This window comes from Pelodiscus sinensis, chromosome 17 (genome assembly GCF_052426305.1).
Source record: "Pelodiscus sinensis isolate ZL-2025 chromosome 17, ASM5242630v1, whole genome shotgun sequence".
Taxonomy (NCBI): domain Eukaryota; kingdom Metazoa; phylum Chordata; order Testudines; family Trionychidae; genus Pelodiscus; species Pelodiscus sinensis.
Window position 1 is genome coordinate 33,725,086 of NC_143068.1, and position 137,097 is coordinate 33,862,182.

At 56.6% G+C, this 137,097-nt stretch overlaps 5 protein-coding genes across 8 annotated transcripts; 2 read left to right on the forward strand and 3 right to left on the reverse strand.

Annotated features, from left to right (window-relative positions):
* The first annotated feature begins 15,118 nt into the window (after window positions 1-15,118).
* On the forward strand, window positions 15,119-53,990 carry CSNK2A1 (casein kinase 2 alpha 1). 2 transcript variants are annotated; one of them, XM_075900888.2, is made up of 14 exons: window positions 15,149-15,276; window positions 16,795-16,886; window positions 38,343-38,547; window positions 39,956-40,067; window positions 41,395-41,496; window positions 42,321-42,371; window positions 43,725-43,784; window positions 45,240-45,323; window positions 46,708-46,818; window positions 48,045-48,146; window positions 49,047-49,147; window positions 49,852-50,000; window positions 52,055-52,141; window positions 52,654-53,990. In XM_075900888.2, exons 3-14 carry the CDS (start codon window positions 38,447-38,449, stop codon window positions 52,767-52,769), a joined length of 1,176 nt encoding a protein of 391 aa, XP_075757003.1. In that variant the 5' UTR covers window positions 15,149-15,276; window positions 16,795-16,886; window positions 38,343-38,446; the 3' UTR covers window positions 52,770-53,990. The 2 variants fall into 2 exon arrangements, with proteins under 2 accessions (XP_075757002.1, XP_075757003.1); XM_075900887.2 differs by lacking the exon at window positions 16,795-16,886 and having other exon boundaries at window positions 15,119-15,276.
* Window positions 53,991-60,047: 6,057 nt separating this feature from the next.
* On the forward strand, window positions 60,048-75,134 carry TBC1D20 (TBC1 domain family member 20). 2 transcript variants are annotated; one of them, XM_075900885.2, is made up of 8 exons: window positions 60,048-60,205; window positions 63,508-63,693; window positions 65,081-65,161; window positions 67,011-67,197; window positions 68,028-68,129; window positions 69,127-69,268; window positions 70,245-70,429; window positions 71,373-75,134. In XM_075900885.2, the coding sequence occupies exons 1-8, from the start codon at window positions 60,175-60,177 to the stop codon at window positions 71,626-71,628; spliced, it is 1,170 nt and encodes a 389-aa protein (XP_075757000.1). In that variant the 5' UTR covers window positions 60,048-60,174; the 3' UTR covers window positions 71,629-75,134. The 2 variants fall into 2 exon arrangements, with proteins under 2 accessions (XP_075757000.1, XP_075757001.1); XM_075900886.2 differs by lacking the exon at window positions 65,081-65,161.
* A 161-nt stretch (window positions 75,135-75,295) lies between these two features.
* RBCK1 (RANBP2-type and C3HC4-type zinc finger containing 1) lies at window positions 75,296-86,327 on the reverse strand. Of its 2 annotated transcripts, none has more exons than XM_075900883.2 (13): window positions 86,187-86,327; window positions 85,497-85,551; window positions 84,922-85,066; window positions 84,023-84,116; window positions 82,308-82,506; window positions 81,322-81,473; window positions 81,070-81,243; window positions 79,713-79,873; window positions 78,260-78,371; window positions 77,946-78,125; window positions 77,182-77,280; window positions 76,592-76,735; window positions 75,296-76,102 (listed from the first exon to the last, which is right to left on the reverse strand). In XM_075900883.2, exons 2-13 carry the CDS (start codon window positions 85,531-85,533, stop codon window positions 76,022-76,024), a joined length of 1,578 nt encoding a protein of 525 aa, XP_075756998.2. In that variant the 5' UTR covers window positions 85,534-85,551; window positions 86,187-86,327; the 3' UTR covers window positions 75,296-76,021. The 2 variants fall into 2 exon arrangements, with proteins under 2 accessions (XP_075756998.2, XP_075756999.2); XM_075900884.2 differs by lacking the exon at window positions 86,187-86,327 and adding an exon at window positions 86,009-86,027.
* Window positions 86,328-89,603: 3,276 nt separating this feature from the next.
* TRIB3 (tribbles pseudokinase 3) lies at window positions 89,604-96,339 on the reverse strand. The gene is made up of 4 exons (XM_075900889.2): window positions 95,854-96,339; window positions 93,731-94,015; window positions 92,715-93,007; window positions 89,604-91,408 (listed from the first exon to the last, which is right to left on the reverse strand). The coding sequence occupies exons 2-4, from the start codon at window positions 94,013-94,015 to the stop codon at window positions 90,922-90,924; spliced, it is 1,065 nt and encodes a 354-aa protein (XP_075757004.2). The 5' UTR covers window positions 95,854-96,339; the 3' UTR covers window positions 89,604-90,921.
* Window positions 96,340-123,224: 26,885 nt separating this feature from the next.
* Window positions 123,225-129,141, reverse strand: NRSN2 (neurensin 2). The gene is made up of 3 exons (XM_075900881.2): window positions 128,744-129,141; window positions 126,419-126,609; window positions 123,225-124,878 (listed from the first exon to the last, which is right to left on the reverse strand). Exons 2-3 carry the CDS (start codon window positions 126,602-126,604, stop codon window positions 124,441-124,443), a joined length of 624 nt encoding a protein of 207 aa, XP_075756996.2. The 5' UTR covers window positions 126,605-126,609; window positions 128,744-129,141; the 3' UTR covers window positions 123,225-124,440.
* Between the last annotated feature and the right edge of the window lie 7,956 nt (window positions 129,142-137,097).

Consider the following 137,097-nt stretch of genomic DNA (forward strand, 5'->3'; position numbering starts at 1 on the left):
GACTGCAGGAGCTCTGGCCAAGCAAACTCCCAGGCTGCAGGGGGGAGCCATGGTAGGTAGGCAGGCAGCAGGTCCACACCCCTTTGCTGGTGATGAGTGGCCATTACAGATGGGCTGTGTCTAGACTGGCCAGTTTTTCTGGAAAATCAGCTGCTTTTTCTGGAAAAACTTGCCAGCTGTCTACACTGGCTGCTCGAATTTCCGCAAAAGCACTGACTTCCTGCTGTCTGAAATCAGTGCTTCTTGCGGGAATACTATGCTGCTCCCATTTGGGCAAAAGTCCCCTTTGTGCAAAACTTTTGCACGAAAGGGCCAATGTAGACAGCTCAGATTTGTTTTCTGCAAAAAAGCCCCGATCGTGAAAATGGCGATTGGGGCTTTTTTGCAGAAAAGCAGGTCTAGATTGGCCATGGACGCTTTTCCGCAAAAGCGCATCGTTATAATGCAAACTCCGTGCCAATCTAGATGTGATTTTTCCGAAAATGCTTTTAACAGAAAACTTTTCTGTTAAAAGCATTTCTGGAAAATCATGCCAGTGTAGATGTAGCCAAGCAGTTTGCGCCTGAAGCAGGGGCTAGATGAAGACTGCCAAGGGGTCACTGAGACAAGGTGGGGACAGGGGAACTGGGTGTTTTCTGGGAGGAGAATTGGGTGCCCTGTGGGGGGGAGGACTTTGGAGAGTGCAGATGGGTAAACAACACCCTCCCCCACCTTGGGAGGGAGCTCAAAGAGACTGGAGTGGGCACTGCTGGAGGGTAGTGTACTGAAGAGAAAAGAAAAACATGGGGACACACAGCTTGAGCAGCATTTCCCAACCTTTTCCAGAGGGGGACCCATTCTGACAATTCAGGAAGACTGGGTGACCCAAGGCAATTCAACAACGGGAGGAGAGGGGACAGAGCCACCTGGGGACACACTGGGCGACCCTTTTGAAATGTAATGGCGACCCATATCTGGGTCCCAACCCATAGGTTGGGAACCCTTGCACTAGAGGGAGGCGTCCAGCCAGCCAAACAAGCTAATTCCCAGGACTGCTGGCTGGAGGCACTATGGTGGTGGATCAGTCCCCTGACAGGACCCCACGTTCCCCAGCAAGCAAGCAGGCGTACGGACGCAGAGTTCCGGCCCATTGCAGTCTGGGAATTGGGGTGTCTCTCCGGTAAGCCCTGAGCCCGGCACGCTGCCAGCGGTGGAATTCTATCTCCCGCTATAGAGGCGAAAGGGCAAAGGCAAGCCCAGCTGCCTTCATTTACCTGAATTAGAATTAGGGCCCCCCCAAATTCATGGGCCATTCTGGTCAATTTCATGGCCAAAAGTCCTACGTTTCATGCATGGGCATTGGGTATGTAAGGCAAGGGAAGGCTTTGCCTTCTCAAACCGCCAGGTACAGCCCTAGCCACGCTCCGCCCCCAGAACGCCTGTTGTAGGCTACTGGGGTTGGAGTGTTGCTGCCCCAGTGCCTGTCCTCCCGCTGTTGGAGAGGCTGGGCAGCGCGGTGTGCCCTCCTCCCTCCCCCAGTGCTGGGGCCACACTACATGTCCTCCGTTATTGTCGAGGGGTTGCGGTATTCCCCCCGTGCTGCTGCTGGTGGCAATGCTGCCTTCCGAGCTGGGCCCCAGAGAGCCCCCCCGTCAGCAGCAGCACAACGTGAGGCCGGCAGGGTACGTTGTTGCCGCCTGTACTTTGGTGGTGCTGACCACACGCCCGATGCCCGTGTTTGCAATGTGACCCCCCCGACCCTGCACCCCGTCTGCAGCAAGATGAGACTCCGCCAGCCAGTAGAACAGAGAAGGGTTTATTGCTTCTCCAGGATTCAGCACAGCATAGCCGTGATGTGGACATAAGGAGTCAGGGCCTGGCAGCCCTAGACCCCTTGGGGTAGGGGTCCACAGACCCCTGAACCCCTAGCGCTCAGCTTAGTCTCTTCTCTTCGGCTATGTCCACACTCGCAGATTCTTGCGCAAGAATGGCTGTTCTTGTGCAACAACTTGCCTGCTGTCACACTACACGAGTGTGCTTGCACAAGTAAATGTACAGTCTAGCATTGTAAAACAGGGCTTCTTCCGGAAGAGTTATTCCTCTCCCCACGAGGAAGAAGCCCTGTTGCGCACGAGCTCTTCCAGAAGAGGCCAGTGCAGACAGGCAACATGAATTTCTTGTGCAAGAAGCCCCTATGGTTAAAATGGCCACCAGAGCTTTCTTGCGCAAGAGCGCGTCCATGCTGCCATGGATGCTCTTGTGCAAAAGCACATGGCCCTGTGCACGCGCTCTTGTGGAAGGTTTTTTGCACGAGAACTCTTCCACAAAAGAGTTCTTGCGCAAGAAGCCGCCAGTGTAGACATGGCCTTAATGTTTTCCCCTTCTCCAAGCCACGCCCTTCCTTTGTTCAGACCCCTTCCCTGGACACGTAAGAACCGGTGGGCCATGGACTACGTGACCTCAGGGTCCTCAGGGAGACCCCCGCTGGGCAGTGCTTACAGACACAGGCCAGTAGGGGTCACCCACAGCCCAAGCCCAGCGACCAGAGAAAGGCCGAATGGACAGCACCCCCCACCGCATGACCGCAAGGCTGACCACAAAGGTGACCAGGGCGGGGTTGTTTCATCTCGTTTGCTGGAGCCTGGCGTGGCGCTGGCGTGTGCGGCGGGATTTGTTTATTTGAAAAGATGGCCCCTAGGCGGCCTGAATCCGGCCCCTGGTGCAGCGCTGGATTTTTCCGCGGCTCCCGGCAGGGCCCGCTCGGTCCCGCGGACAGCGTTTAAAAAAGGGGTAGAAACTGGACCCACCCCGGGACTGTGCCAGTGACGCTCAAGCCCTGCCAGCAGGATGGAGGGCTGGCTGGTGACACATCCCCCGCTCCCCTGGTGCTTTCTGCACGTGTGTGCGAGGGGGAGCGGACGGCAGCGCCTCGGGGAGATCAGTCACACCTCTCCGGGGTGCAGGGATTCCAGCCGTGAGAAACGCAGCCTGTGGGAATCCAGCCCGGGTTTCCTCGAGACAGACTAATCCGCTCCGGCCCCAGGGGACGCCATCTGCAGTCAACAGTCAACAAGGATCAGCCGAGAAGTAGGGCACGCCAGAGTCCTGGAGGCCTGACCTGTGACGCTGGGACCTGGGCTAAGTGCGGCGCGGCCCAGGGGTGCAATAGGGATCTGGATCCGGCTTTGGAGCCCACCAGCCTCCATCTTCCAGTCGAAGTTCAGCAGGGTTGAGATGCCGGCGGTCGGTCCTGACCCAGCTCCCGGAGCAGCCTCCCAGCCACACGGAGAGGAAACACAGGGGCCAGCACGTGGCAGCCATGTCCACAGGGGTGCAGAGAGGCGGGTACCCCTTCTGCGGCACCGGCTTCGTGCTGCCAGAGAAGCCCGTGCAAGGGGACGGACCCGGGGCAAAGGCAGCAGGAGCGGGGAAGGGGCCACGAGGGAGGAGAGAGACAGCGACGGAGCCAGGAGCCGGGGCGGGCGCAGCGCTGTGGGACAGGAGCCCCCGTGTGGAAGGGGCGCTGCCACGCCCTCCCTTGTGGATGTGCTGTTGCACCAGCCGCGGCTCGGACACTAACGAGCGGCTGTCGGTGCCAAGTGTTTTGCAGCCGCTCCCAGCGGGCCCGCAGCCCCGTCCACCTCCACCTACCCCATCGCTGCCTTTGTCCCCCCCTCGCCCCCACGTCACTGCTGCGGCGTAGGTGTCGGAACAATCGCCTGGCCAAGGGCTATTCTTAGCGGCCGGGGCCAGGCGCGAAGCTTCAGCCAGCAAGCTGACAATGGGGGGAAGGGGCCTGGGCTTCCCTAGTGACCACTCGGCAGCAGAAGGACCTGTCAGGTTTCCTCGATGACCCAGGCCTGTACAATACAAGGAAAGCAACACAGGGAGAGACCCACGCCAAGGCGATCTGCTCCTTTACCTAATGGGCCTGACCCCGGGGGCAGCGGGGGGGGGGGGGCTGGGAGCGTCCAGGCAATCAGGGAAAGCAGCCGCTCTCCCAGTGCCTCCCGTGAGGCTGAGGCTCCCACCCCAGTGGGAAAACAGTTTCCATGAGGGAGGTCCAGCTGGGCTGAGGTTTGGTGGAGCCTTGTGTGGCGGCTTACGGGGGCCTCGGGCCAGGCTCCTGTATGCCTGCGAGACCACGCAAGGATTCTGCAGAGACTCAGCCACGGGGCCTCACCTCTGGGGGGGGCGGAGGCGAGGGGCCCGGCCCCGGGAGCAGGGCCCACCGAGGGGGCTGGCGAGGTGGGACGCCCATTCCTGGATGTACGCAGGTGTGGAGGGGCCTTGGCTCTCCCCACCCCCGGCCCCTTCAGAGTGACGCTAGGGTTGCCGGTTGGTTTAACCAGAAATACCGACCCCCTCTCTCCCCTCGAAAAAAACACCGGGGCAAAATGCCTTTGAGGTTTTTGGGCTGTAACAGGCTGTCGGCAGCCGTCCGCCATCTCCCCTGCGGAACCAGGTAAGCACCCGGGATTTTTGCTTCCTGGCCAGGGGAAAAATCAGAAAATCCCGGATGTTTTAGGATATTTTAGGTGTCCGGTATTTTCTGAATTTTTTTTTACCAGACAGGAGGCAAAAATACCAGATTGTCCGGGTCAATACCGGACACCTGGCAACCCAGGACTCCATGGGGAGCTTGTTCTCTGCAGCCTGGCTTGGCCTTGGCCTCTCTCCTGCGGCTGCCAGCAGGGGCCGTGAACCTCCGCGGCGTGTTGCTCCTCTGCTCTCGGCTGCGCCGTGGAGAACTCTACTCCAGCTCCTAGCTAGAGGTCTTGTCTCTTCAGCTCAAGGGGCAAAGGTTCGTGTTCTCCCCAGCGTGGCGGCTGTGACGGGACTCGAGCGTCCGGGGCACTGGCCAGGCAGCTGCCGGCTCATTGCTCGCAGGCTGCTGAACCACCAACAGCGTGTGGCCGGCTGCCTCTGGAGCCAGAATGAAAGCAGCGGCCTAGCAGGCCTGTGTCTCCGTCTCGGGCACTCGGTCCCCCTGAAGCACCCTGCCTGGCAGGGAGGAACCGCGCCCGCTTCCCGCGGGGCCAGGGCTGGGAGCCTTCCATCTGCGGGGCAGCTCCGAGGGCCGCCTCTGCCTGCTTCGTCGGGGGAAGGCCGGGCAGAGCCTCCCTCCACTCCACCCCACCACCGGCAACTCCGACTACGGCCGCTGGTGGAGCTTCTCCCATGGAGGCTGGCAGGGGATGCATTGGCAAATACGGCCCCGGCACCTCGCCGCTGCTGAGGCTGGGGGTGCACATGGCCAGGGCTGGCTCGAGCCATTCCTGAGCCCCAGGCAGTGGCCCCGCCCCCGGGTGCATGGCACATGCGTGGCCCCGCCCCCGGGTGCATGGCACATGCGTGGCCCCGCCCCCGGGTGCATGGCGCATGCGTGGCCCCGCCCCCGGGTGCATGGCGCATGCGTGGCCCCGCCCCTGGGTGCATGGCACATGCGTGGCCCCGCCCCCGGGTGCATGGCACATGCGTGGCCCCGCCCCCGGGTGCATGGCGCATGTGTGGCCCCGCCCCCGGGTGCATGGCGCATGCGTGGCCCCGCCCCCGGGCATGCTGCGCACCTTACGGCTGCCATCAGGCACGCGGTGCCCCTTAGAGCTGCCATCAGGTGCCCCCCATAGGTTGGTGCCTCGGGCAGCTGCCTGGTTAGCCCCCCCCTTTTAATCCGGCCCTGCGCATGGCTCATCCTGTGACGGGCAACAAGGAGTGCTGTGGCGCCTTAACAAAACGATCTATAGCCCCGGGCGCTTTCGTGGGCAAAACCCACTTCCTCAGATGGGCTGGGGACGGACAACAGAACCCCAGAATTTATAACCGAAAAAGAAGGGGGTGTGGGGCAGGTACCTGTCAGGTGTAGGACGGGGTGCTAAGGAGGCTGATTAAGAGGGCAGGACGTGTCCCATGATTCGCTTTTGGTGTAGACAGGAGGGGTGACGTGCAGGGCAGCCGGCTTTAGAACGCGACAGCCAGGGAACGCCTTTGTTCAAGCCCAGGGAAACAGCGTCACGTGCACAGCTGAATGTCAGGTCAGGACTCTCGCTCTGCAGTGGGCGGGTGAAACAGGGCCCCATTTCAGAAGGGCAAGTTCTCCTGGCCCTTGCCTGAGAAACCTGCCCGCATGACCTATCTTGCACTGGATCCATAACAGGGCTGGTAAATTGCAAGTAACTGACTAATGGAATAGTCGGTGCATTTTGCATTGACTATTCGATTAGTCAATAGGGCGCCTCCGCCTTTGAAGTGTAGCCACAGCCCTAGGGCTGTAAAAGCGAAAGCGCCACATGGAGCCCGGCGTCGGCTGGGGATCCCCTGCTGACCCTGGGCTCCATGTGGCGCTGCCGCTTTGAAACGCCACGTGCAGTGTGGCCCCAGGTTCCAAGTGGTACTGCCACTTTGAAGTATCCCCCTCCTTCCTCCTCTTTGCTGCCTCTTTCTGATAGTCAGTGGCGGGGGGGAGGGAGCGACTAGTCGATGAGCCTGTGGGCTAGTTTTTCGAATCTCTAATCCATAAAGGGGTGGGGGATGTTATTCAGGGACAAGGACATTGCAGCCCACATCTAGCTCCATCTGAATTCCTCCGGGGTCCTTCCCAGCTGGCCCTGACAGCCAGGGGTTGAAAACTTTCTTTTCTAAGCTGAATCACTGTTGTGGTGGGAGAAGAACGCCGGGGGTGAACTGACAGGCTTATGGGAGCGGGCTGAGGAGGCTGCCTACAGTGGCATGCAGCCAATCTGCGGCTGCTAGCAGCAAATAGCGCCAACATCCAGGGATGGGACATAGGATGGGGAGGGCTCGGCGTTACTACAGAGAATTCTTTCCTAGGTTTCTTCAGAGGGAGGGGGGTGTGGGTCTTTCCCACGTGCTCAGTGTCTAACTGATCATCTGGGTTGAGGTCAGGGAGGAATTTTCTCCCAGCTCAGAGTGGTAGAGACCTGGGGAGGTTTTCATTTTCCTCTAATAAAAGAAAGTTCTTCTTCACACAGCACGTAGTCAACCTGTGGAACTCCTTGCCAGAGGAGACTGTGAAGGCTAGGACTATAACAGAGTTTAAAGAGAAGCTGGATAATTTCCTGGAGGTTAGGTCCATAAAAGGCCATTAGCCAGGAGATAGAAATGGTGTCCCTGGCCTCTCTTTGTCAGAGGCTGGAGAAGGATGGCAGGAGACAAATCGCTTGATCATTGTCTTCGGACCACCCTCTCTGGGGCACCTGGTGCTGGCCACTGTTGGCAGACAGGCTACTGGGCTAGAAGGACCTTTGGTCTGACCCAGTACGGCCGTTCTTATGTTCACTACAGCATGGGCCACTTGCAGGTTACACTAGTGTCAATGGTGGATTCTCTGTAACGTGAAGTCTTTCGCCCACGACTTGAGGACGTGAGTAGCACAGCCCAAGACTGGGGGTTTATTACCAAAGTGGGGGTCAGACTGAGTGAGCCCGGTGGCCCCTTAGGGCCTCACAGTCGAGGGGGCGACAAGAAATAACGGTTCGCAAACTCAAGCCATAGTTTGCAACGGTCCCGAGGGGCCTTGCAGCACGAGGCTGGCCAGGAGAAGATGAGGCAGGGCCGGTGGTGGGTCTCACTGGGAGATGCCAGGCCTGCAGCTGGAGGCAGAGAACGCCGACACTGGGATAATCCAGTCCCATCTGAGTGCCCCTGGGCAGGAACAGCATGGAGTCTAGCTCCTGGGTTTTCCACCCTATGCTGAGACTGCACCCCAGTCTGGCCCTCGTAGGGATGTAAAAACGTGTTTAAAAATATGACCATGTAACCACTAAAAATCCTAGCGTGACACGGATACATGCGCTGTGGCCGTCCCCACTGCCGGGGAGCCAGCGTGTAACCTGCAGCGAGACGGGCCAGGCCGGGCCCACTATGGACAGGGGCTGCTCTAGCTAGCCAACCCCTGCCAGCAGTGGGGTGGGGGTGGGGGGGTGAGCCCCAGGAGGTGGAGCAACCGGGGCTGGTAAGCCATTTACAGCCCTAGGCCCTAGAGAGAGAGACACTGCCCATGTGTTTCCCCTGCAATGGTTTGAACATGCCTGGCGCCTCTGAGCCTCTGAGCACGCCACCCCCAAGCCAGGCCTCGCCAGGGACTCCGAGCAGACCGCTCAGGGCACGGTCCCAGGGCTGCAAGCAAGGAGGAGTGGGGCTTGGGAGAGTCAGTCTTGTTCACAACCACAAAGCTGCCTCTGCAGGGCATGGGACCGCCGCTGATTCAGGCTAACGCGGGGGAGCAGGGAGAGACAGGAAAAAGGACGCTGGTGGGATGAATGCTCCGTTTACTGGTAGTGGATGAGCTGGATCTGAAATCCCGTCAGGTGAACCAGGGGACCCCGGATTGCCCCTGGCAATATGCTGGGAAAACAGACGCTGCCTGGAAGCACGGCCAGAAAATCATTCATCTACCACCACCCTCCTCTCCTCCCTCCCACTTCCCACCAAAAGGCATGCAGCCTCTCTCCCTTCCTCCTGCGGGCCCCGCCCCATCGTTCGAATTCCAGCCCACGCCACTAGAATCCTGCATTGCTCCCTGTCGGTTTCCACTGGTTTCTGTTGGCTCAGTAGCCAGCGGGCCACCAGACCCACTGCTCTGTACCCAGCCGGCTGAAACTGTCCCACTGGGATTTGGTGGCTCTCTCTGTCCCCTCTCCTCTGAGCCGAGGCCCACAGGACGCCTGCAGCGCTTTGAGCTAGAGTCAACCCTGACCCTGCCCTGTAGGTCTCTGGTTGCTCATTTCGGAGGTTTGAGCAGGCTGACAAGGCGTCGGCACGTGCAGATCAGAGCCAAAGCCGTGAGCCCGGCAGCCGGGATCTTTTGGTGAGGGAAACAGAATCCCATCCTGTCACCAGCTCTCACCGTGCGGCCGAGAGACCCTCCGGCGCTGCCCCGCGCTGGACCTGTGTCACACGCGCCGCACTCGACTCTCACCCAGGGAAATCTGGGACCGGCGTCTGATGCAGCAGGCCCAGCGCCCGTCCCCAGCGGAGCCAGTCCCTCTCCCCTAGCCTTTTCCAACCTTCTCCAGCCTGCCGGGCTGCGCTACCTGGCTTCCTTTAGCTCCAGGGTGGGTAGTAGGCTCCGGGTGTTGCAGGACATTTCCAGTGTGCAGATAGAAACCCAGCACTTGATGTGTGGCCAGCCTGGCAGGGTTTAGCCCGGCACCCCTGAGCCTGGCAGGTCAGAGCCCCGCCACCTCTGGGCCCAGCAGTTCGTGGCTCCGGCACCGCTGGGCCCGGCAGTTCATGGCTCCGGCACTGCTGGGCCCGGCAGTTCATGGCTCCAGCACCGCTGGGCCTGGCAGTTCGTGGCTCCAGCACCGCTGGGCCCGGCAGTTTGTGGTTCCGGCACTGCTGGGCCCAGCAGTTCGTGGCTCCAGCACCCCTGGGCCCGGCAGTTCGTGGCTCCAGCACCTCTGGGCCTGGCAGTTCATGGCTCCGGCACCACTGGGCCTGGCAGTTCATGGCTCCGGCACCACTGGGCCTGGCAGTTCATGGCTCCAGCACCTCTGGGCCCAGCAGTTCATGGCTCCGGCACCACTGGGCCCGGCAGTTCATGGCTCCAGCACCTCTGGGCCTGGCCAGTCATAGCCCTGGCAGCTGGTTTCAACAAAAATACCGGGCACACTTGACATGACATCACCATCTACATACATCTGCTTTAGAAAATCCTGGACATTTCTATTTTCTCAATTTGTTTCCCGAACAGAAAGCTCACATACTGGACTATCTGGTTCCAAACTGGACACCTGGCCACCCTCCCGGCACCTCTGGGCTTGCTGCATGGGTTTACCAGTGTTACACACACTGCTTGAGCCCGGCCCCAGCTCCATTGCAAACAGAGCCCTGTGGACACCTCAAGATTTCTGCCAGGACTGAGCCGATGGTCCTGGTCTGCATCATACCCTGGCTTCCCAACTGCATTCCCTCATCCCCCCAGCGCCCCAACACCGCTTCTGCCACAGGGCAGATCCCAGGCTGGAGCCAATTCCCTGAACTCCTGACCCTTCCATGTCCCTCCCAGGCGTGGTGCTCTCCACGCACTTCTGCAGCACTCCCAGGAGCTGGAAGCCGAGTGCCGGCTGGCGCAAGTTCCAGGAGGGGGGCTGGTGGGAATGGAAACAGCATGAAACAAGACACCCCGGGGATTTCCTTGCGAGGAAGCAGCCCTGCGCCCGCAGGAGAAGGCCAGAGCTCGCCTCCTCGCCCCCCGTCCCTTCATGGAGAGCAGCTCTGGGACGAGGGCTTGTGAGAAAAGAGAGAAGCGGAGCAACAACTCAGCCCCAGCTTTTCCTTCTCTGCCCACAGGGCTGCAGCTAGTGCGCTCGCCCTGCAGTGGGAGGCTGCCGGCAGGGACTGAGGCAGCGGACGGGCTCTGTGACAGCCCATATGGCTCTGCCGCTGCAGCTCAGCCCCACCAGCCCTGTTCCAGGTCCCCCACCCCCAGGCAGCCCTGCTCATGCTGGCTGCAGCCAGGCCTGGGCGTAGGGGGCTGGGGTCTATTCCACACACTGAGCTCAGGCCCCGACTGAGGTTTGCATCCAAAGCCCGCTTCTGTCTGCACTAGGGATGTAATTGTGCAAGCGATTTACCGATAAGCAAAAGCTTACAGGTTAATACTCCCACCCCAGTACATTCTTGAGCAGGCTGGCCAGCAGCCCGGCTCAGTCCTGGCTTGCACCGGGTCTGGGACCTACCCCTGCTGCAGCTCTGCATTTCAAGTGTATTAGGAGCCAGGCGGGCAGGCAGCCCGGCTCAGTTTAGGCTCATGTCGGGTCCAGGAGCTCAGACCCTCCCCTGGACAGGGGCTGCTGCCACCCCGCACTGCTGCCGCTGGATCAGAGGCAGCAGCGAGGGGCGACAGGCAGCCGGTCCGTAAGGGGAGCTGGTTTTTAAACTGTCTCCCCTCGCGGACCAGCTCCCGCCTGTATCAGAGGCAGCAACACGGAGTGGCAGGAGGCTGCTCTCAAGTGCAGCCGGAACACACTGGCTGCCAGCCCCACCCCCAGGGACTATCGAATAGTCAAGTAACCGATAAGAATTCACGAGGTTAATTAACTAGTCAATTAACCAATATTTAACATCCCTAGTCTGCAAACAACTCTGCCTGACTCTGGTCAGCAAGCATTCGGGACCCTGGGCTTAGGGACCCCTCTGGGGGTGGGTCAGAGTGGAGTCCAGCTGAGATGCTGGTACAACCCCGTCGCTTTGTAGTGTAGACACGGGTCAAGCAGCAGGCCTGAGTCAGAAGGTCAGTGTAGTGCAGTCGGGAGGAGTTAGGCCGGCTGTGAGACCTGGTTTAGCGTGCAATGTGGAACCACCCAGTCCCCCAGGCTTTGCGGGCAGTGTCGGCATACCGAGTGTGGCCAGGCGCTTTACCTGCATCCCGACGCAGTTCCGCCCGTCCACCAGTGTCACACCAGCCCCTGGGACACACTGACACCTTGGCTAAGGGTCCCCGATTCTTTGTGAGCAACTCGGGTCTGAGACCGTCCAAATTCACTCAACCAAACACACTTCTTGCAGGGCACTTCTTCAGAAAGAGAAACATGGATGGTGCGCAGCGTGTGCATGGGCGGGATTTAAGGATAATGTTAGGCTGTGGCTACATTGGTGCGATCTTGTGCAAAAGCGGTTGCTTTTGCGCCAAAACTTGCTGCCTGTCTACACTGGCTGCGAGTTCTTGCGCAAGAACACTGACGTTCTAATGTGTGAAATCAGGGCTTCTTGTGCAAGTACTATGATGGTCCCGCTCAGAAATAAGCCTCTTGCGCAACTGTTCTTGTGCAAGAGGCCAGTGTAGTGCAAGAGGCCAGGCAACATGAATTTCTTGCGCAAGAAAGCCCAATGGTTAAAATGGTCAGAGCTTTCTTGCACAAGAGAGCATCTATGCTGGCACGGATGCTCTTGTGCAAAAGCACATCTCTTGCGCAAAGGCACATGCCAGTGTAGACACTCTCTTCTGGAAGAGTTTTTGCACAAGAACTCTTCCGCAAAAGAGTTCTTGTGCAAAATCATGCCAATGTAGACGTAGCCTAAATGCATGGAAAATCTGCCTTGTAGTAAGTCAGGGTTAAAGTTAATCACCAGGGTCTAACCTATCTCTGGGATGTGCCACTACAGCAGGAGGGAATGGTCACCCCGTCCCATTGCTATAACGCAAAGCTCAAAGTTGTCCATCCTTGCTCCATCCATGGAAAACCACCAGCGACAACTGCAAACGATCAAAGCCCACGATAAAACAGGAACTTACAACAGATCAGAGAGCCCGCCTTGCCTATGCATGGAGATGAGACTCTTTCAGTACAACCCTGAATGGAGACAGGCATTCTGGATGCATTCACTGAACAAACATCTTGTAGAGTGGGGGTGTTTTCACTGAAGTGTAGTTCCTGGTTCCTACGACACCAGCCGGCTCTGCAACAGATTGAGCTTCAGTGGGGGAGGGAGGATTTATTACACAGGAAAGGTGGAGGCATGTTTGATATTCATAAATGTAGGCCCTATGATTTTGGTTTGTGTTGTCGCCATTTGTCCCCTCCAATCAACCACTCTTGTTTCTAGTTGAATCTTTTCAATAAACCTGCGTTTCTTTCACTGAGTGCTCAAAGGGCGGTGCATCATATAGGAGCAGTGATTTATGGTGAAACTAGTAACTGGGGGACACTGCTCCTGGGGGGGGGGGGGGGGGGCGGGCAGAGGATCTGGGATTTCTTTGAGTAACCAGTGTCAGGGACTGGATATCCCAGAGGAATGAGTCAAAGGGCCATAGGGCTTGGTACGCACATACTGTCAACCTGCCTTGCCTAGAGAAGCATGCTTGAGAAGCTAACAGGCTGATGGGGTTAGGGAGCAGACCCCCAACACCACGGGCAAACCGGCCTTCCACTGCAATCATGGGGTGACAAGTGATTCAGTCCAGGATACCCCGAGACCCATCACGCCCCCGCCCAGTGTCAGCATCGCTCAGTCCTGGCCCACAGGACGTCCACAAGTCCTGTGCTGCTCTCCCCACTCCTCTGCCAACCTAAATCCAACAGGTTCAGTCCCGACAAGCAGCATCAATGCGCCTCACGTCCGCCCCACCCCCAGTCTGAGGCAACCTGCCTTTATCTTGACCTTCAGCCTTCCCATGGCGGATCCCTGCTGAGCAGAGAATGCCAGTTCTTCTGACTTTTGCAATGAGAAGAGGGCATTCAGGCCTTGATCCTGCAAACCAAAAAGTATGCATGTCTTCAGGGGCTCTGCTCACATCCAGAAATTATACAAAGGGTTGGGTGTTGCCAGGAATCTTCACTTTAAACCTCCGTTCCCCTTTGGAGGTGAAAGGCAGGTGTGTGTTGGCTCTGCTAGGCCATGTGCTTTCCCCACATGCATCTTGGGGGTGTGCCTCTGCTGCAGTAAAAGCCTCTGCAGAGACCTGACAACTCTCGGAGCATCCATCCAGAGAAATATTTAGGAAGAATGTAATGGCTTGGATTCCTGACAGCGTCGGAACTGTAGCTCAAACCTACCACCTGGTGGCAGACTCTGTTAACAGACTCGTTTGCTCCCTCATGGCCAGGGCCCCAGGAGATGATGCGCCCGTTGGAAAAAGAAAGTTTAAAGAACCACTTGGGCTTCCTATAGCCAAGCGAATGCCTTACCCAGTTTCTACACAGCGCCCTGTTTTCCAGGAAGGGCAGAGGCTGAAGGAATGACTGGGGTGATCTCATGAGATTTATAAAGTATGTCTCCTATTTTACAGCAGCAGCTGTGTATTTGGGCAAGCAGTGGACAATTATTGAAACAGATCCCTAATTCCTTTCAAAGGTTTCATCATCCAGTGTGGAATATACAAGCCTATCTCTGAGTCTTGGCTGCTGAGACTGTTCATTATGCAGCGAACAGCCATGGAGATCCAGGAAAGCTGACAAATTAGACAAAGGTTGTTTGCAATTTACAAATAAATACATAAAAATCTTAGGCAATTGAAAAAGGCTTTAAAATATGATCAATACCATGATGGAACTTGGGTGGTAGTTAGCTTCTGGCATCATCTGGGACAAATAACTATCTTAAGAAGGCACACTCCTCCTAGAGATCTAGGAAGAGACCACTGGAAATTTTAAATCCAATCTGCTTTTTGAGGTTATCCAAATGGGAGGGGGGTGAATAGGGAAGGTATAATAAAATCAAAACATGGTGACTGATATCAATAGGTTTTACACTTGGGGTTTTTTACAGCTAAAACAGAGACCGAAAAAATCCCTCCTCCAATTTTGCAAAAGAGTTCATGCCTGGATATGATATAAAAATGTACCAGGAAAGCCCCTGATCACTCAAAGACTTATGAATGCGCCTAATTTTACACACCTGAAGATTTAGGAGACCGATCACTGTGCACAAAATTAAGCACAGACCAGAGTTAAAAGTAGCTCTGAAGAACAGAAAATTATAAACAATATTGTCAACCAGGCTATCCATGGTTTATAGGGCACGTCCTGTGTGACGAGTTTGCTCGCCCTGACACATCCTGACACAACGCTTGGCCTGCACAAACGATCGGTGGGACAGGATGTTTTTGATGCCCATACAACGTTTTGTTCAGCATCCCGCCTCGGCCTGGCCCCTCGTGGCTTCGGTCCAGCGTCGCTAAGGCACAAAGTGGTTTCCAAGTGACATGGCATGTGACCCGACACCTTTGGCACGAGGCCAGGGGAACATGCTGAGGCAGCTTTCTCACTTTGCGGCATGCTTGGCATGACGTCATCGTGCCCTGCGGGGCTGACCTCACATTTTGCTATGACATCACCAGACGCCGTGGCGTTGACCTCACGTTCTGCCAGGACAGGATGAGCTCACGGGGCAGTATGACATCACTAGCGCGGCCTGCTTCGCCGTCATTGCCCCCTCAGGGTGGCCATGCCACAGCCTGGCACTCCAGGGCCATGAAGTCTGGCTAAACAGAGCAGCCGAGCCCCATCCAAACCCCGGGGGGAGGGGGAGCCTGGGAAGGAACCGAGAACTACATTTCCCAGAAGGCAGTGCCGTGGGTTCGCACAGTGCGCATGCGTGATTTCCTGGCGCGCGCCGCACGCTTGCCTCCCCCCGCTCCCCTCCACAAGCCCCGCCCCGCGTTCCCAGCTTCCGCCGCAGCACGTAGCGAGCGAGTGTGGGGCGGGGCAGGGTTTCCGATTCCGGCCAGCCTCGCTCTGGTCCCTGCGGCTGGCTGCCGAGCCTTGTGCCTCCGCCATATTGTCTGTGTGAGGCCGGTGGGGAGGGAGGCGAGAGCGGCGGCCGCTTCAGGTACCGGCGGGCGGGGCGGAGCGGACCCCCCCTCCGCGGGCCCGGCGGGGCGGGGGGCAGGGGGCGGAGGGGGCCGTGGCCCCCACCCCGAGAGGGGAGGGGGGCGCCCCTCGGAGCGGAGGGGCCCCTCCCCGCTGCCTGTGGGGCCGGGCGGGGGGCGCCCCGAGGAGGGGGCCCATCCCGCCTCCCGGCCCCAGGGGCTGCCGCCCTGCAGGGGGGGGCTGCCCCGCCCTGCTAGGGGCCCGGGGGGGGGGCTCCTGAGGAGGGGGGCCCGGCCCCTTCACCGCGCCCCGTGACGGGGAGGGGGGCAGCTGGGGGGAGGGGCGCTTAGTTCAGCCTGAGGGGAGGCCGCAGGGTCCCACCCCTCTTGGTTGAGGGGGGGGGCGGAAGTGGGGTGCCCTGTATCCTGGAGAAGAGGAGCCCCTCCCCACCCCGGCTCTGCGGGCAGAGTGCAGACCCCTGAGAGAAGCAGGGTCCCCACCGCTCCCTTTTGTCAGTTCCGGGGGGGGGGGCTCCATCTGCTCCGCCACGATGGGGGTGGGGGGAGGAAGGGTCCACCTCTTTCTGATGCTGTCAGGGGAATCCGTCTGCTCCCCATGTGCCACAGGATGTTTCTTCTTTTAGCCTCATTGGGGGTGGGGGGGGGAAAATCTTGTCCCTTCAGCTGTGGTTGGCCAGTCTCTCCTCGGCTTTGTGAATGGCAGGGGTTTATGTCCCAAGGAAATGTCCACTTATCACTGCTCTTCTCACTCCCATTATTGTGGTTCAGAATAATTTTATTGGCATAGCAAGTTATATTGCCATTGCTCAAGCATGTGATTAAAAAAAAAAAGACTCGTTGGGTTAAGAAAGTTTAGGCCACACACATTTTTCTCGTCAGTCTTTCACTGGGAGATTTGTACAAAGACCGAGGACGGAATATGATCCTTATATGTTAAACTTTTGGGCCCTGATCTTGTGTCAGGGTCCAGTAGTGCAGTCCTCTGCTCATGTGGACTCCCATTGACTGCAGTGGAACTCTGCAATGATGCAGGGGTTTGCACTATTGGAATGTGATGCAGCTCTGAGGGCCTCAAAAGTTATTGTTGTAATCCACATCATTTAGTAATAAGTGGTGCAGTACACTGTTGGGACCACACTACTCCTATTCTCTTTTGTTATACTCTCTTCACATTGCAGTTACCTGATTTGTGCACATACAGATCTTAATTGTACAAGTTTGGTTCACAACATGACCTACGTTATTTGAAAAAGTGGCCCATAGAGAATCATGATCAGGTTTAAGAGTCAACACTCCATTTAGATGACTGGGGGAAGTTCACACCTCTTCTAAAGTTGCTATTTTAGGCAACTTGCAGGCAACTGGAGACAACACATCAGCTTTGCACATGCTTACACTCAGACCTGATCTAGACTAAAAAGTGACATTGACTCAGCTACTTTGCTCAAAGATGTGAAAAATCCACATCCCTGGGTAGCGTAGTTAAGCTGATCTAATGCCAGTGTACGTATTTCTAGGTGGATAGAACTCCTCTTCTGTCAGCCTAGCTCTCACCTTCCAGGGAGGTGGATTACTTGCGCCAGCAAGGGGACTCCTCCAATCACAATAGGTAATGTCTATGCTGAAGCTCTACAGTGGCCCAGCTGTACTGCTATAGCATTTCAAATGTAGACAAGCCCTCTGTCCAAGTTTAAAAGACTGCCTTTGTAAGCATAAGGGCTAGAAATATACTCTTTAATTAAAAAGAATGCGAAATCTGCAGAATCAGATCGTTATGGAGCTATGTAGTACCTAAGGCAGGCAAGATCTGCTCATGGGCTGAGTGTTTGGCTCCACTGGCATAGACTGGGCATTTGTAATAGGTAGGTATCAAACATCTGTCCAGTAAATGTATCCCTTTTCTGTTGAGGCACACACATCTGACACCTCAGGACTCCTTGTAGGTTTTGCAGATACAAAACTCTGCCACCCCTTTGATTCATTTCATAGCTCTTTTGGGGGTAAATGGGGTCTGTGAGGAGTGTGTTTACATCCCCCTATGGCTGTGTTTCTCAAACTGTGTCCCGACCCCCTGGGGGGTCGTGAGCAAGTTGGGGAGGGGGGTCCCGGTATCACAAAGTTTGAGAATCCCTGCCCTGTGGTGAAGAAGGGCCTTCCTCTTCCTTGGAAAGTTAGGTGTCAACCTTTTCTTACACCTGTAGCAGAGAGAGGAGGGATGGATTTCACTGTGAGGTGAGGTGGAGTGTAGCTGTTTGAGGATGGAGGTCAGGGGTCCTTTCCCTTGCTCAGTGGTGGGAAGATAAGTATGGTATGTTGGGAGTGGACATAGGTTTTGGTATTTTATATATATTAGTGGAAACTACATTTTCCAAAATCTTGGTGCAGCAAGGGTGCAAAGCTCCTATGGTACCTATAATATAAACTTCTCCTGGCTGTGGGTTTTTAAAAGGATGTGTTTTTTAAGAGGAATAATTTATTTGCAGGTATAATCCCATAATGGTGTGGGTGGGGTGTATTGGAAAGGAATTGATCCTAAAAATGAATTGAGGGAGGACATAAAGAGCATTCCAAACCAAGGGGGTGAATGTTCAGTGGCAATGGTTGTGGTCGAAAAAAGAGGGTGCTTTGACAGCAGTGGAGAGCCAGATGATCTAGTATGGCTGGGATTCCAAGTGGATGGAGAAAGGGTGGTGAAATTGCTGATGTGGAGGGGAAGTATATGGGGGAGAAAAATAGGGAAATTTTGGCAGGGGTGAAATCGAAGAAGGTGGAGGTTATATAATAAAAATTGGGGAAGGAGTAGATCCTGGTGGGGGGGGGCATGGATGTGTGAAAAAAGAGTTAGATCATGGTGTGGTCGGATTGGGGGGAATTAGATCCTAGTATGCAAGGAGCTAGGGAAAGAGGTGTCACTTCTTAGTCAGGAGGTATGAGAGTTGAGAATGAAGATGTGCTCCTGGGATGAAGGAAAAACATGTAATAAAGGTAATTTCTTAGGGTAGAAGAAGGAATTACTTTGAGTGTTAAGGATGTGTGTGGGGGGACATGCTCTGAGATTCGTTTCTGAGAGAAGGGGTGAGGTAACCAAAAAAGGATGTGAAAGGATTAAGAGTAGGTGACAATGTAGAGGTGTGATTAGTTTCCACATCTCATTTCATCTGTAGGGAAGCGTGGGGATCTATTTCTGGGTTATCAAATGTGTCATTCTTTTTATCCAAGGATAGTGGATTGCTTATATTAATGTGTGTCCTTAATGGGGCTCTTGCGGTGGCATTGAGCTCTTCCAAATGAGAAGTAATTAATAGATTTTAAGTCCAGGAGGGACCACTATGAACATCTAGTCTCATCACAATGATCATCTAGATTTGATTACAAGGCAACTAGGCAACTGCTTTTTATGAACTACCTGGGTGCCAGATACACCCAAATTAATTGCCAAAACCTTAGTCTTCTTCCTTGATGACTTCGGTGCAATTATGAGTTGTTTTGTTTATATAGACAACAGATAGGATGCTGTAAAACAAATGGCGTTAAATATAAGAAGGGCTACTATCCTGATTATCTTCCATTTAACAAAACTTATTTAAAAAAAAATGGAAAATTTGGCAATTTACCATAAGACTGCCACAGATTGGTCCCACAATACGAGAGAAACAGGGTGGGTGAGGTAATATATTTTTTATTGGACAGACTTCTGTTGTCACATTATAAGGAGACGAGCTTTTGAGTTTAGCACAGAGCTGGGCAAGATGTGGCACAAGGGCTGGATCCGGCCTGCCTAACACTTTGATCTGGCCCTCAGGCTGCATCTGGCTGATTTCTATGTGTATCCTGCTGCCTGTGCCACTGCATTTCCAGGCCATGGCTCAGGCAGCAGGAGCTATGTAAATGGCTCCCGGTTCCTGGTCGCGGTGCTATCCTGGAAGGGGCCGGAGCTATGAGCCTTTTAAATAGCCACAGCAACCTCGGTGCCTGTGGTAGCAGTGGGGACGGGAGCCGCAAGCTCTTTGCTCAGTTTTTACTTCAAAGCCTCCAGCCCCAGACAACTCTGGAGGGAGGGCTAGTCCCCAGCCCCGCCCCTTCCACCTCAAGCCCCCCCACTTCCAGGGGTGGAGCCGCCTCATGACCACCTACCAAAATTCATTGTGTGGCCCCCCTGCAAAACCCACCCCTGGTTTAGCACTAAAGAAGAGCACTGTATAAGCTCAAAAGCATGTCTGCCAAGAGCCTCACCCGCCATGATTTTAGAATACGAGAACCTTGACAAAAGAGGGTTCAGTAACCTCGTTAGTGAGACACTGAGGTGTTGAGAACAAATTAACTTATGAGGTTGGTTATTGCCAGGGCTTGCCAAGCCGCGGTGAGCCCTGCTCGCCAGCCGCGTTGTCCAGCGAGCTGCGCATGCGCAGATCACCCAAACCCGGCTCTTCTGGGTTGTAATCTACTCGCCAACAGCGAGTAGATTACATAGATTGTCGAGGCCTGGTTCTTGCTAATGGCAGTATGATCTCCACTATATTCTACATTTTTAGGACATTGGGGTATGTCCCTCTTGACAAAGGCACATACATTTGTACTATTTTCAGAATGAATAACTTGAAACAATTAGTTGGTAGGAAGAATGTTGCTAAGATGGAGGACAAATTCTCCTTAGAACAATTCACAATTGTGTGGTTTCTATATTTTGTATGCTAAGGATGGACTTCAGCATTCATATCCCTACTGAGTTGTAAAGATTGTTGAATACTGCTAGTCTTGTAAATTTAGTTGTCTTCAAAAGTGCTGGTATGCAAAGCAGAATTATAATGTGACATGCTCCTTAGTGGATACATTTCAATTGCCCGCTCTGTCTTAGGGATGTTAAATTGCAAGTAATCAGCTAATTGAATAGTTAATGGAAATTCCATTGACTACTCAATTAGCCCCCGCTGAGGCGCTCCCTTTTAAATGTATTAAGTGCCGGTGGCTCTTAATACATTTAAAAAGCAGAGGTGCAGTGTCTAGGACTGAGCACGAGCCGCGAATCAGCTGATTCCTGGTTCTCATCTGGTCCCCTGCTATACCTCTGCCCCTGCCCCGGAGATGGTGCTAGGGGGAACTGGCTTTTAAGCTGGCTCCCCCCAGCACCGACCGGCTCCCCACCCTCATTGTCTCTCTTTGATAGAGGCAGCAAAGGGGAATGGGGTAGAGCGACAAGTTGAGTCACTACTCGACTGTCTGGTAAACATATGCTTATCAGGTAGTCGACTAGTTGCTTACATCCCTACTCTGTCTGAGAGATCTGCCCTAACAATAATTATGTAGGGTAACACTTCCTTGTACTGTAATAGTGACATAATAGTGGGCATTTAACACTGTTTTATGCGGATCATGGCTGTTTTTCTCCTCTGGTAGTATTTATATATGAACTTCAGGGAAGTTTAAGTATCAGGTTTGACTGAGTCAGGGTGAAAGTAATTTAAATTTCTGACAGTGGTGGGGGGTGGGGTCTGAGTGCGAAGGAGTTGATACACAGTACCTGTAAAAAATGTAAAAGTGGGATGGAGTATAGGGAGCTCAAGGCAGGGGATGGGGATATGTGGGGGTGCAGGAGTCAAGGCAGGAGTCAAGGGGGAATGGACAACTCAGGGCAGGATGTGTGTGTGGGGGGGAGTTTGCAGGGATCATGGTTAAGAGTATGAAAAGGGTCTTGGGCAGAGGTTTGGAGTGTGGGGGAGGGTGCAGGAGTTAGGGTTGGGGTGAGAAGGGGCTCAGGGCAGAGGATGGGGGGACCAGGAGCAAGGGTGGGGGCTGGTAGGTGTTGGGAGGGATGAACCCTCCCCCCCAGTGATTTGTATCAGAGCTGCTTGCTCTTCCCCTCTCTGTCCCTGTCAGGAAGCAAGGCGAAAGTGCCCAGCTCGTCTGCCCCCTGCCCATACAAGACAGAGGGAGAGGAATGCAGCAAACTGCACTTTCCCCTCGCTCTCCAACAGTGACAGGAAGGGGAACAGTGATCAGCTTCTGTGTATAAATATTGCGGGAAAGGGGAGGAGAGGAGAGGGCTTCAGCCCCTCTCCCTAAATGGTGCCGGAGAGCAGGGCGTAGGACTGGGGCAGTCCCGGACAGAGGGGGGCGCACTCCAGCCTAGTGTGGCAGCCCGCAGCAGAGCCCTGGAAGCCATGCTGAGAGCGTGCTGAGCTTTCCCCTGCAACGGAACACCGTAGCCTGCCGTCTCCTTGCCAGAGTGGTACACCGGGATGCACCAGCTTACTTTCACCTCTGGTCTGGGTGCAGGTGTTTTAGGGAAACATATGTTTATGTATTGCAACTCCTGCTCTAGGATCTGGGACAAGCACATACTTTTCCTGCCTTAGTTTCTTTTGAAAATGACTTGAGGCTCTGGCTTGCCCTCCAGTTCTGTCAGTTTCTGATGGTAATACATTTTCTGTTGAACAAAGTTTACAAATGTTACCCACTTGATGGGAACGGCCAGCCAGGAGGATTTCCCAAGGTGAAATGTCCAAATAGTAAGAACTTTTTTCCTTTTGGATCCCAACTCCACTAGTACGTGGACCAGTTAAAAACTGTAAAACAAGCCCCCCAAAGCCCATAGTTAATAGCTGTGGCTTTGCTGTTTGAACTCCAGAGAATCCGTAAATAATCCATGAGGGAAACCAGGTAGGAGATTGCATATCAGTGCTCTCGTAGAGCTTGCTTTCTAATTAATAAGAAAAGCCCCCATACAATGCAACAATTACGAGGTGGGGTATGATTTTCCAGAATTCAGCTGGATGGGAGGCCACTGTTAATTCAGTTGCAGAGATCGGTTGCCAAGTGATGCTAAAGTCTCCCTTTCTAACTTGAAGGAGCAGTTATTTACTCTTGCCAAGTGTGAAGTTCGGCTGCCCCACATTTGGTAAAGGCCAACCAAAATAGGTTTATATTTGGTAGATTGATGAGGAGAGAAAAATTCTTTGCACTGGAATTGTTGCAAGTGCTTTTGCTTTGGGTGGTGTCTATTACAAATTAGCTTTTTTAATGCGTTCCATGACTTTCCGCTTTTGGTGCATGACTGGTTCAGTTATCCTGTATGCTGTAATATTCTAGGGACACAGTATCAATTGGTACAATGTGGCATTATGGGGAAAAGCACACTAAAGTGTACTGCTGTCTTATGCTAGATGTATTAGTTTGGCAACATTTGTCTACTCTGCTATGTTAATAAAGTGACTGATTGAATTTCTTTTCTGCCAGCAACTTAGATAACATATAGCACTAACACCTGCCATACTTTGGGGATACCTACAAACAATAAGATGAAAGCTCCTTCAGCCCAGTTCAGAAGTGGGAATTCAAGAGAGCTTGAGCTTTAATAAGAGTACTTGGGGTTGGACTTCTGGCTGTGATATGTCATTTTAACAGAACATGATAATGTGAGGAGATTCAATAGACTTAATCTAGAACAAATCTTAGCATTTTTGTACCTATAAAGCAATTTCCCAGATAGCTTTCCTTCCTCCAATGTAGTGATACTCAGACTGAGGCTTGGGAGCCACAGGTAGCTCTTTGCCGCACAGGATAGTAAAATGCTGGATGATTTAATTTATCACCCAATCAAGAGGTTTTTACTATGTTAACCAGTTGTAGAATACTTGGTCATTTCGCTGTGAGAATTGTATAAATAATGCTAAATGGAAGCAATGAATTCACTCTGCTGTGATTCTTCTGGATGATGTGGATCGCTAATTTGGTTCCTGAACCACTGAGATTTGAGTATCACTCCTCTCCCGTAACTGACTTCTGCTGTTAAAGGAGAATCAGTGAGACTTTGGAGTGGAAGGGGGCAAAACTCCAAAATTTAACAGGCTATATGAAGTGTGTGGAGAGTGGAGTGGGAGAGAGTGAAAGGAAACCTGACTACTAGCAGTGTCCTGTTGCACAAGTAGTTCCCAGCTGTTTTGCCAGGTTGCATATGTCTCTGCCAACCCTCACACACATTTCCTCATCTAAACTGGGGACCATTGGAGGGATCTCTGTGTATTCCACTGAAATTTAGTCTTTAGAAAGTTGTCTGCAAACATCAGCAGGCTGATTGTGGCAGTGAGGACCCCTGTGAGATGGGTGTGGTACCTTCTCCATTTTATAGATGGCAAACAAAAGCAGAAAACCTGTTTTGCCTGAGACCACTGAGGGAGCTACCATCAAGTGTTGGATTACAGCAAAGGTGGTCCCTTGTTCTCCATCCTGTGCTTTGTCCACTAACCTGCGCTGTTTCACTCTAAGGCAGGGTGGGGAACCTAAGACCAAGGGGCTGGATAAGCCCCTGCTCGCCTGGATCTGGCCCCTGAGGCTCAGAGCTTCCCCCTCAGCATTGGGGAGCCCACACTGGTGCTCCAGCCCCCACCCCAGTCCCCACTGTGGGCTGGAGCACACAGAATCTACTAGCCTGGTCTCTCCTAAGCTGTGGGGGTGGGTGTGTGTGTGTGTGTGTGTGTGTGTCTTTCTCTTCAATCAGTGAGGGTTTTGGTTCCCCCCCCCCCCCCCCGTGGGTCAGTAGTAGGGATATTAAGTAGCGTTTAATTAGCTAATTGAGGAGTTGATGGAATTTCCAGCAGCTACTTGATTAGTTGATAAGGGGGGGTGCTTGCTATCCCCGCTGTGCTCCCCCCCTCCCACGCTGCTTCTGATACAGAGGCAGCATTGGGGAGGGAGGGAGTAATCAATAGTTGTCTCGACTATTCGTTTACATCCCTAGACAGCAGCCTCAGACCCCCAAAATGTTCCCACCCCTACTCTAATAGCCAGATACAGCTTTGGCAGGTCAACAAAAGAGCCAGCTGAACTGGTAGGAAGTTTGTGGCATTTTTAGTGCTCTCAGTGTTCATTTAGAGAGCACGCTAATACTGGAATTACTCTAGGGGAGTTGCTCCCAATTTCTTAACTAAACTTTCCTCCTATTTCCAGTTACAAGGGCTCAATCAAATTTTGAGTTTGTTGCAAATTCTTCCCTTGCTACCTGAGATGATAGAGAAGGTCTCAGGTTTTATAAAATCTGACTCTGTATTTCTCCACAGCTGAGCATCACCACCTGTTTAAAAAACCCTGGAAAAATAGCATTGGCTCAAAATGTACCTCAGGAAGCAGCAATGGTGAGAGGAATAGAGCGGGTGTGGTCAAACCCTCTGAACTGCATATGTCAGTCTTCAGAAGTTTGAGAGCTGTGGCACACCTGTTGGGGGCTCAAGGCTTCAACCCTGCTCTTGGTGAAGCCCCAATTCCTGGTAGGCGTGCCCAGTGGGGCTGGAGCCCAGAGACTCCCCTCCCTGCTGAGCAGAAGCCTCTATGCCACCACCCCACAGCAAGGCACAGGTCCAGCGCTCCCCCCACAAGTCTGGTAGGTGGAGAGTTGGAGAGCAGTGTGGGGGCTCCATGAGCCACTTGAACTGTAAAAGAGTCTCATGCAGCTCGAGCCATGGTTTGCCCTCCTTGGACTAGACTTGACTATTCAGGACCCATGGGGGGGCAAGAGGGCCATTTGGCTCAAAGGGGCCCTCAAATTTAGACACTTGTTGGTTTTTCTTGCACAGAAAAAGGCTAGAAAAGCCTTTTGTTAAATAAAAAATCAGATGGTCTCACTTTTTTTGTGCCTTATTTTGTTTTCATGTATCATCATTTTTTATTATGGCTAGGGGCCTCAAAATCTGGAAGTCATCGAATCGTAGAATCCTAGGGCTGGAAGAAACCTCAGGAGGTCATCAACTCCAGCCCCCTGCCCAAAGCAGGACCAACCCCAACTAAATCATTCCAGCCAAGCTGAGACTTAAAAACCTCTAGGGATGGAGATTGTTCCACCTCCCTAGGGAATCCCTTCCAGAAATGGGTGACAGGAGAGGGATCATGTGAGGGTTACCTATTGCGTTCCCTCTCTTTGGGACACCTGGCATTGGCCACTGTCGGCAGACAGGATACTGGGCTGGACGGACCTTTGGTCTGACCCGGTATGGCCGTTCTTATGCTCTTATGAGGATCAGTGCTTCACCATCCTCCTAGGGAAATAGTTTTTCCTAATATCTAGCCTAGACCTTCCCCTCTGCAACTTGAGACCATTACTCCTCCTTCTGCCATCTGTCACCTTTGAGAACAGCTTCTCTCCATCCTGTTTGGAACCCCCCTTCAGGTTGTTAAAGGGTTCTATCAAGTCCCCTCTCACTCTTTGGCGCTCTTTAAGTAAGCCCAAATCCCTCAGCCTCTCCTCGTAGGTCATATGCTCCAGCCTCCGAATCATTTTGGTTGCCCTCCGTTGGACTCTCTCCGAAGCGTCCACATCCTTTCTGTACTGGGGGACACACTACTTGAGAAGTGGCCTCACCAGTGCCGAATAAAGTAGAATAATCACTTCCCTCAATCTGCTGGCCATGCTTTTCCTAATGCACCCTAGTATGCCATCTGCCTTCTTGGCTACAAGGGGACCCTGTTGACTCATATCCAGCTTCTCATCCACTGTAAACCCCATGTCCTTTTCTGCTGAACTGCTGCTTAGCCAGTTGGTCCCCACCTGTACCAGTGCTTGGGTTTCTTCCATCCCAAGGGCAGGACTCTGCACTTGTCCTTGTTGAACCTCATGAGATTACTTTTGGCCCAATCCTCCAATTTGTCTAGGTCACTCTGGACTAAGCTACCTTTCCCCCTAGCTTAGTGTCATCCACAAACTTGCTGAGGGTGCAATCCATCCCCTCATCCAGGTCATTAATAAAGATGTTAAACAAAACCGGCCCTAGAACCGATCCTTGGGGGACACCCACTTGAAACTGACTGCCAGCCAGACATTGAGCCATTGACCACTACCTGTTGAGCCCAACAATCTAGCCAGCTTTCTATCCACCTTGCAGTCTGTTATCCAATCCATAGTTCCTTAACTTGCTGTCAAGAATATTGTGGGAGACCATATCAAAAGCCTTGCTAAAGTCAAGGTATATCACATCCACCAACTTCCCCATGTCCACAGAGACAGTTACCTCATCATAGAAGGCAATCCAGTTGGTCAGACGTGACTTGCTCTTGGTGAATCCATGTTGAGTGTTCCTGATCACTTTCCTCTCTTCCAAGTGCTTCAAAATGGATTTGTTGAGGATCCCCTCCATGATTTCTCCAGGGCCTGAGGTGAGGATGACAGGTCTGTAGTTCCCTGAATTGTCCTTCTTCCCTTTTTTAAAGATGGGCACTACATTTGCCTTTCTCCAGTCATCTGAGACCTCTCCCGATCTCCACGAGTTTTCAAAGATAATGGCCAAAGGCTCTGCTTTGACATTTGTCCATTCCCTCAGTACCCTCGGATGCATTAAATCTGGACCCATGAATTTGTGTACGTCTAACTTTTTTAAATAGTTCTTAACCTGTTCTTCCTCCACCGAGGCTGCCCACCTCCTTCCCATACTGTGTTGTTGAGTGCGGTAGTCTCGGACCTGCCCTTGTCTGAAAAGAGAGGCAAAAAAGTAGAGTACTTCAGCTTTTCCCACATTAAGTTACCTCCCTCATCTAGTGAGGGTCCCACAACCTCCCTGAGCACCCTCCTGTTGCTAACATGCCTGGAGAAACCTTTCTTGTTCCCCTTCACATCCCTTGCTAGCTGCAATTCCAGTTGTGCTTTGGCTTTCCTAGTTAGACCCCTGCATTCTTGAGCAATATAGTTATACTCCCAGGCCTCTCTGGACCTCGGAAAGGGCCTGTTAACATTTCGTCTATTGGTAGTGGGGTTTTTAACCTTTGACTTTCAATACAATGTTTTGTTTGGATTTTAAAATTTGATTTTATTTTTAAGTTGACGTCCCTTTAATGGGCAAACGAGTTCCTGTGAGGAAAAAATATGCAATACACCAGTCCTGGTAATTCCAAACCAATTTCCATTTCTAATTGGATAATGAAAAATTCAGTTAGCTAGTTTCTGTATTCTGTAGGCATGCAAGCCAAGTCCCTGTTGCCAAATCAATTTGTTTTTTAATGTCTCCCATAGTCATTAATCCTTCTGTTTTAGAGTTCAGAATGAGATTGAGTGCTGAGTGAAGGAGACGCTACCCTCTTTTTGACCATCCTCTACAGCGTGTTAGATGTTTTATTTAGAGTAACATGCACTTTGGGCTAAGCCCTTTCCAGGCCCAGGAAGGAGGGCTCCTACTCCACGGAGCCCACAGTTCAGGCTAGCCAGACAAGGAGGCAGAGGTTAGAAGAAAGGAAGCAATGACAGGCAATCTGTATGTGAGACGAGTAGATCAGCTTTTTAATTGTTTCCAGTAACATTGGACATCGTTGGTTATTTCAGAGGTGGACTGAAGCCTTAATTCTGAAAGGTGGGTTTCTTCCTCCAGTGGTGTGGCAGACAAATAGATGCAAGTTTGGAAAGGATTCTGTTTTATTCTTGCTGCTTTGGCCAGCTGAGGAGAGGGGGGGTGATTCATCATAATTTTGCACCTCTCCGATACCTGATAAAAAGTGGTATTTCTGACTGAACAGGCTGTTTTCTTTCCTAGCCTCGTGCCTCATGAGCACTGCTACAATTGCAGCTGTTAACAAACTTGGGAGGGGGGACACAGGGCCAGGAAACCACAGCAGTGTCCCCGGCAGACATTCCCCATGGGGACAGGGCAGCATTGGGACAGCTGGTAGGTATCGGGGTGCTGGATGGGTGGGGGAGGAACTCTGAGCTTTCCTGATGGAGAGAGGCCAAGATGAGCTGGAGTTTCTCCATACGCCTTGGGCCTTGAGAATCCTGGGGGATGGGGCACTTCCTGGTTCCACCCAGACCAAGCCAGGTTGCAATCTCTCCATAGAGATTATAAAGAGAGGCTAAAGTATGAAGAGAGGCTAAAGCGACTGGGACTTTTCAGTTTAGAAAAGAGGAGGCTGAGGGGGGATATGATAGAGGTCTATAAAATCATGAGTGGTGTGGAGAGGATGAATAAAGAAAAGTTATTTATTAGTTCCCATAATAGAAGAACTAGAGGACACCAAATGAAATTAATGGGTAGCAGGTCTAAAACTAGTAAAAGAAAGTTCTTCTTCCCACAGCTCATAGTCAACCTGTGGAACTCCTTGCCAGAGGAGGCTGTGAAGGCTAGGACTATAACAGAGTTTAAAGAGAAGCTAGATAATTTCATGAAGGTTAGGTCCATAAAAGGCTATTAGCCAGGGGATAAAATGGTGTCCCTGGCCTCTCTTTGTCAGAGGCTGGAGATGGATGGCACAAGACAAATCGCTTGATCATTGTCTTCGGTCCACCCCCTCTGAGGCACCTAGCGCTGGCCACTGTCGGCAGACAGGCTACTGGGCTAGATGGACCTTTGGTCTGACCCAGTACGGCCGTTCTTATGTTCTTGTGTGGGGAAAGTAGGAGTGAGTGGAAAGCCTTTGGACTCATCTAAGCAATCAGCCTTTGCTCTAGTTTTGTTTTTAACAAGCCCTGTTTGGTACATGCTCTTTCCAGGCTGATGAAGGAAGGGGAAGATTTCCCTGGATCTCTGGGGGCAACAGGCAGCCACAAGGAATAATATTAAGCGATTGGATGTTCTTGTCAGTGCTCCTCTTGTTCCTCTGGAGACATTCTTTGCCAGCTTAGTCTGACTCTTATAACTGGGTCATCTTCTGTAGTAATTGCAGACTATTGAAAAGAGTTCAGCAGTGCTCTATCTAGATAAGCTCAGAGCTTTCTGGTAATACTGTCGCTGGTGGAAGTAGCGAGGCAGTGTTTCTGCTACCCACTGTAGGGATTGTTATTGTTTAGTGATGCTTGTATCCAGGGATGTCTTATTTATACACTTACTCAGAAAGGTCAGGAGTTAGACAGCTATTGCAACATTCCTGAGGAAGGGACACCCAGTCTTCTAGGAAGTTCTTGGCTTCCAGCTCCTTTAGTGCCCATGGAAGCACTCAGACTCAGTGTGACTTGCTTTAAGTGGAAGAATCCCATGCTCAGATTTTTCTGCAAGGTATGCCTGATTTCAGAAGAACTTGACTGAAAGGGAAAACGCATTCCCATAATGTAGCTACACTCTCAATAAAATATACAAAGTGCTTTTTCAAACCAGTTTTCCGAAATACCTGCCCTCAGAACTGTGAAGGATGCTGGCATCTAAAAGGCAGCTTTGTTTTGCTGACATGTTGTGTGGAATCCTTCCACTGAGAAGTAAATTGATGCACAGGAATTGGTACTCGTCTTATTACTTTTTTGTGCTGTTCACCCTTTGGAAAACACAAATTTTGTGATGAGGGGCTTACTACTTAACAGGAGCTGCTGAAATTTCTTCAGAGCTATACTGCATTACTACAAGCCTCAAGTACCATGCTGCTTTGCTTTGGTGACACTTGGCTTTCTTGCTTTGCAGTGCTTAGTGACCCAAGATGCTTTTTGTCTTGTGGGCAGGATGACAATTTTGTGTATTGTTTGTGTATTGTGTATCTGCTGAGGACAATAATGTGAACTGTAAGTTAGAATAATCCAGCTCCTGGCATTTGTCTTCATGTGCCTGCCTTTCTGATAAGAGGGGCACTGTTTTCAGTCTTACATGTGCTTCTGCTGAGGACGAGGGAATTCAAATACCCTCAGGAGTATTGACCACTGTTGCTTTTAGGCTCTGTTTATGCTTCAGCTTGTACTGAGTCAGTTAACTGGAATGGTTGACTCTGGCACACAATTGCCTTCCTGCAACCAGTTCAGCACACGTCGTATTTCACACTGTGGACACGAGCCATCCCCACACACATTTAGGTGACTAGTTTGGTGGCTTCTTCTTTCTCCTAGCTCTCTGTGCAATAGGACATCCTGCGCATGGAGCGATGCCCTCCTCTTGATGCCACACTGCATTTCCTCCATGTACTCCAGCCTCTGAGACTCCATTTTGCCTAAACGAATAGGCATCGTCAGGCAGTTTGGTCTGTGCAGATGCACAAATGAGATTGTGAAGCCTAGAAAGTTGTTGTGTGGAAACAAACCTCTCTTGCTTGTAACCAGTTTGACAGTGCCTGTTAATTGGTGGCAAAACCACAGGTCAGAAATAGTGTGAACAAAGGCCCGTGTTCTGTCTTGTGCTTGTCCCCATCATTTTTGTTGTTTGACAGACTGTGCATTTCGTTGACTTCACTGATGGTTGGTTATGGAGGGCGGAGTGCCCGCCAAGATTTGAGAGCATAAATGAGAGAAGCTGGGAGTGGAGGCGGTAGTGTTCATGCAGAAATAAACAAGTCACATGCTACATGTAGGCTCTGTCCACACAGTAAGACCTAGGCACAACACAACTGTTTGAAGCTTTTCTTCCTCACAGCAATGGGCTGAAATGTTGCGTGTCCACCATCACCACTTTCCCTAACCATGGTGGTATCAATACATTTTGGCCAAGAAGTTAAATCAGCTGCTTAATTTGTCTCCTTGGCATTGCAAATGAAATATGTATTTGAGTCTCTCTCCCCCCCCCCAAAAAAAAAAAAATTCTTATGAAAGATGACAGAATTTGACAGTGCTGCTCACTTTGGGGTTGAAAGGAAATGGAAGAGGATATGTGTGTAACGTTACATTTACTTTACAACCAAAAATGATCATTCCTGTTAAATTCTCTCATCCTTTCTCATATAGAAGTGGAGGTGAAAACATTTATCCTTCCAGTCTCAGAAGTTTGTGTGGAACTGGTGGGGAAGCTCAGACTGGTGGTGGTTTCTTAAGGTGCCTTTTCCGAGCAGGCCTTCATTCTGTACATCCTGAGCCAGCCTATAACTTACATGACTTATGAAGCCACTTACTGTGAAATTTGTCCTGTCTTTAAGTAGTATGACTCGCTTTTTCAACAAAATGAAGTCATTCTCCTAGAAGAAGCTAGATCAGATGACGCACTCTAGCATTCTTATTGACACTTACATCCTTGTAAGAGTTCAAAGTAAGGCTTTGTCTACACTGAAAACACGGGGCAGCACTTCACACTGAAAGTGTGGCCAGGGCACAAGTGCTGTCTCCTACACTGTATGTAAACCACCTCCACGAAGGCAGTAACTGACTTGCTGCACTCGGGTTGGAGGGGGTGTTTTTTCACACCCCATACCCAGAAAGTTACAGCACTGTAAAGTGCCAATGTAGACTTGGCCTAAAACAGCCAGGTCAGTTTAGGCTAGCTTAGAATCAGCTAGTTCTACAAACAATATTACTAGAAAACTCTACTTTGCTGTTGTGCCTACAAAACTTAACAATGATTAGTCTGCTGGTGTGTTGAGACCATTGCATATCATGCTGACTGAGCTTTTCTCATTGTTTTTGTAAACCCTTCCCCTCCCCTATCTGTTTCTCTTCATCTGTTGTCTTATCTTATACTTGGAGTGTAAATTCTTAGCGGGAGACTGTCTTTTTGTTTTGCATAATGCCTGGCACAATAGCATCCAGGCCGGTGACTAGGCTCCTAGGTACTATGATAATATAAATAATCTCAAATTAGAAAATTAACCATCTGAAAGATTGCTAATTAGTTTTATATGGTCTGTGTGCAGCCAACCAGCTAGGTTTCTAATTTTAGCTCTTTAGTTGCTTACATTGAAAGTCACTGTCACTGCTGGGCGGGAGCAGGGTGAGAAATGAATAAAAGTTTTGACAAGAAATGTAAGATTTTAATGGATTGCATTGTAAGTGCATTTTAGTAAACTTGTGGATTCTTTCACTGTGTAATTACACTTCAGGGGTTTTTCATCTATCTGCCCTCCTGACTTGTAGTTGTGTAAGTCACGCAGAACCACCCTTGTGACTTTAGGCCTTAGATGATTGCTGCATGTTTTTTGACAGTAATACTAGTTTGTTGCAGTGGCATAATATTCTCTCTCCTAGAAGAGATTTTCAGTTGGTGATCCAGGCCTTCCCCACTCAGCTAAGCTACTCTGAAATGCACCAGTAAATGAACCCTTATTCTGCTTTTATTGGCGATGTTACTCGTATCTCTGATTCAGACTGTGCCGTGAGGATGCGCACCTTTGTAACCTTGAGGCTGCATTATCATGGACTTCTACTTGGAGCTACACTTGAAAAGCATCTGCATGCATCAGTTACTGCAAAATGCAGCAGCCCATCCCTTGAGTGATATGATGGAGCCACTACAAGTGCCTAACCAATGCTGGGAACAGATGTTTTTTCTTGGGTGTAGCTCAAGATGTGAATGCCAGTGAAAATGGGGTAGGAACCGAAGCTAAAATAGGGCAAGAACAAGCTAAAAATTACTTAGACAGGTTAGATGTCTTCAAGTCACCAGAGCCTAATGAAATGCATCCTAGAGTAGTCTAGGAGCTGACTGAGGAGACATCTGAGCAGGTCCCTTCTAGTCCTATGATTCTGTGCTGGTTACATTCTACAAAGTCCAAGAGTCTTAGATTTAGGTCACGTAAGAAATTGCCTCTCCCTTTGTGCTTACGATTGAGCCAGTAAATTGCTTCCTGCAGTTGGCGTGTCATCTATTAAAGGCTGAAGATGCTGTGCTCTCAGTAGAGGATCTACAGCTCCATGAGTTGCCCCTCTGGTTGTTTGGCACAACCCATATTTAGTGTACTTCAGAGTGCTGTGCATAGCTAGTTGCTAGAACCATAGAAACGTAGGGCCAGAAAGGATTTCAAGAGGTTATATAGTCCAGCTTCCTGTGCTGAGGCTGGACAAACTATACCCAGACTGTCCCTGACAGGTGTTTGTCTAACCCAAGGGTCTCCAAACTTTTCTGCCCGAGGGCCGCATTAACTATCAAACAGCAGTTCGGGGGCCGACTACACACTTGAGGTCCAAATAAAAAACAATCAAAACATGGATGTTGTTTTTAATTATTTATTTAATATTATTTTATTCAGTTATTATTTAATAACACATTGATACACTACACATGAACACCTGTATTAGTGTGAATGGTGAAATTGTTTCCTGGATGCCAAAATAGAGCCCAGCCCACTAGTGACCTCATGAGAGAGCTAGCCAATAGGATAAGAACGCACTGGCCAATAGGGAGCAATTGTCCACGCCAAGTCCCAACCCCTCTTGCTGTGAGGGACGCGCAGAGCCCGGGCTCGGCCGTCGGTCCGCAGGGCGTGTGGCCGTCCGTTGGCGGCTCCGATCCCCCGCACCCCCGGCCGGGGAGTCTCGCTGCCCAGGGCAAGGGCTGCGCGGGTCCAGAGTCCCTCCTCCGTCCCGCTGGCTCCTCCGGCTTCCCTCTCCTGGCTGCCTGCCCAAAAGAAAGTGAGTGCCGGCCGCCCCTGTCCTGCCGGCCCCTCGCCCTTTTGAGCCGGCACGCACGGGGCGTGCCGCTCACCCTGGCGTCCCTGCCCCTTCTCCTCCTGGGTCCTGCCGCCTTCCTCGCCTGCCGCGCCTGCGGCTGTGCGCCCTCGCTCCCCTCCCCGTGGGCTTTCCCCTGGGCTCCGCTGCGCTGCGCCGCTCGGCGCTTCTCCGGGGGAGGGACTGTCAGTGTGGGGAGTTTCTTCCCCGCCCCAGCTCCGCGGCGCTGCGCCGCTTGGCGCTTCTCCAGGGGAGGGGCTGTCAGTGTGGGGAGTTTCTTCCCCGCCCCAGCTCGGCGGCGCTGCGCCGCTTGGCGCTTCTCCAGGGGAGGGACTGTCAGTGTGGGGAGTTTCTTCCCCGCCCCAGCTCCGCGGCGCTGCGCCGCTTGGCGCTTCTCCAGGGGAGGGGCTGTTAGTGCGGGGAGTTTCTTCCCCGTCACAGTCTCCACGGGCCGGATGAGAGGGCCTCGCGGGCCGTAGTTTGGAGACCCCTGATCTAACCTGTTCTTAAAAACCTTCACTGATTACAAGGCTTCCGCAGCCTCCATTTGTTACGTATTCCAGTCCGTAATTATCCTGATATGTAGGAAGATTTTCCTAATTTCTTACCTAAATCTCCCTTCTTGCAGATTGAGCTTGATACTACTAGTCCTACCTTCAGTGGACATGGAGCCCAGTTGATAAGAACATAAGAATGGCCGAACTGGGTCAGACCAAAGGTCCATCTAGTCCAGTAGCCTGTCTGCCCACAGTGGACAGTGCCCCAGAGGGGGTGGACCGAAGACAATAATCAAGCGATTTGTCTCGTGCCATCTCGTGTTCTTATCAACTGGGCTTGACAAACAGAGGCCAGGGACACCATTCCTGCCCCCTGGCTAATAGCCTTTTATGGACCTAACATCCATGAATTTATCTAGCTTCTCTTTAAACTCTGTTATAGTCCTAGCCTCCTCTGGCAATGAGTTCCACAGGTTGACTATGCGCTGTGTGAAGAAGAACTTTCGCTTATTAGTTTTAAACCTGCTACCCATTAATTTCATTTGGTGTCCTCTAGTCCTTATATTATGGGAACTAATAAATAACTTTTCTTTATTCACCCTCTCCACACCACTCGTGATTTTATAGACCTCTATCACATCCCCCATCAATCTCCTCTTTTCTAAACTGAAAAGTCCCAGTCGCTTTAGCCTCTCTTCATATGGGACCTGTTCCAAACCCCTGATCATTTTAGTTGCCCTTTTCTGAACCCTTTCCAAGGCCAAAATATCTTTTTTGAGGTGAAGAGACCAGATCTGTACACAGTAGTCAAGATGTGGGAGTACCATAGTTTTATACAGGGGCAGTAAGATAGTCTGTGTCTTATTTTCTGTCCCTTTCTTAATAATTCCTAACATTCTGTTTGCCTTTTTGACCACTGTGTGGACATTTTCAGAGAACTCCAAGATCTCTTTCCTGATTTGTCATAGCTAAATTAGCCCCCATCATATTATATGTGTAGTTGGGGTTATTTTTTGATCACCATCCTATTTATAATATAATTGAAAGCTTTCCTCAGGTCTTCCCTAGTTGTCTTTTCTCAAGACTAAACATACCGGCTGTGTCTACACTGGGCCACTTATTCCGGAAAATCAGCCGCTTTTCCGGAATAAGCTGCGAGCTGTCTACACTGGCCCTTGAATTTCCGGAAAAGCAACGACGCTCTATTGTACAAAATCAGCCACTATTCCGGAAAAACTATTCTGCTCCCGCTCGGGCATAAGTCCTTATTCCGGAACACTGTTCCGGAAAAGGGCCAGTGTAGACAGCCCAGTAGTCTTTTCCAGAAAAAAGACCTGATCGCGAAAATGGCGATCGGGGCTCTTTTCCGGAAAAGCACGTCTACATTGGCCACAGATGCTTTTCCGGAAAAAGGGCTTTTCCGGAAAAGCAGCCTGCCAATGTAGACGCTCCTTTTCCGGAAAAACTGAAAACGGAATAGTATTCCGTTTTAAGCAGTTCTGGAAATTCATGCCAGTGTAGACACAGCCACCCAGTTTTTTAACCTTTCTCCATAGGTCAGGTTTTCTGAACTTTATCACTTTTATTGCTCTTCTCTGGACTCTTTCCAGTTTGTCAACTTTAGGAAAAAAGTGTGGCACCCAGAACTGGACAGTTCTCCAGCTGGGGCTTTACCAGAGCTGAGTAGAATGGGACAATTACTTCTGGTGCCCAGCATATGACATTCCTGTTAATACACTCCAGAATATTAGCTTTTTTCACAGCTGCACCATATTACTGACTTGTATTCAATGTGTGATCCACTACGACTCCCCCTGATCCTCTTCAACAATACTACAATCTAGCTAGTACCATGCTTTGTAGTTACACTTTTGATTCTTTCTTCTGAGGTGTAGTGCTTTGCACTTCTCTCTAGTGAATTTCCCCTTGTTGATTTCAAACAAGTTTTCCAAGTTGTCAGGGTTGTCTTGAATTCTAATCTTGTTTTGCAAAGTGATGACAGCCCCTCTTGTATTAGTGTCATCCAGATTGGATAAGCAAATGTCCATTCATTATCTGAGTTATTCATAAAAATATTGACTTGAACTGAGCTTTATGGGTCCTCATTAGATACACCCTCCCAGTTTGTCAGCAAACCATTGATAACTACTTTTGGAATATGGTCTTTCGACCTGTACATGCCAAGACCTTGAGGACCAAAGGAATGACTGTTGTTACTGTGCTGTTTATCTTACATTAATGTGTCATTGCTGATTTTTGTGTGTAGAGGGTGTCAGTGTTGGGACATTTGTGCAGAAGAATATGAAAATAGCGTAGAAGTGTCTTTCTTTTAGAACAAGAGGAACCTGGGACAACTTTACAGCACAAAATAGAAATAATGTTCAAAGGAGTGTTGGGTTGACTTCAGTAACTTTGTTGCTGTTAAGTTGCCTTGGAGGGCCTGGTCACATTTTGAATCTACTAAACTTAGACTTTTATTTCCTGAGAAAGTAAGAAAACTATGTTAAAAAGTCTGGTTATTTCTGGTTGGCACCAGCCTTTTCAGAGAGAATTGTGGTCAGTAGAAATTATCCTGCTTAGTTATGGAAGGACCTTGCTCTGAAACAAGTATCGTAAGGCTTTTTAGACACATTATGGGAGGTCTAATGAAGGTGATTAAGTTGTATCTAACTACATAATGGAGGAGTTTATCTAGTTATTAGCTAATTCCTTAAGAGTCATGGAGAAGCCACAGCAGTGACTCAGGGCCGGTGAGTCTATCCATTCCACAAAATGGATCCATGTACAGTAGACTTCTAATTATCTGGAATCTTTGGGACCTAAGTGGTGCCGGATTATCGGATATGCCGGACTATCAGGAGGTACTATAAGATGGTTTTTTTATATATATATATATATATATATATATATATATATATATATATATTACCCTTTTTGCTCGGTTCAGCTGCTTGCCTTGTGACTCCTTTTTTGCCAACACTCACTCACTAGGCTCTTGCCATTTTGATGCCAGACTATTGGGGGTGCCGGACTATTGGAGTTTTACTGTAGTAATTAAAGCATAGCTCCTGCACATTAGCCTAAATAAAATGCTTGGATTTGGGTCTGTTTCTCAGTGGGTAAGATGAAGTAAATTACAGATGACAAGCACTGGGAAGCAGTAGGGAAGGATTTGGTTTACTGCAGGATTGTTGGCTGAGACACTAAGCATCAGTATTTTTGTTCATTAACATTGTCTCCACGGTGTCCTAGATGCTTTAGGGGTAAAAAGCCATAATCTCTGCCTTGAGGAGCTCTCACTTTAGATCTAAAACTGTTTTGAAAAGTGAAACGTGTGTAAGTCTTGATGTTCTGTGACTCTTTCTTTGCTTTTTACAGACTTGGGATTTGTTGGATGTGGAAAAATCAGGATAGGAAGTCAGGACCCTTGCATTTCTAAACTTTTACTGGTTTTCCCTGGTATTTTAGCAATAGATGGAAATTATTTTGGGATTAGTCTGGAATTAGATTGAAACTCCTGGGCTTGAGAGTAATAAAAAGCAAGCATAGGGACAAGGGGGAGTCAAAATAATTGTCTAAGCCCGTGGTGTCCAGCCAGTTCTGAAGCAGTAGCCACTAAGCCACATAATTCTGAAAATGTAAATAATTTTGAGAGCCAACTAACCACACTCAATCAGCCAAACTGCCATATGTGGGTAGTGTGTTGGACACCACATGTCTAATCCTCTTCTTTCATGCATATTTTCACTGCAAAGTAATTAAGTCAAACTATTTTTGCTCCCAATGCATTTCTAATTCTTAGACACAATTATAAGTAAAGGTTAAAATATTTAAATACAAAATATTGATGTAAATAGTCTATTCCAGAAAATCTGTCCTTCATTCCCCTGTACTATGCAGCATCATTTATCACTGCATTACAGATAGATGGTGGATTCTAGTCATATATGTTATCTTGTCGTGTGGATTGGGCTCTTCAACACACTGTGACTTGGGCATTGTTTCTCGACTGGAGGATTAAGGAGTTGGATGTTGTGCTGCTTTCAGAACATGGTTGATGTGAGTCTGTCGTCTGACCACGCTGCATTAATTTCCATGTGCAGGCATGAAAGTTAGAAAACTTTTTTTAAAGTGAAATTTTGAGTCAGCCAAAACTGATAAGCTAGTGTTACTTCCCACTTCCTCGGGCCCCGTGAGCAGGAAAATGCTCCAAGGAACAACCTATGTCCAGTTTCCAGTTCTGCTGGACAGCTTTTAATGATTACATTTAAACATTTTAATATTACCTTGAGATTTTAACCTTTGTTCATTTTTTCTGTAGCTGGAAAAATCAAAAGGCCCCACCCAGACATTCACCCTGTGTCCGGCTTTGAGATCAGAGGCTCTTAAACACCTAATACAACTCCACCCAGCAACCTGTCCGACATGTCAGGACCCGTGCCAAGCAGGGCCAGAGTTTACACTGATGTAAACACGCACAGACCCCGAGAGTACTGGGACTATGAGTCACATGTTGTCGAATGGGGGTAAGTGTTTTCACTTCGTATTGACTGTGCTGGGCAGGGTTGTCCTTATGGATCTGTCCAAGTGGTGTATGGGAAGCTAGCCGATCGAGCACCTAGAGTGCTTAAGGTTATTCTATTGATTTGCCAGTGTTCTAGTGTGAATGGTGTGTGGTAAGGTTGCAAGTTTTGTTACCATCAACTCTAGAAATAGCACAGTGCCTTGCATAGTGTCTGAAACATTTTCTTGTGCCACTATTTTAAAACCTCAGCAGCATAAAAACATTTTGAGCAGCCCCCTCTTTCCTTTAAGTTAGCTGCTTTTCAGTGCTGGTAGAAAAACTAAGATCTTATCCCTGGGTGAATAATTTGAAAAGCTGTCAAGGTACTTTTGTAAACCGGGTGATAATTGAAGAGACTTGCATAAGACTTTTTTTTTATGATGTCTTTGTGTCAGTCTCATTGCTCAGCTCTCTGCCAAGTCTGGAGAAGTTTTGTATATTTCATTCAAAGGAATGGAGTGCTAAATTGAGCTTGTAACGAAAACCTCCCAAGATTCAGATAGCATTGGTTCCAGCTAATATTGCTGCGTTGCTGCTTTTACATAGCAGCATCTGGGCTGCGTAGGCACTTCCCTGAGCCTGGCCTCTGAAAAGAATGTTATCTTCTGAGCAGAAGCCGTGCCCTACACTCAGTCCATTTGAAACAGGTTTTATATCCGTTTTAGTGCTGTCTCCCTTAGTCATTTTAATTGCAGTTAACAGTCTACATTTGATTTTTGTGATGTGCGTGGAAGTCCTGTACATCAAGTCTGTGCTGGAAGGGTCACACACATGCATCTGGGATGGTCTCAGTTGAAATACTTGATTGCCCCAGCCCCACATTCAAGGAGATGATCGGGAACTGGGCCTATTTTGTCACTTGTTCAAGGAGAAATTGATCAGCTCAAGTGAATGTGGTTCTTGTGACATCCTAGGACATAAATCCCCCATCCAAGGAAAGATGCAAAACAGACAATGACAGTGAAAGGTTTCCTCTCCCAGTGCGCTTCATCCCTGAACAGGACGGGCCACTTCTGAGGGTGAGGGTAGTTGTCTGCATGGCCCCTTTTATCTTTGACCCCTCTCCAGGTAGGAAGGTGGAATTCCTGTTGTGTAGGAACTACACAAAGACCAGGTCGTTACAGGTAGGCAGCTACCTGCTCCTCTGGTCGTTACTCACCAGGACTGAATTTGTACTGAGGTGGAAAGGCAAAGGTCGACATTTCTCAACTAGTCCTTGATCTTTTATTCTAGAAAGAGGAGTTCAGTCAGCAATTCTATCTAGCTTGTCTAGAAGGCAAGGCAGAGAGCTGATGTCTGGAGAGGACCGTTTTGTGAGAGAGGACTGATTGAGCTCCTTGGGGGGACTCTGTGCTTGTATCTCTTCGCAGAAATCAAGATGACTACCAACTTGTTCGGAAATTAGGCCGGGGCAAATACAGCGAAGTATTTGAAGCCATTAACATCACAAATAATGAAAAAGTAGTCGTTAAAATCCTCAAGGTGAGCAAGGGATCAGGTGGAAGGTGGAAATCTCTCCCTGGGGTACGGTGAACATAAAGTGCAGAGCTTCGAATAGGACATCTGAGTCTCCTGAAATAACTCGGTTATAGGAAATCTTACCCTGTGTGGCACGTGGAACCCCTTTGTTTCCTGTAACTCTGCACTAGATGCTGTCAATCCATGCTACCCCTCTGCTTACTTACTATGTCAAATCTGTCTACAGAAGACCTCTGCTTGAAGCAGCATCTGTTTCTGTGCCTATCCTTCCAAGGTGCTACCCTGTCACGGTGTGCTGTCATGGCTTTCTCCCCCCCCGAATTAGGGAACGAGGCTTTGTTTAAGATCATTGCTGGTACACCAGACCTTCACTTTTAGAGCTGAGCTGCCGACATCAAAGGGATGATTCTTGCCCTGTGAGATGCTGTGAGCACTCTTAGGTAGTTCCCCCTTCTGAGCAGAACAAGAGTCAGGCTGGAATTGTTCCTCCTGAAGGCCACTGATTAGCTAAATTTTAGTCAAAATAGTCTTGCAGCACCTAGGAGACTAACAAAAAATGTAGATGGTATCACGAGCTTTCATGGGCACAGCTCACCTCTTCAGATGAAGAACAAGTGGGTTGTGCCCACGAAAGCTCATGATCCCATCTACATTTGTGTTAATCTGTAAGGTGCTGCAGGACTATTGGTTGTTTAAGTTTTTCCAGTTACAGACTAACATGGCTCCCCCGCTGAAACTTCTAAACTTTAGTGACGACTAACCTCAGAGCATTGGTGACATTCTGTAGAGAAGAAAAGCTTAGTTAAGGATGCAAATTCAAGAGGTAGGCTCTCAACTGCTAACCGCTAAAGACCCTGGCATGTTGTCTCTGGCTAATAAAAGATTGTTAGCACCAGAACACAGATACCTTAGATCCTTAATTGGTGAACTATCGAAATCCATTGTTTCTCAAACTTGTATTGCTCGTGTTCCACTCAGAGCTTGCTGATCACATGGTGCTATTTTTCATTTCCATCTGTCTGATCATATAGGTAATTAAAAATACAAAAATCTCGATACTGCCATTCAGGTCATAAGTGGCTTTAGCTGTGGTTCTCACCAGGTGATTGATCAAGGGAGAGTGGAAGGAGAGGTGGTGTGCTGTCACATATTTGAGAAACCTCCCCCTTCCAATGCATGCAAAATCAGATAATGAAACTGGGAAGGTTGGCTATTTAACCTCCGGGTTCTGACAGCCACTTTTGAGAGACAGATGCTGAGTTCCAGTTTATCCATTAATCTTGCTCACTGGAATGTTCTGTTTTATCAATGCTTTGGGTTTTTATTTCAGCCAGTAAAAAAGAAGAAAATCAAGCGTGAAATCAAGATCTTGGAGAACTTGCGAGGTGGTCCCAATATAATCACTCTTGCAGACATAGTAAAAGACCCTGTGGTGAGTATAACTGGCTTAGGGATGAGGCTGAAATTGCTGGGTTGGACTTCAGTGCTGGCCTGTCATCACTATGTTTTCCCCTCTTAATTCCTGTTTTTAAATTGGTTAATCAGATCAGCCTTCTAATCGGTTTAGCTTCTTTCAGAGGGGCTGGGGGCGGGGTGCTCGGCTTCCTGCCGCCACTGCCAAGCAAGTACAGTGAATTGGGAGGGTGGCAGAGCAGAGTGGAACAGGCTGCTGGGTCTCTCCAGCTCCCACCACCATAGTGAGTGCAGGGAGGGCTCGACCCCTGCCCCAGGCCCTCTTGTAATCCCCTGGCTTGCAGGGAGGGGGGTTTAGGGAAAAGGGTGCATGGGGCAGGGCAAGGGTGGGATGTAGGTGGAGCAGAGGCGGGGCTTGGGGGAAAGGGTGGAGGTGGGATGGGGCCTGCGGGGGGAAGAGGGGAAGGGGTCCCAGACCCTGCAAGGCATGGCCCTGGCTGGGGGTGAGATTGAAATAGCTGTCTCTCTCAGGAGGGTGGATTTTTCACACCCTTGAGAGGCATACTATGCCAATGTTACCTTTTTGGTGTAAACTATGGGGCTGGTCACGCAGAACAGAAATGTGTGAATTCTTTCTGCAAACACAGGGCCAAAGTAGAGTAGTGATGGTTTCAGCTGTGCCGAATCTGTGAATCTTGGAAAACAAATGAAGTATATAAATTATCCAAGGGAGAAGAGATTTTAATGATGATCAAAGGAAATGACCAGATTAACTCATAACTATATACAAAGATTGCTTATCAATGATTCAACATAGCTAAATACGCCTTCCTTTCTTCCTAGTCGCGGACTCCTGCTTTGGTTTTTGAACATGTAAACAACACAGACTTTAAGGTACAGTCTGGGACATCTGCTTGCAATTGTGTTCTTTTCCATTTGAAAGCCACCCCCCTTAATTTTTATTTATGGAGAGGGACAAGTACCTGGGTCTTGGACAGGTAGTTCGGTGGCTGTTTCCTTTTGACACATAGTCCTGGAATTAAAGATGCCTGATCCTGGGACAAAGGTTTGTAACTTGCCCATTTGTCATGTCTCAGTAGTACAGCATGCAATAGAACGCAGGAATCTCAGCCCACGTCCCATTCTGTTAAATGCTTCTTGTGTATCTCCCCAACATGCATCACATTTGCATTCTAGCTCAGGTTCCAAGCAGTAGTTTGCTTTTACTCCTAATATAAAACTTCTTGCCTTGCTTACTTCCCTGATTTGAAAGGAGAAAAAGCATGGTTCTGTGGGGAGGAGTTACGTGCTTTTTGACCTACCTTTGGAGTTATTTACTCCTTCACATAAAACAAAGACCAGAGGTCACCCAACGGAAGGAAGAAGCAGCAGATTTAAAACAAAGGAAGTACGTCTTCACTCAGTGACTGCCATCCCGTGGAACTTGTTGCTAGGGGACTTTGTGAATGGCAAAAGATAACTGGGTTCCAAAAAGAATTAGGGTTCATGGAAGGAAAGGTTTGTTAATGCAGTGGTCCCCAGCACGGTGCCCACAGGCACCATGGCACCCCCTGGGCCTTTTCTGTACTCCTTCTGAGTGATCGGGGCTGGCCCCACCCCTGGGCACCCGGTGCATGAGCAGCCCTGCGTCCGGCAGCCCCAAAATGTTGGGGACCACTGTGTTAATGGCTACGCACCAGGATGGTCAATGATGCAGCATGCTCCAGGTGCCCCTAACCCTCAGACTGCCAGAAGCTGGGACTGGCTAATCCAGAAGGGATCAGTCAGTTGCCATGGACTGTTTATTCCCTCTGAAGCATTTAGGTTTGACCACAGTTGGAAGACAGGGTAGTGGGCTAGAGGGACGGTTGTTCTTACCCACTATAGCCACTCTTCTGTGAACACCACCTGGAATAGTCTTAGTTCTGCAGAGGTCTTCAGCCTCTGAGAGCCAGCCTGCACGCCGTTGCTTTTTCTGACGCTGCACTGACGGGCTGCAGGTGTCTGTAGGAAATGGAACCAGAACTGCTCTCCTTGACAGGGAGCTGTACTCACGCTGTGTGGTACAGCTGAGTAATGGGAGGAACGGGGAAGTGCCGGAAGGCCGGTGGGTTGAGGAAGTGTTGCTACTGCTGTGAATGCAGTTGGAGAAACAAAGCTGCAGGAATCTGGTTGTTTGATTCTGTATTGGCATGACTGTGATCTCCTGCTGTGTTCTTAAACTGAAGCCATGTCTGTCTCCCACAGCAATTGTACCAGACATTAACAGACTATGATATTAGGTTCTACATGTATGAGATTTTGAAGGTAAGTGGATGTTCTCCAGTTCATCGATTTGTATCAGTTTTGTGTGGATCTGAGCTTTCCCCCTTGCTACAGTCCTGCGGTCGTTGGCGTGACTAGTCAGTGATGGAAAACAAACGCAGGTGGAGACAGATCAGGTCTCTGAATGACACAAGTGAGAGGGCTGATGTCAGGGTCACAGGATCTGGCCTGTCTTGTTCCCACATATTCCAACTAGGAGTGTGTTTAAAAAAAAAAAAAAAAAAAAAACACCACACCCCAACAAACGGTTAATAATGTAACTGTTAAAAGTGTTCATGGTTACATGCAGCTGGCTCCCTGGAGTGGAGCCAGGAGTCGGTGCACACCAGCTCCCGGTGCACACAGGCTGCTGGCCCCAGTCCTGGGGAGCCGGTTGTATTGCAAGCTCTGCAGTATAAGGTTTATATTACAGAGCCCGGGGTGCAGGGCAATAACAGAGCCGGCAGCTGGAAGCCAGTGCACGGTGGGAGCTAGCTTATGCTCACCGGCTCCCAGCTGCTGGCTCCACTCCCAGGGAGCTGGCTGCCTCCCCCTGCTGCAGGCTCTGTAGCATAGGGCAACAGCTGACTCTGAGAGCGGGTCCAGGAGTTGGGGTGTAATTATAACAGAAACCGATAAACTGAACCTTTGAAACGGTTACACTCTTACAGCCCTAATTCCAGCCCTGGGGGATAGAGGGGCTACTGCCTTTGAATTGTGGGGCACATTGAGACAAGTTGAAATACTAAATCATAGATGTGTGCATACAGCCTGCGGCAAAAGGGGAAACCTTGGACTGGGAGCTATTATATACTGGCTTCCTGCCTTGATGTAGCCTGTGAACTGAGTGTGTTTACAGCACAAAATCCTCTTGCATATGCATATTGGGAATAAAGTTCCTCTTTCCCATTTCGTAAGCGTGTTTAATCCTTGGTGCCTCATAGCTCTGCTTTTAGGGCATTATTGAAATTTCACTTACATTGGGAAGCATCCGAGTTAAAGCTAGAAACATTGCTCTGCCCAAAACATATTGATGGACCTATTTCTGGGGAGAAGGTATCAAAAAGGAAGCTCTGTAGGTTATCTTTTTAGTAGGAGTCTGACTTGAACAGATCTTTGTTGATGGTCAAGACTCCGATGTGAAGAGATTGGAGTATGTATGAAAACACTTCCCCATTCGCTGGGTTTGAAGAAAGCTGTATCTCAAGACATTATTCCTATATCCAGTATTAACTTGACAGGTATTAGGTGCATCAATCTGTTGTCTGAAGTAGGGAGTTACCTATTTGTGGAACCTCTCCTGCAGGTTCCTCCATGCCAATGCATGGGAGCTTTGTCAAGGGGAAGATCTCCAGCAACACAAAATAGTGGGGTTCCCTTGTGATTTCTACATTGGTGCAAAAGAAAGCTGATTACCTGTATTGAATGACGTCGTCTTTTCCTCTGTGCTGTACACAGGCTTTGGATTACTGTCATAGCATGGGGATCATGCACAGAGATGTCAAACCCCACAATGTCATGATTGACCATGAGCACAGAAAGGTAAGGAGCGGAATGCTGAGTGGGTTTCAGTTTTTCCTTCAATTCTACAGCCATCGCTGTGCTGTAGTGCTGCAAGAGATCAGGGCTCAAAGTGGCAGCTTTTCCAGCATGTGAATAAATTCAAAATGGAAATCTGTAAACGGCCTTTAGACAACGAGGAGTCCTGTGGCACCTTAGAGACTGACAGAAGAAGAACTGGAGTGGAAGTTAGCGGCAGAGGTGTATGTATATTGTGTTAAAGAGGCTAATCAAGCCACTTCTCCAGTTCATCTGATGAAATGGGTTCTACCCATGAAAGCACATGACTTTATAGATCTGGTACTCTCTAATGTGCCCCAGGACTCCTTGTTGTTTGTGCAGATACAGGCTAACATGGCTGCCCCTCTGAGACTTTCAACTAAATAGCTACAGTTCTGTATAAAGTTCGTGATGGTTCTTCCTCACAGCCATTCACCCTGCTGTAATGTTCATACTGTAATGTGTATTAGGGATGTAAGCAACCAGTCAACTATCCAATAAGCATCTGCTTATCGAATAGTTAACTAGTGACTCTACTAGTCGCTTCCCCTCCCACCCCCCCGCCACTTCTGTCAGAGAGAGGCAGCAAGGGTGGGGGGAGCAGGAGCTGGCTTAAAAGCCTGGTCTCCCCCCCTCTCTCCCCTCCCTTCCCTGGCACCATCTGCACACTGAGGCAGGAGAAGCAGAGACGCAGCAGAAGACCAGGTGCAAGCCGGGACAGCTGATTCCTGGCTCACGCCCGCTGTCATCCCCTAACGGCTCTTAATACGTTTAAAAGGCAAAGCTGCTGCAGGGCCGGGAGCTAACCCTTCTGCAACTTTGCAGTCCCCCTCCACTCCTTATCAACTAGTCAATTAGCTGATTAAACGCCATTTAACATCCCTAATGTGGATAGCTAAGGGTGATTACGTGTACATACGTTCAGGATTGATTCCTCTGTGTGGTTGGAAATATGGTCACTGCTTTTACTTGCAAGTCTAGCTGTGCTAATGATTATAACGTGGTTCCTTTGTCCCTCATAAACTACTCTTCTACGAGATGCCCCTGCTCTCTTAACCCAGACAGAAGCAGCTTGTGCTAAGAAATGTTTCCTTCCTACCATGTTAGATCTTGGACCTGAAATGCAGGGCTCCGGCTTGCTCAAATAGTCTCAAGCGTGTGGGAGATTTCCTGCACAACGATAGAGCAGTGTGGAGACTAATCCTCTATCAAGAATCAACACACGTGCTTGTGATCTCACTGCTAGCTGACCCAATGTGTGTCTAAAACGTTCCCAAACTGCAATTTTCCGAGACACACTGTGTAAAAGCATTAGAGAGCCAAGGCCCTGATTAGGCCTTTTCACCTTTTCCTCTTGCATTTCTAGCTGAGGCTAATAGACTGGGGTTTGGCTGAGTTCTATCATCCTGGCCAGGAGTACAATGTCAGAGTGGCTTCCCGATACTTCAAAGGGCCTGAACTCCTTGTAGATTATCAGGTAAGAATCAAGTGAGGTTCAGACCCAAGTTGCTTTGCTTTGGCTTATAACAGGGGTGTCCAAACTTTTTTCAAAGAGGGCCAGATTTGAAGAAGTGAACATGCGTGAGGGTCTTAGCCCCAAGGCGGAGGGCCCGCGGGGTTGGAGGCGGGCGGAGAGCGCGGGGCACGCCGGCCTCACGCTGCCCTGGGGGCAGGGCGAACCTGCGGGGGAGCGGGGCTGCGGACGTGCCCTACAGGGCAGGCTCTAGGACCGCGGAGGCCATGGGCGGCGGCAGCGCGGCCAGAAGCGGCGCGCTGAGCACGCCAGTTCAAAAGAGCGCCGGGGAGCCAGGAGAGGGGGAGGAAGCGGGGGGCGTATTAAACCGGAACACGGGCCGCAATTGGCCCGCGGGCCGGACTTTGGACATGCCTGGCTTATAAAAAGTAGGAGACTAAGGAATTAGGACATCTGAAGACTTGTCAGAATTCAAGAACCAAGGCAGGGGGGAAAAAAGGGTACTTGGCACCAGTGGACTGGAGAGGCGAATGTATCTAAGAGGCTCTAGAGAAAAGCCAAAAAACGTACAGGCTTGCTTCCCTGATTTCAGCAGCAAGGGAAGGGGACCAGCCTTGTACTAAGGAAGAGCATACAAAGAATTGAACTGGATTCATGTTTACACGCAGGGTAACTGAATGTATGGCATACATTGCTAAGCGAGGCCATTAAACGTCTTAGCTAGGTTATTGCTGTAGTTCATTTTACCTACAGGCTGTTTCCATTGTGGAGGGTTACAGACTGAGTGCTGGGGACGGAAAGGTTTTACTGGCCCAGCACTCCCGGATTCTGTTCTGCTTCAGGGCCAAGCCAATTTTTTCACCGGCCCCTTTTTCCTAGAGGGGAGGTTTCTAGTCTTGCTTGCCCTACATGGCGTTTCTGGCAACCCAAATGCACTGCCAGTTGATCAGGTCCCTAGTATCTGCTTCCAGTGAGTGAACTGAGCTGTGGGAGAGCTCCAGTTCCATCGAGACCGAACGAGAGAGGATATCGGCCACTGTTCTTTTAAATGCCACAAGTCCAGTCTAAGCCAGACAATGTTTTCTAGGCTTGTGTGGTATGAACGTGTTTCATTCTTTACTCCTAACATCATCTGGCCGATCTAGTATATGGACAATGCTCTCACTAGCATTGGAGTCACTTAGGAAGTTAGCTTGCCTGAAGGAGTGACTTGTCTTTGCTTTTTCCAGATGTATGACTATAGTCTGGATATGTGGAGCTTGGGTTGCATGTTGGCCAGTATGATCTTCCGAAAGGAGCCATTTTTCCATGGCCATGACAATTATGATCAGGTGAGTTTGGCAGGTGCAATCCCTATAGGGATCCGGTCTCGGGGTTGCATTTCCAGCTGCTACAAAGAGGCTGAAGAATTAGCATGTATCATCGCTAGTTTTCTTCATCTGACACTGTTTGGCCGCTCGTCAATGTGTAACATTTATCTGCATGTTAAATAGAAGCGTTTGGCTAGAAGGGGATGTACATCAGTTGAGCCCTGTCTCAGCAGGAGTGTCTGAAGTATTTGTCCTCATCAAGAGCACTGGTTGTATTTAGCCTAGTAGACAGTTGTGTTTCAGAAAAATGGCATGGACATATGGAAAGCTACTGACTTCACACTAACTTCCTTATTTATCCCGTTGAGTACTTGGTACCAGACTTATATATGTTCTAAGACCCTGGGCCAAAACTTTCAAATGGGACACGTCTAAAATTAAGCCCGATTCACTTGCCGCTCCCCTGGATTTCGGTGCCTAAACCAATATCTGAAGTTACAGAACGTCGGCTGCCTTGTTCAGACCTTCGTTGCAAAGCCCTCTCAGAGAGTTCATTGCCCTGCAGTTGCTCATTCGGGGCTTCTGCTTTTTTTTCCCCAGTTTTATTCTTGCCTTCCTACACAGTTGCTATTTTGGGAATTTTCCTCTGCAAATTGGATTAGAATATTGCACGCTCTCCTCTAATAGTCTGCCATGACTGACAAGAAGAACGGGAAATTGGTATGGAAATGGTTGCAGCGTTTGTGACCGGCTCTATGCAGTCTGGGGAGTAGAAGCCACAAAAGACCACCTTTGAACATGGACTCAGCGTTCTGGAATAGCACTTCGGTGCTCGTAAGGGCATAGGCTGTGTTACTTTCATGCTTGTTTGTCATCCTCCGTCCCCTTCATGCTGGCTTTTTTGTTGTTGTTGGATACCAGTTGGTGAGGATAGCCAAGGTGCTGGGGACAGAAGATCTATATGACTACATCGACAAATACAACATTGAGCTGGATCCACGCTTCAATGACATCTTGGGCAGGTAAGCCAGGATCTTTTATCCAAAATCTTGGAGCAGGTAGACTAATGCTGTGGCAGGTGTGCTTTGTTTAGATGCAGGCCACTGACTAGGGAAGAAAGCCGCTCTAGGGCTCTTAAAGGTAACCCAGTTCATATGTGATACCAGTCTATTTGAGCCGTGCAGATCCCTTGAAAAGGATCTTGTGTCGGCAGATGTGGCCGAGGCCAGATGTTGGCAGATTCTGGGAGGCAATAAATGTACAGGTGGAGTTAGTGACTAGGCGAATGCTACCACTCTTCAAGGGAATTGCATGAGGTAGCCATTGGCTTTGGCAATAGCAAATCCATCGCTGCCTAGGCCGGGATGGATTTTTTTAGTACAGTGACCATGTTGGGTGGTGACACCCACCAAACTAGGCAGGGCAGGAGAGACGGGTGGGGGAGTAAGGAGAGAAAGTGTGGGTTTAAAGTGTGGGCATTGTTTTCACAGCCTGGACCAGTGCGCTCTTAAGAGGCCATGATGACTACTGCGCCATCCAGAGGTGGCAGGGTGCACTTCAACTTTATACTCTACTGTACAGTTTTGATTTGACTTGGTGCTGCATTGATTAGTGACTGTACCTCTTGAGGTACATCTGACCAGCAGGCCCTGTTTAAAAAAGAGGAGAAGCCATATTCAGCAGTGATGTTACAGCCTCCTTTCATTTGGCTTTCCTCCCTCTGCAGGCACTCCCGTAAGCGATGGGAGCGCTTTGTTCACAGTGAGAACCAGCACTTGGTGAGCCCAGAAGCTCTGGATTTCTTAGATAAATTGCTGCGATATGATCACCAGTCACGACTCACAGCAAGAGAAGCCATGGAACACCCCTACTTCTGTAAGTGCTGCTGACTCTCGTGGTTAGTGATGATGGAGATGGGAAACTGAGCCTTGTCTCTTCAGATGCTTGCATAGGAGCAAAGAGACTGTGTAACTCTGACGGCGGTCGATGGAGTAGTAGTCCATCACCACCTAAACCAGCCTGGGCTTATCTTGCTGGGAAAGGAAGGCACTCCCAGGAGGAAGAATGAGTTGTGGTTTATGGCCGTGTTTCTCAACCTTGTGATAAAGTACCCCTTTAAAAAAAAAAAAAGTATAAGTACCCCCAGTACCTACAGTTTTCAGACACACACATTTTTTTTCTACCATTGCAACACATGTGTTTAAACAACTTAATCATAGCGGGCGATGAAATGTTTGGGTGTAAAAAGTACAAAAATAATAAAGCGCTATACAACTTAAAACAGAAATTCAGTTTTCTCCAAATTTCAGTTGTGTTGACGCACCCCCCAAACTTCTCTCAAGTACCCCTGAGGGTACTCGTCCCACTGGTTGAGAAACACTGGTATATGGCACAGTCGAGTCAGTGAAACTGTTGCCTTGATAATGAAGACTCTGTGTGGTGCTGCTTTGGTGTTAGCCTTGTAATAACTACACCACAGATGCCTGACTTCTCATCTGTCTCCCATGTTTTAATCAATCCAGGTGAATAATACCTCATCCCATTCTACTGTTTAATGTTTAACTTGAGTGAATAGCCTGTTCAGCTTTTGCCTTTATTTTGTTTAAGCGTGTGGCAAAATTCTCGAAGGCATTTGTTCAAACTTACTTGCGAATTCCACAAATCATTCTTGGTCTGCAGATTTTTCATGAACAGTTGCAGCAATATGAAATCTGATTATTTGCTTAGTAAACACTGATCACATTGTTTTTTTGCTCCTTGATTGACTCATACAATTAATCCACACCAGTCTACAATGAAAATTGTGCAGTTTAATGTACAACTTAGTTTGCTTTTGGCAAATGTTAAAAAATTGATTTCCATGGGTATTAACAATTGTAATGCTTGAGGGCTAGAACTTTCATGAACAGCAAATGCAAAAAGACTCCTAGAAAAAAAAGTTGAAGAGAATTTTATTCCAACTATGAACAAATACATGCAGAAAATGGTTTCCAAAATGGCTCAGCTCTAACTTTACAACTAGGACAATATTTATGGTTATTTGTGCTGCTGCTGCAGAAATAGGGCTCTGGGTCTCTTATCAGCCATGGGTGTGGTATTGTCTGTCTGCAGCTGGGAAGAAAAGGGGCAGCTGACAAAACAGACATTTTATGAAAGATAAAGACCTAAAAAGCAAGTGTCACCTGACATGATTGTATCGTGTTAGACCTTCAATACACTGAACAACTTACGGTTGTGTTTAGAAATTACCAGTTAATTTGGGATCAGTCTTGCTCTCTGGCCCACTAAACTCACTTCCAAAGATCAGATTCATTACAAGTCAAGTCACTTAGGCCAGGTTCACACTACAGCCAGAGGTGGGCTGACGGTACGCAATTCCAGTTAAGTTAAAAACATAGCTGGAGTCGACATACTTTAAGCTAAGCTTCAGTGCTGTCCCTCAGTGGGAAGTCGATGGGGAAAAAAATGCTCCGGTTGACTTCCCGTACTTCCCATGAGAAGTAGGAGTTCCGGCATCGACGAGCGTTCTATTTAGTGGGTCTTTACGAGACCCCGCTAAATTGAACTCCAGAAGATCGATTGCCGCAGCGTCAATCTTCTGGGAAGTGACGACGTGGCCTCAGTCGTTCCTTGCCATACGAGCTGTGGGTGTATTTCCCTCCGCTGCCGCAAGCACACACCCACGGAAACAAAGTGCTGCATGAATGTAGTTTCAGGGATGAAATGCAACCCTCGTGCACCTATACGCCTCTTACTGAAGTCGGTGGGATTTGCTTCTGAGTACCAGAGGGCAGAATCTGACATTCCATACAAGAATACTCAGTGCATGCTTATACAGTGGTTCGTGGTGCAAATACGTTTTGCAGGGCTTGTGCTTCTGGGATGTGGTCTGGCAGAACAGAACCTAACCTCTCGTCCGTTGTTCTTAGACCCTATTGTGAAGGACCAGGCTCGTATGGGCTCGTCCAGCATGCCCGGTGGCAGCACTCCTGTCAGCAGCGCAAGTATGATGTCAGGTCAGTTCCTTCTTGTGAATGCTGTAAAAAGTCCTGTGCGGCAGCCAGCCGTGAGGTGAGGGAAGCGGTGGAGAGTAGTGAATTCTGCAGGCAATGCTCCTGGCCTTCAGTGACAGGGGGAGGGTTCCAAAGGAGTGGGGGATGAAACTGGAGGGAAGGATGGGTAGGATTTCTCTGCCTTAATCTGTTATGGTCCCTGCTTGTTCTGCAGGGAAGGCCTCTATTGTTGAACATCTTGAGGGCAGGTTTGAAAGGTGTGGAGGGGGGAGGATAATGCTTATCCAGAGTCAGGTGTCAGCCAGGAGACAAGTGTACAAGCATGGGTGCTCCTTCCTACCCCTGGAGCCCAATGGGGATTGTGTCGAGACCAACGAAAGCTCTTTTCAAATCGTTCTGGAGAACGAGGGGCATTTTGTTATCCTCCCAGGGTAGCTGGCCTTTAGAAGCATATTGGGTTGCCTTGGGTCTGATGTGCCACTTCCTCTAATTCATACTGACCTGTCTTCTTGCAGGGATCTCCTCAGTGCCAACACCTTCGCCCCTTGGACCTCTAGCAGGCTCACCAGTGATTTCTGCCACCAATACCCTGGGGATGCCGGTTCCAGCTGCTGCAGGAGCTCAGCAGTAATGATGGGTTTTGTCTCCAAATGCCTGAGTTGAGTCAGGTGGGGAAGAGGTTCCCCCTCTATCTCTCCCCCAGGATGCAGCTTGCACCTGGCGGGGGAAGGGAGGGAATGGAACACGTTGGAGGCACCGTGTCTGAACAGTTGCTTGTGGATTTATAGTAGTTCAGTCATTATATAAAAAAATTATTATAGGCTGATTTTTTTTTTTTTTTTTTTTTTTTTTACTTGAACTTTTCGTAACTCAGGGGAATCCCTGAAAATACTGCAGATGGAATATTTCTCGGACAATTTTTTTCCCAAACGCCTCATCACTTGAGAACAAAGATGAACCAACTACATTTCCAGGCCGTTGTATCCTGCTGGAAATCTCTTCTCTTCATAGTCCCACCATTACTCCTCCACCAGCCCACACCTGAGGGGGAGGGAGGGTCTTGTGCTTTTCCTCTGCCGTCTACCAGACCAAGTCTGCACAAGGCAGTGGAAGGGGGATTCTTAAAGTACCAGTCACTTTAACACCATATTCTGCATATGACTCAACTGGGGTATATTGAGGAGACAACTTCAGTGTGTAGAGATGGTAAAAGCTTACAAGAAATAAGTGCAGATAAGGCCTAAAACCCAATTCTGTCCTGTATGAATCATGTCTCCCCAGGAGCTAACCAGAGCGCCAACTCTTGTCCTTGCATGTAATTTTAGTCTTAAAGCATAAAGTTACCAAACCAGTTGAAGTTCTCACCATCTCCTGTTGAAGGTGCTCCAGTAGGGTAAGCTGTACTCTAATCAATACCTTTCTCCACATAAGGTTCTTCTGGCCAATCCCTTGGCTTGGAATTCTGGAATTAATTTGTTACTGAGTATATTGTTTTTTAAAAAAATTGTTTATAGAGAATTCAAACTGGTGGCTATTTAAAGAGCTGGAAAATCAGACTGCGCCAAGTCACGTATCAAGTCATCACCCACCACCCCTACCCTCATGTGCCATGTGGTGAGAATACTGGTTACCTCACAGTCTTGTAAATATGCACTGAGAGGAAGGAGTGAGTAGACTAATTTAAACTGAAATGGTAGACCTGTAATTGTGGACAGATATTACTATTGATGACAAAGCACCCTTGTTACAGCCTTGCTATCCTTTGCTGTGTATATATACTTTGTCCTTCATATGTGAAAGATCCAGTGTTGGAATTCTTTGGTGTAAATAAACATTTGGTTTTATTTATCAAGGTTAGATTTAAGTTCCCTGTGTAGAGGTCTCACTGGGTTGGTGTTGCACACTTTTACACAGGCGTGGCCTGCACCTTCATATGCACCTTTGTATGATCAGTTGTAGTGAGCAGTGCAGAGAAGCCTTATAGAAGCATCACAAGCCAAAGTATCTCCTGAGATAAGGATCTTTTGCCATAGAACTCCTTTTGTTTCACGGCCACGCTGGGATTTGTGGCAGGGAAACAATTCCCAACGTTTTGTGCGTTGCTGTTCACTGAAACGAAACCACTTAAGCTTGTCAGGGGCTCCACTGGAGAGACTTTAAGCACAATGGCACCCATCATGTCTGGATCCTCCTTTTAATGCCACTGCAGCAGCTGCTGGTTCTGGGCATTGAGTGCTCTTCTAGTTCTTGCAACAAGTCCTGAAGCCTTGGCATTTCATGCCTGCTTGATTTCTGAGCGTCTACCACTTTAATTTTTTTTTTGGCCGGGGGGGGGTTCAACTATTGTTTCTTTATTGAGTCAGTTAATTCTGCAGCATAAGGCAGTGATTAAATTCAGAGAAAGTGGCCAGCATGGAACCCATAACCCCCTTCCCATTAAGATCACCTACATGGGAGATGTATTTTTAATGCACCCCAGGGTAACTTTCTTCTCCATGATGTCATCCAGTGGAAATGTATTGTACTTAATCTTTTTTCTATCCTAGAACGATGTGAAAATCGGACCATGTTGACTGTTTCCTTGATGTGCAGTAGCTAAAAGCACCAAGTATGGCAGAGATGCAACTTGTGGTTTGTTTGCACTAGGTTGGGAGCTACACAGGACACTTAACCGATTTATTTTTTGTAAATGAGGGAGGACTGTAAATCAAAATACTTGCCTCTTTCCTAGCTGAGCGCACATAATTGTACAAGGAAACCACAAACAGCTCATAGTCCTTGTACCCATCAAGCCTTGCTAAGGAAAGCAAGAAAACGAGATGAGAATGGAAGGACGCCGTTCTGGAGGTGACACAAGCTCTTTATATCAAATGCTATGTCAGATTCACTGCACAAGCATGCAGCTAAACAGACTGGGTATAGTGTGTCCAAGCCATGAGGGGTGGGCAAGGGTTTACAGATTGTAACAACTCCTGTGTTGTAAATTACCTCATCTGTATACCTTGTATTGGAACACTTGTTTCTCCGCACCACTTGTGTCTCTGCATTGTGTTAGATGGCGGGAAATCAAATGCCAAGATATTAGTCCTGTTGGCAACTAACTTCAAGGTCTTTTTTAAAGGTTTTTTTAATCTTGTTTGAAGTGGCCCATTTTTGTTGAAGTTAGACTTTCTTTTCTCTTGATTTATTGGTTGTAATTGTATTGTAATTGTTATAACTAAACCTAACCATGCTGGGAAGAAGTTGTGCCATGGAGGTCTTTAATTTTTTTTAATAAAAACATTGAAACAAAAACATCCCCGCAGAGTGAGCAGTACAGTAACCTGCAGCTAGTTACACATGCGCACTTAATTGCTTTGATGTTGCACAAATTAAACTGGTGTCTTCCAGAAAAGGAAATAAAGATAGAATGTTGATGTATCCATTCTGATGTGGCAGAAACGTGTGCCCAGCTCAGACAGCACTTTATCTTCTGTACCCATACCGAGTGCACACAAGCAAGCAGGTCCTGGCATGTCAGAACTTGGATGGGGCCTCCAAAGAGCATCTAGGTGCTGCAAGAAGTGGTGTTGATTTGGCAGATGCATTCTTTCCTCTGAGTCGGTCTCTGTGGCGATTATGGACGAACTATTGTTGGCACCACTGTCACTTGGATGAAGGATGAAAACAAAAGTTCTGGTCGTTTGTGGTCACTGAAAACCTTGTTGGTCTTCGTAAGTATTAGCTTTTGTGGAGGAAAGTGGGGCTAATTTGAATAATGTAGCTTCTGCACCCAGACCGCTCTGCAGTTTCAGATGGATTAAGTCACTGACTCTCAAATTGTGGAATTAGAGGTGTGAAGAGCCCTTCCTCTTAACCCATGGAAAGAAATTTCAGGAACACAAGTAGTGTGATGATGGAGGAGGAGATGTAGTTAACTGAAGAAGGATCTTTGTCTGACAAAGCAAATGTTGAGCATCTGGTGATCTGAGTATAATTCCTGACCTAAGATACGGGGGTGCTGCTCAAGAGTTACCACATTACAACCCAGAGGCAGCTGTATTTAAATAGCAATGGATGCAATCTCAGAGTTTCTTTAACTCCAAGAGGCTCCAGTGAGGATCAGGACCTCGTTGTGCCAGAAATTGTACCAATACCCACTGAACCTGCAGGAACTCCCTGTGTGTAAAGTGGTGTTAGTGGATGAGGTGCTGAAATGGGGCCTGAAATGTAGGGGGGGAGGAAATGAGAAGGGAGGAAAAAGATTAAAGCAAACTAGCAGTAGAAAATTCCAGCTATGCTAGAACTGTGTCTCAGTTGAGATTTTAGTACAATTACTAGTGACATCTGTTTCTGTACAGTCTCATTGGTGGTCACGTTTGCTTATTTCATCCTAGTTTGCAGTGTAGACAGGAGCCCTTTGGAGTGTCAATTGATGGATTTGGCTTCTTTCTCTGTTCTGCATAAAGTTTCTTTGGATCACCCTCTCTCTTTTTCCAGGTACTGACCATGTGGACTTTACTTGCTGTGGAAGCCACATTTCTGATATTCTTAATGTATCCTCAGTTTGATCTTAGTCCTCTTACCATATTTGATGCTTAGGGTTGCTTTGCTTTCCATAGAACTTCTTCTGTTGCAGAAACTCCAATAAACTCTGAGCTTTCTCAAGCTTTGACTTTGGAATGAAATAATCGAATCAATTTTCTTAAACATCAATTTTCCATGACTGTTCTATAAAAGAACAGATATGATGCTGGTGTTTAGTATTCATATTTTTGTCAGTGTCAATCTTGCCCATTTTTCCAAATCTCCAATCTTATGACAGTTGTTTTCTGCTTATAATCATTTCTTGACATGTACCATGGTGTTACCATGTCTGTCCTATGAAGGTAAAGTGATTTTTATTTTGATGGATGCTTGGGTGACATTAGTACTCCTATATTTTGTCTTCCTGTTAATGAACATTCTTGTCTTGATGTGCTTGCCAAAACCTGGGTGTTTTCTTACTTTAAATTATGTGTTGAACTTAGCAGAACAAAGTCATCGATTGAGATTGATCATTTGTCCATAAAATTCCTCAGTTGCCTTCTGCAGTTACTTTCCTCATGGTATAGCAAATGATGAATGCAAACAGTAGTGAGGACATAATACATCCGTATCTTACTCCAGGTGTTGCTAAAAGCTATTGGCTGTTGCCACCATCTCTGGCTGCACGTTCAATTATGAACATAATGACTCAAATTATTGTTATGGTTATTCCATAGCATACCATAATTTTGCAAAGACTGTTTCGGTGTGCACTGTCAGAAGGCTTCTGACAATAAAATGTATCACATGGTGTTCACCCTGCCATACTTTGTTCTGAGAACAACAATACGATCCCAATGAAAGAGGAACAAGCAGGCTAAGTTGGAGATGTATCTGCTTATTGATATGCTCCACACTGCATTATTTATTATTATTGATATGCTCCAGGCACTGAGTAATGATTCCTCTTCAGCTGTGGTAGTTGGTAACATCACCTCTTTTTGACAGTTTTACTTAAGGACTTTCTTTCATTGGATTAATTTTCTTCTATTTTATTCAAAAACCCAAGAAAGTCTGCAAGCTGTTTTTTCAGCACTTGCTTTGTGTCTTTTCGGTAGCAATATTCTCTCCCCTTGTTAAGGTTACAGGTGGCTTTTCTAACATCCACTGTAATATCTCCTAAATTGATACCTAACTCGGGGTAGGCCTGACACAAATGTCTAGTAATTTGCTTGGGCTTGGTCAGTTTAAAACAGCCTGAAATTGTTTTGCCCAACTTTTCCTCTGTTTTTCCACACACAATCTGTCCATTTGCATCTTTAATAGGACTTCCAGTACTGCTAATGGTTCTTTTGATATTTGATCCTTATACAAGGATGTTAGGTCACTCTTTTGATATGTTTTGTATCTCCTCTAGCAACCCTTTTTACCTCTCTGGCTGGAGCTCTGTCTTCATCCCCACCATGCTTATCTGTCTTAATAACAAGCAAGAGTTTTTGTTTATGCTGTTTTTCCATTGTTGCCCCAGTCATATTGCTAATCCATTTTTCCTTTTCAGATGTTGTTGCTGTTAGGATTCACATTGCAGTTTCTAAATAGTACACTCTGATGTCTTCCTGCAGAGCATCTGTCTTGATTTTCTTCAGTTGACTACTAGAATGAACTGAAAGAAGACTGGTTTCAGCAAACTCAAATGAATTGCTCTTTTAATAGTGTATGTACAGTCTTCTACCCTTTTCATCCTCTTGAACTTGTTTAATGATACCAAGGTTATGGTCGCTGCCTGCATCAGCTCCTCTGTACACGTGTACGTATGTCTGCCAACAAACTAAACTTTGAAATATAGGTGTGATCTATCTGATCCTTCATAGAACCTGTGGAGGAGTTGTCACTGAATTTGAGAGAATATTATTCCACCTGTCACAATATGAACATCTAATTGTTCTTCTTTTCATTTCTACACTGCTACTATACTCCCCCACTACTTTAAGCTAAACCCTCCTCGCTACATGCAACTTCTGTTAGAATTAGCCATAGATACACACAGTGGGGGGGGAGGCCTTGGTTAACATGTGCTCTAACAAATCATAAGCATCTTTTTCCTCTTCTGGATTTTTGTTCACATTAAGTATTGCTGTAAAGAATGTAAGGTGAATGTGAGCACTAATTCATAGAACTGAAAGAGACCTCAGAAGGCCATCAAGTCCAGCCCCCTGCCCAAGGCAGGAAGCTCCCTGTTTCAGGGCTGGGTCCTTCAGTGCCTGCTTTACATAATTCAACCTGGAAATTGATAACAGTAGCTTGAGGTCTGTCATCTACCTACTCCTACTAGAAAACAGCCTTGTTTCCCAGAACAAACTAGTTGACTCTTCCTCTGATTATGGATATCATCTTCCTGGCTTTGAGATCAGTTTCTCCACGACTGTGTCTACACTGGGCCAGTTATTCCAGAAAATCAGCCGCTTTTCCGGAATAAGCTGCGAGCTGTCTACACTGGCCCTTGAATTTCTCGAAAAGTAACGACGCTCTACTGTACAAAATCAGCCGCTATTCCGGAAAAACTATTCTGCTCCCGCTCGGGCATAAGTCCTTATTCCGGAACACTGTTCCGGAAAAGGGCCTGTGTGGACAGCCCAGTAGTCTTTTCTGGAAAAAAGCCCCGATCGCGAAAATGACAATCGGGGCTTTTTTCCGGAAAAGCGCATCTACGTTGGCCACAGACGCTTTTCCAGGAAAAGGGCTTTTCCGGAAAAGCAGCCTGCCAATGTAGACGCTCCTTTTCCGGAAAAACTGAAAACGGAATAGTATTCCGTTTTAAGCAGTTCTAGAAATTCATGCCAGTGTAGACACAGCCCACGTGTCTGGCCAGTGTTAAAAAATCTGTTTTCCAAAGGCCTGTGAGCTGCCCTTCATGTCTGTCTCCTGAAACTCTGCTAGTCGAGCTTGCTCTGCCCCGCGCAGCCTGCAGAACATTTGCTTTCTGTCCGCATGCGCGCACCCCCTCCCGCTGTGGCTGCAGGTGCTAGTTTGGGCTAGTCTAAGTCTGGCACCAGCTGGGCAAAGCTCTGTCTCTGTCACCCCTTCTGCCCCCCCCCCCCCGGTGCAAGCTGGGGGGGGGGAGGGTCTCCCCGCCGTCCGCTAGCCCTGCAGGGATGCAGAAAGCAGCGCTGGCTGCGGCCAGGGCCATGCACGTGCGGGCTGGAGCTGGCCGGCGCGTGCTCCTCCCCCGCCCCGCACGCGCCGTTTCAAGCTGGAGCCGGCGCTGCGCGGCGGCAGGAGCATTGCAGGGGAGGGGCGGGTCCCGGGCTGGAGGAGCGGCGCGCGCATCTGCCTTCTCTTCCCCTCCCCTCCCCCCCCCCCCCCCCAGCCCGGAGGCGGTGTCAGCCCGAGGCGCACGCGCAAAATGGCTTCGTTCTGCTCGCCGCGGTGACGTAGGACGTAGGGCGCGCACGCGGAGGCGGGGCGGAGCTCGGGGCAGGAAGCGGAGCCGGGCCCCGCCCGGCCGGGATGCGCCGCGGCTCCCGGAGACCATGTCCCTGCGCAGGCCGGCGCCGCCGCACGGTACGGGCCGGGCCCAGCGGGGGGGGGACCCGGAGCCGCCAGCCCCGCCCCCCGCCGGGGCCCCTCGAGCGTTGCGGCGGTTTCTGGCGGGGGGGGGGGCGGTGTTAACGCCCGGGGGGGCGGGGCTCCGGGTGCCCTGGCGCTGCGGCGGGGGCGGGGCTTCGTGACCCGCTGCTGGGGGGTGGATCCCTCTCGCCTGTTCCCATCCCTGTGCGGAATAAATTTTGTGCGGTGCACCGGGGCCCGCGCGGCGGTGCACCCCCGGGAGGGAGGCTGCGGGCGCTCTGTTGATCCGAGGGGCGGCGTTTGACTCTCGTGGGCAGCCGCCCCAGCTGACAGGCCGCGCTGGGGGTACCCCCGGGGGTCGTGCCTGTTGGTCCCAGAACTAGGCGCAGATCCTGGGGGCGCAGGGCCGGACTGTGATGATCCCGGGAAAGGGTCAGTGGCCTTCCAAAGCGTTTTTAGAAAGCAAATCGCACTCTGCCAATAGGTAGTAGCAGAGCGGCTGCCTTCCTCCAGTCACCCCTCTTCTTCCCTTCCTGCTGTCGGCTGCCTTCCATTTACCTCCAGCCAGACTCTGGGGCTTATGTATTTGTCCACCCCCTACCACCATAGGGCCCCGCTCTTGTGTGCTTCTGAAACACAAAAAATGCACCTTTCGCGTCATAGCAGTGCCGTTGGCCCAGTCTTGCTGCTGTGCCCATGCTTATCTTAAAGCGCCTGAGTCCTCCCAATGAGTGTTTAGCAGAAAAGCAAGTCAAAGAGGGAAGGCTTAGTTTTGTGTCTTGACAAGCGGAACGTAATTCTTCTTCCATTGCCTGGGATCTGCGGGCTCAGCGACTGGTTTGAATGTGGGTCTGGAAGCTCTGTTCTCGGTAGGGCATGGGACAGTTCCTTTAGAAGTCTTTGAGCCTCAGTTTTCTCATCTGTAAAATGAGAGAATATTTGCTGCCTTCATAGGAGGGCTGCAGTCTTTACAAAGTGTTACTTGCACGTTCAATATTATCACTGGGGAGCCAGTGCCGTCTCTTTCCTCGTACCATTGAAATGTAGAGTTCTGCAGCATAATTGCTGAAATCAGAAACTGGAACATGTGACCCTCTCTATGTAGGCCTTCAGCAGCCTTGGTGATCATCTGCATCTTTGTTTTATGTCTTTATTTAGCTGTTGGAAAGAGAGCATCTGTCCCAGGCTCTTTAGTCCTGGACATAAAACAAAATCCACTAGCCAGCTGAGCCTTATTTTTATGGAGGACCAGGAATTACTTGTATAATAAAACCCATCTCATCCCTGTGGCTGCACGTTTCTCTCGAAGAGGGTGTTGGTGATTGATACTTGCTGGGGACTTGAGTAGAAGTTGGTGGTGGATCAAAAACATGTTTGACAACATGCATTCTTTCCACCCCCACACAACGGTTCTTGATGTTCATGCTGGTAAAAGTTAAAAATAATTGAATGTGGGGGAGGCCAGTGCAGCACATATTTTCTTTCCTTGGTGTTGCTGCTTAAATTCTTTTAGTATAAAACAGGAGCTTTCTCTTTTGTAAGCTTTCTCTCCTCCTCTTCCTTGATTCATTCACTGGGTGCCAATCCCATGTTTGTGCTGACATTCAAGCGTTAGGCAGTAACTGAGTAGAAAAAAGGTAACTTCTTGGTTGTGCGGCCAAAAGAAGGAAATACATGGATACTAGAACTGCTGGGTGTGGTTTTGATAACTTTCTCTGCCTATTGACATCAGGAGACTTGTTTCTTATAAGGGAGCTGCAGTCCTGTCAAAAACTAAACAGAACTTGGTTGAAAAACAAGCTATACAAAAAAGTGAGTTTTGAAAGGGGGGCTGTTTAGATGAGTCCCATCCACAACTTGACCTCCTTGCTTGTTTGCAGGTGTTTGAAAATCCTGTCATGCTCATTTCTCTCCTTCAGAGACTTCAGAACATAATGTGCTAAACTGAGCACTCTGGAGTAGCTCTCCAGTAGCAAACAAGTGTGCATGAGCAGGGAGCAGGAAACACCTCTGGTGTCAAATGTTCAATGGGCTACTGTAAACTTCAGTCAGTGAAATCACAGTAGGAAAACGAACAGATTTCTCCATTAGGCCAGTTTCAGATCCCCCTCCCCCCATAAAAAAAAATCCCATCCTGACTGACTTAATATGAATTGAATACAGTTCAAATCAAAAGGGCCTTATAATGGATTGTGAGAGGGGTTTTGACTGAAGCTGCAAAAACAGGATCCTGTTGGAAAAGTTTCTGAAGGCAGGCTGGATCTCAAACAAAACCTTCACACATACAGAAGGATTTTGCTGCCAAAGTGTATGGAAATCAGCTGATTCTCAGCTGCCTGCCTTTTCCCAAATATAGAATAGTGCTGGCAAGGAACCCACTGAAAATATGGCTGTGCTGGAATCTGCTCTAAGGAAAGATTTCTGTATCCTGTATCTGTTCAGTCCATGCGTTATGTGTCGTCCTTTTCCCCGCCTCGTGTCCTTAAAGATCAAATGTCTTACGAAGGCATCATTGTGTATTTGCTGGATAGTGCTTAGCCCTGACATTTCACTTTACAAATATTAATTTGACCAGTCCTAGCAACACGGGGGGGGGGGGAGGGGGGGCGGCTATGATCTGTATGAAAATGGAGTATAATTCTAATGTAAATAAGGTCCCCTGAGTGCATAGGGCAGCATGGGGAAATTTTCAGTTAGGTGGTATTTCTAGGTACCGATTTGGTGGGGCAAGCTCAACCGAACAATACTAGAGTCTAGTTGCCAGCCAGTAGGAACACAGACTGCGCCCCAGTCTTGTAAAACGTTTGACCTCTCAGCTGGAAGCTGAGCCATCCAGGCCATGAAGGCAAACAGTTGTAAGTGACTTTGAATAGTAACTACTGCATCCGGTGCAGTGGCAGTTCTGTTGACACCATGTTTGAATTGAAGGACAAGAAAGTCCTGGTAGCATTAGCGATTGCAATAGGCACTACAGTTCTGCAGATGCAAGCAGAGAGATCTCGCAGGGGGCTGGGAAGGAACTTCAGAGCTGGTAGAAGGGAGGAGGCGCAGTGAAAGTGCCTCTGTTCTGCCTGGCCATTGGTCAAGATGATGGGTTCTATATAATCTGGCCCTGAAGAAACAGAGTGAATCATCTCTTAGGCCTCTCCCATCTCTAGACAGAGTGACCCAATGTGTGTGTTCAATCAGTTGTCTTATATAGTCTTTGCATTGTGAGCTAAGTCAGTCTGTGCCTTCCTTTTGCATGCTGGCCAGTAGCTGGAAGCCTAACCCTTTGGGTGGTGTGCCTCTTGCAGACTATAATTCTAAGAAGCAAAGGAAAGTAGCGGAGATTTATCAGGCCCTGAACAGCGACCCTATTGATGTGGCTGCACTCAGACGAATGGCAATCAGCGAAGGGGGTCTCCTGACAGACGAGATTCGTTGCAAAGTGTGGCCAAATCTTCTCAATGTGAAGACAGAGGATCTGCCGCCTCCACCAGGTACAGAGTCACCCTTTGTGCTTTGGGACCAACTTGAGAGATCTTTGTACGTACTTGGGGCTGGAGTTCTGCTGTTTGTAACTTGTGGGGTTTTTCCTGTCAACGAAGATGCCTTTTCCATGATGCTTGCTTGAGAGTCACAATTGCACAGACTGATGCCCGTGGTTTTACCTGTGTTAACGTATTTAATTATGCTAATAGCAGATCCAGGAATTATCTGAATTTATTATTTTTCCATTGCACTGTAAGAGCCCTTTTACTTTTAGGCCACATTGTGTGGAACACAGCTGGTGCAATCCGGTGTGATTAGCTTCCAAAATGCATGTTAGTTAAACCAAAAAAATGCCACGTTGCAAATATATCTAGTTTAACTTCCATTGTCATAAATGGGAGCGTGGTTTCTTGAATACTAAATGGAAGTTCCTCTCCCAGGCATGGGTGAAGCAGTGGCCAAATTACTGTAAATTGAAGCTTGTACATAGAAGAAGTCACATCTGAGGGAAGGAAAACTTGCTTTTTAATGAGACACAGACATGGAGGCTGTATTCCCTGTAAGCTGAGTGCCTGAGTAGTCACCCAAGAAAGATTCAGATGCCGCCCAGCTGATTAGCAGAACGCCCACAGCCGAACCATGTGTTTCTAATGGTGGTGCACAGTTGCACCTGCCTTGGTGCACAGAACAAAATTTATTCCACGCAGGAATGGAAAAAAGAGGGAACACTGAATGGAGGCGTTCCATATGTGGTGTTTTTTATTTCCACTGCTCCCAGAGCATAAGATGGGTTTTTGTGAGCAGAAGTATCTGTTCAAAAGTGTGTATATTCCTGGTTGTCCTTGGATAGCTATGGTTGCTGTAAAAATGCAGATCAGGAGACCTGGGATTTATGTTCAGCTCCACGCAGCTGCTTGCATGGCTTATGGCATGCTAATGATTTCTTTCCACTTACAGTGCTTTAAATATCTTAACTACCCATGCTTCATTTCACTCAGTTTCTATTTATTAAACGTGTGAGTTGCGGCTGCTCTGTGTCATGTCTTAGCTATATTTTGCCTAACTCCAGTGGCATGGTGATGGAGCAAGAACTTAGCCGAAGGACAAAGGAGAGATGATGTAAGGATCTTGAAACGGTATTTGTACCAAAGAGATTAATGTCTTGGTGTCTGGCTCTGGAACGGCGTACGTTGGTATTGGCCACGCCAGAGTGTACAGCAGTAAAAGGCAGAGCGCTGGGCTTGTGTGCAACAAGTGGAAACGGGGATCTAAAATTGGGTTCAGGAGCAGTTGCGGCCTACGTTTCAGCCTTGACTTGTACAGCGTTCTTCTCTGGCACTGCAGATGCTGCTTGGTGGCCTGCTTGGATTTGCAGTGTGCTTCTTTCTCCATCAGGGAAGGAGCTGCGAGAGGACAATGAAGACTACCAGCAGGTGCTGCTGGACGTGAGGCGATCCCTGCGCCGCTTCCCACCCGGTGAGCTGGTCTCTCTGTTCTGTGGCCACCAGGAGCACCTTGTCCCCCCAGCTCCGTGCAGTGCAGCCTCTCTTCTAGGGCCACAGCAGAGCTGTAGGAGCAACCCTCCAGGGGCCCGCCGAAATGGAAAGGCCTTTCCCCTCTGTTTGCCCAACACCCACTTCAGAGATGGCCTCAGGCTTCTCCTTGCACTGCAGCTGGTTTTCAGCATGTTCTTTCCACACAAAATTCTCATCCGTAACTCGCTGATTCATTCTGCCGGCCCCTCTCTTGCCGTTAAAACTCTCCCTGTATTTAGAGGGGCCTGACTCAGATATAGCCAGCCCTGCCATGTGCTGCTGTTCATTCGATGTGACAGTCATGTCTGGTGTTTGAGGGGTTTACCATTGCCTCTGTGTACCTTGGGCAGAGACACATCTGGGTTTGAAACCTGCGTTCGCTACTGATTTAAATGGATTTTGTTTTTTAAGCGTTGCTAAAGTGTGTTCTTTCCAGTGACTCTCATGCATCAGCCTAAAACAACTCTCAACATTTAATGACAAAAGCTTCTTGCATTTGCTTAGTTCCTGTGGTTGGCTAGTGCCTGGTGTTATTTATAGACCCTTTTGCACTCGTCTGACTTTGCAGAGCAGCTGCTTGTTGCTCCTGGGCAGGAATTGGTTTTCACTGCCTGCTTTTTTCTTCCATATAAACAGTCAGCACGTTCAGCTTATCTGTATATTGTGGATACCCTGCAGATCTCTGCAGCTCACGCTTCTGCTAGCACCCTATTGCTCTGGAATGGCCGTATTTTGACAATGCTTAGAGATCTTTGTGTTGTCTGAACCTTGCTTGGGCTTGCGAGATGCTCGTTCCGCCGTGGGGCACCGTATCTACTTATACAGGTCCTGGCCAAAGGGGGTGTGTGTGCTGTTTTCTCTACATGTGGTGTTCTGTTCCACAGATGCATTCTGTCCACACACAGACCCCTGTCTAGAGGTGGGCAGGGCAGTGGCGCCTGTGAGTTTTGCACACTCAACAGAGTTTTCACAAAAGAGGATTGTTTTATTTCTTAGGACTTCTGGGATACTAAAAATAATTAATTTAACCTAGGGATGTGAACGACTAGTCACTTTCCCTGTCTTGCTGCCTCTCTCAGAAGGAGGCAGCGGGGGTGGGGGGTACTTGAAAGCGGCAGCGTCCCCAGGCGGCATGTGGCATTTCAAAGTGGCAGTGGAGGAGTCCCTAGCTGATCCCAGGCTCCACGGGGTGCTACCACTTTGAAATGCCACGAGGAGCTTGACGCCAAGCTCCCCGCGGCGTTTCAAAGTGGCAGCGCTGCATGGAGCCCGGGGGAATCCCCAGCTGACCTCAGGCTATGTGGCACTTTTGCCTTTGAAGTGCAGCAACTTCAGACGCCCTATCGACTAATTGAATAGTTGATGCAAAATGCATTGACTATTTGTTTAGTCAGTTACTCGCAATTTAACATCTTTAATTCAACCTTCAGGATGCTTTACGAACACTAGTAAATACCCCCTTTTTCTTGCAAAGGGAATATTAATGTTCCCATTGTGCAGGTGGAGAAACTGCTGCACAAAAGGTTAAGCAACTCTGCAAAGGCCATTGGGGAGCGGGAGGTCCCGGAACAAGGATGAGAACCCACGAGTTGCTGGTCTCTAGCCCCATGCGCAGGCCACACTCAGATAGGGCCAGTTGATAGCTGTCAGGCCCTGGAGATTGCAGCGTGTCTGCATCCAACGGCTGGTGAGACGTGGCTCCTGTGGGCGGATGATGCAGTACGTGGCAGGCAGCTTGTCAGGGCTCCGGCTCAGCCTGATGCAAGGCCCATCTGCTGCTGTCCCCACAGGGATGCCAGACGAGCAGAGGGAAGGGCTCCAGGAAGAGCTGATCGACATCATCCTGCAGGTGTTACAGCGCAACCCGCAGCTGCACTACTACCAGGGCTACCACGACATCGTGGTCACGTTCCTGCTGGTCGTGGGGGAGAGGCTGGCGACGGCTCTCGTGGAAAAGCTTTCGACTCACCACCTCAGGTACGTCAGCGCGGCTCCTGCAAAGCGAGGGGACGAGGGGCTGCCTGCGCCTTCGCTGTCAGTCGCCGCCTGTGGCAGAGAAGCCTTTCCTGCCATTTACACGGGGACTGGAGGGAGAGTGACGACCCTAGAGCCTGAGAAGCAAAGCATGCGCAGCCTGGCTGCTTTTAGCCAACAGTGGTAATAAGGCAAGAGATGCAGGAAAGTGCAGGAGCAGCAGCCTGAATAGCTCTTGGCTTCAGAGCCCTGCCGGGGGGAAGCCGACCTGAATGCACTGTGGGCAAACCCCCCTGTCATAGCCCTCCTGTGGCCACCCCCTCCACGTCACTCCCACGGCTTCCCCCAGGGCGGCCTAACACAGTGGTCACTTTTCATGCGGTGCAATGGGCTGACCTGGACCGGCTCAGTGGTGAGTTCGGCCTGCGAAGGGGGGCAGATCAGAGTCGGGGCGATGGTGTGGCTGCTGGGCTGGAAGCGGCCTCGGCAGTGCGACTGGTTTTGAAGGGAGTCTCCTCACTCTCCGCTCAGGTGCGTGACGTAGCCAAAGACAGGAATAAATCCAGACCTGTAATTTCAGTGCAAGCTTGTGGCTCTGCCATGTAGCTGGTCCTGCTTGTGATCACTGGTGTTGCGGGAGAGAGGCAGGGTGGAATGCAACAAGGAGAGAGCACTGTGAGACGCAGCTGTAGGGACACACACGCACGCACCTTGCTCAGGCGGGTTGCAGGTGTGTTAACTTGTGGCTTGCTCTGTGCGTCGTGCGCTCGCGGTGGCCAAGGGGAGCGGAATGGCCCGGTCGCCTGATGGGGCTTTTGTCCGTCTTCTGACAGGGATTTTATGGACCCAACAATGGACAACACCAAGCACATTTTAAATTACCTGATGCCCATTATAGACCAGGTGAACCCTGAGCTCCACGACTTCATGGAAAGGTACCTTGAGAGTCACCAAACCTTTCCCTGTCTCGGGGGGCGCCCGGCTGGCGAGCTGTTCGCACGGTGCTATCCCCCGGCGCGGTGTTATCCCCCGGCGCGGTGTTATCCCCCGGCGCGGTGTTATCCCCCGGCGCGGTGTTATCCCCCGGCGCGGTGTGGCCCCGCTGGGGCAGGACCCGCACAGCATCCTGGTGCTTTTCTCAAAACGGAGCTGAGGCCCCACCCGTGAGCAGTGGGGGAAACCCTGGTGGCCTCCGTTTTCCGGCAGCCCCCCTGCTTTTGGAGGCCTCCACACTGCGTCTGGAGGCCTGGCTGCTTAGCTGTGCCTGCAGGCCAAATGAATAGCAGGTGGGGGGGCCAGGTAGTCTGTCCTGACGGCCTCGCGTGGGGTGTTGAGACCTCTGCGCCCAGGGCCTTTGCAGCGTGTCATTGGCTCTGAGGATCCCGGGGGCGTCTTTTGGGAACGGTGCAGGGTTGAAGGCGGGGACCCATCCAGAGAAAGCAGCAGGGGTGTCTCGTGCCCGCTAGCCATGTGGCTGTGCTGTCCAGTGTGCTAGCAGTGTCTCCGGAGTGGGGAGGCTGGCGGCAGACTCCCAGAGGCGGGAAGGTTTGTGCCACGCACTGTGCAGGGTGCTGTACGCTCCCTCTTAACCCCCTCCTGGAGAAGGAGCTTTGGGAAGGGGCCGTATGCCTGAACGAGCCCCTGCCGCACGCTGGCGATGTGGAGCGTGGGAATCCAAGCCCTCGTGTGACACGCCGAGATGCACCCGGGCGAATGTGGGGCAGCAGCGGCCTTTCCGTGATGGGCGGGTCTGTCTTTCGGGGGAAATGGGGCCCTAACCTCTCATCAGTGATAGTCAGTGGCCTGCCCTTACCAGAAGTGGAGGACGCCCTGGCATTAAGGGGACGCCAGAAGGTGTTTTGATCTGCACTGGAGGGGGATCCCTAGGGTCTGGCGACGGAGCTGCTGACTAAGTGTCTTCTGATTGCACAGTGCGGAAGTGGGGACCATCTTTGCACTCAGCTGGCTGATCACCTGGTTTGGGCATGTCCTGGCCGACTTCCGACACGTGGTGCGATTGTACGACTTCTTCCTGGCGTGCCACCCGCTGATGCCCATTTACTTCGCTGCCGTGGTAGGTAGCCGCTGTTGTGCCTGCGGAAATGAATGAAACCTGCAGGGCCCGTTACCGCTTCCCAGATGGGGCTAGTGAATTCAGCTTGGGCGTCCGACCCTGCTCCCTCTGCAGCAATGTTCCCCAAATGGTTTCGAGGGAACCCCGGGGTTCCATGAAGTGAAAAGAAGGGTTCCGCGAGAAAATTCCATTGCAATCACATTTTATGATTTTTAAAAAAATAATGATATTTGAGCATTTGTGAATTTTATTGAAAACTATTGTCGTCTGTGTTGGCCACGATAAGCGTCCGGTGTAATGCCAGCCTCGCCAGAGAGTGGGGCCGATGACGTCACGTGCGTGCGCAGCCAGTGGTGCGATCACCTGTTCAATCCCCCGTAGATCCCCGGACTCTCTCTCCGGGAGCGTGGGTCACGTGGGTGACTGAATACGAGTAGACTAGCGCCGCGTCGGACAAAGTCGAGGCTTCGCCTGTCAAACCAGTTGCTCTTCTTAGGGGTTCCACAAAATTCTTCCAAGTTTAAAAGGGTTCGGTGGCCAAATACAGTTGGGAAACTCTGCTCTAGAGGGCTGGGGGCACCCGAGGCCCTTGGTGGGGGGGTGTTTAGTGAATTCAGCGCCCCCCTGGGCCCACTGCCCTGATCTCTGAACACCGCAGCGGATCTCCTTCCTGCTGGTCCCACAGGGGCCGTCACCATGGCTGCACTGCATGGCTAGGAGGGAAGCCGGACTTCCAGCAAGCTCAGCCCCAGGGTTTCATGCGACAGCAAGGAGTGAATGCATGGGGCAGAGCCCCGGTGCAGTACCGACTGCAGCTCCTTTCCGGGGCACTGCCCCACGGCAGCTTGCACTGGGGACTTCCCCCGGCTCCGGCAGGCTTCTGTCTTGTGGCCTTGCGCCGTTTGTCCAAGTGCCGCCGACACGCGGATCGAACCGGACAGGCCCCGGGGCGCTCAGCTGCTCCTTCCCTTTGCAGATCGTGCTGTACCGGGAGCGGGAGGTTCTGGACTGCGAATGCGACATGGCCTCCGTCCACCATCTCCTGTCCCAGATCCCACAGGACCTGCCCTACGAGACCCTGATTAGCAGAGCGGGGGATCTCTTTGTCCAGTTTCCACCCTCGGAGCTGGCCAGGAAGGCAGCGCAGCAGCGTGCCGAGAGGTGAGCGCTGGCAGCGGGCGTGTTTGGTGCCCGGCGGGAAGCCCAGGGTCCGGCTCAGAAGGCACTCGCAGGGATGGAGTAGGACTAGGGCGAGAGGGGTGCTTTGAATCCTCGGGCCTCTGCGGTGGGCAGCCAGAATGGCCCCTTTCACCTGCTCCCCCCTCTGTAAAACAAAAACAAGTCGAGGGTTTGAGCCCCGCCCTCAAGCAACATGGACCTGGCACCCTTGGAGAGCTAAGGAGGGATAAGGGGGGCCCAGATCATAGGGAGGTTGGGGGCTCCTCCAGTGGCACAGTGGACAAGGTACCTGCCTTAGGAGCCAGAGGTCAAGGGTTCAAGCCCCACCCCCAAGCAACATCAGGGTCCACCTTTTCCTCTTGCACACAAACACCCTGGCAGCTCCCCCTGTGCTGCCCCTCCTGGGGGCTGGGATTCCTCAGCTCCAGAGGCAGAAGCCACAGGCCCCCGCACAATCACAGCCCCGTAGCACTCGGTCGCACACGCAGGCAGAGCCTTGTGCCAGTGTGCTCTGTGGTGACACCCCAGGGGGCTGGTGCCCACAACCCCAGCAGCACCATGCGCAGGGACTGAGCCCTTCACGGTGGCTGTTGTGGATGCCTGCTCAAAGGCCGCACTGCCCCAGGGAGCCGCTCTCCATGCCCAAGGTCTCTCCCAGGCTGTCTGGACCAGAGTCCACCCTTCGCAGCCACTTGCCCTGTGGTGCTGGCCGTGGCCGGGGGCAGCTGTTGCGACCTGCATTTCTCTTTGCACTTCGGTCCATTGCTGTCAGGACAGCATGGGGCGGCAGGGCTCCCCGTCAGCCAGCGGGAGGAGGATGCAGAGGAACGCGCCCGCCGCTCGGAGCAGCGTCCGGCCTGCTGAAGGGGGCCTGGGCGCAGCCGCATCTAATCAGCTCCCCACCTGTCTTCTGTCTCCCTCGCAGGACGGCCGCGTCCACCTTTAAAGACTTTGAGCTGGCCTCCGCCCAGCAGAGGCCGGACACTGTGCTGCGGCAGCGCTTCCGGGACCGGCTCCGAGGGGAGGAGCGGACAAAAGCCATCTTGACCAAACCCAGGACCAACCGCTTTGTCAAGCTGGCCGTGATGGGGCTGACGGTGGCGCTGGGCGCGGCTGCGCTTGCCGTGGTGAAGAGCGCCCTCGAGTGGGCACCCAAGTTTGAACTGCAGATTTTCCCCTGAAGGAGGGAGAAGGGTGCCCTGCCGCCGGAAACGTCACCTCCTGCCGTGGCCAGAGAGGACGGGTTTCCTTCACGGAGGGGGAGTGTTTTCTAGTCCTGCTGCCCTCCAGAACCCGGCTGGCACTCGTCCCCGAGGCAGGGCAGGGGGACTGGCCCAGCAGCGGTGCTCCCCTTGTTCTCGCCTCCCTGGGCAGCAAGGAGATGCCTGCCCCCATTCTGAGGAGTTGGAAGCCAACACTTCCTGAGCTGGCTCTGCCTGGACCAGCCTGGCCGCTCGGGTCCCCCCCCAGCAACCGGCGGCCTGCAGAGCTGTGGGCCTGTCGCTCTCTGATGCTCTCGGATGTTTTCTCTGATTCCCGGGTGGATGCGTGGTCACGTCTGCAGCAGGAATCCGTCTGGGGGCTCCAGAGCTGGTGGGGACTCCAGGCGACTGACGTCCTTAACTTTCTGGTTCTGTCGCCCCCTTCCTGCCCTGTCCCCGAGCGCTCCGCTGTCCGCCCAGTCCTGGCTTTCCCGGCACTCATTGATTTCCTGCTCTGTGGGCCCCGTTTTAGTAGAGCAGAGCCCTCGGAACCAGTTCCTGTCCTGCGGCTAGAGCCCCCCCACCTTCCGGACTAACCCTAGGGTGCAAGGTTGTCGCCACGTCTAACAGCATGCGCTTAGGACACTAATCTCCCCAGGCTGTTTATGGAAAGTAGCATCCCTGGGCTGTTGGAGTCCCTCAGCCAGCATGCCAGCTGGGCTGGGAAGAAGTGCAATCGGTTCTTTCCATTCAGAGAGCTAAGACGGCTGGGTGTGAGCGATTCGCCTCAGGTGAGAACAGTTATCTGCCAGGCCACACCAGCTCCTATGTCACTGTAGCTAGAGAAGCCTTTTCGGTGGCTGACGTGTAAATATTTCAGCAGCCTTCGCAGGGAAAACGGGCTCTTTCCACCCTGCGCAGTCGCTTCTGGTGGGACGGAAGCCTCTGCCCCGGGAACTCCTTGAACACCTCTCTCGGCTAACTGCAGACTTTCACGTCCTGCAAATGCTGCAGGCGAGCGACTTTTCCAGAAATTGAGCCCACTTGTTCCCCAGACCTGCTGGCGGCTTCTCCTCCTCCCAGCCCCAGCACCTCCAAGCACCTAGTTCTTGTCTAACTTAAACTAAGCCAATAGACACTACACATCTCTACCTCCTCCCCCACTAAGCCCCCCCACAAGTGCCCTTACACGGCCACCGCTGCCCAGTGGCTAACCGCCCCCTGCTGCGCCCCACCCAGCGCCCTCTGTTCCCTGCCGTTCCACGCCCCCAAGTCGGGCGTTGGTTGAGGAGGTAGAGGCTTGGGCCCTGGGATAAGCTGGAGTCAGTTTTAGGGCGCGTTGCTCTGTGTCCTCGCTCCGCATGGCCCCGTGTCATCCAGAAAGCAGGGACGGCCTAGAGAGCACAGCGCCGTGCACCGGAGACAAGCGGCGCGCCACCGGATTGGAGCAGGGCTCCGAGCAGAGCCAGCGCCCTCGGCATCTGCCGCCGCGCATGTCTGTGGCGCGTGTTGATTCAGCCAACAGAGAAGAGGCAAGCAGGAATTTTGCACTTTCCCCTCTGTGGCTGGCCCTTGGTCCCGGGCACCTGTCTTCTAGTGCCCTCTGGCCAGCCAGTTATTGGGTTTCCATTCAACCTAGCACTCCCCTTGGCCAGCACGTCTTCCAGCATGCTACCTGTGAACGGGACTGTACGTTTCTGGCTGCGGGCGAGTGGGTTGCCCAGCCGGTGGCGTCCTCTGCGTTGCAGTGCGGGGAATGGGGGCATGGGCAGAGCTGTGAAATGAAGCACTTTAAAAAATAACACGCCCCTCGGACGAGGAGGGCGCTCGGCCCTGGTTTGGTTGACGTTCCTGGCCTGCCTCCACCCCGGGCCCTGCTTCCAGCCTTGGAGCCTTGCCGTTGGTTTCGCTGAGTCGAGGCCCCTTTCTGTAGCGTGAGCCCGACGAGCCTTTCTGCAGGGTGTGTGAGGGGCCCTCGCCGGGAGTGCCAAGGAGGGGCCGCGGGTGGGAGGCACTGGGGTGTGTTGGGAATACGAGCCCCCTCTGACGGGTTTATGCTCCTAGTTCAGAATCCTGCCCAACCTGTGCCGTTAAAACTAGGGGGCCGTGGCCTTTCCCGTTGGGGCAAGGCGGCACCTCCCCCTTCTCAACATCTTTGCCCTTTTACATCAGTAATTGAGGCCTTTGCTCATGAGTCACGGGGCAGCTGGAGGAGGGCTAGCACCAAGCCATGCTGGGTGGCGCAGTCGGCTTTTAACCGGGCTTCGCCTGATAACCCCGCTAGCGCCCGCGCCAGCCCCACAGCTGGCAGGAAAGCTCTGTTAGTCCGTGCCCCAGTGATCGGCCGGGGGAGCTCTAGCTCCGGCACCCCCAGGGAATTGGCTGTTACCCAGCCTCCTGAGGGGAGACACCCAGTAACACCCGTGCTGGTTGGCGTAGGAAAGCGAGGCCGGGCCCTGTTGCGGCGCTGCGTGTGCCCGTGCGTGTACGGATCAAAAGGCCTCGCTGCTAGCCTGGAGCCGCTGCTGGAATCCAGCACAGATTGGGGATCCAGCTAGCCACCCCCGCCTTACAGCCCAGGTGTGAGCCGAGGGGGTCCCGGGCCTTCGGGACCCCGGAGCCGGACGGCTGATGCGCTTGGCTTGCACACGGGCTCTGTGGCGATGCGGCAGCTTCGTCCTCTTCACGCCTGCCCCACGCAGGCCTGGCCGGCCCCTGCTGAAAGACAGTGCGCTCCAAGCGGATTCCTCTGGATCGCGAATGTACAGACCCCTGTAACTGCTGCTTTGTACAGAGCTGTGTGAAATAAAGGGCCAGACCAGTCCCTGCAGCACTGCCCCTGGGCCTGCCTCGTGCAAGCAGTTCTGTCTGCCTTTGCCTGGGGCTTGCGGCTTGGGAGGTGCCAAGGGGTTTCTCTGTCCCTGCCCTGAGCCTGGAGCCGGCCTGGCTGCGCCAGGAGTCTCCCTGGGCTTCTGCCGTCTGCCCCCAGCGTCTCGCTGCACAAGCTTCCCCGCTTGCACGGGCTGGGGGGACCCGAGTGTTTGACACCAGCGCATGGCGCTCTTCATCCAGCCGTCAGCCCAAGGCAGAGCTGCTTGGCCCCGCTGCTCCTCCGGCACCGGGGTGGGCGGGAGAGTTGTAGGAAGGGCTGGGGGGCGCAGAGCTGTGCAAGTAACATCTGTCTCCGCTGCTCTAGGCGGCTCCCTTACCTGGGCCTGGGAGCCCAAACCCAATGCACGAGCTGGAAGAACAAATGAAATCTCCAGGAGCCGTGTCCCCTCTGAGCTGAGCAGCGTCCAAGGACGGGGGCAAAGTGTCCTGCTCAGAGAGGTGGGCAGGCTCCCAGGACCACGCTAGTGGAGATACTGTGGCACCAGCCAGTCCACGGACTCTCCAGTCACCCCCAGCCTGGCAGCCCCGTCCCCCACTGAGCGGGGGAGAGTCCATGGGCAGGCGCTGCCGGCGCCCGTCCGCCTCGCGCTCAGGACCAGGCCGGTTCCCGGAGGGGCTGGTGCTGTTTGGTGCGGGCGGTGCCTTCCTCTCCAGGGGAATTGGCACAACGGCCATTGTGGGCTGGGAACGGCCCGGGCAGGCTGTCCCTCCGGAAGCAGGCACAGCACCCGTGGGTGGATCCACACACTTCAAATCCAAGCTGCAGCCCTTTATTGTTAATCCAGGTGGGGGCGGGGGCCACGAAAGCTGCCTGCTCAGAACCAACCCCACCCCAACCACGGCCCGGCGGGTTCCCAGTGCCCGCCAGGGCACCCACCTCTGTGCCAGCCGACTGAGACGTGCCTCTGAGCTGCAGGGGGCAGGCCTGGCGTGGCCACCCCACTCCCCTCTGCGGGGGGCTGCCCCTTTTCTTTGCTTGGCCACTGGGAGATGCAGGGCACCAGACACCTTTTCACCGCGGCTGGCAGCGTGGGTCTGGCTGCGATGCTGCCCTGCAGGCGGGGGCAGTGTTTCCTGGGGCGGGGGGGGGGGGGCAGGACTCTCTCACCCTGCGGGCTACCAAGCTACCTGCCCCTCCCTTGAATGTTCCCAGTCCGCTGCCAGCCCAGTCCCCTCCTTTCTGCGCAGCTGCCGCCGACAGCGATGAAAGGCGCCGCTCCTGAGATGGGCTCCCCCCTGCCCTCCCAGGACACTCGGGTCCGAGTCGCTCAACCTCCCATCCAGAAACAGGAATGTGCCGTTGGCCCCTTGGCTGCTGAGCCACTGGCCTGCCCCAGGGCCGGGGGGGGGTCCAGGAGCCTGGCCCCTGGCAGGGAAGGTGCAGGCGGAGCAGGGCCAGGGTCTGCTGCAGGCGTCATTCCAAGTGCCCCCTAGTGGGGGCTACATGGGGCGCGGCCGGTTCCTCTTGGCTCCCGCGTGCTCAGTGGCAGTTCTGGCAGTGGGGGTGGCATGGGACGCCGTTCAGCCTGCAGCGGCAGCCGCCGCTGGTGTCGCCCGAGCCCTGGGAGAGCAGAGCAGAGATGAGGCAGCCGCAGGGAGGGAAGGAGGCAGATGGGAGCGAGGCAGGCAGGCCAGGCCGTGGGCCAGATGCTGGCCGGGCTGTTTTGGGCAGCTGGCAGCCGGCAGCCGAGGAGGTTCTTGACACTGAAGTTCTGGGGTGGAATCTTGTTTTCCTCCCCTTTGTGAGGTGGGACAGGCAGGAAAACATCATGGGGGAAGCGCTGGAGTTAACCCCCCTCCCTGCAGCCAGCTGAGCTGTGAGCGGGGACAGCCCTGGCTCCTGCAGCCCAAGTCAGCTGCAGTCAGTAGGGTTCAGAGTGAACAGCCTTGCCGCACATGGGCTGGGCTGCCTGCTGACATGAGAAGATGGGGCCACAGGGGCTCGTGGTGGGCAGGTGTTTTAAACTCTGAGCCAAGCAGCTCCGCAGAGGAGCTGGGGTCCCCAGGTGGGGCCTACAGCCGCACGCGTGGGTCCCTGCTCCAAACCTACCGCCGGCCCCCAGCGCGGGCCCTTGGTCACCCAGCAGATCTCCGTGTGGCAGACGGTGCAGCGGATCCAGTCGCAGCCGTCCTTCTTCTGGACAACGATCTTACAGGTGGGACAGTACATGGCCTCCCCTCTCTGGACCATCGTCTGGAAGGAGTCGGGACAGTGACATCTGCCCCGGGCAGACGAAGGCCCGGGTTTCCCATCCCCCCCTCGCCCAGATCCCAGCAATGTTGCCTACCCGTCCCAGCTGCTGGGGCTAGCATCCGGCTGCCCCGCGCTCAGACTCAGCTGGCTGGCAGCTTTACCCTGTCTCGGCAGCCGCTTCCCCCTCGCTTTGGACCAGCGCCCCGGCCGTTCGGATCCCCGGCGGAGCAAAGCACCCAGGAGCGGAGCCGTGCGGGCGCTGAGCGGTGCACTCGCTTCCCCCGAGCGTCCCCATCTCCCACCCCACAATCTGACCAGCCCCCTTCCTAAAGCAGAGGGCTGGGAATGGTCACGCGACATCACCAGGCCCGGCCCGGCCATGCCCACAGGGCTAACCTGCCGCCCCTCCCCCCAGGCCTGGCGCCCCTCGGCCTGTGGGCTCCTACCATCAGCATCTCCGTGGTCTGCCTGGCAGCCTGGTCGTTCTGCGCCCGGAGCCTGAGGTCGTCCTGATACTCCTTGCAGTTCATGTTCTCGTGGATGGCCTGGGGAGAGCACCCGGTTAGCTCCCGCCGCCCGGCCACATGCCACACAGCAGGCGCCACGGCCTGGACGCGCATCCCCACGGCTGCTGCCCCTGCCGCACCGAGCGCCCAGGCCCAGGGCCAGGGCAGGTCCCGGCTCGCAGCCCCTCCTCCCCGCTACAGCGAGTGTCCCCTGGGGACCTAGGTCACGGAGCTGGAGTGGGACCTGGGTACCCCACGCCCGGCAGGGCAGGGCCAGCGGACGCAGCCCACGCCTCTGGGGTGGGGCAGGGCGATGGGGCCGGGGCCGGCTCCAGGAGGGGGCTGGGGCGCTGAGCGGGGGTCTCCCAGCAGGGCTCCGCCACGGCTGGTTTCACGCTGCCCCGACTAGCAACCTCTGGGGAGAGTCCTTTGCACTCAGCTGCTCCAGGGAAAGGCCCCGGGGCCAAGCAGCCACCCTGGGACCCCTGGCTCTAGGGCTGCTGCTTCAGGGGCGGCGCCTCCCCCTTTGGGGCTCGTTAAAGCCCTGGGCAGCTCCAGGGGCGCCACTCACGGCTCAGAGGCCACCAGCTGCTTTAAGACTGGTCCCCCCCCCCCCCCCCCCGCCGGGGCCCGGCTCTGGACCCTGCAGCTGCCCGCGCCCGGCGGTGGCCTGGCGGCGTCTCCCCCGTCCGGCGGGCGCTCACCTTGCAGAGCAGGCAGTTCACCCGTCCGCACACGGGGCAGGCAAACTCGTTGACGTCGTCCTCGAAGAAGCACCAGCCCCGGCAGTCCGTGGTCTGGCAGTGGTAGCTGCTCTGGCTGCGGTTCTCGGCGATGGAGACGCTCACGTCCAGGAAGCGCTGGTACTCGGCAGAGCTCAGGAGCTGCGCAAGGGACCCGGCGCGCCCGTGAGCCCAGACGCGCCCGTCCCCGGCGGCAACCGTGGGAACAGCCCAGCCTCCTCCCGGCCCCCACGCCGCCCCGGCTCTGCCCCTCCTGCCCCGCCCCAGGCCCGTACCGCTTTGATCTCCCGCTCCAGCAGCTGGCCCGTGCAGGAGTACTTCTGGTCGATGTACGGGCAGGGCACCTCCGGCTCCGGGCTGTTCAGGATCGTCCCCTTCAGACACTCCCTGTGGGGAGCCAGCGTGAGAGGGGCGCCAGCCCTGGGCAAGCTGCTTGCAGGCGGAGCGGGACGGGCCGCTCGGGCCCAGGCTGGGCAGCGCCGAGGGAAGGGGGGGATTCCACCCACTGGCAGGCCTGGGACCCCGGGGCCTCTCCTGGGGCAGGCCCAGAGGGGCTTCCAGGGCGCAGGCAGCCACTGGCACCCCACGCGGGACGGACCGGTCCATCCCTGGCACCCCGCAGCCAGCTCCCGCACCGCTCCTTCAGAGCCAGCCAGCGCTGCCTCCCGGGCCTGGGGCCGGCACGGACGCAAGCTGCCCGCTGCTCCAGGGACGCCGCCGGCTGGTGCCTGCCTGCCCGTCACTCTGCCTGGGGGCTCGCGGCTGCAGCGAAAGCCCCGGCAGTGGGGGGTAACGAGGAGGGCGGAGGCCTTGGCCACGGGGATAGGGCGGGGGGGCCGGTCAGCACCCAGCCACCGTCCCGTCCCGGTTTCACCCACGCGGGGCCGGTGTGAAGCCACCAGTGGCTCCCCTCTGGCAGGCCCCGGATCCCCTCTGGGTCTTGCTAGCCCAGGCCTGGCCAGCCCCCAGCCCGGCTGGTTCCCGGCTGCTCCCCATCGTTGGCCACAGGGGGGCGCCTTCCCCAGCTCCGCTCCGCTCCCAGGCAGCAGACGCCCCTTGGGGGGAGCTGTCGGAGGGGGCCCTGCCTGGTGGCAGCGGGGGGGGCCGGGGTTCCTGAGTGCAGGCTGGACGGGCAGGTGAGGGGCTGGGCAGAGGGCGGCGGGTGGAGGGCAGGGGGGCGAGGGGCTGGAACTCCCAGGCGAAGGGTGGGGGGGGGCGAGGGGCCCGGGCTGGAGAGTGGGGGGAAGGGACAGGCTCCCGGGCAGAGGTTGGAGGGCAGGAGAGCGAGGGGGGAGGGGCCAGGCTCCCAGCTGGAGGGTGAGGAAGTGGGGCTCCCAGCTGGGGGCGGGTTGGGGGGCTGGGCTCCTGGCTGGGGGGGGGGGGGCGAGGGGCCGGGGCTCCCAGCTGGGGGCAGGTTGGGGGGCTGGACTCCTGGCTGGGGGGGGGGCGAGGGGCAGGGGCTCCCAGCTGGGGGCGGGTTGGGGGGCTGGGCTCCTGGCTGGGGGGGGGCGAGGGGCGAGGGGCCGGGGCTCCCAGCTGGGGGCGGGTTGGGGGGCTGGGCTCCTGGCTGGGGGGGGCGAGGGGCCGGGGCTCCCAGCTGGGGGCGGGTTGGGGGGCTGGGCTCCTGGCGGGGGCGGGCGAGGGGCCGGGGCTCCCAGCTGGGGGGAGGCTGGGGGGCTGGGCTCCTGGCTGGGGGGGGGCGAAGGGCCGGGCCCGGGGCTGACCCACCTGCAGAAGCTGTGCAGACACTCCCGGAGGGTCACGCCCTCCCCGGGCTGCAGGGTCACGAAGCAGATGGGACATTCGACCACTTCCTTGGTGGGCACCAGGCTCTGCCCGTCCAGCTCCAGGAGGTGCTGGTAGTTCTCCCTCTTCCGCCGCTCCTTCACCTGGGCAGGAACCGCCAGTCTCAGGGGGGCTGGAGCAGGGGGGGGCACTCGCCTGCCCCCCACCTTGACCCTTGCTGGCCTCTCCCCGCCCCAGCAGCCTGCAGAGGGGGGCGCAGGGGCAGGGCCCAGCCGGGCTGGGCCTGGAGGGAGGGTAGCAGCCCAGGCCTTACGCCAGCCCGGTGCCTGCCCCCCCGCCATGCCAGAGGCTCCCAGGCAGGAGCTAGCGAGGCCGCAGGGTCTGGCGCTATGACAGCGAAGCCTCCCAGCCCCGTGGAGCCTGCCCCACGCGTCTCCTTAAAGCTGGAGCCACCCCCAAGGGCCCCTGCCCTGCGCAGGCTGCCTGTTGCCAGGGGCAGCGGCAGGGCCCAGCTGGGGCAGGCCCCTGGGTGGCACGAAGGAGCCCGGAGACTAGAGTCTTCTGGCTCCGGGGCAGGGCTACAGCCCCAGTGCTGGAGACAAGACCCACGTGCACCCAGCCCAAGCGAGGGGGGGCCTCTCCCTCCTGGCCAGGGTGGCTCTCCCTGGCCCGCCCAGGTGCAGGCCGGGGCTGTGTCTAGACTGCATCCCCTTTTCCGTAACAGGGATGCAAATTAGACACATGGCAATTGCAAACGAAGCGGGGATTTAAAGCTCGGAGCTTTGCCGGAAAAAAGCGCCTCATTGTAAGAGGGATAAGGGATCTTCCGGAAAAGGCTTTATTTTCCGAAAGATCCGCGTCTAGACTGGCGCTTTTTTCCAGCAAAGCTCCAAGCCGGAAAAAAGCGGCAGCCACGTTTATGCAAATGAAGCGGGATGGGGGGGATTTAAATCCCCGCTTCATTTGCAATTGCGATGTGTCTAATTTGCATCCCTTTTCCGGAAAAGCGACGCGGTCGAGACACAGCCCGGGTGTCTGCCGCCGGCGCCGCTGCACAGCTGAGTGCTCGCGCCGCGGGGAGCCCCGCCCCTTCGTCCTGGCGGAGAACCGGCGCCGCCCAGCAGAGCTTCGCCTGGAACCGCCCCCGGGCAGCCGGGCATCGAGAGAGGGGGAGAGCCAGGATCCCCCGTCCCTGCCTCCTGGCCAGTCTGTGCGGGGGCCCCTGTGTCGAGAGAGGCCCCGTGGGACCGCCCCATGGAGCCAGCGATTGCTTGCCCCTCGGGGCCAGTGCACGAGGCAGGCTCAGCCCGCGGGGGCCCTCCCCGCCCCGGCCTCCCACCTGCTCGTACTGCCACGTGGCTTCCTCCTCCTTCCGCATCCTGGCCAGCTCCTCGGCGTCGGGCTGGTACGCCGCGGGCACCGTGTAGCCCTCCGGCCGCTCCTTGCAGCAGATCTCGCAGCCGGGCCGGGTAGGCTTGTTGAGGTAGGTGCAGCTGGGACAGACCCAGCCGACCTAGAGAGAGAGCCGGGAGACCGGGGAAGTGAAAGAACCGGGCCGGGGGGCAGGGCCCTGCATCGGGGGCTCCCTTACCTTGGGTGGTTGCGGTGGAGGGGCGTCTTCCTTCTGCAAGAGCTCGTGGCTCTGCTCCCCCAGGTCCAGGCTGTCGTGCGTCCCCCCGAGCGCCGAGTCCACCAGGTCCTGGCCCCCGCGAGGCTGCAGGGTGATGTCTCCGAAGCCCAGCTCTAGAGGGAGGGAGACGCTACAGGAGGTGGGTCTCCGGGCGGCTCCCGCAGGCCCCGAGCCAACACTCGCGGCAGCCCCGGATTTCAGGGCCTGCCTCTTGCCTCGTCCTGTGTGGGACGTCTCCTCTCGAGCCCACAGCTGCAAAGCCAGCGCCTCCCTCTGCGTCCCCAGCGCTGGGCCCTTGTAGCCAAGAGGGCTAATGGCATATTAGGGGGCATTAGGAGGCGCATGGCCAGCAGATCCAGAGATGTCATCATTCCCCTTTATTCGGCTCTGGTGAGGCCACATCTGGAGTACTGTGTCCAGTTCTGGGCCCCCCACTACAAAAAGGATGCGGACGCATTGGAGAGGGTCCAGCGGAGGGCAACCAAAATGATTAGGGGGCTGGAGCACATGACCTACGAGGAGAGGCTGAGGGAGTTGGGTCTGTTTAGTCTGCAGAAGCGAAGAGTGAGGGGGGATTTGAGAGCAGCCTTCAACTCCCTGAAGGGGGGTTCCAGAGAGGATGGAGAGAGGCTGTTCTCAGTGGTGGCAGGTGGCAGAACAAGGAGCAATGGGCTCAAGTTGTGGTGGGAGAGGTCCAGGTTGGATATTAGGAAAAACGATTTCCCTAGGCGGGTGGGGAAGCGCTGGGCTGGGTTCCATAGGGAGGGGGTGGAATCTCCATCCCTAGGGGTGTTTCAGTCTCGGCTTGACAAAGCCCTGGCCGGGTTGATTTAGTTGGAATTGGTCCTGCCTAGAGCAGGGGGCTGGACTTGACCTTCTGAGGTCTCTTCCAGTTCTATGGTTCTATGGACTCTGCCTTCCGGGTCCCACGGCCGCTCCCCACTCACCCGCCAGGACTCGGCGCTCGTGCTGCCTCTGGGAAGCCTCTTTGCTGAGCCCGGCCTCCTTGGCGGTGCGGAGGTAGAGGTAGGCCGTGTCGCCGTCGCGCTGGATGCCGTTGGAGTGCAGCGTCTCCTGGTCCCTGGGCAGCCTCTTGCCCACCACCCACTGCTGAACGCTGGGCGGGAAGCCGTAGAGGAGGAATACCTGGGCCAGCGACACAAAGGGACAGCCTGCATCTCACTCGGAACCGGCCGGCATCTCGCTCGGAACCGGCCGGCATCTCACTCGGAACCGGCCTGCATCTCGCTCGGAACCGGCCTGCATCTCACTCGGAACCGGCCTGCATCTCACTCGGAACCGGCCGGCATCTCACTCGGAACCGGCCTGCATCTCACTCGGAACCGGCCGGCATCTCACTCGGAACCGGCCGGCATCTCACTCGGAACCGGCCAGCGCCTCGCTCGGAACCAGCCAGCGCCTCGCTCAGAACCGGCCAGTGCCTGGCTCGGAACCGGACGGCGCCTCGCTCAGAACCGGCCAGCGCCTGGCTCGGAACCGGACGGCGCCTCGCTCAGAACCGGCCAGCGCCTGGCTCGGAACTGGACGGCGCCTCGCTCGGAACCGGCCAGCGCCTCGCTCGGAACCGGACGGCGCCTCGCTCGGAACCGGACGGCGCCTCGCTCGTAACCGGCCAGCGCCTGGCTCGGAACCGGACGGCGCCTGGCTCGGAACCGGACGGCGCCTCGCTCATAACCGGCCAGCGCCTGGCTCGGAACCGGACGGCGCCTCGCTCGGAACCGGCCAGCGCCTCGCTCGGAACCGGACGGCGCCTCGCTCGGAACCGGACGGCGCCTCGCTCGGAACCGGCCGGCGCCTCGCTCGGAACCGGACGGCGCCTGGCTCGGAACCGGACGGCGCCTGGCTCGGAACCGGACGGCGCCTCGCTCAGAACCGGCCAGCGCCTGGCTCGGAACTGGACGGCGCCTCGCTCGGAACCGGACGGCGCCTCGCTCGGAACCGGCCAGCGCCTCGCTCGGAACCGGCCGGCGCCTGGCTCGGAACCAGACGGCGCCTGGCTCGGAACCGGACGGCGCCTGGCTCGGAACCGGACGGCGCCTCGCTCGGAACCGGAGGGCGCATCGCTCGGCACCAGCCAGGGTCTCGCTCAGAACCGGCTGGCACCCGGGTGCTGCTCAGGGCACTCGCTCAGTGACCTTACGCTGGCGCCCATGGGGAATAGGTGCCCTGGCTGGGAGTCGGCCGATCACGCCGCACAAGCCACGCAGAGCACAGGGCAGCCCAGTGGGACTGGCAGGCAGGCGGCAGTACCACGAGGGATAGTCCGCCACCCGCCCACAAGGCAGCTTTTACCTGCCCCCCGGGCGGTGATCACATGCTCGTATACCCCCGTGCGCACCAGCCACGTGTCTGGCATAGGGCTGCAGCCTTGACAGCATCCCAGCCGCATGGGAGGCAAAGAGCCAAGGGTTCCAGCGCCGCTGGAGCAGCTCCTGACTGGGGTGCGGAGAGAGACCAGCTGCTCCCGGGAGCCCCCTTCCTCAGCCTGGACCCGCCTCCTTGGGGGCCAGGCGCCTTCTGCACTCGCACGTGGTGGTGACACGTGAGGCTGCCTTGCTCACGCTCAGGCCCCCGTGCGAGGTCGCAGGGTCTCAGCCTGCCGGGTGCTGTGAGTGCCCCGGTCCCGCCCACGGGCCCGTACCATGTCCTTCAGGGACGCCAGCGTCATGTGCGGACTGACTTTCAGGTGGATGGGGACTGTGGTCATGTGGGCGTCCTCCACTCCCACCCACAACCTGCAAGTGGAAAGGAGAGAGGCCGTGAGTGGCTGGCGTGTCCTTGCTGCCAGCCCCGTGGTCCTGGTGCCGCCTGCCTCGGTTGCCAGCTCTCGTGCGCCTGCTTAACCCCTGTCGCTGCTTGTGGGTCCCCAACTGCCTCCTCCCGGTGGCCAGGCTGGGCCAGGCAAGGCGCTGGGAAGGGAAAAGCCGTCGCCTTGGTCCTCTCTGCCCAGCCCAGGGCTGGAGCCGCCCCATGGTTCCACGCCGCCACCGAGCCAACAAGGGGCTTAGATCCAGGGAGATCCGTGCGAAAGGGGCACCCGCCGGTCCTAAGTCCTTTGTGTCTGCCGGGGGGCCATTGGGGTCCCCTCCAGGCCGGCTTACCCCTGACACCGCCGTGCCCGACTGGAGAGCGAAGGAGCCAAGGCGCAGCAGGGAGACCCAAGAACTGCAAATGGGGAGCCCGTCGCTGCTGGGGAGGGGGCGGCTGCACCCCCCCCCCCCCCCCCCCCCCCCCCCCCCCCCCCCCCCCCCCCCCCCCCCCCCCCCCCCCCCCCCCCCCCCCCCCACCTCCTGCTCCCTGCAGGCCTGAGTCGCTCGGAGCAGGCCTAATGCAGCTTTAAAGCAGGAGCGGGGAGGCTACGGCCCCCGGCTTACCTGAACCCGGCCCCTAAAGCCTGGCGCCCCCCCATCATTGGGGAGCCCATGCTGGCGCCAGCCCCCCTCCCACCCCCTTGAGGGCTGGAGCCCACAAAATCGGCTAGCCTGGGCCCCCAGGCAGCGGTGTGCAAGGGGAACACGGGGACGGTCTTTCCGCGCTCACCTGATTTCCTTCTTGGGGTAGGCCTCCTGCTTCACCTGCACGCTCAGGGGCGCCCGCAGCTCGGCCAGCCGGCCCGCGCTCTGCAGCGCCAGCGCCTTGTCCCCGCCCTCGATGGCTTCCGCCAGCGCCAGGGCCAGCTGCTCCGCTGCACACAAGGAACAGGCTGGCTGGGCCGGCTCTGGGCCTGCGCCAAGAGCCACCGGCCCCGTCGAGGGCCTGGCAGGGCCACGGGGCACCCGGGGAAGGGGGGGGGGGCCGTTCCAAGGTGCCGCTTGCTGCCCCCGGCTAATCACCGGGGAGGACTCTTAATCGTTAGACTTAGGCCACAATTAAGAGAGGCCCCCACAAACGACGCTGCCCTGCAGAACCGTGGGCTCCCCTCCCCCCACCCGGGTGCCCCTCCCCCGCCGGGTCCTGCAGCAGGCGCGGCTCGTCCCCTGGCCCGGTGGGATGGGGGGATCGGCCTATTGGAAAGCGGGGTCCCCCCCCCACCAGCCGGGGTGTATGGCACCATGAGAGACGGTCTCGGCCCGCCGGCCTGGCCGTTCCCCCCACACACACACCAGGGCCCCCACCTGTCTTCGTCGCCTCCTCCGTGAATTTTGTCCCCATGGCAGCAGAGTCCCGGGGCTGTGGCAAGCAAACAGAAGCCCGTCAAGGACCCCAGAGCCCAGCCAGCCGAGCGCAGCGGCACCAGCTGCCCCCAAAGGCAGCGGCCCGGCCTCCGAGCTGGGCTAGAAATGGCCAGGGCAAACGACCAGGGCTGCACCCTCCCTTCCCAGCCGCCGGCGCCCTGCCCTGTGCGCCCTGCGCCCGCCCTGGCCCACCCGGCGGTGCCCGGAGCCCCCGGCTCCCAGAGCCCGTCCCGGGGGCAGGCTGCGGGGTCAGGGTAGGGCCCGCCCGGGGGGTGCAGGCTCCGTCACCGTGCAGAGCCGCCCCGGGGACCAAACTCAGCCCCGCTGCCCTCCCAGCCCCTGCCACGCTTGCCAGCCCCCCGGGTGAGCGCCGGCAGGCCCAGCAGCGGCCGAGCCCAGCCCCCCCCGGGGGAGAGGGAAGCTGCACTCCCCGCACGCTGCTCCCCCCCCACCGCCGGCTCCGCTCTGAATTCCTGCCAGGCGGCCGCTCCGCCGAGCCTTCGGGCAGGGCTCCCCCAGCCCACCCCGGCAGGAAGAGGAACTCGCCAGCAGGGAGCCCCGTGGGCACCCCCCCCCTCGCCAGGCTGGAGAGCAAAGGCCGGCCCCGGCCCGCCCGCCCAGCTCGCTTACCTCCCGCCGGAGCCCTGCGCCCGGGGGGCCAGATTCCGGAGCCTGGCGGCTGGCCAGGGGTCAGGCCCCGCGGAGGGCCGCAGTGAAAAGCGAGCGCCGGAGCCGAGCGAGGAGGAAGTGGAGCGGAGGCCCTGGAACGGGGCAGGGCGGGGAGCAACAGGAACAGACCCAAAGCAGCCGCGGCGAGGACAGAGAAAGCGAAAGTGCCGCTGCCCCGGGCTGAGCCGAATCGCTGGGCGCTGCCCCCCCACCGGCGGCGGAGCCCGACCCCCGAGCCCCGCGGGGATCCCCGCCACCGCCCCCGGAAGGGCCCGCCTGGGCTTTGACGCCGCGACGGGGAGGCGCCGTGCCAGGCTCGGTGGGGAGCTGAGGCAGGCCGGGACAGGCCTGGGGGAGGCCCAGGGAGCGCCGCGGAGCCACCCAGCCCCAGGGCTGCCGTGCGTGGAGCCTTCGTCAGACGCAGGCCGGCGCGGACACGGAGGACGGCGAAATCACGACGCCCTGCTACAAAACGGGGCCCGGGGGGGGGGCCCTGCGGGGAAGGAGCTGGACCCCCAGTGCCCACGGGGGAGCCATGGAAAAGGCCGAGCTCTCTCTGGGGGGGACCCTTCCCCGGGGGGCCACCCTCCTGTGCTCTGCCCAGGCGAGGCCGCGGCTGGCGCCGGGGGCCCAGGCCTGCGCCTTAGGAAGGATGGAGGAGTCCAAAGGGGAGCAGCCGAACTGCCGGCAGGGCCCCAGCCCCGCGGCTCTGGGGACGGGGCAATAAACGGGGCACGTGCAGGCTTGGGGCCAGGGGCCGACATGAGGGTGGCGGGCTGCCCGAGAGAGGACTGCGCTCACTTGCTCTCCGGGTGCCCTCAAGGCGGGACAAGCAGCCCCAGGCTGAGGGGGCAGCCAGGGCGGCGGCGGGAGAAGCTCGCGGACGCTCGGAGCCGTGAGGCCCCGGAACAGGCTTTCCAGGGGTTGTGGACACTCTCCTGGCAGGGCGTCAGGGACAGGCTGGACAACCCCCCGGCAGGGCGGGCCTAGGGCGACTGGGTCCTGCCGCAGGCCGGGGCTGGACCTGAGGAGCTCTCCGCGGGCCCCGCGTCAGGACTTCTCCCCCTTGCCCGGCGCGGCCCCCTGAGGAGAAGGGACGGGCGGGGCAGGAGCCCTGAGTGAGTCTTGGTGCCAGGGGTGCGAGTAGCCAGCCCACGCTGCCTGCTGGTAGGGCTGGGGCTATGGGGGGGGCTGACTGCTAGCGGGAGGGGGGAGAAGCGGGACAGCGGGGCTGCCTTGTGCCCCAGGCCGGGCGAGGGGCCGGCACACCCACACCGGTGCCGAGGCTCTGGCCGCCTTGCTGTCCCGGCTGCCCCTTCCCGCTCAGCCCGGCTCACGGCCCACCCTCCCGCGTCCCAGCCCCGCTCTCGGCAGCCCCGACGTGGCTCGGGAAGGCCCCTCTCCCCGGCGCTCAGTGCGGCTCACCCCAGCACCTCAGCCTGCCCGTGTCCCAGCAGCTCGGAGGGCCCCAGGACTGCTAATCCCCTTCTGCAGCTTTCCCAGCCCGCTCCTCCCCCGGGGATGGGGGAGGCATTGAGGGCGCTCCATGCCCCGGGCTGGGGAAAACCCACTCTCCAGGGCGAAGCTGCAGCTGATTTCATTTCCACGGCCCTCTGGACACCCCCTGTGCCCCCCGACGCCTGGGCCCAGAACCAGCTCCTCCCGGGATGGAGGGAGACAGGCCATGGCGCTGGAGCAGTGGAGCCTGGTGTCGGCAGGAGGGGGGGGGGTGTCTCCCCTGCAGGGATGGGGGAGGGGAAACACTCCTCTCCTGGCTCTGTGGGGCAGAGATCAGCTGGCTTGGTTGCTGCTCCACAGGTGGACAATGGAAGGACCATGGTCTCTCGTCCTAGGAGCACCGGATTGCCACCGGAGCAGGACAATGGCCCACGGGGTCCTGTGATGGGCAGCTGCCCCGCACTGTCCCTTTAAGGCCTGAGAGAGGGCGGGGGCAGGTATTAGCCAATTAGGGCCCAGCTGGGGCTGTATAAATAAGGGCTCCTGAGGCCCTTCATTCCCACTTGCTAGGGAGCAGCAGGATTTGGCTGCTAGGGAAGCTGGAGGTTTCCTGAGCCAGAGCAGGGCTGGGGAAAGGCAGGCAGGGCTGGGGAGCTCTGGCCAGGTGAACTCCCAGGCTGCAAGGCGGGAGGGTCCTAGTGCTGCAGGGAGGCAGTCAAGGAGGCAGGTCCACACCCTTGCCCATGCTGAGCAGCCATTTCAGATGCAGTTTGCCTGAGGCAGGGGCTAGCTGACGACTGGCAGGGGGTCACTGAGGCAAGGTGGGTCTAGGGAGCTGAGGGTTCCCACAGGGGGAGGACCTCATAGTGTGGGGGTCTTGCGGCAGGGCGGTACCCAGAGGGGAGGATGCCACCATGTGGGAGGGACGTGGGTCCTAACGCAGTGGAGGAAAATCAGGTAACAGCGGCTGAGACACCAGCCGAAAGGGGGCCCTCAGCACTGAGAAGCTACTTCCCAAAGCGTCCAGCAGGAGGCGGTGGCAACGAGGCGTGCCGTGTTACGGGTTCCTTCTGCAGCAGCAGCCAGGCCGCACTGCCCAAGGAAGGTGTCAGCTTACCCCTGAGCCTGCTCTAGCCCGGGGGAAGTTTCTCTCTCCGCTCTGGCATGACATGCCTGTAAGCCAAGGGTCGATAACCCTTTTGGGACAGCCATTCCTGTTGTCAGTACAATGTTTCATCCCTCTTCCAGGCCGGAGAACCCCTTGGACTCTGTAACGTCCGGTAGCAGTGAGTTCCACCTGCTAATCCTACACAGCTTTTAACATTTAGTGCTTTGAAGTGTGTTTATTCGGCTGACCCTGCTACTGAGGGGCCCGACTAGAGGAGAAAGAGAAGCATCCACTTTTCATGCCCATTGGGGCATTACTGGAGATTTTCTTTCTTCCTGAATTCCTCTGTCAAATACGACGGTCCTAATTTCTCCTCCCCTAGAAAACTTTTCTGGTCACCTGCTGCCCTTCCCTAGAAGCTCTGCATGTGCCTAACCCAAGCGTGTGCAACACAGAGGTGGGTGATCCGATCTCAACAGGCTATGCGTGGAGAGGAGGTCACGTTACAGCATTTGCAGTAGTTTTCTCACTCCCTTTCTACTTGCAATCAAATGTCTTGTTTGCTTCCCCCGCCATTCATGGAGCAGCTGCTGTTACTGACCCGTTCACAATGAGGGCCAGGCCTCTTTTCTGAGCAGCTACAAGGAATTTGGATCCCGGCCACGTGGAGGACTGAATCTGGAGCCAAGTCCTGGACCGCTTTGTGTAAATCCCCTTGAACTGCCCGGGCTGGGCCCACGTGGATCAGGGAGCCTTTGCGAAGCCAAACCAGAGCCCAGCTCGGCGGCAGCCGGGCCACAGAAGTTCCAAGCGAGCAGCCAACAGAACCTTTTATTTGTCAGAGGGCAGGACACCAGGTACAGGGTGCTGGGTACAAAAGGAGCTGGTCTGGGCTCTGTAGTGTCGCCACACGGCTCGGGGAGAGGCGGGGCCCCGGGCCTGTGCCCGAAGGGTGGCAGGTGCCCAGTCAGGCTGAGCCGGGGGAGCAGGCAGGTCCATTCTGTGCATGCCAGCCGTGCCCCCGAAACCAGCAGCCTCACAGCTCCCTGAGATGCGGGCGGCACAGTGCTTGTGGGCTGCCGGAGTGGAGGGCGGGCGGCCCAGGGGCTTGGGAGGAGCGAGAGCAGAGCCAGTGGCCTGCTGCAGTCACAGCACGAGACTGGGGAGGAAGGGGGGACGAGGCTGCATGGCACCATAGTGCAAAGGCTGCCTAGCACCCCCCACCCACCCAGTCGCTCTCTGCCCTCCTCCCCCACCCCCTGGTGGACTGCGGGCAGTGCCCCGTCCCAGCATCCTCTGCCCCTCCCGTGCTGCTCCAGGGAGAGCACGGCATGCTGGGACTTGTAGTCCAGCTGGGGTACCAGGGGAAGGTGGCACCACACAGGCTGCATTCAGCTCTCAGGCTTGGCTTTGATGTGACCATGGAAACCCTCTTCCTGCACCCTCCGCCATCCTTGCTCCCACCCAGCTGCATCCCCCTCTGCCCAGCAGAGGGCAGCTGGCGGCCCCTTAGTGTTTCTACCCTCCCCGCCCCACATCCCCGGTTGTGGGTCCCAGGCCAGGCCCAACCAGGGAGCTCCTCCAACGCTCTGCCCCGCAGGCGGCCCCGCTCCAGGAGGCTGGTATCCCTGCTCAGCCCCCTCGGCACCATCCTGCTCCTGCACAGACAGCGCCGAACCCCGAGATGGCAGGGCCTGAATGAAGCCGAGGTCGGGGCCTCGCTTCCCTGCCCGGGGCCGAGAAAGGCACCGTCCTGCGAGGGTGTTGCTGGTGATCAGAGTTTGCACAAGTTCTTTGGCACGAGTACGTGGGAGTCCCAGACCAGGCACGTTGGGGGCTGGCTCCCATCCGCCCTGAATCAGGTCCAGAGACTAAGGCACCTTCCTGCTCTGCAGGATTCACACGCACCTGGACAGCCACAGCTCTCCCCCCTCCCTCCCACCCCCCAAAGGCACGTAGGTTTGTAAGTCCTGGCTCCAGGCCCTGCTGGGACTGAGAGCCACAGTGTTATCCGGATCAGAGCAGCTACCCCCATCAGCCAGGCTGGCATCAGCCAGGCTGGCACCAGCCCGGCTCGCCTGGGGCATGGAGGGCCCTGTGCCGATGCATCCATGGGGATCCTATGACTGCCTAGCCGTGCGGGTCGTCGTCCTCCTCCTCCTCGTCCCTCTGGCTCCAGGTGTCTGGCACAACTTGCTCCAGCCCCCGCTCCCCCGAAGCGTTTGTGCACGAGTCCTCGGAGGCGGCGCCACTCGCTAGCCAGGGGTGGAGCAGGATCTCCCGGGCCGTCAGCCTCTCGGACGGGTTCTTGCGCAGAAGGCACCGGATCAGGCACCTGGCCTGGGGCGAGAGGCCCTCCGGGATGGAGAAGAGCCCCCGGCGGATCTTGCTGAAGAGCGTGGCTGGCTCAGTGTCCAGGAAGGGGTAGCGCCCCACCAGCATCGTGTACAGCACCACGCCCAGGCTCCACATATCCGCCGCCTTCCCCGAGTAAGAGTTCTTGGCGCTCAGGATCTCTGGGCCCACATAGGCCGGGCAGCCGTGCTTGTCCGACAGAGAGTCATCGGGGCCGCTCAGGAGCCAGGAGTCCTCCAGGTTCTCCAGCACCAGCGTGGTCCTGCAGAGAGAGAGGGAAAGCGCCAGGTAGTCGCATGCCGAGGGCTGCTGCGGCCCAGCCGGGAGAGGGAGGCCGCTCAGAGACTCTTGGCTCCCACACAGCAGCTCTGGCCACAAGACAAAGCCACCGCCCCGTAAAAGGAGGCAGGAAACTAACTTGGTAACTATGGGGACTGGAGTGAGATGGGGACTGGAGTGAGGCGCCCTGGGAGGAGGCATCTGAGCCAAGCCCTGGTAGCCGGCAGCTCAGGAAGAACCCAATCGCATCCCTTCCCGGCTGCACGAGCAGATCTCTGGGAGCTAGGCAAGGACTTGATGGGGACTTTTCAGCTTGGAAAAGAGGAGACTCGGGGGATCGGATAGAGGTTGATAAAATCATGATGAGTGGGGAGAAAGTGACTAAGGAAAAGTTATTTACTTGTGCCTGCCACATAAGAACTGGGGGTCACCCACAGCGTTCCTTCTACGATGGGGGACAGCCCAGCTTCACAGGTGATGAATGAGCCCCGCCCTGCCAGAGGCTCAGGGCTCTGCACCCAGCTGACTGAGTGGGTGGGGCTAACTAATGGCCAGTGAAGCTGTGCTGCAGCCCCGCTTAGAGAGAACACTGGCCACCAAGTGAAACGAACAGGCAGCAGGTTTAAAACAAACAAAAGGAAGTTTTTCGTCACGCAGTGCATGGTCAACCTGTGGAACTCCCTGCCAGAGGATGTGGTGAAGACTAGGCCCTTAACAGGGTTCAAAAGAGAGCTCGATACATTCTGGAGGCCAAGCAGGATGGGAACGGTGTCCCTAGCCTCTGTCAGGTGCTGGAAATGGGCGACAGGGGAGGGATCACTGGATGATTCCCTGTTCTGTTCACTCCCTCTGGGACACCTGGCACTGGATGGACCTTTGGGCTGACCCAGTGTGGCCGTTCTTGTGTTCCGAACCAGAACTGAAGCCAGAACGCCACCGAGCTCTGCTGTCGGGCCTGTCGCTCGCTGCCATCGGTGGCCGTGTGGACACTAAACACGAGGCATCTGCAGTGCGTGCAGGGGGCGCGAGGGCTCAGCCTAGCTGGAGAAGCAGGTTTGCAGTAAAATGAAGCTGCTTCTGGGCCCAGGAACCCCGCCCTCCACTTGCGCTGATGGGGCTGGCTGGCTCTTCCCCTGCCTTTCCTGGGGTCAGACCCGTGTCACAGCCAGGCCACTGGCCCCACACAGAGAGCCCAGCCCAGAGCGTCGGCCAGGCTCTGCGTGGCCATCGGGTCGACGAGGAACACGGCCCTTGACCCCCCCCCCCCCCCCGCTGCCACCAGCCCTCACCTCTCCTCGTCCACGAAGACGAACTTGCGGAGTTTGAGGTCCCGGAGGACGAGCCCGTGGTCGTGGCAGTGGGCGAGTGCCTCGGCCATCTGCCGGAAGAGCACGGCGGCCTCCCTCTCGGGCAGGCGCTTGCGGTGGCGCACGTAGTTGTGCATGTCCCCGCGCCCGGGCTGGAAGAAGACGTAGACGTGCTGGTCCCCCTGGATCACCTCGGCTACCTGAGCCACGTTGGGGTGAGGCGGGAGGCGCCCGTACGGGGCTGTCAGCTCTGGGTAACTCCTTGCTGGATACACCTGGAAGAGGAGCAAGGCCGGGCATGAGGACGATCACCCGAGAGAGAGGCTAGGGCAGTGCCCCTTTGGGGCTGCCAGGCGCCCGGGGGCGGCACTGTGCACGCGCTGCGTGCCCGGGGTGGGGGCCACGTATGCGCCGGGTGCCTGGAGTGCAAGAATGGCTCAGGCAGGCCCTGGTCACTAGGCAGGTGCCATGGCACCCGCAGGCACCGCGTTGGGGACCACTGGGCTAGGGGACAGGCTGGTGCTCTCGCCAGCCAGGTGCCTGGAGGGGTCCTAAACCTCCCCATGTAACCACCAGGGGGCAGCACTGCTCAGGCAGAGCAAGGCAAAGGGAGGGATGGGTCTGGCGTCTCCCCATCCGGGCCGCTCGCAGACGCCCAGTCCTTTCCCATGCCCCACAGGTTGGAAGGTGGAGCTGATACTGGGGGGGGGGGGGCAGGGACAGCTGTGGCCGCCCCCTTGCCAATGCCATTCTCTGCAGCCAGAGCCCGTGGGGCCCCCGAGGGCCACTAGCCCCCTTTGCCAGTCAAAACGGGCTGTTGCCCGGGAGGCTGGTGCAGGGCAAACTGCTGTGCAGGAGTCCCCAGGGGGCTCTCAGCAGCATTCCCCCAAAGCGACCCGGATCCCACAGCCTGCCCCCCCGGCCCGTACTCTCCGTAGCGTCAGGCTCTGATGTCCTGCTCCGGGGGAGCAAGGCCAGGCCCCATCACCCCACTGTACCTTGCAGCTGTACTCCGTCTCCGTGGGCCTGTGCACCGCCCTGTAGGAGCGGCCCCCGTCCTGGGGCTCCAGAAGGATGTACGGGCCAATCTGCAGGACTGTGGAGTCCTGGTCCGCAGCACACGGGGACCGGGCGAGGGGCTGCAGGCATGGCGTGAGCCCTGACACCGGACTCAACCGGGGGCGCTTGGGCTTCGGGGCCTCCGAGTCAGGGGGGTCCTCGAAGTCCAGCCGCTTCTTCCTCAGCGGAGACACCGCAGGGATCACCTGGACGTTCAGGCTCATCTGCAGCACAAGAAGATGAAGCGGTTGCAGCGCAAAGCTAGCCACTTAGAGAGAGAACCTGGGAGGCCCCTGCTCTGTGCTGCCCCCACGACGCTCTAGGAGCACAGCTCTTTCCCAGCGTGCTGAGAGCACCCAGCGCCTGGCCGGGGAGACCTGGGTGGAGTGGCCACGTGCCATGGGAACATACGTACGCAGCCAGGCTGGGTCAGACCAATGACCCATCCAGACGAGTGTCCTGTCTGCCCAGTGGCCCCAGGTGCCCCGGGGGAGGGAACAGAACAGGGAATAATCCAGTGATCCCTCCCCTGACACCCATTTCCAGCCTCTCAAACAGGTTAAGGACACCATTCCTATCCAGCCTGGCTAATAGCCATTGAGGGACCTAACCTCCATGAATTTATCTAGCTCTTTTTTGAACCCTGTTAAAGTCCTGGTCTTCACAACCTCCTCTGGCGAGGAGTTCCACAGGTTGTGTGCTGCATGAAGAAAAACTTCCTTTTGTTTGCTTTAAACATGCTACCTATTCATGTCAATGGTTGACCCCTAGTTCTTATGGGAACAAGTAAATAACTTGTCCTTAGTGTCTCTCTCCACACCCGTCATGATTTTATTAGACCTCTGTCCTCTCCCCCCCAGCCTCCTCTTTTCTGAGCTGAAAAGTCCAGGTCTTTTTAATCTCCCCTCAAATGGCAGCCATTCCAAACCCTTCATCATTTCTGTTGCCCTTTTCTGAACCTTTCCCAGATGTGGGCTACCATGGATTTATACAGAGGCAAGGAGATATTCTGTCCTATTCTCTATCCCCTTTTGAATGATTCCCAACGTTGTTTGCTCTTTTGCCAGCTGCTGCACATGGAGTGGATGTTTGCGGAGAACTCTCCAGATGTGCTATATTTAGCTCTTGATTTCCAATTTTACAGTCTTAAACATTCAGTTTTGATCAGATGCTTCTGCTCCCTGGGCAGGTCTGTGGCACCCAGAGCGAGGAACTCAGGCCTCACGAACTACAGTGACAACCCCGACTGGAAGACAGGCCTATGCTAAGCGCGAGTGTCTCCCCAGCCGGCGGGTCTGCGCGGGGGAGCGACCGGCCACCCCCTGCCATCCTGTCCAGAGTGGCAAAGGCTCCAGCCAGGCTGCGCCGGGGGGCATGTCTGAGGATGTCGCGCATTCACAGCTGCTGATGTAATGACACTGCCTCACAGTGTAATAATGGGGAGAGTGTGTCATGGCCGTGTCTCTCCCTTGTGTCACAACAGTGAGCGCACGTGTGTCTCACAGGGTCCCCGTGGTGAGTGCACGGGTGTGCCAGCGCCATGGGGGTGTGTCACCATGTAACACAGTGATGGGAGGGGGCACATGCCAGTGTCTCTCGGCCTAGGGGTGTGGGGGGGGGGGTTGGCCAGGGAGGGGGGTGAGTCCCGGTGTGTGTCAGCGGCATGACAGGGAGGGGGTCTGGCGGTGTAACAATAGCGGTGAATGGGTGTCTGGCGATGGGGGGCGCCCCCCCAGCCGTGAGCCCCCCGCTGCCTGCACAGAGCCCTGCCTGCTCTAGAGGGCGGCCCGGCCGATCGCTCCCCCGTCCCGCTGGGCAGTGCCCGGCTGCCGCTTAGTTACCGTTCCCGGCACCGGCTGGCAATGGGGGGCCCTTCCCCGCCAGACCCCCGCTCCTACCCGTGCGCGCTGCCCGCTCCCGGGACCCTGCAGCCTCCAGCGCCCGCCCGGCCCTGCCGGCTCCGATCCCGGCCGGCCGGCCAGGGCGACTCCGCCCCAGCCCCGCAGCGCCCGAGTCGGGCTGGAACCCGAGCGCGCCCCGCGCCCCGCGCCCCGCTTTGTACCTTCGGGCGGGGACGGAGCGATCCCGCCGCAGGCCGGGTCCGGGGATCCCGGAGGGTCCTGCCCCCGGAGTCTCAGACGCCCCGGTTCTCCATGGTCCCGGGCGGCTCTGCGCCGGGGGTCCTGGCCCCGGCCGGGGGGCTGCCGCCGGGCTCCGCGGCTTTACGCGCGGGGCTGGCGCCGGGGCAGGCTGGCACGTCAGCCGGGGCCGATCTTCCTGCCGCTCTCCTCTCCCTCCGGCTGCCCTCTCCCGCGCCGGCTGATGCCGAACTCACTCCGGATTGCAACATCCCCGCCCGAGGCCCGCCCCTTTGCTTTCCCTTCCATGATGACACCGGGCGCTGGGCGCTTGCAATACCCCGGCCGAGCGGAACTGCGCCACGCCACGCCGCGCCGGATTACTCAGACCCGCCGCCGGATTACAGCAGGGTTACACGGGCACTGCCCCCCTCCCCGGCCGGCTGCTGGGCTTGGACCTCCCCGGCCCGGCCTGCCTTTGGGGATCTGGCACAGCAAGCCCAGAGCCAAACCTCTGTGCGGGGGGAAGGGAGAGGCAGAGCCCTGCCCTTCATGTGGCAGATCAGCCGCCTAGTGACCCACACGGTGCCCCCAGAGCTGCCCCTCCCCCTGCACTGGGACCGGCCCCTGTGCAGAGCGAGTCTAAGTGTGAACGCTCCCCTCCCCCGCTCCGAGTCCCTCTTGCCCAGCCTCCTGCTGCTGTTGGCGAGGCAGCCGGGCGGACTGGTCTCTGCCCCCGGCACACGCCGGCCTCGCCATGGGGCGAACCGAGGCGGAGCCAGATTGTGGGGGGCGCCACTTGGACCCAGAGTGTAGAAAATTGTGTCCGCTGCTGGCGCAGAGGTAGGCAGGAGAGCCCCCACGAGGGGAGCAGAACAGGAAGGAGGCGCAATTGAGACCTTTTCAAGTTTTGGCCCAAGCGAGGGGGCCAGGGGACGTCATTTGAGCTCCCCGCCTCCGGTGCCAGCATGTGGGCCAGGTGCCAAAATGTTGTGGGCCAGCCCCGCCCCGGATCAGGGCCGCATTATGACTTTCGTGGGCCCTAGGCACTTTTGTCTTCGTGGGCACCTCCCACCATAATAATATCAATACTAAAAATGATTTTTGATCTCACTTTAAATACGTCAACATTTTATTTCTTTTCTGTTTTAGGCAAAATGTAAGAGATTTTCGTGGGCCCTAAAAGTTTCCTTTTTTTCTGATGTGAGAAAAAAATTAAAACATTGTCTTCCACCCTAAAAGTTCAGTTTTTTCCTTCTGATTTGAGACAGAAATTAAAACATTTTCGTGGGCCCCTAAAAGCATCGTGGGCCCTAGGCACTGTGCCGAATGGCCTAATGGATACGTCGGCCCTGCCCACGGATCTCCCAAAGCAGAGGGCGGTGAGGGCAGGGACCGTGTGAGGCAGCTGCGGGCGCTCACACGTCCTGGTGCATGCAGATGGTGCCTGCAAGGTCTCCTGGTTCACTTTGGATTAGCCTGATTGCGCCCCCCTCGCCGCCGTGCCAATCACCAGCCCAAAGTGGAGCCCGCGAGTCTGCAACGGTCACCTGGCCAGTGGTCTTGAGCCCCTGGCGGGAGTGCGCCAGCCTGTCCCCGCCCTGCACCCCTACTCACCCTGCCTGTCACCATGTGTGACAGGCCACGCACACCAGCCCCCACGTGAACCAGGGACGGGTCTCAGAGGGGCAGCTGGCAGAGCCTGTAACTTAAAATAACGTGAAGAAGGACGAGTGGCACTGTAGCCCCATGGGGCATGTCTACACTAGGAAATCATTTCAAAGGAATAACTCCCAAAATAACTCTTTCGAACTAGCGTGTCCACCCGGCAGGGAAGCCACGAAATGCGTCGGAGGCAGGCTCCCTTAAGTGGACGCGCTGCCTCGCCTTCGAGCCCCAGCACGACTGGCGCGTCATCGCTTCGAACCGCTCGGGGGAGTCGTCATTTCGAAAGAGCGGCGGCGGCGCGCCCACACGGCCCCTCTGTCGAAAGAACTAGTTCAAAATTAGCAGGAGGAAAGCAGGAGATAGGATTTTGAAATAAGCAGCCCCTTATTTTGAAACCACGGGCTTGGCCATGCGGACGCGCCGCTTGCTATTTCGAGAGAAGGGGGGTTATGTTGGACTAACTCCCCGGTGCAGAGTAGGGCTCAGACACTCACAAAGAATATCGACAGCATCGTGCACTTTTGTGGGCACAGCCCACTTCTTCACATGATGAGTGACGGGTGTGCACCGGGGTGTTATACTGAGAAGCAGGCTGAGTATAAGGTGACCCGGAGGCCTGACTCCAAAGGCCACCTGGAGCTGCACAGAGCAGCTGCAGGTGAGTCAGAGCAGGCATATTCTGCCCCGCCCCCGTCTAATTTCCCTTTCTAATGACTTTCCATTGCCGCGGGGCAAACCCACCGGAGCCCTGAGTTTCGCTCCCAGCCAGCATCACGGATCCTACTCTCTCCTGTTAGCTGTGCTGGCCCCACGGCGAGCCGGCCAACTGGAGCAAATCCACCCACGTTTCTGGCACTACATTAGGACATCGGTGGCTAAAATTCGCTCCTGGCCAGTTGAGCCTGGTTGTTCTTGTGCCAACGTGGCCCTTCCTCCTGGGGGGTAGCCCCGATGTAGCTGTAGGGGGCCGGCAGATCCCCTGCTAGGTGAATCAAGCCAAGCTCTCTCGTCTCTGCTCAGAGGGCAGCCCCCCCCCCCCATCCCCTGACCGTCCTGCGAGCCCTTCTCTGCGCCTGCTCCAGCCTGAGTCCGCCTGGCTTGAACACGGATGCCCCGGGGGGGGGGACGCGGGCTTCTAGACGTGGCAGCCCCGGCTTGCAATCTGGCAGCACGCCAGGGCAAGCCCCCCGGCTTTTGCCCAGAGTTGTGTTGGGAGGGATTCACAAGAGCCCGGAGCGCTCAGGGCCCTGGTTTCCATCAGGGGTCAAGGCAAGAGCAAAGTGAATCGGCGGAAGGAGAGGCGGCCGTCCCCTGCGGCAGCAGCCTGGTTTCTCTTTCATATCACACGCCTGTTACGTCTGTGACCAGGCGCCCTGCCAGGGGAGGTGCTCCGGGGAGGGGCTGGCCGCAAATGCTCCCAGGCTGCTCTGCCTGCCCCTAGGAGATGAGCCAGGATAGGACCTTTCTTTGTAGCGTGCCAAGTTTTTGGCAAGGCACCCTGCCCCGGCCCGGAGCTGGCCGGCCCACGCGGGCTCCATGCAGAACACGGTGGGTCGGTGTCCACACAGAGGCTGTGTCCAGACTCAGGGGTTTTTTCGAAAAAACTTCCCCTGCGTCCAGACTCAAGCCGCGTTCTTTCGAAATTAATTCAAAAGAACGCGGCTTTTCTTTCGATGGCGGTAAACCTCATTTCACGAGGAAGAACGCCTTCTTTCGAAAGTTCCTCTTGTATGTAAATAAGGCTTCTTCAAAAGAGAGCATCCAGACTCACTGGATGCTTTCTTTCGAAAAAGCAAGCCGCTTTTTTGAAATTTCTCCGTGCAGTCTAGACGCTCTCTTTCGAAAGAGCCTCTTTCGAAAGAAGTCTGCAGTCTAGACATAGCCAGACACAGGAAGCCTGTTGGGATCTAGCCGGAAGAGTTTGCTGCGCTCACTGAGTCCCAGCGGGCAGGGCGCCGCGAGGAAATGATTTCCAAATCGTTCAAAATCCCTCCCGAAATCACCCCGTCGAACCGGCCTGTCCCCACCACGGGGGAGCCTCGACATGAGTCCGAGGCAGCTCCGTTACTGTGCACGCGCTCCTCGACTTAGCGCCTTGGGAGCACTGAGGAGCCCTTACTTGCAGTGACTCTGGGGAGTGGTTATTTCGAAAGGGCGGCGGTGGTGCGGCCGCAGGGCCATTGCGAAACAAGCGCTCTGCCCCGAGGAAAGCAGGAGTCCCGGTCTCGAAATAAGCTTGGCAGAGTGGACGCTCCGCTTGCTATTTCGAAATCACTCCCTGGCGTAGACCAGGGCAGCGAGAGCTGGCAAGACCGCCCCTTTCGGCCCTGCAGCGGGAGCGGTCGAGGAAGCATTTCCATCCCTTGTGCAGAGTGGAGCTTTGTCGGTTTCTTCTGACCGTCCCTCAGTGGGAGGCAGAGCCCATGTTATTTCTCAGGCCGGTTCCTTTATTCCCTGGGCGGCAGGATCTAGGGGCCTCTGGGGGGAGAGAGCACGTTTCCAAAACCACAGAGCAGCAGAACGGTTCCCAAGGGAGCCCCGTGCAGTGCTCCTGGTTTGGGGGGCTGCAGTGCTGTACGAATAGGGGAGGGGGTGCAAAGCAAGGGGGCTCCCTGTGCATTTGGGGATCCTCAAAGCTCTGCCAAGTTTGTGACACTCCTTCCTGAGCACTTCCCTGACACAGGAGCAGCGTGATCTTTGAGCCATTCCCGTTCCAGGCAGTTCCTTCCAGAGAAACGCTGCCTTCATCCTGCTCGGGGTGATGAGCGGCTCTTTTTCCTTCCGGACTTTTTCCCTGGAACACGCGCTGATGAACAGCCAGCTGGGTTAGGCAGAGCTGAGCTCATCCCGGACTCAGGGGGTTGGGCACCCCAGGCCCTGGCTGCAAACCCTCTGCAGGCAGCCAACCCTTTGACAATTTCAGCGCCCTGGTCAGTTTCGGTCATGAGCAAAGTTGGCAGCAGGTGCCTGGAGGGTTCCTGTGAGGACTGGTGTTGGTTAATGAACCAGGAAAGGGGGGCGCTGCGGGGTGCTGACACATGAACGTGGCCCGTGTTTATTTCCCAGATGGGCAGGAAAGGAACCAGGGCATTCCCAGCGAGCCAGGAGAGAATAGAGGAAGACCAAGCTTGGAACGTCTGTAGTGCCTAGTGCGCTGGAGTGTTAGAATCGTGCCGTGTCCTTTAGCATCACAGGACACCAGAACTGGAAGGGACCTCGAGAGTCATCGAGTCCAGTCCCCTGCCCTCACAGCAGGACCAAGCACCATCCAGATCATCCCTGATAGGTGTCTGTCCAACCTGCTCTTGAATGTCTCCAGAGATGGAGATTCTACAACCTCCCGAGGCAATTTATCCCGGTGTTTAACCACCCTGAGAGGTAGGACGTTTTTCCTCCTGTCCAACCTAACCCTCTTGCTGCAGTTTAAACCCATTGCTTCTTGTCCAAGCCTCAGAGGCCAAGTAGAACAATTTCCCCCCCTCCTCCCTGTGACACCCTTTTAGATACTTGAAAACTGCTCTCATGTCCCCTCCGTCTTCTCCTTTCCAAACTAAACAAGCCCAATTCTTCTCTCATAGCTCATGTTCTCTGCACTTTTGATCATTTTTGTAGCTCTCGTCTCCAATTTCTCCACATCTTTCTTGAAATGCGGTGCCCAAAATGGGACACAACACTCCAACGGAGGCCTAATCAGCGCAGAGCAGAGCGGAAGAACGACTCCTCGTGTCTTGCTCACAACTCTCCTGTTAGTGCAGCCCAGAATCTATTTTTTGCAACAGTGTCGCAGTGTTGACTCATATTTAATTAGCACCAGCTCCACAACTGGCAGGTACTTCCCTCCTCTCCCTTCTTTTTCTGTTATACATTGTGAGCTCCCCCCCTTTTCTCTCTGCTCTGCACATCTGGGGAAGTGGGGTTTGCCCACGAAAGCACACGATCCTCTCTCTCTATATTGTGTTGGTCTCTGAGCCCTGGTCTACACCCAGGAGTTAGTTCGAAATAACAAGCGGCGCGTCCACACGGCCACGCCCGTTATTTCAAAATCACAGGAGGGTTATTCTGAAATCCGGACTCCTGCTTTCCTGGGGGCAGAGCGTTTATTTTGCAATAGTGGCCGTGTGGACGCGCCGCTGCTGCCCTTTCGAAATAACGGCTCCCCAGAGTCACTCGAAGTGATGACCCCCAGTGCCTGCTGGGGCACTGAGTCGAGCACGTCCACATTAAGGGGCCTGCCTCGGACTCATGGCAAGGCACCCCCGTAGTGGGGACGCGCTATTTGGATTTTGTTATTTCAGGACTTCCTATTTCAAATGTCGTTATTTCGAAAAAATGTCCTTGTGTCGCCCTGCCCCCACGGTGCTACGAGACGGCTCTTTGTTCTTAAAGTTACAGCGTCACACAGCTACCCCTGGAGACTTTTAAAGCCCGGCCCAGCCTTTGAACCGTCCTCACTGTGTCCCTTGGGTTACAGCCTCCAGCGCCCACTCAGAGCAGCAGGAGGCTGGTTTGCACGTAATCAGCAAGCCCAGGTACGTGCGCCCTTGGGAGTTCTCCATATTGATTTGGGTGTGCAAAGAGCAATAGATATTTCCATAAGGGTGGCCAGACTGCAGGGATGGGGAGTCTTTTTTGGGGCGGGGGCTGCTGACCCCCAGACAAATCAGTCCGGTGGAGGGCAGTGGGGGCTGGAGTGCCCGTGAGGGCTCCCCAATGCTGAGGGAGGAGACCTGAGGCTTGGGGGGCAGATCCAGGCAAGCCAGGGACCGCATCTGTCCCCTGGGCCTTAGGTCCCCCACCCCTGCTATACTGGGTCAGACCAAAGGCCCATCTAGCCCAGTGTCCTGGCTGCCGACAACGGCCAATGCCAGATGCTCCAGAGGGGGTGAACAGAACAGGGAAGCCTCACTCTGGCAAACAGAAGTGGGGGACCCCATTCTTACCCATCCCGGCCAATAGCGATCGACGCGCTGTCCCCATCTGCCTCTCGCGGAGAGAACCGGCCTGCTCGCCTGGGTCCCGCACAGCCGTTCTCACTGTACATGGCTGACACCAGATGGTAGCTGGTGACAGGTGGATTTTCACTGTTATCTCGGGGCCATTGCTGTGAGGTTCAAAGGGGTGTCTTGCTGGCCCAGTGGGGAGGCGAGCGGGAGATGCTAGCACGACGCTGCAAGGAGAAGTGTCCTGTCTGAGCCAGGCGTAGTAAGACACGGAGTATGGCCACTCACTGGGGCGAAATCTCTCCAGCAGTTTCCCTGGGAAGGAGAGACATTTTCTGCCTGTTCGAGCTGATCACCAAGGAAAAGTTGATCGGGCTTCCTGCGGGGGTATTTTAGCACAAGCTCTTACTCCTTTTTGGTGTTCTCCTGGCTTCGGAGGATCTCAGAGCACTTTACACCCAGGGGCTGTGTCTAGACTGGCAAGTTTTTCCGCAAAAGCAGCTGCTTTTGCGGAAAAACTTGCCAGTTGTCTACACTGGCTGCTTGAATTTCCGCAAGAACACGGACGATCTCATGTAAGAAATCAGGGCTTCTTGCAGAAATACTGTGCTGCTCCCGTTCGGGCAAAAGTCCTTTTGCACAAAAGGGCCAGTGTAGACAGCGCAGATTTGTTTTGCGCAAAAAAGCCCCGATCGCGAAAATGGCAATCAGGGCTTTTTTGCACAAAAGCGCGTCTAGATTGGCACGGGCGCTTTTCCACAAAAAGTGCATTTGCAGAAAAGTGTCCGTGCCAATCTAGACACTTTTTTCCGCTAATGCTTTTGACGGAAAACTTTTCCGTTAAAAGCATTTGCGGAAAATCATGCCAGTCTAGATGTAGCCAGGAAGTTTCTATCCCCATTTTACAGATAGGCCAACTGAGGCACGGCTGAGTAAGGGACTTACCTAAGGTCACCCAGCTAATCAGCCGCAGAAGTAGAAATAGAACCATGCTGTCTTGCCACCTGCTCTAACCACTAGGCAATGGCATAAGTAACAGGCTGACTCCGGCACCAGGGCAAATCAGCGAAACACACCCCAGAGTCAGAATAACACGGGACAGTACGCAAATGGCTAACGCCCATGGCCGCTCAGGACATGGCTACACAAGGAAATGATTTCAAAATAACTACACTTGAAATAAGAACTCTCCAAATAGCCTGTCTCCTCTACGGGGGAGCCTTGAAATGCGTCTGAGGCTGGCTCTGTTATTGTGGACGCCCTCCCTCAACTCAGCGCCCCGGGAGCACTGGGGAGTCATCACTCCGAGTGACTCTGGGGAGCCGTTATTTTGAAAGGGCAGCAGCAGCGCGTCCACACGGCCACTATTGTGGAACAAGCGCTTTGCGCTGAGGAAAGCAGGCATCCTGGTTTCGAAAGAACGGGCTTGGTCGTGCGGACGCGCTGCTTCGAAAGACGGGGGGTTATTTTGAACAAACTCCCTAGTGCACACCAGTGCTCAGTGGAAAAGAGGAGTGGCACTTGGGGAAACAAAGGCACAGAGACAGGAAGTGACTTGCCCGGAGCCAGGAACAGAACCCTGCAGCCAGCTGGGATGAGATACGCAAGGTCCTGGCTTCCAGAGCCAGGCTCAGGCCTCTGGACCTTGCTGCTGGCCGTGAGGAGCACAGGGCTGCCCCAGGGCTGGCACACACAGCGCCATCCTCCATCACGTCCACCCACGCCCTAAGGACACAGCCAGGCCAGCACTAACGCGCACGGCAGGGGTGGCACGGGGCTCCAGGTGCCAGTTTCCAGCCGGGTACCATGCAGCGCCACTCCCCGCACCTCCATGGGGTCACCTGGGGTCTGCGACAGTGAGCTGCCTCCGACCCTGGGGACCCTGTGCTCCTGCCCCTTTCCACGGGCGCCGTGTCAGTGCAAGGCTGCCCTCAGGGGACGTCACCGGGCTTGGCGGAGGGAACCCACCACCTGTGTCCCCGCTAAGGTGCGCAGATTTTGAGGCCCGCCCACCTCTTCTGCAGAGCCGCTCGGTGGCTACTCAGCTCATCCAGGGCAGGGCTGCTCCTCTGGCATCCAGGGCTGGGGCCTGAGCCGCCGCATGTTGGCCCCGCGTGAAATAGACCGGCAGCCTCTCCACCCAGGCCTCTCTGTCACCCGACTTATGGCCACAGTCGCCTTCTCGTGGACGGATCTCGGCGGAGGAGACAGCTGCGGCGTGTCAGCGGCAGGGCCTTGGTGAAGCCAGCACTGTAAGTATAACCCATAGAGCAACGGGGGGTGCGACAGACTGGTAGAATGTCGCGAATGACTGCGTGAGTCGGAGGAGACACACTCTCCGCTCAGCATAGATCATTCTTTCAATATCTAATCTCACATAGATTTGCATATATTAGGTAGCAATAAATGACACCTACAGGTGTGCCAGGAGCAGAAATATACATAACCGGTCCCTGTCACGCATTAGCATGTGCGTCTAAGAACCCCACACTGCCTATGCGATCAAAGTGCGTCGGATCACACACACATAGGCAGGCGGCCGTCTCGTTGGCTGTAGTCTGGACGGTTGATCTCATAGACCTAAGATTTCTCAGAAGTCTTGGGACGTGTCTGGATTCCCTCCCACCTCCCCAAAAAAACTTGCCACCTGCTAGATCCGGTAGGGTTTTGAAACCAGTACTTGCGTGCCCTGGCAATGTATAGTGACAGAAATGCAGCCGTGTTAGTCTGGTGTGGCTGAAACCAAAAACAGGACTATGTAGCACTTTAAAGACTCACAAGATGGTTTATTAGGTGAGGAGCTTTCGTGGGCCAGACCCACTTCCTCAGATCAAATATGATTATTTGATTAGCATTTTCTCGCACTTCATTTGCATACTCTCTTCCGATCCGTTTTTGCATTAGGGGTTTTTGCACAAAAACAAGCAGTGTGGATGTTTCCTTTTTGCGCAAAGACCCCTAGCACAAAAACAGATCGGAAGAGTGTATGCAAATGAAGCACGAGAAAATGCTAATCCGGGCTTAATTTGCATAGGCTCTTGCAGCAAAACTCATATTGTAGATGTAGCCTCAGTGTAGGGGGGTGTCTGTGGGGGTGTGTGTTTCAAATTGTAGACCTGTATTTGTGTGGGGCTGAGAGACTGGAATATTTGTGTATTTCGAGGTATATTCCTCTGTACATGTGTTATGAATTAGGGACTGGGTTAATGTGTGTATTGTTTCCATCTGTGTGTTGGGAGAGCGTGGCCATTTTTAGTGTACATTATTAGTTTCCCTCTCTGTGTCGTCCAAGTTTGTGGTCAGTGTGTGTTGGCATCTTTGTTGTGTGTGAGCTTGTGTGTCCTTCGGTTCCCATGGGGCTTTCGATTCCCAGGCTGTGTTAGGTTGTGCATTAGTGTGTAGTTACGGTAGATTGTGTTAACGGGGGTCAGCAGTGTGTTGTGTTAGGTTGTGCGTGGTGCTTGTGTGTCGTCTCTGTGTTAAGCCGGGCGACCCGTGGGCGGGGGGTCAGAATCAAATGTTCTAACAGTGGCAAAGGGGGCACAGGCTGGGGTGCTGGGGTTGGGAGCTCTTGGGTGCAGGTGGGTGTAAGACCAGGGTGCCAAGCTGGGTGGGTGCAGGGTCCCGCACCGTGTTAATTATCCCTCGTTTCCGCGTTTTTTCTGACACAACCATTTAAATGCGGTGCCCGTCCGAACCAGCACGCGTGGCGCCAATACTGGTCCCCACGACCAAACTCCCTCCGCTCACGCATGGGAACCCTTCGGGGGAGCCCGGCCCACCGCCCCGGGCAGGCGGACTGGAGGCAGAGCGGGTCCTTATGACAATGCAGCCAGCTGCCCCGTGGATGCGGCGCAGGGCCGGTTCCCCCTCTAGATCCGGGAGGGGTCCGAGGGATCAGCCCAATTTCAGCAGGCGCCACCCGGCAGCTCCGACCAATGGGCCGGCGTCCAGCGGGGCTGGGCCCTGGGTGACCCCCTGACTCCCAAACTCCCAAGTGCCAGGACTGGCTGGGTCAGCGGCGAAGCCAGAGAGGCCGGGGACGTCGGAGCCTTTGCCAGGCCCTGCTGTGGGAGGTTCTGGGCCCGCTCGCTGGCCCGGCTCAGGGGCGGGGCCCACGCTGGTGCCTCCGGCCCGGAGCTGGCTCTGGGGCACCTCCCGATGGGGGTTGTTTGGGGAGGGCCCTTTCTGAGCAGGCAGAGGAAGAGCCACCAGAGGTCGGAGGGGGAGGGACACGTCAGCAGCGGCTCCAAAGCGGGGGGGCGGGCGACTTCCTAGCAGAACCGGGGGGGCGTCACGGCAGCCAGAGCGCCCCCGAGGAACCACTTGTGGCTGGAGTCTCGTGGCTGCGCTCAGCTGATAACGCGTCAAAGCGGTGCAGTGCATGCTGGGGGAGGGGGATTCCCCTCCCAAAGGGCAGCCTGGCCAGGCGGGGGGAGAGGGTGCCGGTGCGGGGGACCTGGCGAGGACACCAGGCAGCCGTGGGAAGAGGGAGAGCCCTCGCTTTGGGCCAGGACCAGCCTTTGACAGAAGGGGAAAGTCTCCTTGGGGAGGGAGTTGCAGCCTCCAGGACCAGACGGCCAGAGAACTTCCCCAAAGGAGCTCCCAGAGCAAATCTCTTAAGCTGGGGGGGGGAGCCGTGTTTGGGTGGGAGGGGGGCGCTGACCCACAGAAAAATCAATCGGGGGCCACATGCTGAGGAGCTAGACACTCCCCACTTTCCCCTGGCACAGCAGAGGCTGGGGGGGGGGAGCTGACGGATTGTGTGCTCCAGACCTGTGGTGGGGCAGTGGGGGGTTGGAGCGCCAGTGTGGCCTCCCCAATTCTGGGGGGGAACCCTGAGCTTTGGGGGCCAGATCCAGGCAAGCCAGGGGCCCCCTTGTCGTAGGGCATGTCTCCCCTAGGCAATTGTTTTGAAATAGCTACATTCAACTTAATAACTCCCGATTTTACAACACCGAACTCGCCTGTCTCCTCTACGGGGGAGCCTCGAAATGCATCCGAGGCAGCTCCGTTAAATGTGGACACGCTCCCTCCACAACACCCCCGGGAGCGCTGGAGCGTCATTACTTCCACCGACTCGGGGGAGTGGTTATTTCGAAAGGGCAGCAGCGGCGCGTCCACACGGCCGCTACTGCGAAGTAAGCGCTCTGCCCCGAGGAAAGCAGGCGTCCCGGTTTCAAAGGAATTGGCTTGGTCGTGCGGACGCGCCGCTTGTTATTTCGAAAGAAGGGGGGTATTTCAAACGAACGCCCTTGTGTAGGCCTTAGGAAAACAGGCAGTCTGCCTGTGAGGCGCGCGAGTGATGGAGAACACACCGCGACCCTGGGTAGATGGTTCCGAGGGTTAATCATTCACCGTTGAAATGTTTACACCGTTTTTCCCCGTCTGAATTCGCCCAGCTTCTGTTTCCAACCAGTGGGTCACGTTAGCACCCGCTCGGCTGGATCAAGGAGCCCCGTCCCCAATGCGTGTTCCCCGTGGAGGTAGCTTCCCTACGTCACCCCGGCACCGTCTCTTTGTGAAGCCAGCTCAGGAAGTCACTCCCAGCCCTCCAAAGCCGCCGGCTTCCTTCTGGTCCTCACCCGCCCTGACGCTGTCTGTCTGCTGCCTTCCCAGGCACGCTAGCCCCTTACAAGCAGAGCTGCGGCCAAGATGTGACTCTTCCCCAGCATGCGGGGGGCCCAGATTTGGGGCTTTAATCTGCCCTCCCCCCTACTGTGTTCAGGGGCAGGGGGACGCGGCAGGCACGGGAGGGTGTCGGGCAGGGTGTCTGCCCCAGGGATCCCCCTGATTTCTCACTCCCTTTGCCACGTCCCTCCGAGAAAGGGGTTTTGCTGCCGCCAGCTCTTCCCGGAAAACGGCCTCACCCAGCTGAGCAGCATGCTACCAGGAACTGAGCTGCCAGTGGGAAAGTCATTCCTCCGGGAGGGGAATCCCACCGTGCGGGGCACAGACACTCCCAGGCAGCCGCGGGCTGGCTCCCTCCTCCTTCTCCTCCTCCACAGCCACAAACCTTGCTCAGAGTTTTCCGGTCCTGGGGAGGGAGGGTTGGCACGGCAGCCACACCTGAACCTGCGTGCAGAAGGCAGCGTGCAGGGGCCGGGAGGAGGGTGCATTGCGCAAAAGGGTGTTTTCCCAGCAGCCCCAGGCTCCGAGCAATATTCCCCCTCAGCTTTCCCATCCGCATGCGGAATAAATGTTACTAAGGGCACCGCGGCCCGTGGGGATGTGCACCACCAGCAGGAACAAAAAACCCAGCTGCGGGCCCTCAGCCCGGCAGCACTGGAATCTCTCCGGAGCGGCTGCCCGATGCCCGGCTAACAGGGAACTCGGGCTCGGAGCAGCGGGATCAAAGCGCAGAAGCGTCGCTCGTTCTAGCTGCTGGGGGAGATGATGCACTTAGGGCTGTGGTGGGCGGCTGCCCCGCACTGGCCCTTTAAGGGTTAAAACAGCCCAGGGAGAGGGCTGGGGCTGTGGAGCCTGCAGCTGAGGCAGCTCCAGCCAATCAGGGCCCAGCAGGGACTGTATAAATACGGGCTCCTGGCCAAAGGAGAGCAGATGCTCTTGTAGCTGGGGAGCAGGAGGGTCCTGGCTGCCAGGGAAGCTGGAGGCTGCTTGACTTAGAGCAGGACCGGGGAGAGGCAGGCAGAGCTGGGGTAGCTCCCAGGCTGAGGCCTTGCTCTCAGCAGGAGGCGCCATGATGTAGGGCCCCCCCCCCCCCGGTGTTACAAGGGCCTGGGCCTCAAAGGGGGGCTGGGAGCCCTGGTTGGTTGCAGGCGAGCTGAGGCAGGGCGCTAGGCAGCTCCTTCCTGCTGAGCTCCCGGTCGCCGGGTAACTGGGCTCTGCCGGGGGCGGCCGGAGGCATTGGGGGAAGCAGACCCGGCCCCCCAGGGAGAGTGTGGGTGCAGCTGGGAAACCCCTCCACTTCCTCACCGCCGGGCCTCGTGGCCCTGCAGCTGCTTAGACCCTGGGGAAGTCCCGGCGGCGCTCTCGGTTCTGCTGAAATAGAAAGTCCTGCTGCTGGCCCCCGGGCTGTCAGGAGCCGGCCTCCGCTCGCCGGGCTTGCTCCTGGGCGTCTGCAGGCGCTGGTTTGAACCCAGGGCCACGCTGGCTTGGTGCAGCCTTCCCCACTGACCAGCATCAACACCTGGGCAGGGTCTCTCGCTCCCATCTGGCAGAGCCAGGCGCGGCCAAGACCTGTCAGCCCAGGAGCCAGCGACCTGGTGCAGAGGGGAGCCATGACTCCGGTGTATCCGCCGCCCCCTGAGCTCCTTCCACGATGCAAACTGCCCCGCAGCCCCCGGGCTTGTGGGGGGCGGGCGTTTCCGAGCACTGTTCGGGGGGCTGCGGGATCATGCCTGGAGCAGCGACGCTCCGGGGCCCACGAGCTAACGGGGGAGGGACCAGGCCTGCGGGGAGGCGGGTTTGGCCTAGTTAGAACATGCCCAGCGTGCGTGAGGGGGGGCGTCTGGCCTGTCCGTGGCTCTTCCCTTCCGTGGCTGACCCATCGCTCCCCGAGGGCCCAGAGCGGGGCCGAGACCAGCCCCAGCAGGGCCCAGCGCCCGGCTAGCGAGTGGGGCTCTCCGGGCAGCCCTGCCCTGCCTGCCCAAACTGCCAGCTCTGCTCACCCCCACCCCTTCCATTCGGCAATGGGCACAGAGCAGCCTCGGCTCTTCCGTCTCCCCCAGTGGGCACCGGCCTGCGGGGCAGCAGAGATCAGGCGGCTGGCGGGGCCTGCTGCCCCACAACAGCCCTTCACACACGGGCAATGCCCACCGCCAGCCCGATGTGGCTTCTGCTCCCTGCGCGCCTGTGACGTAGTGGGGGTACCTGGCTGGTTTCTATGCTGCTGGCTCTGGGGTAACCCCCACTGGCTGCCGTGGGTACCACGACCCAGCAAAACAGGATGAGTCACTATGCAAACGAGTATGGCCAGACACCCCCCCATGGAGAGGAACAAAGGAAGGGGGAATGCTGCCCTGGCTGGGGGGCAGGGCTGGAAGAGAGTTGGTTAGTTCCTGGCTGGAAGGCAGGGAAGAAGGAGCTGGGGAGGGGGCTGGGACTCCCCTATCTCAAGGGGGGCACTGAGGCCTCTTAGCCCCAGTTCCTGTAACCAGATTACATCTGTGCTGCGCTGTGCTGGAGGAACAATAAACAACCTCCATTCTACTGGCTGGTGAAGTCTGTTCATGCCATTTCGGGGTGCAGGAGATGGGAAAATCCCAACGTGTCGTCACAGCGCCCTATTCCTGAACCCCCCAGGCGAGCCTTGGACAGAGCCCTGGGACAGGACCGGCCTCTGGTCTCCTGACACTGGGCAAAGCAGGGGGCTGGAGCCTATGAGGAGAGGCTGAGGGATTTGGGCTTGTTTAGCCTGCAGAAGCGAAGAGTGAGGGGGGATTTGAGAGCAGCCTTGAACTGCCTGAAGGGGGGTTCCAAAGAGGCTGGAGAGAGGCTGTTCTCAGTGGTGGCAGGTGGCAGAACAAGGAGCAATGGGCTCAAGTTGCAGTAGGGGAGGTCTAGGCTGGAGATTAGGAAAAACTCTTTCCCTAGGCGGGTGGGGAAGCACTGGGCTGGGTTCCCGAGGGAGGGGGTGGAATCTCCATCCCTAGAGGTGTTTAAGTCTCGGCTTGACAAGGCCCTGGCCGATTTAGTTGGGATTGGTCCTGCCTAGAGCAGGGGGCTGGACTTGATGACTCCTGAGGTCTCTTCCAGCTCTAGGATTCTATGACTAAGTCAGAGGTTTGGTCCAGCCTGTTACTGAGCCAGGCTCAGCTGCGGAGCTGGGCAGCAGATGCCTTCAGGCGCTGGGCGTTTGGGCTGGCAGGGGGCTGTTCCAGGGTCTCTCTGTGACTTCGCCAGAAATCTGGGCTACGCACGTTCCAAGGAGAGGGGGAGTTTCCAGCGCTCCTGCTTCTAGACATGCTGCAAACGCAGGTACTACTGTGAGGAGAGCCAGACCTGCCTTCCTCCTGGTGCCCCCCGGGCGCTGCCCAGCCCAGCCCTCAGGCTGAACATGCAGAGGGAACTGCCGAGCTGCTCTGGAGCCTGCTTGGTTCAGTGCCTCATGCCCTGTTCTCACCACAGAGGGCTCAGCCTTTAACGTTCTGCCCTAGGGAAAGCAACCCTTAGCCTCCAGCAACGGCCCGGGGGTGCTGGATCCCGTTCCCACGTACAAGAGATGCTTGTGTCTGCCTCAGGGCGCCCTGGAAAACGCCAAGGGAAGGAAGGGGAGGGCTGTCTGGGAGGGCGGAAGCTCCCTGCCTCTGCCTCTGCACCCGGGGAGCATTGTCAGGCCAAGACGGGCTGATGGGGAAGATCGGCAAGGGCTGATTTCAGGAAGATTCTCCAACAATCCCAGCCAGCCCGCAAGAGGGAACAGGAAGGGCTGGCTTCAGGGGCGCAACCCCTCAGGGCCACAGGAAAAGCAGGCACTGGCTTCTAATCCCAGCTCTGCCACTGGGCTGCTGGGGGCCCTTGGTCATGTCACTTAACACCTCTGCCTCTCTTTCAAAAGCGGGGTCAATGCACCTTCTCCCTTGTGGTCAGTTCATCACACTGCGGTTTCCCATGGCGGCGGTGTAACGGACTGGGCTGCATCTGGGCACAGTGAGGGCATCCGCTCAGGGCGAATTGCTCATACTCGGGGCTCCTTGCAGCCCCAGACTGGAGACCTTCCCAAATAGGCCACAAACCAGTCACAGCAAACACTTCAGCTGCCAATCTGGCCAGCCAGAAGCCTCACGAGCAAAACCCCTCTGACACCCAGCTCTTCCTGTGCCCCAATCAGCCCCAGGCCTAACGCACAGGTGAGGGGTTAGAGAACCCAGTCTCACCCGAACGGGTTCTTCTGGTCCCAAGAAACCAGCCACAGTTCCCAGGTCAATTTACACTCTGGATCTTACCCACAAGATCACATTGAACCAATCCTTTAGAATCTACAGTCTAAAGGTTCATTACTAAAAGAAAGAAAAGCATGAGAGTGAGGCTGTTAAAGGATAATACATGACATGCGTCGAATCACCCAATTCTCGGTGCACGCTCTTGGCAGAGATGTTACAAGCTGCTGTCTTAAAAGTCTCTGGTGTCCATCCTATGTCAGGATGGGTCCACGGTTCTTCCCAGCTCGTTGTTCCCTGCAAGGCTGCATCTGGGATCAGGAGCTGAACTCAAGACCAAATGGAGGGTGCCATATGGCACTTATATGCCTCCCCTGGTATCTTCCTGGCCAGAGCAGGTCACATAGTCCAACGCCCTATCCCAGTGTCCCAGGCTGGCAGCCCTTCGGCCTGGCTGGTTTTCAGGTATCAGTCACATTCCTGTGGTGTGTATTGGAACCTAGAGCTTCATTGTCTCCTTGCTAATTAGCATGGCCATTGGCTGAGCATCCCTTGCCCGTTGCTCAGCCACAGACAGAGAATTTTCCAGCATCCCTTGTGACGGACCGGGCCGAGTCTGGGCACAGCTGAGGGTGTCCACTCAGGGCAAATTGCTCAACTTTGGAGCTCCTTACAGCCCCCCGACTGGTGACCTCTCCAAACAGGCCACAAACCAGTCCCACAGAGCGCTCCAGCCGCCTGCCTGAAGCCTCCCGAGCAAAACCCCTCCGACACCCCAGCAATATCCGTGCCCCTGATGGCCCCGGGCCTATACACAGGTGGGGGGGTCTTAGCACCCAATCCCACCTACCCCGAACAAGTTCTGTCTGGTTCCAAGAAACCAGCCACAGATCCCTGGTCAATTTACCCTCTGGACCTTACCCACAAATCACGTTGGGCCAATCCTTTAGCATCTAACATCTAAAGGTTTATTACTACAATAAAGAAAAGCAGGAGAGTAAGGTTGTTAAAGAATAGTACGTTACATGCACCGAATCTCCCAGTTCTCGATGCAGGCTCTAGCAGAGATGTTACAGCTGCTGGCTTAAAAGTCCTTGTTGCGCATCCTGGGATCAGGATGGGTCCACAGCTCCTTCTGGCCCTTCAATCTTTGCACTGCTGCCTCTGGGATGAAGTGCTGAGCTGAAGAACAAGATGGTGTCGACCACATGGCCTCTTTATCCCTCCTTCCTGGTCTCTTCTTGGCTGCAGCAGGTCACCTGGCCAGTGGCCAATCTCTGTGTTCCCTGCTGGCAGCCCTCAGTCTTTAGGTGTGTCCTTGGCCCATTGAGAGCCATTGTCCCACAGGGCCTCGCTAATTAGCATGTCCATAGGCCGGGCCCTGCCCACTGCTCAACCACACGCAGGAAATAATCAGTATCCCTACAAAGTACATGCTTATAATTTCACACACAGGCATTATACAATCGCATGTACAGCGTACACAGGATCAGCAGACAGTGAGCTTCTATTCAACACCTCACATGGCCCCCTTTTATACCATTTTTGGGCCAACACCCCCCCCCCCATGGGTGCAGCAGTGATCTGCCTGCTCCCCTCAAAATCCAGTAACGTGACATCCCTCCAGAGTCCATGTTTCTAACTCCACATACAGATATCACACAAGTACATGACTAGCACACACAGAATCAGTAGAACAGAAGCTTTCATGTGACACCTCACATGGCCCCCTTTGTATCCACTTCTGGGGAAAACACCCCCCCTCCCCCATCGGTGCAGCAGTAATTTGGCTGCTCCCCTTAAAAATCCCGTAATGTGACAGGCGGGTCTGTTGTGGTTCCCTGCGCTGGGGATGCGGTGGGAGGAGACAGACCCCAAGCACCAGGCCTCAAGGAGTAACCAGACAGCTCTGGGTACTCTGCTAATCAGCTGCTCAGCACTGAAATCTCCCCTGGGTGGTCGCCCAAGCGCTCAGCTCCTGGGGAACACTGCTCCCCAACCCCTGAACCCTGAGCTCAGCTCAGCCCTGACCTGGTGGCAAACGGCTCCCGCCGACCCCGGCCCCGCGGACGTGCCCACGTTTGCGCGCCCACGTTCCAAACACACACGTGGCGCAGAGGAGGGAGCGCCTCGCTGGGCCAGCACCTGCAACCCCAGCCGGTGCCCCCCGCCCTCTGGCTGCACATGCGTGTGCACACCCATAGCCCGGCTAGTGCACACGTCTAACGCACAAACCCCATGCACAGCCCTGTGCTTGTGCCCATAGACGACTGTGAGCTGCTCCGCTGTGTTCACTATGCACCTGCTGCCGCCTGCGCGCCCAGGATCACATGCAGACTCTTCCAGGCACCCGGCCGCGCAGGGTGGTCTCCCTCACGCTCCCACCCCTGCGCAGCTGGAGGGCGAACGCTCCTTCCCCGGGGGCTTGTCACCTGCGATCCCCCCCGCCCGCTTTCCCAGGGGCCCATCCTGAGCGGTGGGGCGCAGCTGGCCAGACGCCGCTTTTGTAGCATCCCCCAGGATGCTGCAACCCGAACCGCCAGGGGCTCCAGGGCTCTGTTGTTCTGCCAGCAGCCCTGCTGGCCAGTCTGGATCGGGCCCGTCGGGCCAGGCGCTGCTCACACGTACACTCTGCCCCAAAGAGCTCACCCTAAGGCCTAGCCGGGGGTGAAACCGAGCTGCAGGGAAGTGGGAGCGGGCTGACCACCACCCGGTGACTAAGGGGTTAACTCAGGTACCTAGCAAAGGTGTCGGCCAGGAGCCTGGGAGAACCAATGGAGATGGAGAGTTAAAATGTGAATTGGATGTCGGTCCCCTGCCTGCTGCTTTGTGTGGGAGAGTTAGAACATAGGAACGGCCGTACTGGGTCAGACCAAAGGTCCATCTAGCCCAGTAGCCTGTCTGCCGACAGTGGCCAGCACCAGGTGCCCCAGAGAGGGTGGACCAAAGACAATGATCAAGCGATTTGTCTCCTGCCATCCCTCTCCAGCCTCTGACAAACAGAGGCCAAGGACACCATTTTATCCCCTGGCTAATAGCCTTTTATGGACCTAACCTCCATGAAATTATCTAGCTTCTCTTTAAACTCTATTATAGTCCTAGCCTTCACAGCCTCCTCTGGCAAGGAGTTCCACAGGTTGACTACACGCTGTGTGAAGAAGAACTTTCGCTTATTAGTTTTAAACCTGCTACCCATTAGCCCAGGCGTGGAGAGACTAGGGTTGCCAGATGGTCCCCCCAAAAATACCGGACATGTGGTATTTGAGTATTTTGGTCAAGCAAAAACAAACAAAAAAGGAGCGCAGGATAATAAGTACTGCCTCTGCCAACCACTGCCCCGCCCCTTCTGACGGGCCCAGACCGGCGACTGCGGCCCCGCCTCCCAGCCTGGGAGTCCCAGCTACTCCTCCCCGGCCCCACGCCAGGCTTCCACCCAATCACAGGCTCCTAGCGCCGATCGTGGCTCCGCCTTCCAGCCACTTCCCCCCCACGCCTGGCTTCCGTCCGGTGCGCAGCCGGAAAAATCGGAGAATGCCGGACACTGCACATGTCCAGTATTCTCTGATTTTTTTTACCGGACAAAAAGCACAAGTCTGTCCGGTAGAATACTGGACACCTGGCAACCCTAAGAGAGACACAGAATGACTGAAACCCAGGCAGGCCTGCCGTGCCTCCAAGGAACGCAGGGCATAGGAGCGGACTGAGCAAAGGGGAAATCAGAAGTGAGGAGCAGGGAAATGAGAGTCCAGTTGCGTTCGGGGTCATGTGTCTTTATTTTGGGCTTTGGTTTGAACCGCTCCGTGTGATTCTCTGCCTCCCCTCCCCGGTTACCATCTAAGCTTTGTGCCTGAGCCTTTCTTCCCTCTCTTTTAATTCGGTTTCCTCAGTTGCTCTGTAACATCTGGCAACCAGGCCTGCTTCCTCCAGTTTATCTTGGTGTTGTAATAGAGATCCCTTCTTGTAAGGTGCGGGTTTGGCTCCTGTGTCCTGGCCGGGCTGTCTGTGGGTACCTGCAGGCCGCTGACTGCGGGGTCAGCTACCAGAGACTGCAGCTTGGTTTTCTCTTTTCTTTTCCAAGCTCTTTGGGGCAGAAGAGTTTGGGGTGCCCCCGGGGGTGGGTTCGAGTGCTCACCCCTGTTTTTTTAGGGATCGAAAAGCACTTGATGGTGGCAGCAAATGCCCCCAAATCTGTGTATTAGGGTTCTGGGGGGGAGCTGTTGTAACCAGCACCTGGAGAGGCAAGAGTTTGATGCTCTCTTGCAAGCCCCCCCCTTCTGCCCTTGGACTGCCAGAGTGGGGACCAGCCTTGGCAGGGCGGGTGGCAGAGACCCCGAATGGTTAGACCCAGGTGGGCTGCGTGGCCAGCAGTTGGGTGTGATTAGCCAAGGAGCCGTAGCCCCTCCTCCCCCGGCCCTGCCCTGCCGAACCCAGGGCCCTGCAGGCCTGGGGGGTGGCTTTGGGGTTGGGGGGGGGGTTCCTCAATCCCTAAGGTTGCCAGGTGTCCGGTTTTGAACTGGGAAGTCTGGTATTTGAGGGTTCTGAATGGGGAAAAAATGAAGACAATACCGGACATATCAAATGACCGCTATGTTCTAATTAGGAACGTTTCCTTAGTAGCAGGAGTATCAGTGCCTAGCTGCGAACTGCCTGCGTGAGTGGGTCTGTGCGGGGGGGGGGGGGGGGGGCAGGATGGAACTTGTGCTTGTGCTTCACCAGGACCGTGCGAAGGATGGGCAGCACCCCAGGATCTGAGCGCACCTGGGTCAGTCCTGCTCCCTGCCGGCTGATTCTCTCTCCTGGTTCTCCCCCAGCCAGCCCCACTCCCTCCGACCAGCTCTGCTTCCCGCCGGCTGGTCGTCCCCCCCCCCCCGATCTCCTCCGGTCAGCCCTGCTGCCCCCGACCCTCCCCGCCAGCCCTGCTTCCCGCCAGCTGGTCCCCCCCCCCCCCCCGATCTCCCCCAGCCAGCCCTGCTGCCCCCGACCCTCCCCGCCAGCCCTGCTTCCCGCCAGCTGGTCCCTCCCCCCGATCTCCCCCAGCCAGCCCTGCTGCCCCCGACCCTCCCCGCCAGCCCTGCTTCCCGCCAGCTGGTCCCTCCCCCCGATCTCCCCCAGCCAGCCCTGCTGCCCCCGACCCTCCCCGCCAGCCCTGCTTCCCACCAGCCAGTTTCCCCCCACACACACACACATCCTCCCAGCCAGCACCGCTCCCCTCCTGGCTGGTGTCCCCCCCCCCCTCCCCATCTGAGATCAAGTGTGTCCGGTATTTTTTTTGAAGCCACCTGGTAACCCTACCAATCCCCTGCACAAGGGGCGGCCGGGGAGAGCACGTGGGGAGCTGGCATGGTGGGCAGCGTGACGGGGAAGCTCTCCTCGCAGCCGGGTGGGCCGGGCTGCCCTGTGGAGGGGGTGGCTCAGAGACACGGGGGAACCAGGGGGATTCGGGGCAGGTCCGGGGAGCGCTGAGCAGTGCATGCCGGGGGGACACCAGGCAGCGGGGCCGGGGGAGGAAGCTGCTGGTTCTGGAGGCTCAGGGTGCAGCTCGGGGCCTAGCGCTGGCCTGGGAGCCCCAGAGGGAGGGCGGGAGGGAGCGGCCTGGCAGGGCCCCAGAGTGGGGAAAGCATCTCTCCGGCGCCTCTACGCCCGGCTGGAAAGCCCCCTCCCCGCTCCAGGAAGCTGGCTCCCGCCCAGCCTCCTGCATCCGCTTCCCAGCGCAGCCCCGGGGCTGCCGCGTTCCCACGCACAGGGGTCAGCCACTCGCCCAGCAGGGCAGCAGCTTCTGTTCCCCTCGCTCCTGCGGCCCAGCTGTTCCCCAGCTCCCAGGCAGCGGCAGGAAGGCAGCCTGCAGGGGCGGGCCTGGGGCTTGGTGTCTCGGGGTGCTGCTGGGTGTGGATGGAGGCGGCTCTGGGGGCACCCTGCTGTTGGAAGCACCTCTGGGTTCTAACCGAGCCGCGGGTACCAGCTGGGCACGGTGGCCAAAGCCTTGCCCATGTGTCAGGGGCTGGACCCGGCCCCGCCTGGGCAGCTGGCGGGCGCTGGGATCAGACGGGTTTACACCGGGCAGGCATGACCCTGTGTAGCGTCTGTCCCCAAAACTAGCTGGCAGGGGTGGGGGCTGCCAATCGCCAGCACGGCCTGGGAAGGGTCTTACTGTGCCCAGGGATGGAGTGTGGTCCCTGGGCACCGGTGCCAGCCCTGCCGGGGCTGGGGCCAGACTCCACGGAGCCTGACACCTCTGCCCTGGGGCCTGGGAACACGGGCGATATTGCGAAACCATCCACGGGCTCACGCCAGGCGCGTTGGTCGCAATGCCCTGGCCATGCACCAAGCGAACCTGGTCCCTGGCTGAGCGGCCGGTGGGACAGGATCCTGCTGGCACCAGGAAGCAGGGTCTGTCGCGGTGCCAGGGCCCCCCGCCTCCCCCGTGCACGGCCCGGAAGGGCGTGGGGGGCTGGCTGCAGCGGCACAGGAAGCAGTGGACTTTGCAGTGTGCCTGTGCGCGGGGGGGAGGCAGGAAACGGGCTGATGGGCTGGGAGTGACCCGGCCCCGCCTGGGCTGGGGAGCCGTGAGCGAGTGACTCAGGCGCAGGACAGGGAGAGGGGCAATGGTGCCTCCCCAGCGGGCGGACCAGATGCACCGCGGGGGCCAGGAGAGGACGCGCCGGGCAGAGGGTGGGGGCGCAAGGTGATGAAAGTTGGTGCATTTTTACAAGTGCCCTTGACTAAGGGCTGCCCTTGTAGGCTGCTCCCTGCCCCTGGGAGAGAAACACCCCCAGGAGCACGAGTGCGCACGCTCACCCTCTGGACCCACCAATGTCCCGCAAATCTTTTCCAAGCAGGTGTCGATTTTTTCCATTCCGGTGCGGAATAAATTTTATTGTGTGCACCGAGGCATGTGGAATGTGCACCACCTAGAGAAACACAAACCGAGCTGTGGGCGCTCTGCTGACCAGCGGGGCTGCACTGCACTCTTTCCTGAGCAGCCTCCCAAGACCCAGGGTACTGGGAACACTGGTGCTCACCACCGACGCTGCCCCTGGTGCCGCTCGGCGTGCACGTGCTGTGTCACACGGGCACGCGGTGCATTGCAGAGCATGGTGCGTCCATGTTCCCGGCACACACGCGTGAGGCCCCGGCCCCCAGAACTGGGCTGCATCAGCTGAAAGTCGCCGCGCCACTTCCCCTCTCGGCCCGGTGCCCTTTGCCAGAGCGGTGCCCCTCCTCCCCCCAGGTGCCTGCCTGAGGCCTGGCGCCCAAAGACTCCTCGCTCCAGAAATGGGGAGGCCTGGCCGGAGGACGAGCCCTGCTCCCATCCCTGCACTCGGGGCTCCCTTCCTCCCACGACAGAGCCCCGGCGGGACACACCGAGCTGGGAAAGGGGCCTGTGACGTAGTTGGGGGCTGTCTGCTCTAGTGGCCCGAGGCCCGCTCTGGTTGGGCACTCACTGGTCGCTGGGCTTGGGCTGTGGGTGACCCCTACTGGCCTGCGTCTGTAAGCACTGCCCAGCGGGGGTCGCCCTGAGGACCCTCAGTCACTAGTCCATGGCCCAACCTGTTCTCACCTGACAGGGAAGGGGTCTGACCAAAGGGAGGGGGTGGCTTGGGGGGGGCAGGGAGAGCGTGGCGGGAGCAGACTGACCAGTGTAGGGGGGTGCAGGGGCCTGTGACCCCTTCCCTCAAGGGAACCAGGGCAGTCGGCCGGTCCGCTCACGCCTGCATCAGCCCTGTGCCGGGCTGTACCTCGGAGCAGCACTACACCCTCTCCGTTCTATTGGCGGGGGGAGTCTCGTCTTGCTGCAGACGGGGGTGCAGGGTCGGGGGGTACCCGATGCGCCGTCACAGGCCACGGCAGCAGGGGTGAGGCCTGGCACTCAGCCTCCTGCTCTGCTAGGGCCTAGTTCCTACCCCCCTTGGACTGGCGGAGGGGGCGAGTCCAGACTTCCCAGGGCTCAGGGTTTGATCCCCGGCCTGGGTCCGGCCCATCAGAGAAACAAGAGCCTCCCTCTTGCTCTGAATGTGGCTACAAATCCGCATTCCCTGCAGCTGTGGGCTGTTCGGGGGGGGCTCGGCTCTTGCTAGGGCTTATTTTCGGGACCAAAGCACCTGGCGGATTTGCGAGCTGGCAGTGCCCGAAGGAGGGGTGCCCTGCAGGCAGACGCCCCGGGCGTGGACTCCGGAGCGCTCCCCGTCGGCCCCACGCTCTGTCTCCCTGCCCCCCGTTCGCATCAACAAGGCGGCCACAGTCTCCTGGCACTGGAGCGTACCAGGCCGGGACGGCGGCGCTGCCCACCCTGAGGGCAGGGGCAGCCCTTGCAGAACAGGGCGGCGCAGTCAAGTCCCTGCCTTGTGCTTCTGCTCACGCCACTGTGGCCGTGACCCCGGGAGCCGCGGGCTGAGTCAGCCGGCTGGGTCAGCAGCTCTTTTCATCTCTCCCATTCATCTCGCGCCAGGCTGCCCGCCCCGGAAGCCCCGTGGCGCAGGAGGCAGGCCGGGAGCAGCCGAGCGATGCAGGGCCCGCGCGGGGGAACGGCGGTACGCAAGGCGGGCGGGGGGGGGGGAGTGCTGCCCCCACCGCATCCCCCAGCAGGAGGCGCTGGCGCGAGGCCCTCCCAGTGGCTGTAGCCCCCTTTCCTCCCAGCATGTGGCACTGCCCCGGGGGGGGGGGGGGGGTCTCAGGTCTGCTCTCCCACCCTGGCCCATCTGGAACGAGGACGGGGCAACGGCTGCAGGTGGCTACCTGGGGCTGCCTGTACCCCACCCTCTCCCATGGGGGGCACTGGGGAATGGGGCCTGGGCACCGGCCGGGGAGGCGCGTCTACGGCCCAGCAGCTGTCTGAGCACCGGGGCGGACATGCCCATGTTTGTCGCAAGCAGCCCTGGGAGACGCGGTGCAGGATCTGAGCCGCACCCGGCCTCTTCGCCTCCTCCCTGGGCAGCAGGCCGGGGGGGAGTGGCCAGTCAGCAGGGCTGCCCTGCATCCCCCCCCCAGCTGCCTGCCTCCCTCACCCACCCCCCTAGGGCCCGGCGGTGCTGTCAGCCCATGCGAGCGCTGGCACGTGCCAAGGGAAGCTCTGAGCACCCCCCGCCTGCCTGGGGGTGGCCCCTGCTCTGAACCCCCCCTTCTCTTCCGCAGACAATGACCAGGGGGCGCAATGTGAAGATTCTGGGGGGTGCGTCCGGGCAGGGCATGTGAACCCTGGCAGAAACTGGGGGGAGGGGGGCATGATCCTGCAGCTCTCTCCCGCCCCTCCCCCTCCCCGCATTGCCTCTGTTTCTTTTCTTCCCTCTTTTGCTCCCTCCTCCAGTTCCTTGCTGCTTCATTCCCAGGCCCTGGAAGTCACCTTCCCCTCCCTCGCCCCCCCCCCCCCCGCTCACTTCCTCCTTCATTCTCCTCTTTGCTTCCTCCCTCCCTCAGTCCCTGGGGCCTGTCCCGGTCCCTCCTGGGGCTGGCTCAGCCCTGCCTGCCCCCCTGGAGCCGGGCGCAAGGGAAGGGTGCTGACGGCAGGACCTGTGAGAGGAGCAAGTCCCTCCAGCTAGGGGCAGGCCCCCTTCCCTTCATCAGGCCTGGGCTCCCCCGTCCCCCACCTTCTCCCCCAGCTGTTTGCAGAAGCCACCCTTCGGGTCCAGCCAGGCTGGGACTCCGGCCCAGGCCCCGATCCCTGCCCCAGCGGCTGAATTCCAGGCGGAGGTGCAGGCAGACCCCTCCTTGCAGAGGCTGCGGGACCAGGCTGGCCTCAGCGGGGCTCAGCCCCCGGGGCGGCAAGGCACCTCCTGCTGGGCCGAGCTGCCAGACAGCTGCCAGTTCGCTTCACAGGGGCATGCGACTGCAACCTCTCCGGAGAGCCTGACCCAGCGCTTGGGGGCCTGGGTGGGATGCGGGGGCCCGATCCTGCCCCCAGGGAAGAACTGGCCCCCTGTGCAGGAGACTCAGTGGGCGCCCGCCGGGCGGGGAGTAACACTGGCGAGGCGGCGGATCCCGGCGGAAGGAAAGAGACACGAGAGCAAGTCCTGAGCGGGGTGCAGAGGGAGGGGCTGGCAGAGCTGGCAGGAGGCCCAGGGTGGCCCCACATGGCCATACTTACTCAGAATAAAACCCACCTGCATTAAAGGAGGAAGAGCCGGGGGGGGGGGGGGGACTCGGGGAGTTGCTGCTCCCTGGGGAGTGCGTGGAGCCAGCCCCTGCCCCAGCATGGCAGGGAGATGGGCAGGGGGTGGGCCATGCCCGAGGGAGCGGTGCCTTCTGCTGATTGGGATAGGCTGGCACCCTGCCATTCCCAGGGCCCTGGCTCTTAGCACACCGCTCTCCCAGGCGGCCAGGTGCTGAAAGGGGGCCATCCAGATCCCTGCCTCGGCTTGGGCACGGATGCGGGGAGCAGGGCCCGAGGGGCTGAGTGGAGACCGATGGGGGCTGAACGCTGGGGCCAGGCGTGGCTTGGGCAGCGGTGCCCGGCGGGCTGGCCACGCACATCCTACAGGGCTCCCTGCCTGCCAGCACCCTTCCCGGGGTGTGACCCATGCCCTGGGCCCTGCCCACGTGGGTTCCCCGGGTCGCCCTGGCTGGGGCACCGGCAGCTGCCGGCCCCAAAGCCAAGAAGTGCTGAGCGTGGATCAAGTCTGTGCCTCTCACTGAGACTGAACTGAGCACCCGAGCTTAGCCCTGGCAGACGGGCTGAACCGGGACCATTGACCCCAAGTCCCCAACCGGGCTGAGGCGTGGGGTGAACGGGATGCAGGACTGAATAGCCCCATGGCCCTGCAAAATCAATTCTGTCCGGACTTTCCTAGAACCTCCCTGCCCAGGTGGTTCACTCTGCTGGAGTCCCACTGAGGGGCGAAGGCCCAAGTCCCTGAGCCTAACGGTGAAATATCTTAGAATCATAGAATCACAGACACTAAAACTGGCAGGGCCCTCGAGAGGCATCAAGTCCAGCCCCCTGCCCTCCCGGCAGGACCCAGCACAATCTAGATCATCCCTGCCCGGCGTCTGTCCAACCTGCTCTTCAATGTCTCCAGGGATGGAGATTCCACAACCTCCCCAGGCAACTTATTCCCGTGTTTAACCACCGGGACAGTTGGGAAGTTTTTCCTCATGTCCAACTTCAATCTCCCTTGCTGCAGTTTAAGCCCATTGCTTCTTGTCCTATCCTCAGAGCCAAGGAGAACAATTTGTCTCTCTCCTCCTTGTAACACCCGTTTAGGTACTTGAAAAGTACGTAGGTACTTTTCTAAACTAAACCAACCCAGTTCTCTAAGTCTTCCCGCACAGCTCCTGTTCTCTAGACCTTTCATCATTCTTGTTGTTCGTCTCTGGACCCTCTCCAATGTCTCCCCATCTTTCTTGAAATGCGGTGCCCAGAACTGGACACAAGACTCGGACCGAGGGCTAATCAGTGCAGAGTAGAGCAGAAGAACGACTCCTCGTGTCTCGCTCACAACACTCTGGCTAATGCCTCCCAGAATCTTGTTTGCTTTTTGGCAAGGGCATCCCACTGGAACGGACGTTGTGGCATCTCTCGTGATCTGAGGACAAGTCGCACGGTGTCTGGTGTCACGTGGGAGTCGCTGCTCGTGGGACCGTGACAAAGTCCGGCCAGAAGTGACCGACGAACCGGAGTTAATTTGTCACTTTATTGAACTCGCATGGCAGGAGGAGGCGGCTGGCCGGATACGGCCGGGGCGGAGGGAGCTGGACCACAAAACAGCTGGGGGTTGGTCCATCAGGTGACGGCCAATCCTCACCCACCCCTTCCTCCGCCCCCAGCTTCCTTCTTGCAGGGGAGGGTGCAGCTGGAGCCCAGGGTGTGGCGTGAGGTGAGCACAGGGGAGCATTTTGGTTCTGGTTTGATCCAGCGGGCCTGGCCAGAAGGCCCCCCCAGCACGTCGCAAACCTTCTCAAGGGGAGGGCGGGGGCCACAGCCTCCCCCTTCCTCACTCCCCTCCCTGTCTCCCCCGTGGAAGGTTTCACGTTAGCCACGTGCAGCTGCCCGGGTTCTGCAGATGAAGCCACGGGAAGGGGCCCGGTGCTGCGCCCGCCTTCCTCCGGCAAGCGCTGAATGGTGGCGTGTGGGGCGCCTCGCAGCAAGGGTGGGGGGCTGCTAGTCTGGGCGTGTCAGGAGCATGCCGCCTCAGGGAGCTGCAGTGGCGGTGGAGGGGGGCAGGAGGGGGGCCTGGGTGCCCCCCTGGGGCTGTATGCCTTGTAGCCGGGCCGCGCCGAAGGGCGGGGCCGGGGCTCCCGCGATGATGGTGCCGGTTTTCTTCGGGGGGCTCTCCCACAGGATGGGCGACAGCTGCTGCTCCTCCTCTTCCTCGCCCCGGCCGGCTCGCGCAGCCCTGCCCAGCAGGCCGGCCAGGACGCAGGCCGCCCCCAGGACCCCGGCCACGGCGCACAGGGTGGTGCCCACCAGTCTGCAGGTCACCAGGGCACGGTTATACGCCATGGCCTGCAGGTCCAGCACCATGAACTCTCCCTCGCCGATGCCCTCCAGCTTCGGGGGCACCAGGTACCCCGTGGCCAGCGCCGCGGCTCCGAGCAGCAGGAACAGGCTTCCCGCCGGGAGACTCACCTGGGGCCGGGACGCAAAGGGCTCGGTCAGCGTGTTAGAGCCGGAGGAGAAGCTGCAATGCTGGGGCTAGGGCTAGAATGGCCCGCCCCCTCCCGGTGCCTCAGTTTCCCCTCCTAGCCTGTGGCTCTAAAGCTGTTCACCATTGTGGGCCGCAGATGAGGACCACAGCCATGGGTGGTGGGTAATGTGGGCAAGGGAAGGCATTGCCTTTCCAAAACTGTCTACCCTGCCCAGTCATCCAGGAGGGGCTGGGATCATGCCCCGGCGCCCTCAGCTGGGGGGGGGGGGGGAATGTTGTGAAGGGGCGTAGTCTCTGGGAAGGGGTGTGGCTTTGGGCAGAAGGGGCGGGGCTTCGGCTGCCTTCCCCAGCTGGGCCTTCCTCCACCGCCCATGCTCGGGGCGAGTTATGTGAACCACACCCAATGGTGCCTGTATGGCCCTGAGGACGCCGCACAGCTGCAGCGGACTCTGCAGGGTGGTGCTCGCTGGTTCCTGGGGAGAGGGGGCGGTCAGCTGATCTCTGGGCCCCCAGCTGGCCTGGGGACCCTGCTCCATCACATGGGGAGGAGGGGAAGGCCTAGCCTGAGAGCCTGTCAGCTGCTTCCTCCCCTCCGCTCGGCGGGGAAGCCACCTGGCGCTGCGCCTGAGGCTCCGTAGTGTGGTGCTCAGCTTGCAGGGCCGGCACTTTCAAGGGGTGGGGGCAGGGAGGCAGGACTCCCGGCTTGCCCCTCCCTCCAGGCCTGAAGCAGGCAGGTCTCACCCTCTGTGTGCCTCAGTTTCCCCCTATACAAAGGGACTAAGGACCCCCTCTCCCCAGGGCTGAGTGGTGAGGCTGAGGAGTGAGTCCAGACCCTCAGATAAAAGGGAGAGTTCGGGTTGGGATCCCGGGCAGGCAGGGTCTCGCAGCCAGGGCCCGCCTCCAGCTAGGGGCGTTTCTCCTCTGGCGGGGCAGGGCCGGTTCTCCTACGTCGGCTCGTGGCCTCCTGAAATGAGGAGCAGGCCCTTCCCGGGGAGCTGAGCGCAGTGAAGGGGCAACTCACGGAGGGCTGCCGGGATTGTCCTTCGCCGGCCAGTTTTACACCCGGCTTGGCTGGGTTCCACAAGATCTGCTCTAGTTCCCAGAGGGATCGTTTCGGGGAGGTCCCGGGCTGTGGGATGGGGTCAGCGGAAGCCCAGGGCTGGGGGGCTGGCCTGCGTGGGGGGGGCTGGGGGGGGTAGGGCTGCTTGGGCTGAGCTGTGGGGGAAGGCCGGTGATGTACCTGCCTGCCGAGCGATTCTGATCCCTGCCCCTCCAAGCCTCACCCGGCATCCCTGGCATCCCCTCCTTCTTCCCTGGGCTTCCGGGGGGTGGGTCTCCAGCCTCCTAACTGGGGGCCAGAGCGGGTGATGCCAGGTGAACCAAATGGGGGGAGCCCAGGCTCTTCCTGTGGGCTGCAGAGTTTCGGGGGGATACCCTGGGATGCGGGGGCTTGCGTGTCCAGAGATGATGCCCCGGCAGGGTGCTCTCAGCAGGCGAATGATGCTGGCCCACAGTTCTTACCTTCCAGACGAGGGAGGACCATCCGTCCAGGGCAGGAGAGCCCGGGGGCTCGGCTGTGCCAGCGGCCAGGCCGACGCTGGTGCAGTCCTCGTAGAAGAGATGCAGGTAGGAGCGGACGCCGTACCACTTCCCGTACTCCACGTTGGGCCCCCGGCTGCAGCTGCACGACGGGCCACAGGCAGGCATGGGGCCTGGGGGGACGGAGAACACCGGTCGGGATGCCCCTTCTCTGCTGATGCCGAGCTCTGGGGGCTGTGAGCCCCTCCGGGCGCCCCACGGACGTGGCACTTCGGGGCCAGCCACGGGATACCTCCGGACGCCAGGGCGTGACTGCAGCCAGCCCCGTTCTGCTGAGCACAGTCCGCTCCGGAGGGGAGTGGGTGAGGGCGTGGGGGGCGCGAGCACCCCGCTGACTCCTGCCTTTCCCACAGCGCGAGGCTCCCTCCCTGTGCCTGCCCAGGACTCAGCTAGAGAGCATCCCCTAGTGGTTAGAGGAGAGACAGGACCCAGGCCTCCCGGGGTCAGTCCCAAGCCGTGCAGACAGCTGGCCAAGAGGCCTTGGGCGAGTCACCCAATCGCTGCATGACTCGGTTTCCCCAGCAGTGGAAAAGGGGCTGGTCAGTGAAGCTGTGGCTCGTTCCCGTTGGGCGGAAATGGGGCAAGTCAGAGCCGCTCTGTAAATCGCTGACTCAGCTTTGACCCCCTCGTCTTTCTGAGCATGGCCCCCTCCCGCTGTGTGGGGCAGGACCCCCCAAGCCGGGCGCACCCCCCTGCTGGAGCCCTCTCCCTGCTGGGCACACTGGGCAGCAGCTTCCCTGCATGTTGGGCAGAACGTGGTGTTTGAAACCCCATCCCCATGAGCTCGGGCAGAGAGGCTCTGGGTAGCCGGGGCTGATGGCCGGGAGCCGGGAGGGACATGGAGGCAGGTAGGGGACAGGAAAGATATTTCCGACCTCCGATCTCAGCCTCCTGAGAGCGCCTCCTGCTGGTACCCAGGAGACATTCTCAGCAGGTCAGTGGCACTGCAGTGGGCCCTTTGCCCCAGGGACTGGCCGGGGGGCCCTGATCCCGCGGCTCCCCTGCTCAGTGTCGGGTTTCTGCCCCACTGATGTTGGGGGGAGGGGTGGCCGTAGACGCCAATGGGGCCAGGAATGGACCCGTCCCGTGGGCAGAGCCAGCCCTGCAGGACTTGGGAAGGGCCAATGAAATGATTTGGGGGCCACCTCCCCCCCGGGCGTGGGGGGACCCTAAGCTTGGGTAGCCAGGCGAGGGGGCGTGACCCTCATTGCTGAGGGCCCCTTTCTGGGTCCCCCTGCCAGCAGCGCCGCGGGGCTGCCCGAGTTCTCCCTGTGCCACGTCGGACCCGCTGTCAGGCTATCCCGGCTACCCAATCACACGAGCGGGGGGGGGGGAGCAGCAGACGGGCTGGGACCACTTCGCTCTGCCTCCTCCTGCTGGAGCCCCCCCTCCCCGCCCCTCCCTGCCCCGCGCTCCCCACCAATCGCCGCCGCGCAGCCCAGGGCTGATTGGGCATCGCCATGGGAACGCTGGGCCGCAGTCACAGCTGGGGCCGGGCCCGCTGACAGCAGAGCTGGTGGAGCAGAGCCTGGGGGGGGGGGGATGGCGGAGCCTCCCCGCCGGGCACAAGGGGCAGAGCACGGGGACCCCTGCAGCCCCGGGGCGGGCGTTTGAGAAGGGCCGAGGGGGCCAAACTCCTCCCTGGAGTCTCTGGCGTGGCACCCCGGGGGGGCGAGGGGGGCACTGCTCCCCCCACCGGCCGCAAGCACCTGATGGGGGACGCCAAGCATCTGTGTCCATTTCAGGGAGCCCAGGCCCGGCTGCGGCCTTGCCCACGGCACTGACCCGTCCGCTGGCCAGAGAGACGTGCCAGCCGGCCTGGCCTGACCCACCCCAGGCCTGTCGGCCGGCTGGGGCGCTCAGCACAGGCTCATTGAGGCACCGCCAGTCGAACCATCCCGCCCCGCTGGGCTGTGGCCCCATTCATGACAAATGCCCCATGCCCGACCCTTCCCTGTGCCGGTACCCAGAAGCCCCCTGCCCCAGTCTTCCTGTGGGGCTCCATAAGGAGGCCTGGTCGGCCTCAGGCGCCAGAAAATCTCCCCCGCCCCTGGACGGGTGAGTCAGAGGCGAGTAAACAGCACTGTCTGCCACGCTGCAGCTCCTGCGCCCCGCCAGTGCCCCCAACACCCCGCACGCCCCTTCCTTTCGTCCTGCTCGGCCAGCCACGGCCAGGGCCCGCAGCACGAGGCCGAGCGGGGACCCTGGGCCACGCCGCCTCCCCCACGGGGTAACCCGTGCCCTTACCGCTGGCTGGGCTCCTAGCGCATCCTTTCCCCTCTGGGCCCTGCCTCCGGAGAAAGCCCCTTGGCGTGCAGGACGCCCTCCGGCTCGTGGCCCGTAGCAGGACGACAGATCTTGCTCCGGCGGTATCCAGACCCGCGGGCGCCTCCCCTCTCTGCAGCCGGCGGGGACGCAGCGGGCGCCGGCTGGGGCCAGGGCTTGGCGGTTTGGCGGCCGGGGGGAGCCGGAGTGAGTTTGCTTTTCCAAAGGGCCGCGCAGCCGCAGCCGCTGGACGGGAGGGAGCGACGGGGGGGAGAGCCGGGCTGGGGGGCAGCCGGCCGGGGCAGCGAGGAGAGAGAGCTGGTTACCTGTTGCAGGGCCCGGCGTCTCCCAGCCAGCAGCTCGCGAGAGGCTGGCTCCGCACAGGCGTCGCAGCTGAGCAGCGTGAGTCAGAGGAAGCGGGAGGATGCGAGGCTGTGTGTGTCAGCCAGGCTCAATGGATGGGAGTGTGCGGCAGGGCCGTCAGTCGCAGGCTGGGCAGCTCCGGGGGAGAGGGGGATCCAGGCTGGCGGGGCGGCCAAGGCCAAACATGGCGGGCAGGGCCACGGGCATTGGCGGCCCGAGAGGAAAGGTCCTATCTCCCAGGGCTCCTGGGCAGGGCAGCCCCGCAGCATCTGACTGCCCTGGAAAGATGCTGGGCTCAGAGACGCTGTAAATCCAGGTCTAGGATCCTGAGAGTAGGATCCAGCTCCAGGCCACGGGGTACCACGGCTGGTCCAGCCTCCGGGGCATCCGGCAGCCTGTGTGCTGGGCTGCACAGGCCAGGATGCTCTCTGAAGAGCCCGGCCCCAGGTTGGCAGGGACAAGTCGCCCTCGGCTGTGGGGTGTCGCAGGCAGCCTGGGGCTCTGAGGGTATCGCTGTAGCTTCCTGGCAGGGCGTCAGGTCGAAGGCAGCGCCCTGGAGCCACATTGCAAAGGGCAGAGCTGGGGACAGAACCCAGGCATCCTGACGCAGGGCCCCCCCCTCCTCCTAACTGCTAGGCAACACTCCCCTCTCGGAGCTCAGACTAGAACCCAGGAGTCCTGCTGGCAGCCCTCTGCTCTAGCTCACTAGGGAGCCAGGCCTCGCTTAGAAGCAACGTGCCGGCATAAACAGGGCAGGCTGCCTTGTATGTCCCAGAGACTTTCTCTCCTCTCCTCCCATTGGCTGCGTCTAGACTGGCAAGGAAAAACTTGCCGGCTGTCTACACTGGCCGCTTGAATTTCCACAAGAGCACTGACGATCTCATGTAAGACTGTCAGTGTTCTTCCGCAAATACTATGATGCTCCCGTTCGGGAAAAAGCCCTCTTGTGCAAATGTATTTGCGCAAGAGGGCCAGTGTAGACAGCTCAGGACTGTTTTGCGCAAAAAAGCCCCGATGGCGAAAATGGCGATTGGGGCTTTCTTGTGCAAAACCACGTCTAGATTGGCACGGACACTTTTCTGCAAAAAGTGCTTTGGCGCAAAAGCATCCGTGCCAGACGAGACGCTGTTTTCTGCAAATGCTTTTCACGGAAAAACTTTTCCGTGAAAAGCATTTGCAGAAAATCATGCCAATCTAGACGTAGCCATCCTGACTTCCTCCAGCCCCGTCTCTGCCCCAGCCCTTCTCTCCTGTTCTCCCCACTTGTCTGCACTGCCTCCTAGCCTGCCAGCCTTCTCTGTCAGCCCCCGTCCCACAGTGCTCTCCTGCCCGCCCTGCCCACGCGCCTGCCAGCGACAGTGCCCGGCCCAGCGGGATGCTCTGCAGTCGCTGTCCCTGGGCTTGGACTGCCGGGGCTGCGCAGAGCGGGGCAAAAAAGGCACAGCCAGCGGGGAGGACATGGTGGCCCGTAGAAGGTGCTACGGACCATGCAGCATGTGGCTAGAGCTGCCCTGGAGACTGGGCTGTATGGAACTGGGGCAGCTGGGACCCAGCCCCTGATGCCCTCCGGGGAAGGGCACACCTCCCAGGCCCAGAGACATGACCCAGCTTTCATGGGCAGTGAGCAGGGAAGGGATTGAGTCCCGGGGGATCCTGCACCCACTGTATCAATGTGAATAAAGTGCCCTTCGGGGCACAACCACTGGGGCAAACGCCTGCTGCCCGGCCACGCTGCTCTGGAATTGGGGCAGTCCCCCTTGGCTGCAGGGCATGTCTGAGCGCCCCATCCCTGCAGCCGGGGAGCTGCTTGGTCTCTCCACTCCAAGGTGACCCCAGACTTCGAAGGGGAGCCGTTGGGCGTGTCTAAGAGATGCTCCAGTCAGGGCAGCTGCTTCTCATGCTCCGTTGCAGCCAAGCACGCCAGCGCCCACGGACACTCTGCAGGATCTGGGGGGGCCTGTTTGTAGCCCCCGCAAGAGCAGTTCCAGAGAGAAGCGCGCCGCCCGCATTGTCACCAGCAGCTCTCAAATGGCAGTGGGACCCCGCTGGCGCCCTTCCGCACGCAGGGCCGAGTTCCGCCCTGGGGCGCCGGGGAGCAAATCTGAAGTCACTCTGGATTTAATGCTGTGTGAGATCAGAAATGGCACCAAGGAGAGGGCGACTGCGGGGGGACAGCTGGGCTTTGTGGAGAGAGGGTTGATTTGATTCCAAGGATCTCACGAAGCCCCGAAGCCCCATTTCTCTGCACTCTCCCAGGCATGGACCTGGGTGATGCAAGGCACGTGGGGAGGGAGGAATAACTGAGGGGCTATGTGGGGAAGTGGGGAGTTTCGGGGGCTCAAAGGGGGGGTGCTGCATACAGGGGGGCGCTCAGTGCCCAGCAGTTACTGGTTCAATGTGACAAGGGGGGGGAGTTTGTTGTTTCTGAGAACAGCCCAGAACTGGAGCTGAGGCGTCTGGTGCCCTGGTGCCCCCAGCTCTGCGCAGAGGACACGGGGGTTCTGGCCAGAGGCAGACAAGGGGCTCAGAGAGGGACCCAGCGACCGGCCCAGCGGGTCCCAGCGGGGGGAGAACATTGCACGGGGAGGGAGGCAGAAGAGGGGCCCAGCGACCCTCTTACCTGGGGAGAAGACAATGGGCGGAGGAGGGGCTGTTGCGGGGGGTATTGGAGGCTCTGCCGGGAGACAGGGGCTGTTTTGGGGGGACAGGGCAGAGCAGGCAGGGCTCAGCGGGCTGCAGGGAGGCTGACGTGGGATGGGGGGCCCAGGCCGACTGGCCTGAGGGACCCGTTGCTGTTCAAAGCTCCATAGACCCCCCTGTTGGGTGCTGGCTGAGTTGCTCTGCTCTAGAGAACAGGGGGGCGCTATCCCTCTGGGGGTGAAGGCCCCAGGGGGCCAGAGGGAGGGGACCCCCCCGAGGGGGCTCACGGAGGCAGGCGGCTGGAGGCCTTGAGAGGTGCCGTGCCGGAGGCGGAGGGCGGACCCCCTAGGTGAGAGTGGGCCCCCCCAGGAGAGGGTCACCACACTGGAGGGGCCCCCTGAGAAAGGGCTGTCTCTCTGCCGCTGGAGGGGGGGGCTCCCCAAGAAGGAGCTGCCGCACTGGAGAGGGGGGATCCGCCCAGGAGCCGAGAGGCACGACCTGTGAGCTGTGACAGGCTAGAAATATCAAAGGAGAAGGAAATAATTCGACGGGGGAGGCGACATTAAAACCGACTGTGGGTCTGGTTTATTGTAACACGGGGCAGGATGCAACATCTGGAATCCTCCCTTTCCCCCAACAAAAAATAAAGTTTGGGGGAATTCAGGCGCTCGGGCGTTGATCTAGATCCAGACACCCCCAAACGCTGAGGAGATCTGGTCTGGCTGGATCCCTAGCAAGCGTGAGATCCATCAGGCAGGGTCCCTCAACCCGCTGGTTACGTCTTCGGTCCTGCTGTCACCTTGGTAACAGCTGCTTGGAGCAGAGGCGAAGATGCAGACAAGGGAGTTGGGTGTTAATTCCTCCGGGCGTCGGGCGCCTTGGCGACCAGGCTTCCGGGGCAGCGGGGTGTAGGGGGCTTGGGAGGTGCGCGGTTGCTGTGGCCGTGCTGGGATAGATTTGACTATGTAAATGCAGCAGGATTAAGGGGACGAGGCTCCGAGGCGCGAGCTGCCCTGCAGTTCACCCAATCCTGTAATTCCCCAGCTGGTGTAATAACTTTCTAATGCTGGATACAGACAAGAGACCAGCTGCCCGGGCTAATCCAGCCATGAATTTCGGAGCAGTTCTAAGGGGATTTGAATGGCTCTATTATTTCCACATGGGCTTGAGCTGCGGCAGGGGTGAGTTTTTCAATTCTTCCCGGAGCCGCTCGGCAGTTGGCTCAGGGGACGGCTCGTTTACCATGACTCATAGGCCGGCGCCACCGCCCTGTTGCCGTGGAGACAACTTTTGCTGCATGATGAAGTTGATGTTCATAGGCCGTTGGGTCTGGAAGGTGGAGGTGGGAGGTGCTGCCCCCCCCCCACCCCACCAGCTATGGGCGTAGGGGTTGTCCTGAGCCCCTCTGGAAGGATGAACGTGCCAGAGATCCTACCGAAGCCGCTCATTGTGGCTGGCCTGCCGATGCTTCGGAGGAGAGCAAATAAACCCCGTTCCAGCCTGCGGGCCCTTCCCTGGTCCTTACGCACCAGCCGTTCACAGCGGCACAGAGGGGCTCACTGACTTGCCCCCACCCAGCCATGGAAGGGGGGTCTGGTACTTACAGGCTTGGGCTGAGATGCTGGCCCCACTCATGTCCATGGCAGCATTGTCCTAGATTGCAGCCAAGCCAGGGTCTCCGGCTCCAACCATGTGACCTTGGGCAAGTTTTTTCCCTCTTTGGGTGTTAGCCTCCTGCTCTGGAAGTCTGAGTGCTGCTCACCCGGCCCCCGGCGCTGTTCACCCGGCCCCCCGGCCCTGCTCACCCGGCCCCCCGGCCCTGCTCACCCGGCCCCCGGGCCCTGCTCACCCGGCCCCCCGGGCCCTGCTCACCCGGCCCCCCGGGCCCTGCTCACCCGGCCCCCCGGGCCCTGCTCACCCGGCCCCCGGGCCCTGTTCACCCGGCCCCCCGGCGCTGCTCACCCGGCCCCCCGGCCCTGCTCACCCGGCCCCCCGGCCCTGCTCACCCGGCCCCCCGGCCCTGCTCACCCGGCCCCCGGCGCTGTTCACCCGGCCCCCGGGCCCTGCTCACCCGGCCCCCCGGCCCTGCTCACCCGGCCCCCGGGCGCTGCTCACCCGGCCCCCCGGCCCTGTTCACCCGGCCCCCGGGCGCTGCTCACCCGGCCCCCCGGCCCTGCTCACCCGGCCCCCGGCGCTGTTCACCTGGCCCCCCGGCCCTGCTCACCCGGCCCCCCGGCCCTGCTCACCCGGCCCCCCGGCCCTGCTCACCTGGCCCCCGGCGCTGTTCACCCGGCCCCCCGGCCCTGCTCACCCGGCCCCCCGGCCCTGCTCACCTGGCCCCCGGCGCTGTTCACCCGGCCCCCCGGCCCTGCTCACCCGGCCCCCCGGCCCTGCTCACCCGGCCCCCCGGCGCTGTTCACCCGGCCCCCCGGCCCTGCTCACCCGGCCCCGCTCACCCGGCCCCCGGGCCCTGCTCACCCGGCCCCCCGGGCCCTGCTCACCCGGCCCCCCCGGGCCCTGCTCACCCGGCCCCCCGGGCCCTGCTCACCCGGCCCCCCGGGCCCTGCTCACCCGGCCCCCCGGCCCTGCTCACCCGGCCCCCCGGGCCCTGCTCACCCGGCCCCCCGGCCCTGCTCACCCGGCCCCCCGGCCCTGCTCACCCGGCCCCCGGGCCCTGCTCACCCGGCCCCCCGGGCCCTGCTCACCCGGCCCCCCGGCCCTGCTCACCCGGCCCCCGGCCCTGCTCACCCGGCCCCCCGGCCCTGCTCACCCAGCCCCCCCGGGCCCTGCTCACCCGGCCCCCGGGCCCTGCTCACCCGGCCCCCCGGGCCCTGCTCACCCGGCCCCCGGGCCCTGCTCACCCGGCCCCCCGGCCCTGCTCACCCGGCCCCCGGGCGCCTTCCTTAGCAAATGGTAGGAAAGGGCTGGGTGGGAAGCAGGCGCCAGCGGAGCAGCGGGGGCTAGAGAAGCTCTCTCTTCACGCGGATGGAGCTTCAACCTTTGGAACAGCCGCCAGGCCAGGCACCGCAGCTGCCCATCCAATGCACGTGGGCCTCTGCCCTACCCCACAGCGGGGCCCACGGGTCACTGCGCTGGGTGTGGACACTGAGGGACCCAGGCGGTGTCAGGCCGGGGCGTGGCTCTGCCGTACCTGCCGCAGGCAGAGGAGCTCTTGGGGAGAATGGCTGCATGGAGGGGGAGACACACCGGGCACGGGGGAGGTAGGACGGCTGGGCCTGCCCCATGGCCCAGGCCTCGCTGCCGAGCCTGGCCCACCCATAGGGCCCACGAGCGCAGTGGTGGGGTTCGTAGGGCAGACTGAGCCCACACTGGCTCCTGTTGGAGGGCTATGTTTGTTCGTGGCCTCCAAGCCCCGCTTCACGGGGCTGTTTTCAGTCGGCAGCCCCGGCTGAAAGGCTCCAGCGCCTCGGCCTCTGGGCTGCCTCTGGTACAGCCGGACCCAGCTTTGTGCTCCTGCCTGTCCCGGGTCGGCTGGGGGTTAATGTAGTGCCCTCGGCACCGCCCAGACTGCTCTGCCCTGGCAAAGCCAACTCGCAGCCCTGGCGCCTCTCCGGAGCGGGAGACTGGCTTGCCTAGCAGGGGAAGGAAGACCAGTGGGGCTCTAGTACCCAACGGTACCTGATGGAGCTGAGCTGGTGTTTGACATGGCTGGTTTAGACCTTAAATTGTTATAATAGGGCAGGGGAAGTCCAGCAGAATCTAAATGTTGGGGTTTGGTGTGTTTTTAAAATCAATTGAGCTTTTTCTTTCTTTCTTTCTTTCTTTCTTTCTTTCTTTCTTTCTTTCTTTCTTTCTTTCTTTCTTTCTTTCTTTCTTTCTTTCTTTCTTTCTTTCTTTCTCGCGACAATAAACAAAGTATTGTGCCTCTTGATGGTTCTTCTGCAGCTGCTAACCAGCCAATATTATTCCCCAGACCCAGAGGTGAAAGTAAGCGGGTGCGCCATGGTGCGCAGCTCCGGCAAGAACTGGCAGAGCTGCGGCAAAAGCCAGCAAGGAGCTATTGCAAGAGCTGGCAGGGACCCGGCTTGCACTAGGACGGCACCTGTCAGAAATGTGGTTATTTGCACCGCTGCCCAGGCCCCAGTGACACTCAAGGCCCGGCGGGTGTGTGGGCAGGGAACCGTGCATTCGAGATTCAAGGGACTGAGCTGATCAAACCGTCGGTGTTGGTTTCAGCTTTGAGCCAGGCCCGGTGACTGAGTTCCTGTTTGCCGCACGCAGCCCTGCCGGCCACTGAGTGCCCCGGCCCACGTGCGTGGGTTAGGTCAGCATGCACACGCAGTGCCCGGAACACACAGACTGCACGCACCGTCCAAGGGAACACGACGCTTTATTCCTCTCTCAGCTCCCGGCCTGCGCGGCAGAGCAGACAAGGCACACGGGAATTTGCTATTTTAACAGGGGATGCAAATCGTGGGCATCGCCTCGGGGGGAGAATGGGCTTTCTCTGGAGATTATAAACTGGGCAAGCCCCGGGGTTCGGGCACAGTGAAGGGAGGAGAGACTTTGCGGGGAGGAGACGGACCTTTAAGTGATTCTGTTGGGCAGTCGCCAGCAGAGCCTCTGGGGCGTAAATGGCTCCATGACCCGCTTCAGGTTCTAATTTCCCTTTTCTTTGGGGGCGGGGAGGTACCGCCCCCCAAGGTGCAATGCTGTCAGTCGCTGCTACCCCTGCTGGCCAGCAGAGGTCTCCGTGAACCACACGGTTTCCTGTAGGTCTCCTAGAAGGATGGGCGGGTGGGGGCAGGTTGGTTAGGGGGGCTGGTGCCAGAGAAAGACAGGAGGGTCCCTGTGCAGCCTGGCTCCTTTGAGACCCTGATACTCTGCCCGGCAGGATGGAGGCTGGAAGGGGGCGCGTATCATGGCCTGCCTGGTTTCCATGCACCTCTGGGTGCAGCTGAATCCTTTGGAAAGAGGCAGCCCCCCCCCCCTTCCCCGGGACAGCCTAGTGACCTGAGCCTCCCGTTGGACACACCCGGACTCCTGCAAGCACCGGGCTTGTCCATGCGGCTTCCTGTGGCATGAAGAGGGGCCTCATCAGAGCCTTGGAAACAAGGTCTTGGCTGCTCTGTGTGGGCGTGAACGAGCCCCCAGCACTGCTCTGAGGTGTTCCTTGAGCAGCATGCCCCCAGCCCTGGCTGAGTGCAGCTACCTGCTGTTTGCTTCTCCACACCCCAGAGGTGGCTGCATTTCCGTGGTGCTGCGGACTGTGGTCAGAAATACAGTTGGGGGAAATGCACCCCATGCATGTGGAAGAGGACCTCACTTTCCCTACCTCTTTGGGGATACTAATTCCTGCCTTTGGAGGGTGT

Excerpts from the sequence above, each read along its gene's own strand:
- CSNK2A1 (XM_075900887.2), top strand. The coding sequence starts at position 38,447 with ATGTCAGGACCCGTGCCAAGCAGGGCCAGAGTTTACACTGATGTAAAC. Across the intron at positions 41,497-42,320 it reads ACATAGTAAAAGACCCTGTG|TCGCGGACTCCTGCTTTGGT; the intron begins GTGAGTATAACT and ends CTTTCTTCCTAG. Across the intron at positions 49,148-49,851 it reads TTCAATGACATCTTGGGCAG|GCACTCCCGTAAGCGATGGG; the intron begins GTAAGCCAGGAT and ends CTCCCTCTGCAG.
- TBC1D20 (XM_075900885.2), top strand. The coding sequence starts at position 60,175 with ATGTCCCTGCGCAGGCCGGCGCCGCCGCACG. Across the intron at positions 67,198-68,027 it reads CTTTCGACTCACCACCTCAG|GGATTTTATGGACCCAACAA; the intron begins GTACGTCAGCGC and ends GTCTTCTGACAG. Across the intron at positions 69,269-70,244 it reads CCATTTACTTCGCTGCCGTG|ATCGTGCTGTACCGGGAGCG; the intron begins GTAGGTAGCCGC and ends TTCCCTTTGCAG.
- RBCK1 (XM_075900883.2), bottom strand. The coding sequence starts at position 85,533 with ATGGGGACAAAATTCACGGAGGAGGCGACGAAGACAG. Across the intron at positions 81,244-81,321 it reads CTCCACCGCAACCACCCAAG|GTCGGCTGGGTCTGTCCCAG; the intron begins GTAAGGGAGCCC and ends CTCTCTCTCTAG. Across the intron at positions 78,126-78,259 it reads TGGAGCGGGAGATCAAAGCG|CTCCTGAGCTCTGCCGAGTA; the intron begins GTACGGGCCTGG and ends TCCCTTGCGCAG.
- TRIB3 (XM_075900889.2), bottom strand. The coding sequence starts at position 94,015 with ATGAGCCTGAACGTCCAGGTGATCCCTGCGGTGTCTCCGCTGAGGAAG. Across the intron at positions 93,008-93,730 it reads AGACGGAGTACAGCTGCAAG|GTGTATCCAGCAAGGAGTTA; the intron begins GTACAGTGGGGT and ends CTCCTCTTCCAG. Across the intron at positions 91,409-92,714 it reads GTCTTCGTGGACGAGGAGAG|GACCACGCTGGTGCTGGAGA; the intron begins GTGAGGGCTGGT and ends CTCTCTCTGCAG.
- NRSN2 (XM_075900881.2), bottom strand. The coding sequence starts at position 126,604 with ATGCCTGCCTGTGGCCCGTCGTGCAGCTGCAGCCGGGGGCCCAACGTG. Across the intron at positions 124,879-126,418 it reads GGTCCTCCCTCGTCTGGAAG|GTGAGTCTCCCGGCGGGAAG; the intron begins GTAAGAACTGTG and ends TCCCGGCCCCAG.